The sequence below is a fragment of the Dendrobates tinctorius genome, unplaced genomic scaffold, assembly GCF_039654945.1.
Source record: "Dendrobates tinctorius isolate UK_male_01 unplaced genomic scaffold, ASM3965494v1 ptg000026l, whole genome shotgun sequence".
NCBI classification, from domain to species: Eukaryota; Metazoa; Chordata; class Amphibia; order Anura; family Dendrobatidae; genus Dendrobates; species Dendrobates tinctorius.
Window position 1 is genome coordinate 20,245,529 of NW_027361694.1, and position 144,179 is coordinate 20,389,707.

The 144,179-nt window shown below is 46.3% G+C and overlaps 2 protein-coding genes across 5 annotated transcripts in view; one reads left to right on the plus strand and one right to left on the minus strand.

Moving 5' to 3' along the window:
* Positions 1-748, plus strand: part of UGGT2 (UDP-glucose glycoprotein glucosyltransferase 2) — a 548,948-nt gene extending 548,200 nt beyond the window's left edge. For both annotated transcript variants that reach the window (XM_073569567.1, XM_073569569.1), the window contains one exon: positions 1-748. This exon is cut by the window's left edge and continues 23 nt beyond it. The gene's annotated coding sequence lies outside the window, so the exon portion shown is untranslated.
* A 21,819-nt stretch (positions 749-22,567) lies between these two features.
* On the minus strand, positions 22,568-97,290 carry DNAJC3 (DnaJ heat shock protein family (Hsp40) member C3). 3 transcript variants are annotated; one of them, XM_073569571.1, is made up of 13 exons: positions 97,073-97,224; positions 93,419-93,553; positions 93,040-93,150; positions 92,540-92,664; positions 92,149-92,223; positions 64,269-64,421; positions 63,299-63,480; positions 59,944-60,063; positions 44,718-44,823; positions 43,204-43,324; positions 25,822-25,954; positions 24,819-24,967; positions 22,568-24,511 (listed from the first exon to the last, which is right to left on the minus strand). In XM_073569571.1, the coding sequence occupies exons 2-13, from the start codon at positions 93,537-93,539 to the stop codon at positions 24,357-24,359; spliced, it is 1,551 nt and encodes a 516-aa protein (XP_073425672.1). In that variant the 5' UTR covers positions 93,540-93,553; positions 97,073-97,224; the 3' UTR covers positions 22,568-24,356. The 3 variants fall into 3 exon arrangements, with proteins under 3 accessions (XP_073425672.1, XP_073425671.1, XP_073425673.1); XM_073569570.1 differs by having other exon boundaries at positions 93,407-93,553; XM_073569572.1 differs by lacking the exon at positions 93,419-93,553 and having other exon boundaries at positions 97,073-97,290.
* Between the last annotated feature and the right edge of the window lie 46,889 nt (positions 97,291-144,179).

Sequence of the window (144,179 nt, forward strand, 5' to 3'; positions counted from 1 at the left end):
CAACTTTCAATCCCTTGGTGGAGAGTAAAGTCCTCGCAGCCGGTGCCTCATCCTGCAATGAAGAATAAAGGAGGGTCTTGAAATGGCAGTGACTCTTTTTGCTGGATACTAGGATTTGATGGACCTCTTTGATCACGGAGAGAGAAATGTGATTCTTAGGAGTTATATAAATTAAATATTACACTTTCTTGTTAATGATTTATATGTCTGGTAACACAATGATGGTAAGGAGCATGGCAAGTCCTGGGCACATAACTGCACTCTGCTGCCGATCTGACTCTAGACTTGTTTCCACGCGTTCAGACTTTGCTAGACCTGAAGGAGTGTTCCCCGCCTCAGTGTAAGCCATGGACAACATGGGGAAGATTTGTCGGCATTGTTGCAGGAGTAGATTTTGGTGCCATGTAATTAGTAACTTTAGAACAGTCCGTGTCATAGTCTTAAAAATGTTTCACAGATACTGGTAAATGTCTAATTCTACAGACTGTTATATAGATCCCAGCTCAGTCCTAGGTCTGACATGTCCATGATGTCCCTTATATGTCGAAAACCATACAGTGGTCACCCAGGTGGTTTTTGGCCTCTTTTATGACTTGACCCGCTGATAAACCTGCTCATGTGGGCCTATACAATGTTGACAGATAATACATTTATATGAATGTGACTTTATTCTGCTGTAAATTTTTAGTTTTGTACTGATCATGTAAGTACAAGCATCCCTGTCATAAATGACATATGTTCACATTTACATCTATGAGTTGTCTCTTTAATGGTGTGAAGGGTGAGGTCAGAGGCCCGTCTCCTTCATTCCCCTGATGCGACATATTATCTATAAGCTTGTCAGGACAGCACCGATAAGAAATAGGCTAACTGCTGGGGTTTAATGGGGCAGCCCAGGTCTTCCATATTAATGACCTATCCCTATGGATCATGAATATCTGATTGGTGGTCACCCCCAAAACTCAGCTGCTTGTAGTTATGGAAGTCAATAGGAACGGAGCAGCAGGATTTGAGGACAGCCACTACACAGTATATGGAGTTGGGTTGTATTGGCTCTGTTCACTGTGCATCTTCAGTTACGGACGGATATATTCTATCTATATGGACTAATATGTAAGCAGTTAATCATCAGACTTAATATAGAAGTCCTGGACCACTCTTTTATTTATTACGCTTTGCTTGTATAGCGCTATCTCATTCTGCAATGCGTTACAGACCTCATCATCACTGTCCCCATTGCGGCTCACAATCTAAATTCCCTATCGGTGTGTCTTTGCCTTTAAGACACAGTAGTAAAGTTCTGCAATGGAGTCATAGACTGATCGCTTCAGAATTAAATTTCCCAGTTTTGTCCTGACTGGATCTGAGCCCGTGTTTGGCAGTGAGAAGACATTTCTCATGTAGCCGCATTACCAGCTGCAGACGTGACTTTTCTTTCTCTCGCTTATTTTCACTGAAGAGGAACATGGCCATATTGTGAAGAAGAAAAAGATTGTTTTGAAAAAAGATCCCAAGCTGAAGCTTATCAGTCCCCTTCATAAAAGATAACATTTTTTTGCCATGTGCCATTGCAGAGAAAAAATGTCATTGATATGTCTGTGTCTGCACATAATTCAAGAAGTGTAATTTATACTTTGTCCACTAGATGGTGCTTGTTTCAGATACTGCTTGTTAGATCCCAGAATTGTCCTTGAAGGGGCTGCCAGCACATTTGCTGCACGACACAAGGGAACCAGGAATAACCCCTTTAGGTCCATTACTATTCTGTGACACTAAAGTGTTGCACAGGTCTCATTCATGAATTACATACCTTCCCTATTTTCTAGAAGAAAACGGTGAAAAACTGTTTTTTCAAGTGTCCGTTTTGTGATCCGTGTCCTTTTTTTTTTAAATAGATAGTAAACTGTATTTGACCTTTATTATCTTTATAATTGTAATGTATCCAAGAAAAACGCATGGCACACTGATAGTAGCCAGTATGTGATCTACTTTGTGCAATCATTGCCTTACAGTGTAATGGGCAAATCTGATCCAGAATACGTGTCAAATTAGTGCCTGCTGCAATTTCTTACATGCAGACCATCAGTCTTGGGCCTCAGTATCTGTAAGCCAGTATCAAGAGTGGGAGATGATACAGAAGTGGTGACGGGTTTCTATTATACTTTTCCACTGATTGTTCCTCTCCAAATTTTGGCTTACAAATACTGATGTGAAATACTGACCAAATTATGCTGTGTGAACGTGGCCTTAAAGCACCACTACAACATGTTTTTTCTCTTTCCCCCATGACGGCACCTCGGAGAGAGAGAGGGATCCGCCCTCAGGGACAGGAAACCTACAGATGAAAAAGGCGGTACCTCTCTCCCACATCAGTTGGTTTCCTGTCCCTGACTGGGAACCTACAGCACGTACCTGCAGTCGATGCGGGATGCCGGGGACCGAACCAGTCCGGTAATAGGCAGCGGGGCTCCCTGCCTCGGCTGGGTCGAGGCCTCACGTAGGCTTCCCCCGTATCACCACCTCCGGGGTCGGCGGGCCTTGAGGGTGAGTGGGGAGAGGCAGTGAAGATCAGAGGACGAAGCCTGCCGATCCCAAAAAAGAAAAAAAAAAAAAAAAGGGTGGCGGCGGTCACTCAAGGAGAGCCCCCAGCCGAGCGCCAGACCCAGAGCGGCTTGCAGAGGATTGCGGCCACCGGGACCGCAAAAGGTACAGGGGTCGGGGCGGGACCTCGGAGTGGCCTGGAGGGGGTGGCGGCGGCCACCGGGGGCCGCGAGGTATAAGCCCGCAGGGCTTGCAGCGATGGGGGTGGCGGCGGTCACCAGGGGCTGCGGCAGAAAACGGAGGGCGGAGGACGCCGGTACCGGGGGCGCGCGCGCAGTAGCTTCCTTAAAAAAAAAAAAAAAAAAAGGAGGCGCAATGCACTGCTGGGAAATTTCGCAGTGCACATGCGCCGGCGGCACTTCCGGCGGGGCCTCGGACAGCGGGGAGGAGGTGCCAAATTAAAAAAAAAATAAATAAATTTTTATTTAAAGCCCCACTAAAAGAGGAGAAGGCGATCACCATGAGTGGAAAGCCTCAGAAAGAGGAGACGCGGCGGTCCCCGAAGCAGGGGCGGCGGCAGTCACAAGAACAGCGCCAGCGCGACTCCTCCCAGCAGCGCGGCAGCAGTGGTCATACAGGATCACGGCGCAGCCAAAGCTCCACCATGGCGGCACAGCCAGAAGTGGATTCAGCGGTGGAAATAATCCCTACGCCCGAGACGGTATCTCTCGTTCCACAAGGGGGTGAGTGATCTCCGTGAGCTCCCGCTCGCTAATATGCGATTATTAATTTTTTCTTTTCAGGGGCGCAAGTGCACAGCAAAATCCAAGCACATGGTATGTGCTATATGCACGGAGGAGCTGCCCCCTACATAGCAGAAAAAGCTCTGTGCGGCGTGCATAGAGCAGACGATACAGGAGGAATCCCCGAGGTTTGCTTCAGACTTCAAAACAATGATAAGGACCCAGGTAGAGGACGCCCTCAAGGGTGTTAGAACCACTAAGAAAAAACGTAGATCCAGGCATAGATCTCCAGAGTCCAGTGTTAGTGAGTCAGGGAGTGAATCATCTAACTCGAGTTATTCATCATCCTCCCAGTCATCATCATCATCCTCAGAAGGGGGATGCAGCTGCTTCCCTATTGAGGAGACGGACGCACTGGTAAAAGCCGTAAGGACAACTATGGGCTGATAGATGAACGCCCTAAAAAAACGGCGGAAGAGTTAATGTTCAGTGGACTGGAACAAAAAAAACGGAGAGTTTTCCCGGTGAATGAGAAAATCCACTCTCTAATCAAGCGAGAATGGAAAAAGCCAGACAAGAAAGCCCTCCTAACACCCAAGAGGAAATACCCTTTTGATGATCCGGCCTGCTCCCTATGGAGTAAAGCACCTAAACTGGATGTGGCGGTTGCAAAGGCTTCTAAGAAATTTGCCCTGCCCTTCGAAGATATGGGTACCCTGAAGGACCCAATGGATAAAAAGGCAGAAAACTTTTTGAAAAACGCTTGGGAAGCGGCAGGAGGGGAACTAAAGCCAGCCATAGAAGCCACATGCACGGCACGTGCCTTAATGGTTTGGTTAGACCACTTAGATTCCCAAATAAAAGAAAAAGTCCCAAGGGAAACAATACAAAGGTCCGTTTCCGTAATGAAGGGAGCAGCAGCTTTCCTGGCAGATGCGTCAGTAGACTCATCTAGGTTGGCGGCCAGAGCAGCCTCCTTCTGAAATGCCGCGAGACGTGCATTATGGCTAAAATACTGGCCGGGGGATCTGCAGACTAAAACCAAATTGTGCGCAATCCCATGTGAAGGAGAGTTCTTATTTGGCCCAACGTTAGATGACATCTTGGAGAAGGCGGGGGACAAGAAAAAATCCTTTCCCGGTTTCCCTAATCAGGCATACAAACGGCCTTTTCAGAACAGAAGATTTATGCGGCGAAGACCCCCAAAAGGGAACAGAGAAGGTTGGGAGGATAAAAGAAATAAGAACAAAGGCTTTATGTTCAACAAGCCCCCCCGATAACAAAAAGCCACAATGAAGGTGCTCCCCGGGTCGGGGCAAGATTGTCCTACTTCTTCCAGGCCTGGGAAAAAATATCCACGAGCCCGTGGATTCTGAGCATAATAAAAGGACTGAGACTAAAATTCAATACCCTCCCCAATCATTTTTTTGTGATAACGCCCCAAAGGACATCACACGAGCAGCTGGCTCTGCAACAAGAGGTCGCGAACCTAAGGGAAAAGGGGGTACTACAAGAAGTCCCCTACCAGGACAGGGGCAAAGGCTTCTACTCCCCTCTCTTTCTCCGCAGAAAGCCAGACGGAACGTAGAGGGCCATAATAAATCTAAAGAGACTGAACAAGTTCCTGGAAATTCAGGGTTTCAAGATGGAAACAAAATCTTGTGTAAAATTGCTTCCCCATCATGCTTCATGGCTGTATTAGACGTAAGAGACGCATACTACCATGTACCTATGCACAGAGACCACAGGAAATACCTCAGGGTGGCGGTGACAATCCAGGGGGAGATAAAACATTATCAGTTCCGAGCTCTCCCCTTCGGGCTAGCGATTGCTCCAAGGGTATTTACAAAGATAATGTCAGAAGTAATGGCCCACATAAGAGAGCAAAACATCCTGATAGTCCCATACCTGGACGATCTCTTAGTAGTAGGCGTCACCTTTCACCACTGCAAACAGTTGGACATGGTCATGGGATCTCTAGTGAATCTAGGATGGATGCTGAATTTGCCCAAATCCAGACTCGTACCAAGTCAGGTACAGGAATACTTGGGAATAATACTGGACTCAACCGAACAAAAATGTTATCTTCCACAGGCGAAGATTCAAAAGATGACACGGTGTCACAAATGATAGCTTCCCCAGTAACTACCCTGAGAAAGGCAATGTCTCTATTGGGGTCAATGACAGCCTGCATGCCAGCAGTACAGTGGGCACAAAGCCACACGCGAGTCTTACAGTTTGAAATATTAGACGCAGACGTTTCCCTACACGGAAATTTAGACAGGCGGTTAAACATCTCACCAAACACAATACACTCCTTAGCATGGTGGACAGACCCAGCCATTCTAACCAAGGGGGTCCCTTGGGCATTACCAACGACAAAAATCTTAACCACAGATGCAAGCCCCTGGGGGTGGGGTGCACATCTAGACAGCCAGGTAGTGCAAGGGCCCTGGGCTCAAAAAAGAGTCAGTTTCCTCAAACATGAAGGAGCTGCTGGCAGTGAAACTAGCTCTCGTTCATTTTCTAGACTCACTTCGCTCCCAACACACAAGGGTCTTCTCAGACAACCGGGTAGTGGTAGCATATCTAAACCACCAGGAGGGCACCAGGTCTCAAGCACTGATGGAAGTAACAAAATCCATCTTTCACCTAGCAGAACACAATCTGGAATCCCTGACAGCCCTCCACATAAAAGGGTCGGAAAACTGAACAGCAGACTTCTTGAGCAGAACACTCCTAAAGCAGGGGGAGTGGGAACTAAGCCAGTCAGTCTTCAACCAGATTGTGAACCTCTGGGGCCGACCAGAGAGAGACTTATTTGCAAACAGTCAGAACCAGAAATTGGAAGCCTTCTGCTCAATAGATCCCCGGGGGGGGCCCAGTAGCTCTAGATGCCTTCACGGTTCCCTGGAATTATCATCTGGCTTACGCTTTCCCTCCAATATCTCTCATCCCCTTAGTACTGAGGAAAATACGGGGGGACAAAGCGACGGTAGTAGTAGTAGCACCCTTCTGGCCCCGGAGAATATGGTTCCCCTGGCTGAGGAAAATGTCCGTCACAGACCCTTGGGTTCTACCAGAAACCCCGGACCTTCTATCCCAGGGACCAGTGTATCACCCTCATATAAAAAATCTACACATGACAGCTTGGCTTTTGAGAGGGAACTCCTAAGTAATAGGGGCTTCTCGTCAAACTTGATAACCACGTTACTACAAAGTAGAAAGCCAGTAACCACTATGGCATATGGGAAGGTATGGAAAAAATTCCTATCAATTTCAGATTCTGACCCAATGGGAGAGATCTCAATAGGGGAAATTCTGGAATTCCTATAGAAAGGGTTGGAAAAGGAACTAGCTACAAGCACCCTGAAAGTACAGGAGGCGGCCTTAGGGGCTTTGTATAATCATGACTTAGCCGGAAATCGGTGGGTTAGGAGATTCATGAGGGCCGCAAGTAGATCTAGGCTGATCCCCCTACGCAACACCCCCCCCCTTGGGATCTAAACCTGGTATTGAAAGCACTAACCAAATCTCCCTTTGAACCCTTGGCGGAGGGTCCCTTAAAAATATTGTCCCTTAAGACCTGCCTCCTCGTAACCTTAACTTCTGCCCGCCGCATTAGTGATATACAAGCCTTGTCTGCTCACTCACCCTTCACGCAAGTTCTGGATGATAGGGTAATTCTTAGAACCAACCCAGCATATCTCCCCAAGGTGTCTTCACAGTTTCATAGGGCCCAAGAAATCTCCCTACCCTCCTGTCCCAATCCCAAAAACAAAACAGAAGAGGTATGGCACACTTTAGATGTAAAAAGATGCCTGGTCCAGTATATAACAACCACGAGGGAGTTTAGGAAGGATAGGGCTCTGTTTGTCTTTTCAGGGTCCTCAGAAGGGTCAAAAAGCATCGAAGGCCACGCTGGCGAGGTGGATAAGAGAAGCCATCGCCCTATCCTACTCCTCCTGCGGGGCAGCCATCCCAGAGGACATAAGGGCCCATTCAACCAGGGCAGTGGCATCATCCTGGGCGGAGAAAGCCGACGCTTCAATAGACCAGATATGTAGAGCTGCCACTTGGTCTTCCCCCTCTACATTTTTCAAACATTACTGTCTAGACTTGACCTCCTCTTCAGATCTCACCTTTGGGAAAAGGGTTCTGGAGGCAGTGGTCCCTCCCTAGATGTACAATCTTTGTAATTCTCTCCGTGGTGCCGTCATGGGGGAAAGAGAAAATCGTAGTTAGTTACTTATTTCTCTGATCCCATGACGGCACCCGTACATCCCCTCCCTTTCACACACACAGGTGTGCACATTAGAGTGAGTTAGTTAGCTTTGATACTTAGCCACACGGTGCCTCTATTAAGCTTAAGTTGAATAATTTGATTAATTGTGGATTTTTATAACCATTTGAGTTTCAGCTGAATGTTCTGTGTAATGCTCTGTAAACCAACTGATGTGGGAGAGAGGTACCGCCTTTTTCATCTGTAGGTTTCCTGTCCCTGAGGGCGGATCCCTCTCTCTCCGTGGTGCCGTTATGGGATCAGAGAAATACCGTTATTGGTAAGTAACTACGATTTTTCAGCACTGGAGTGGTGCTTTAAATCGAAGCCTCTTGCCCCCGGTTCACATACTTGCCCTCTAGCATCTTCACAAACCCATAGAAGCGCCGCAAGCGCGAAACGGCCATCGTCAGCACCTGCACACTCCTTTCTTCACTCTCCTGGCCATGATGTTTTAAAACCATTATCAATAAAGAATGGAACTTTTAAAGATTGGTGAGTGCTACCTATTTTCTTCTGTCTTCAAGCTGGATTTATGTTGTTGTTTTTCTGTGTGAGCACCCGAAGTCTACAGGTAAAGCCTGCAGTTTTTTATTACACTGATATTACAATTTGTTAGCAGTATTGGCAGCGCTGTCCTCCTTTTTTTTCTTTTTTTTTTTTTCCCTTTGGAAGTGTGGACATTTACATATATACCCAACGCTCTTTTCACAGCCAGTAAGCTCACTGATTGGCTGCCACACTGTCAATATGAGGTCAGTGCTGCAGCCAATTCCAGGCGCACAGAGCAGTGGCGAGACTTGCTGCTGGACCCAGGAAGGTGAGCACAGCACAGTTTATGTCTTTATAAAAGCCTGCACGACAGAGGAGTGAAACATATACAAAACTGTCCCACATCCTCACCTCAGAGCACATTTTCTGGTAAAAATGGAATTGCTTCAGAATACATAAAGTCTGCAAAATATGCCTCCATTAAGAAAAAACACAAAAATTGAGCTTGGTTTGAGTTGATACACATGCAGCATATAAATGCATGTGGACATTGGCCATAAAACCTGCAAAAGACAAAATGAGCAAAAACCCTCAATTTTTTTGTTTTTTTTCTTTGTATTTTTGCATTCTGTGCAAGCTGGGGTGAGGCCTCCCCTCTCCTGAGCTGGAAATTGTATATAAGGCTTCCCCAGACTGGTGTCTACTGTTTGGGACCCAGTCCTTTTGTCTGCCCTTGTTCACACATTGAGGTCAACTTTGACATAAGGCAAGGTTTTTAATATTAGACAGTGTAGGACTGTCCCGAACAGAGTTACCTTATCGTGGTGGGATGGCTTTCATGCTACTTTTGATCAAAAACAGTGTTACTAAAAACTCTGAATAATTTAGATGCACTTTTGCTTTTACTTATTTAGTTACAGCAGGGTTTTTGCTCATTTTGTCTTTTGCAGGTTTTGCAATTCCTCCATTAAGTAGCAAAATGTATTTAGCTGTAATTTGCCTTTAATGTAATTATTCAGGGTTCACACTGTGGATTGAGTGTGATTAGCGTTGCACATTTCTTTACAGATTTCAGGGAAAAACATCTGAATTTCCAGCTATTTCTGAAATGACAAATGATTAGGTGTAATTGTGGTTGATGAGGCATTGATTACTTTAATTAAGGAACTTGAGTTCCGCTTCAGTGTCATGGTTGTGCAACATTTTACAAGGATGAAACTGCATCATTCATTACAACACTAAAACATTTGCATCCTCAACATTGGGCTGAAGAGAAACCAAAATCTCAAGAATGTTTCTAGAAATGAATTTCACACTTTTAATTCCCAACATTTTGTAGCTTTTTTATGCGGATGCCTTATACCTGGAGCTTCACACACAAGACTGTGTTACACTTCTCATTTGTAGTAAGCCAATATTGAATTACAATAGAAATCCATGGCAACTATACGGTCCGCCTCTATTGTATACAAAGGTACATGGTAAGTGTTGGAGTAACAAAAATTAAAGTTCTCCTTGGTTCCTCAGGCACCATATGCATAGAGGTATTCTCTCCATAGTAGGAAATCTCTGCACAAGCAATGTCTCGTGCCGCCTGTCCCACAGCTCCCTGTATAGGGCTCTGCCATGTTGGGCTACAAGTAGGCTTTTCATAAAGGGTCATTTTGTCCATAAGTCTATATGATCGGCACATGATGCATATACAATATTTTATTAGCTTTCTATTGCTTTGCCAGTCAGAATAGTGCAACGTTCTGTGCCCTATTCAGTAACCATTAGAAAATTGATAAAACTTTAAAGAGTCAGTGGAAGTCAGCAGAACGCTCTTTTTTTCAAAATAACTTTAATGAAGTTTTATGATACAATGATAAGGGGAAAGTAAAGGTAATAGGGTTTCTGGAGAGAGGTATACATTACTTTATTAAAGACATACGAAGGGGGAAAATATAACATTAACGTTACACTTCAGACCAAAGATATGTTTATACTTATATTTATCCTTAACAGTAGGATATTACCTTGTTATAATGTGGAGAAAACTTAGCTTCGTCATATAGAGTTATGCAAAGAGAATATGTGGATGAAACTTTCGGACCCAAAAAGAGGACCTTTATGCTAACGATTATAGTGTAAATTTGGCCCAAGAGTCCCATCTTTTGCTAAACTTCTCAAAATAATTATTCGCGATTGCGTGCGATTTTTCATAAGAATGATGTAACGACATCTTATCTAGAATGTCATTCACTCTGGGAACCGAATTTTCCCCCCATAATGTAGCAGCAGAACGCTCTATCCTGTTGGGTGACGTGCACATGTTCAGTCTTTGGTTGGTATTTTACATCTCTATTTGTTAACTAAAACCAGGAGTGGGTGATAAAAACAGAGGTGGTGACGTGCTTCTATTATACTTTTCCTCTGATTGTTCCACTCCTGGTTTTGGCTTACAAATACTGAAGGTGTGAACGTGGTCCAACAGTCATGGAAAAACTAAGTACACCCTGTATGAATTCTATGATTTTACATATCAAGACACATTGAAATAAAAACACAAGTGTCTGGTCCTAAAAGGTCTTAAAATAAGGGAAACACAACTTCTTTAGAACCACTTTTTGACAAATTGCAGCCAGCATGTAGTTATTACCTTACCAAAAAAATAGGACAAAATGCCGAAGCAGTGTGAAAAATAATTACACTCCTACTCCTTCTATAGGAATGAAAATGGCACCAAGGTGCTTGAATAAAATGCCCATTTCTATAAGAGCAGATGTTTGACGGTTTGTGGTCTGGAGTATTAAGGAATGTATTCTGACAATGTCAAGGAGGAAAGACACCAGTAATGATCTTAGAGAGGCACGGTAATTGGTGCTACGCATTGCTCTGGGAAGTGTTATAAGGCCGTTTCCAAACTCTCAGTCTACAGTGAGAAGATTTTAATTGTTTTATTATGTCCTGATAAAAGCAAAGAAATCAAAGTGTGCACTTTATTTTTTTCCCTTTTCCCATGACTGTATTTTGCCTGCAGTTCACTTTCATGAAGGAAACAGTCCACAACTTTGGAAGAATTATAAATGAAAGTACTGTAATATGTCTAGAGGGTGTGGCAAAGTAGATTGTAAAACAATTTATAATAGAAAACCAGAATGTTTAAAGGATTTTTCCACTACTCTGACAACCCCGTCTCAATTCATATGTTCCGCTTGTAAAATAATAACACTTAGTGTATGTGCCCACAATCTGGAACCGCAGTGTCCAAAACGCTGCATTCTACGATACAAGCACAGTGGATGGGATTTATCGAAATTCCACGCACACCGTGCTTCTATTTGACGCTGCGTTAACTCCCCCCGTGGTGCGGGTTTACGAGCGGCAGCAGGTCAGTCTTTGTTGCAGAGGCGCTAGTCTGCACATCACAACAGAAATTTTCACATTAGAATGTATTGGATGCTGTAAATCTGCATTCTTCAATGAACACGTGGATTTAACTGCGTGATTGGAAGCAGCGAAAATACGTTGCGTCCAAAGTGCTGCGTTCAATCATGCAGTTAAAACCGCATGTGTTCACTGAACCATGCAGATTTAACACATGTAATACATTCTGTTGTGGAAATTTCTGTTGTGGAGACTAGCATCTCTGCACCAGAACATGACATGCTGCAGCTCTAATACCCAAAGTGCTGCTATTTCCAGATTATGGGAATGTTCCCTTAGGCCATGTGCACACATTGAGTATTTGGTCAGTTTTTTACCTCCATATTTGTAAATCAAAATCTGGAGTGGATCAATCAGAGGAAAAGTATAATAGAAACACGTCACCACTTCTGCATTTATCACCCACTCCTGGTTTTGGCTTACAAACATTGAGTTAAAAAAACTCATCAAATACTCCATGTGTGCACGCGGCTTTATACTTGCCGCCGGTGCCATTCCAGTTGGCACTGGCTCTCCTGTGGTCAGTTAGCTTTGGCTTAACTCTCCCTGCCTTTCAACAAATCACATACATCTGTAGGAAATGAGAGAGCAGCAGCTCTGCCTTCCTCAGGATGTATGTGTTACAGTGGCTTACGAAAGTATTCACCCCCTTTTACCTATTTTGTTACATTAGAACCTGTATTTTAGAGATGTAAGAGTATTTAGTGCCAATACATCTCAAAGTTAGTGAAGTGAGAAAAATATAGGCATAAATTAAATGTATGGGATCAAATTACTAAAAATTGGCATGTACATAAGTATTCACCCATTTTGCTTACTGAAGGGAAGTCCACCTGTGTGCAATCTAAGGCTGGTTTCACATTTGCGTTTTTTTGCGCTGGAAAAAAACGCATACCTGCGCATGCGTTTTTTTTCCCCTATATTTAACATGGGTGCGCATACCTGCGCGCTGGTAAGCGCACGTATGCGATTTTCATGCGCTGCGTTTTTTTGGGGTGTGCGTTTGTATTTTCCAGACGCAGCATGTTGCATTTTTTGGCCCTGCAAAAAAGCGCATGCGCACATATGCGCTAAAAATTGCCATTATAGCCTATGGATGCGCATACGTGCGCACTGGCATGCTCATGTATGCGTTTTTTTGCACATGCGTTTTTTTTTGTTAACCATGGAATTTAGGGGTTTGGGTTAGAGTTAGGGTTAGTTAAGGGGATTTAGGGTCAGGGTCAGGGTTAGGGTTGGGGTTAGGGTCAGGGTTAGGGTTAAGTATGGTTTGGTTAAGGGTTAGGGTCAGGGTTAGGGTTAAGTATGGTTTGGTTAAGGGTTAGGGTCAGGGTTAGGGTTAAGTATGGTTTGGTTAGGGTTAGGGTTAGTTAGGGATTGGGTTAGGGTTAAGTATGGTTTGGTTAAGGGTAAGGGTTAGGGTTAGTTAGGGTTTAGGGTTTGGGTTAGGGTTAAGTATGGTTTGGTTAAGGGTAAGGGTTAGGGTTAGTTAGGGTTTAGGGTTTGGGTTAGGGTTAAGTATGGTTTGGTTAAGGGTCAGGGTTAGGGTTTGTAAAGTCATGGTTTGGGTTAGTGTGAGGGGCCACCTAATGTTGGAAAAACCCGCAAACGCGGTAAAAACGCACTAAAAACGCATACAAACGCATAAAAACGCTGCGTTTTTTTCATGCATGCTCATAAAAATGCTTGAAAAAACGCAGCAGTTGTATGCTTTTGTATGCGTTTTTTCAATGCGTTTTTTTGCGGGAAAAACGCGCTGCAAAAAAAAGCAAGTGTGAAACTAGCCTAAGTGTCACATTGTCAGTATATGCACACCTTTTCTGAAAGCCCACAGAAGCTGCAACACCATTAATCAGCACCACTAACCAAACAATATCATAAAGACCAAGGAGATCTACAAACATATTAGGAACAAAGCTGTTAAAAAGTACAAGTCAGGTTTGGGTTATTAAAAAAAAAAACAAAACAAAAAAAAACATCTTCGATGGTCCTACGGAGCACCGTCAAATGGAAAGAACATGGTAACACAACAAATCAGCCAACAAAGGGCTGCCACCAAAACTCTCAGCCCAGGCAAGGCGAGCAATAATCAGAGAGGCAACACAGAAACCAAAGTTAACCCTGAAGGAGCTGCAGAGTTCCTAAGCAGAGACTGGAGTATTTGTCCATATGACCACAATAAGCCATACGCTCCATAGAGGTGGCCTGCATGAAAGACTGGGCAGGAAAAAATTCTTACACACAAAAATTGTAAATCTCATTTTGAGTTTGCCCAAAGCCATTTTATGGAGGAATGTGCTGTGGTCAGATGAGACCATAATTTAACGTTTTGTCCATCATGGTAAACGCTATGTCTGGCGCCAAACCAGCACAGCTCGTCACACCAAGAATACCATCCTCACAGTGAAACATGATGGTGGCAGCATCATGCTGTGGGGAGGTTTTTCTGCAGCAAGGACAGGAAAAATGCTCCGAGTCAAGGGGGGAACATGGATGATGTGCAATACAGGGATATTCGTGAGTAAAACCTGTTTGTCAGTGATTTCTGGGACAAAGATTCACCTTCCAACAAAACAATGACCCAAACCATACTGATAAACCAACAATTGAGTTGTAATTTTATAAGTATCCTCCGTTACGACGTGCATATCAGGCAGAGGGTCTTGTCCTAAATAACGGAGTGACCAAAAATGACATAATACAGAGAATACCCAGCTCACATAACTCTGGAGGACTAATCTCATTACTTTATAGATCTTTGTTGGACCTTGTATTAACAAAGCACCCCATATGGTCAAAAGAAAAATGGGAGGGCATGATAGGCCCTATTGAAGAGGGGCTGTGGTCTGAAATACTGGAAAGAGTTCCACAGTTGTCTTTGAGCGAGTCCAATAGCTTCTCCCACTTACAGGTATTATACCAGTCATATAGAACACCCCAATTTTGCCACGATATAGGGCTTTGCTTAGACCCCCCTATGTGATAAATGTAAAACATCCCCAGCTACTATGCTTCATATGTCGTGGACATGCTCCGCTTTGGAAATTTTCTGGAGGGATGTAATAGCAATCATCACTAGAACATACTCAGTCGATATAGATCCCTCACCATTAGTATGTATAATGAGATACTGTATATAGATCTAAGCACTGATGAACATGGCAAAATAGTGATAGCACGCCTGTTATACATGGCCAGGAAATTGATAGCCCAGCATTGGTTATCAGAGCAGGCGCCCACAGTAACAGAATTTATAAATAAGATTAATTGGCTATTAAATCTGGAACAAAGCATATATTTGAAAAGGAAGGTGATCTCCAAATTAAAAAAAAATGGGCTCCATGGTTTGACGGCTCTGGCCTAGCATCTAGAGAACTGCAAAGATTTCGACTAGGTCTGTTTAAATTAAATCTATACATAAATCAAAAGACATGATAAATGCTATATTCCATATTGGGCAGCTTTAGACATGTATATAACTGTGGCAAACCAAGACCTAGATTCCCCATTAATGCTGTTACGATAGTGCATCAGAGAAGCAGGAGACTGCACTGCGATGAGACCAATTTTCTGCACAGGTGTTATTCAATAGAGCCACGATTATGTGGGCAACGGTTAATGCTCTAGAGGCCGGGGTGCCTCTCCAAGCAGCACAGCCATAATAGAATCCAAAAAATTGAAGAAGACTGAAAGCACTCACCGGTAAAAGTCACTTTTTATTCCTACTTGTTAAAACATCGGCGTTGAGAGGATGGGAGCAGGAATGAAGGAGACAACGGGTGACCCGTAGAAGCGCTACTGCAGCGTGAAACGACCGTCTCCTTCACTCCTGCGCCCATACTCCCGACGCCGATGTTTTAACAAGTTGGAATAAAAAGTGACTTTTACTGGTGAGTGCCTTCCGTCTTCTTCTATTTTTTGGATGTTGTTACGATAGTGATTATTTATATTGTAAGATTTCTGATCTGCTGTGGACAGAACTGTGAAACATTTATCTCAAGAATAGATATTATGTTTAAAAGGGTGATGTTGTGGGGGGGATAGAAGGGGAACTTGGTCCCTTTCATGGTTGAGTTGTTTTTTACTCTTGAGTTACAAAAAAAATTTAAGAAAAAATATTTGATTAAAAAGAAGAGAGAGATACTTGAGACAATGAAGTTTAGTTTTATTCCCTGTATGACTCCATTTGGCTTTTGGCGCCAAAATCTGCCATCTTACAAAAGTGCAAGAGAAGCTGATTAGTAGCTACAGCTCCCATGTCAACCTCCCCCCTACCACCAGCACTTGAACCCCACTGGAAAATGCTCCTCTCTGTAAAACTGTATTCCGCTATAACAACCTGCATTGTGAATACAAAGGTTGCATTATTATAGACAGACTCTCATAAGAGAATCTCCTGCATATTACTACTGAGTGCGGCACAACATTACTTCTATAACTACACCACCGCCACCAACTGTCCAACCGAGGATACTGCAATGCTGCAACTCTCATTCACCCACTGAAGTTTATTACATTCTTCTATTTCTGATATATCTACGCACAATTCAGAAATTACCTGAATGAGATAATTGGTCCACAACAGCTAAAAGAAATGTATGTTTAAATTCTTATTTATGATCAAGTGGTAATTATTCCCAGGGTGCACTCGCATTCACAAATGGCCAAATCTAGCAAAGAGCGCATAAATAAGAGTCGGACGAAAATCCCGCTCCTTGTAAGCAACATGGCGAACTAGACAGATTCCAAAGGAAAAAGCTTTCTACCACCCAAAAGCGCTCTCCCAAGAAAACATCTTCCCATTCCCTTGCTACAGCACCAATGGAGGAATCAGAGTCCAGGAATGACGACTCTTGAGAGTGAATCACTATCCACAGACTCCACTCCTATCTCCAGGTCCTTTCTTAAAAAAAGAATTCCCTACAAATCTCCAAGGTGGAAGTCCCCTCCTGGATGCCACTTGATGCTGGATTTGATTTCCCCCAACTACAGAAAGCAGAAGACTTGACAGTATGCAAAAACTCTACTTCCAAGGTTAGGAAGCAAGTGTCATGACAACCACCTCTGCGAAGCCTAGGAGACCTTCACTTACTACCTGTTTGTCCTTTGACATAAGGATCTGGGGTTCATGAACCTCTTCTTCTTTACCCTCCCATTTTTTTTTTTATTGTCCACTCTCTTTACAAGTCACTGGACCAAAACTGCCCCCCTATTTTTTTTCTTTTCTTTGCGATTTGCCTCGCTCAATGGCTATAACTGTTTCATTAGACACAGTGTTAATGTTTTCTTTATTATCATCTAATTTTTAAGGTTTCCTGAAGGATCACCACTTGGACTGTCTCATTTATTTTTCATGTTTTTATTTAGTTTTCTGTACACCGCCTGTCCACCAAATATGCTCATCGTAATTTCTTATGGCTGACCTGACTACACCTGACTCTGTTGCAATGGCTTCATTTAACGTGAAGGGCTTGTGACATTAAATATCTTACAGGACATCTATTTACTGTATATCTATATATATATATATATATATATATATATATATATATAAATACTCTATTACCTAACATACCTCCCTAGAATTACCACTACACAGACATACATAGCAAGAAAATTACACAGAGCTTATAAATTCAGTCTCATGAGCCACACTGAGACATGTGGGTCAAACCAGGAATAGAAGCTCGAGGGAGGTAATTGGAATATTTCCAGTACATTTTGGGAAGAGTCGCCAAAAATCTGAAGATCTTTCGGTGTAGCTGAATCAAGTTGCTTGAAGGAAATCACCAAACCATCAAATCTTTACAACAGTTCAACAACAATTCATTTTCTTCAACATGGAGAAGGAGATCACCCATTTGGTGTGCTATGTTTACAGACTTGCCAGAGGAAAAGACAACTTTGTGCCAGAAATTCAAGCTTGTGACTCTGTCAGAGGAAAAGGTGCAAAGTTTTCAGGAGGGAACAGCTACACTGAAGCTCATCAAAGAAAATGAGGATTTCCTTGACAGAGCAGAAGAATCTCTTTAGAATGTTGCAAGAGATGAACTTTTCAGCGTTCCTGCAGAAACTAATGGGAGTAGAAATAACTATTCAGAATGTTCGAAGAGAAGCTTCTTTCATTGTACCTGCAGAAGAAGAGAAATGGAGGCATGTGCCCTAAAGAAACAGGAGGGTGAGTTGGCAGCCAGCACCAATACCGCTGAAGAACCAGTACCAGGCTTTCATGTAGGACAACTACGAAGATGTACATTAAAAACGAGCTTGCCCACAGACAACACTCCTAAGCAATTAGAAGCCTCTCTTGAAGAGAGAAAAAGAACCGCTGTGTCAAGAAAAGGGGAGTGGTGGTCGTGGGGGATTCCCTACTGAGAGGGACAGAAGCCAATATCTGCCAACCTGATATCACCTCACAAGAAGTGTGCTGTCTTCCAAGTGCCCAAATCAAAGATGTGTCAAGACTCTTCATTGCTACAGACGACCAAATACGTGGTGCATTCATTAAAGATTTCCTGTGACGCACTTCTATTTATCACAAGATGCTGAACCTGCACGTTTAATGATATAAGTCTATATAGGTTACATGCCAATTTGCAACTCAGAACTGATAACGATCTTGATTCTACAGGTGCTGAAGTGGTGTGAGGTTTGATAATGGAGCCAGTGGCATACAGAGCAGTCATCAAGTTACTTGGATGTCTCCTTTGGTGTACAGCCTTTCGATGAGATGAAAAAGGTTTATGGTGATGATTCCCCATCATATGATGTAGTCATGAACGCATCGTCAATTCAAATGTGGCCCGACTTCGGTGCAAACAGCTCCAATTCCAGGACGACCCCACTCAGCTATTGCTGAACACACCATCCAGCAAGTGGAGGACGCCATTTTCTGGAAAATCGCCGCATAACCATTCGCCACCTAGCCCAAAATGTCAAGATTAGTGTGGGATCCGTGGAAAATAAAATCATCCAAGACCATTTTCACATGCATAAGGTATCCGTGGGTTTCCCAGCTGCTCACATCTTTCCAGAAGCAGGAACGAGTCAAATGCTTTGAGGCTCTATTGACGTTGTGCTATGGAAACCAGGACTTTTTCAACAGAATGATCACACAGGATGAAAGCTGGGTCCATCACTATGATCCTGAGACTAAAGTCCAGTCGATGCAATGGAAGCATCATGACTCACCGCCTCCAAAGAAGGCACATGCCCAACCCTCGGCAGGCAAGGTCATACCCACAGTATTTTGGGACCAGCACTGAGTAGTATTGATGCATTTCCTAGCAAAGGGTACCATGATCACTGGGGCATACTATGCTTCACTGCTGTGGAATTTGCGGGAGGTCATCAAAACCAAGAGACATGGGATGCTCACCAAAGGTGTCTGCCTTCAGCAAGACATTGCACCAGTTCACAACTCACATGTTGCCCATATGGATGCATGATTCTGTGAAATTCTACTGCATATCTCATTCACCCGACCTCTCCCCATCAGACTTCCACCTCTATCAAGCAAAAAAAAAAAAACTATATGCAGAGACTTTGAAGACCTACGCCACAAAGTAGAGGAAGTGGGAGTGCAGGTAGTCTTCTCATCCGTCCTCCCAGTGGATGGACATGGAACAAGCAGATTGAACAGGATACTACAGGTGAACAACTGGTTACATCGATAATGCTGACAGAAACATTTTGGGTTTCTTGACAATGGAATGAAATGGAAAGGGAGAAGATTGCATATGTTGGGGAAAAAAAACACTTTTTGACAGTGAGGGTGATCAATGAGTGGAACAAGCTGCCATGAGAGATGATGAGATCCACTTCAATGTAAGTCTTCAGAGGCTGGGCAGACATCTGTCTGAGATGGTTTAGTGAATCCTGCATTGAGCAGGGGGTTGGACACGATGACCCTGGAGGTACTTTCCAACTCTAACAGTCTGAGGCTATGAACCCTTGGATGTTGGTGTTTTGTAAGGCTGCATTCAGACACAGTTTAGCTTCCTTCAGGTGCCATTCACTGATTGTTTAAAAAGGAATCCAAAAGTGTTATAATTTCTGCCACAGACAATTTGTTTTTAAAGGTTCAGCCCACTTTGTCACCAGGCTTTTCCCACCTAACTTGAAGAGCAGCATAATGTAGGGACAGAGAGCAGCAATGTGAAACTTATTGGGCTGCTTGCTGTAATTTTGATAATCTCCTGCTTATAAGTGATTATCACTAGAGGACTAGTAAACCTGCAGCCATGTAGTCCTCCATAATCATGAGCGATGTATACCCCAGCCCAACACACTGATTGGCAGCTTTATGCCAACGCAGAAACAAAAAAAAGACCCAAAATTGTGCAAAATCACCAGAAAAAAAAAAAAAAATTTTATTTAAAGTCCACAAATTTTTTTTTACAAAAATCTAAGGTTTTGGTCAAATTTTGCTATGTTAGGCTGTTTGCCCACAATGAGTTTTTGACACTTTTTTGTTGTATCAAAAACCATTCCAGCAAAATCTCATGCCCATTATACTTTTTTACTCTGCATAAACGATCCACCTGTGGCCATTGACTAGTTAAATGCCGCTGTTAGCGGCATTTAAATGGCACGTCTGGCCACCGCGTCACCAGTGTGTCGGCATGACAACCCGAGGTCTCCTGGAGACTCTATGGTTGTCAGTGCTGGATTGCTGTGAGCACCATCCAATGGTCGGCACTCATAGCAAGTCAGTAATTCAGCTACATAGAGTTGTGCCAGCTTCTAGTCTCCTATGGAGGCTATTGAAGCGTGGCAAAAAAAATAAATAAAAGTTCAAATCACCCCACTTTCGCCCCATTCAAAATAAATTCAAACATACACATATTTGGTATCGCCGCTTTCAGAATCGCTCGATCAATTAAAAAAAGGATTAACCTGATCGCTAAACGGCGTAGTGAGAAAAAAATTAAATGCCAGAATTACGTTTTGTTCGTCGCCGTGACATTGCATTAAAATGCAATAACGGGCGATCAAAAGTTTTTATCTGCACCAAAATGGCATCAATAAAAACGTCAGTTCGGAACGCAAAAAATAAGCCATCAGCGTACCCGAGATCACAAAAATGGAGACGCTACGGGTATTGGAAAATGGTGCATTTTTTTTTTTTTTTTTAGCAAAGTTTGGAATTTTTCTTCACCACTTAGATAAAAGAGAACCTAGACATGTCTGGTGTCTATGAACTTGTAATGACCTGGAGAATCATAATGGCAGGTCAGTTTAAACACTTAGTGAACCTAGCAAAAAGCCAAACAAAAAACGTGTGGGATTTCACTTTTTTGCAATTTCACCGCACTTGGAATTTTTTTTCCCCGTTTTCTAGTACACGACATGGTAAAACCAATGGTGTCATTCAAAAGTACAACTCGTTACACAAAAAAAATAAGCCCTCACATGGCCATATTGATGGAAAAATAAGTGATTGCTCAGGGAAGAATGGGAGCGAAAAACAAAAAATGCAAAACCGAAAAAAGCTCCAGGGGTTAAAACATACAAATCAATGGCGCTAGGAACAGTTGCAGGGAGCGGCCGTTGGAGCCAGGAGAACCAAAGTTTACGCAAAACAGTTGTCGCTTAATGATCTCCTCATGGGATGACCGAATAGCGTGCTTTTTTTTTTTTTTCATGTACCAGTGGTGCGTGCCGCTCTCTTCAATTGCGTCTATTTCCATTAATTTATATATTCACTGCCTTCTTTTTGGGCTGAGCACCGCCAGATATGGTTGCCATATGCTGCTCCTGGACTATTTTGTTGTATAGTATTCGGAGCAGTGCCAACGTTTCGGCCTCTTTTTTTTTTTTTTTACATGTGTTTATTAAAAACATGACATACAAAAGAGACCAAAAAAAAAACAAGTCAAAAATGCATTAGGAACCCATGGATCAAAAAATATAAAATAAAAACATCCAAGACGCAATAAATACTGCAAGACAACTAATTTACTTAATAGATGCATCATGAGAATGTAGCCTTAAGCTACTTAGAGGGTGCTGCCATATAAATTTTTTTCTTTCTGCAGCACAAAAAAAAAAATTGCGTCAATAGTAAAATATGAAATGCGGCTCATTCTTTTTTTTTTTTTTCCAGGCGACGTTGTCATGAAAGTTTTTTCTTAAAAATAAGTGTATGACTATAACCCTTGCTGATAAAAGGGAAGGGTAAAGAAACAGTTACACCACAGTCAGTATCTGTAAGCCAAAACCAGGAGTGGAACAGTCAGAGGAAAAGTAGAAAAGAAACACATCACCACTCCTGTATCCATCACCCACTCCTGGTTTTGGCTTACAGATACTGATGTAAAATACTGAGCATATACTGAACGTGTGAACATGGCGTTAAAAAGGCGGCAAACTACAGGGTGGGCCATTTATATGGAAACACCTGGGTGGGCCGACTTCAAAATGGCCCCCATGGTCACCACCCATCTTGAAAAATTTTCCACCTCCCATATAATCTGCCAAGAACAGGAAGTTGATGTCACCAACCATTCCCATTTAATTTAGGTGTATCCATATAAATGGCCCACCCTGTACAAGGTTATGAGAGGTGCTGGATCAGCCATCCACATCAGACTTCTCATATTTGGTCCTGGATCAGCCACCCACAGGGTCTTCACTCTTCATTTTGTACAACCCATTAGATGGACATTTAGTAGAACACATACATATAATGTGATTCAGTTTTATTTTGTCCACCACCGATCCATTAATAAATATTGCAGATTATTCAGTAAAGAATTTTTTTTTTCCTATAACAAAATGTTTCTTTATTAAGTTTGATGTTCCGGTATAGCACAGTAAATTTTTTCTTGGAGAACTTCAAATTTTCTACAGCAGCCAAGCTTGAACATGGCATTAACTGGCACAATTTCAGAGAGGGTTATACATGGGAAGTACAGTACAACGCTTGTGAATGAGGTTCTAAAACGCTCATTTACACGTATAAGATTTTCCCATGAGTGTGAAAGGTAAAAGATGAGAAGAAAGCGAACACTGGACAATCTCTTTCATAACATTAACTGGCGATGCACACGGACAATTGTAAGGACAAAAGGTATGCTTTAAATTCCATTTATGAGTTTATTTGTTCTTCAAGTAGAATTCCAGCTCATCAGTGGATGCTGTAAAGAAATTATGTTTAAACAGCTCAGACATCTTCTACATGGACAGAATGCGCGGAGAAAAGCCACCGCACAATGTCCAAATCCCTTATATCAACTATTGCAAACATGGATATCAAGAACAGATCTCATCCATGGTAATGGGTCCACCCTCAGAGGCACATTTGGCAACTATCAACATCTGACGACAACCACAGTGTAACAAACAGTAAATTATGTGGGGGAAAAAAAAAAAAGATGTATAAGACACAAACCCCCACTAATCTGACTGGATTAGGAGGAAATACGTTGTGAAGGAATTACTGAGGGTTCCATACTTCTCAGCTCCATGATGTAACTTTGTCATTCCTAATAAAGAGCTTGTTAATTTTTTTATTTTTGAAACAATTTCATTCCTGGGATCTAGAGGGGAAAAAAAAAAAAAAAGCGTGCAGTTTTTCTTTTAGCTTTAGTTAATGAGCCCCAAACTTCAACAATAAGCAATTAAGTCATGAATTAAGCGCCATCTTGCAGCTATAAATAAGGAAACGTCACCCTGCTAAGTACACATGGAGATACAGGAGCTCTACAGTCAGGTGTGTGCACAAACCTCTGCCCGCGTGTGGAGGCCTTTACAAAATCCAGAGACTTCGGATTACTGATCAGGTCTCTTGTATATAAGCAGAGTTAAGATCCAGGCACAATATGCCATAATCGCATGCTATGGCTACATAATCAACACTGCTGAACCGGTCACACGCAGCGACTTCACACACTGCAGCAACCGCTGGAAGCAGGAAAGATACGGTAACCCTTAGGGCAGCCGGCGCTGCCCTGCCAACCCACAGTCCGCACCAGGCGTCAGCTAACGTTCTGGCAGCGGTGACTGAACAGCACCATGCACATGAGACTTGTCACACTTATTGACAACTCTTAGCCATGTCACATTTTCGAGACTTTTAAAACAGTCAAAAAGACTAAAAAAAAAACCCAAAATAAAAACCACATGATAAATTCAGTACATGCCCTGTACGCTAACTCTTTGGCGCTTACTACATTTCTCCCACTTTGTCTTGCCGCTGTGGTAGATTACAGACATGTACATCAGGATCGTGATTCCGATGTAATTAAGACTTTCATTATATGTGACTCTTAGTTACAAGCTTCCCAAACACTGAGTAAGAAATCTTCAATATAACACTACAATCTGACAACACATTGGTAATGGGCCTCAGGAACACCCTGAAGAACTACACACAGGCTTATTAGCCCCGGTGCGAGCATGCTGGATCATAAAGATCAGGGATGTAGATCTATATAATACATCTACCCTCATTTCATACGTTTGGAGAGTAGCGCAATGTATGGAGTCTTGGCACGGCTTGATACTGTCACTTTAATGTAACGTGGCATCCCTGATCAGTCCTTGAATGACTGCAGTCTTTGGAGTTGTCCCTTTTTACAGATCATTCCTGAATGAAAATAAGTTAATATTTCTTTCTCCAGAAATGCTGCCATTTGCAAAGATCAGGAAGAAAAAAAAAATAGCTGAACACTTAATTCAAGTCTGTTTTCAGTACTCAGAAAATAATGTTTTCTTGACAACATATTCAAACAAGTAATTGTCTGGTCGACTTTACTGCACAGCAGCCATTCCACGCAATCTCCTGGGAACGTTGTACAGCTCTGTAACAAAACATTTCATTTTCTTTGCTAGCAAGGTGCGTGAGAGTGCCACCACTTTAGTCTCTAGTTGAAGTGGAATTTGAAATTAAAAGGTCCTCCTGAGCTGAATGGATTAAATCCCTGCCACTGGTTCCATCGATGGAAGTGTCCTCCACCCCCTCCTTGCTGGCTCTCAGGGTCCAATGGATCTTCACCAGCATCAAATCGACTTCTCTTCTCTATAAAAATAAAACAAACACCACAACATTTAGGTCTTCTCAAGAGACTCCCATAACTGCATAATAAACCATAAAATACACATGAAAACCAGCAGTTCTGAGGATTAGCTGAGAAACATATCCACTATAGTTACTAAAATGCTGTGAATTATGAAGTTTTACGTAACACAAACAAACCCACAACATTCTTTCCATCTCGGCCTGATAATGGGAATAACAGGAAAATTAGTAATGCCACAAAAGCAGTAGGAAGCCCGAATAATCACAGTAACCCGGTGCATCAGTGATCAGAACAAAACAAGGTCACCTGGATCTGTTAACACTTCTTTGGCAGATGCAATGTCAATGAATTTCTTCTCTGCCTTCTTTTTTTCCTCCTCATTTTGGAAGTTATCTGGGTGCCATTGCTGAGCCAGCTTTCTATAAGCTTTTATGATTTCTTGTTTCTTGGCATTCCTGTGGATTTCCATGAAAAAGGCAAGTGTGAAACAGCTTTCATATTTGTACAGTCATCTCTCGCTTTTCCTAATACCATCAAGCTATGAAATGACATGCTCTGCAAGTATCCAGTACAAGATAGACATAATTTGCATTCAAAACATCCACCCGCTGCAGAATCGGTCCCCTTCTCTCAGTTATTGCGCAAACTCTTGTTTTCGCACAAGTCTGTAAACTCACAAGCTACAGACACCATTCTTTATCATTGTTGCCCCTTCAAGTTGACCCCATTTTCAACAAGCAAAGTTCCTTTGAGATGTAACCCCCCCTTTCTTTCCATTAGGATCAATATGGCAATATGTTGTACAAATGTTACAAATTAAAAAAAAAAAAAAAAATTGAGATCACCCCATTTGAATTGTATAACAGCATGACCGGCTTTGGTATCATGCATAGCGCCCTGATCTCAACATCAACGTGTCTGTCTTGGTTTACATCAAAAGACAAAGATTTGTGCAAGCCTACATCCACAGAAGATCTGCGGTTCTTCCAAACATCTTTGAGAACTAAACTCCCTGCCAAGTGCCTTCAAAAACTACGTGAAAGTGTACCTAGGACTGATGAGGTTTTGAAGGCAAAGGGTGGTCACACCAAATAATATCTTGATTTACATTTCTCTTTTGTTACTTCACGTTACATTTTATAATTGATAAAAAGAAAAAAAAATTAAACACTTTTTAAAGTATTTTATCAGCATAAAAATTTGTACATACCTTTTGGGCTCACTATGAACTTGTAGCAGCCTTTTCTTAGAGATCAATAGGCTATTTCTAAACATCTATTAATGTGCCCGGAGATATTAAAGAACATACCTTTTTACCCCCAGGATCTTATAGTAATCCCTTTTTTGCGACTGCTTGAGGAGCCTTTGTGCTTTTTCTAGACCTTCTTTTATCTGCTTATCATTTTCGCTATTCTGCTGTGCAGTTTCATAATCCCGAATAGCTGTAAAAAGAAACGTGAAGAATGGTAAGAAAGCTCAATACATCTCCCCATGTTATATCAGCAGCTCATGCCGATGTTGCAAGGCTCACTGGCAGAACGCTCCTGATGCTAAAGATGTAGCTGATGTTCTCATCAAGAAATAAGAGGCACCGTCCGACCACACAGATCTAAGTCTAAAGGCCCCTTTACATTTAGCGATGCACCAGCGATCCCGACAACGATACGACCCGGTCAGGATCGCTGGTGCATCGCTAAATGGTCGCTAGTGAGCCACACAGGCAGATCTCACAGCGATGCAGCAGCGGTCGTTACTTACCTTTCAGACCCGGCAATCTTGACGTCCTCCCGTCCGCGTGCACGCATCGCTCGTCGGCGCCAGCAGGAAGCCCAGCAGGAAGCGCCTGACGAGAAATGGAGCTGCGCGATCAGCGACAGACAGCGGGGGAGCCGGTCGGAGGTAGCGATATCGCTGCTGCGTCACAAAATCGGTGACGCTTCAGCAATATCGCTATGTGTAAAGGCCCCTTAAACCAAGCACAGATTTGGCACATTTCACTCCCCGAGAATAAAATGAAGGCACCATTTGATATAAATCACCAGTATTTTGTCGTCTTCTACGTGACTTGTAACCACCATTTCTCTACTCTGGTCTATTTTAGGCCTTCAACTCTAAGGTGTCTTAAGTAAGACAAAGTATTTGCATCAGATGATTTCTAAGCAGATGTTCCCTCTCAGCAAGCGTTACATTTGTCTTTTATGCAGTTTCCCGGCAAGACAGCAGGAGGTGGCAACCAATTTATATTACTTAGACACTTGACAGCTCAGTGAAAATCTGTCCTGAAGTATGACATGAATCTGCAAACATTACATCTGAAATCCCGGTAATAAAAAACTGAAAGGGCACAAAAAAAAAAAAAAAATCTGAATTTCTCGTGAGAGGAAGCTTTTTCTACATGCTGGAACCAACATCAACATGTATTAGTGTCAAAACTCTTTCCTGGGAGGCTTCAAGCAATACCTATAAATATGTCGTATCCTCCACCAACAAGTGGTTTGATAAAAGGCAAAGCAAAAAAAATAAAAAATTGTGTTCGCCATCAGGTGGAGATAAGCAGATGCTCTCGCTGACATTTACCACTTTGTCAGTAGCCGGTACGCCGAGGGTTTTGACAAGTTAATATACTGTCCAGTTACTTATAAGCACAGCAGGAATCCACTACTTCATTTGTACTAAGGGGGAGTAATGGAGGAATAAAGCGCCGAGCTCTGCTCCATCTGCGGCCGTGTCAGCACAGACTCACAGGTGTTTAGCAATCATTTAACACATTGAAAGGATTCTATTGTAAAGGGCCTTTTACACTAAGCAACGCACCAGCGATAACGATAGCGATCCGACCAGGCATAGATCGCTGTTGTGTCGTTACGTGATCGCTAGATAGCTTTCAAACAGTCCACTCTCGTCAACGACTCTAGAGAGATCAGCGATCTGCATAGCGACCTCGTTGCTCGTTGAGTACCTTTCACATTACTAAACAAAAAACGATTCAGACCTCGGTGGGCGTGCTTCAGCGTTTAATTTACAACGCCCCCCAAAGCGCCGATTGGTGGTCACCGCTGCGCTGTCATTGGCCGGCGGCGTCATTAAAGAGGACGTAATAGCGTTACAGTTTAAATCTCTGGAGCGCCGTGGTTAGCTTCTAAACCAGCATTTTTCTCCCTAGAGACAAAAGTGCATTTTTGGTTAGATTTCGCTATTCGTCCTTCAGCGACCCTCTTGAAGAATCATCATCGTTGGTTTTTTTCAAATACCTGAGGCGTTCCAGCGTTGTCTTTTATAGCTTTTTTGTCAGATACATTTCGCACATTGTCAGCGCTGTAAAGACCAATAGGGAAGAGGAGGCGTGGCCGGTAAGTCACGCCTGTGTCGCTGAGCCATGCGTCGTTATTGACGTCGCTCATCGTTTTTAAAGCTTCAAACACAACGATAATTACTGAACGGCGGGACGTCAGCGATGGAAAAATGTACCTGCACATTCGAGCACGATCAGCGATAGCCGACGGGGGGTCCGGTCGCTACTACCTTTCACACTTAACGAGATCGCTAGCGTGATCGCTGTCGCGTCACAATATCGGTGTCGCTTGAGCGATATCACTAGCGATCTCACTTAGTGTAAAACCCCCTTTACAGTGTGGAACATCCGAATGCTGTCCGACAGCACGGAGTATCACAAAGCTCAGCGCACAGGCGAGGCTACACTGGGAAACAACGTGGAGGCAGCAGGAGATGGACAGGAACATCCGGAGTCCTACTGGTCACAAGAGCGGGATCTTATGTCCCGCACCCAGAGTAGCAGACTGGAATGTGTGCATGCAGATATTATGTCTACCCCACAGATTGCCAACAGTGCCTGGCGATCAACATCCGTCACTTAGACTTTGCTCAAAGTAGCACCACACATGATTGATGACTGCTCCATTCAAGTTTGGGACACCACACACGACTTTATTGTGATCAGTGGGGGTCCCAGTGATCAGACATCATTACTCGGACCACTTGCAGTCCCTACTACACTCCGACAGAACTTGTGTCGCTTATCCATGTTATGCAAATAAAAGCTTATAACCTGACGTTAAATTCATCCATTGGTTGTATAAATTACTTTTTTGAAAGCCGAAACCCTCCGAAATGTGGTTTAGGTTAAGAAAATAAATTGGCATCAATGCAGAAATATTGATCATTTAATGGACACAGAATGGACAGATTTTGGCAAGACAAAAGTTTTGTCGCCTGGTCATATAATGCACCCAATCTGTGCTCAGTAAATGATTGGTTAATTAGTGGGTGTGTATAAAAAGAAACCCAGCAGCCTAGACCTTCACTTGAGCTCTGACAACATGCCAAAAATCCACCCTGTGACCAAAGCCTGGATTATCAAGAGGCTGAAGACTAGATCCACTGCAGAGGTGGCTGGCACCTTTAATGTGTCTCAGCGTCAAGTACAAAGAATTAAAAAAAGATTTGAAGAGACTTTGTATGTGTTTGACAAGCCCAGGTCCGGCAGACCCCGCAAAACAACTGCTCAGGAGGAACGGTTGTTGGTTAGAAAATCCAAAACATCCACTCTTCCACTGCAGCAGAGCTCCAACAGGCCTGCTCACCTCAAGTCCCTGTGTCAACTAGAACAGTTTATAAGATTCTGTCTCGAAATGGCCTCCATGGTCGAATCAGTGCCCAGAAGCCAGCACTAAACAAAAGGCAAATAAAAACCATGTGGCATTTGCAAAGTCCCACAGCCTGCTAAACAGTTGGATGCTGGAAAAGTGGCAGAAAGTGGATTTCTCTGATGAATCTTCAGTAGAATTACACCACAGACGCCGCAAATACTGCTGGAGACCTACTGGAGCCGTATGGATCCAAAATACACCCAGAAAAGTTAAATTTGGTGGTGGAAAGATCATGGTCTGGGGTTACATTCAGTATGGGGGTGTGCAAAACATTTGCAAGGTGGACAGCAATATCAATAGCCTAAAATATCAAGAAGTATTAGCTACCTCTTATATTCCAAATCATAAAAGGGGTCAAATTCTGCAGCAGGATGGTGCGCCATCTCATACATCCATCTCTACAACAAAATTCCTTCAGGCAAAAAAGATCAAGGTGCTCAAGGACTGGCCAGCCCAGTCACCAGACATGAATATCATTGAGCATGTTTGGGGTAGGATGGAAGAGGAAGCTTGGAAGACAAAACCATAGAATCTAGATGAACTCTGGGAGGCATGCAACACTGCATTCTTTGCTATTCCTGATGACTTCATTAATAAATTGTATTGTAAGGGCCTGCGGAATGCACTAAATAATATGAAAGGAGGTATGAGGTGCGTTCGCAGCCCGGGGTCCACCACGCAGAGATGGAATCTGCTAAGTAATGGCGGAACTAGATGGTGGGTAAACGCTTGCTCACACATGGGTTAACTTCACCCAGTGTGAATAGAGGCAAACTCTGTTGCTCCACAGAGCCGCTGAAAAACGCCGGAGCCTGTTGAACTCACAGAGCTCGGCTGAGTGAGCGCTAATTAGGGGTCACAGAGCCCTGTCCTAGTGACACCAGACTAGAGCTCCTCTAGACCATCAGCGCTCGGCCCGCAGCTGCGGTGCCAGCAAAAGGTAACAGTATATAAATCGCACCAAGTGCACACAGTACTGCTTCGGCGGACGCCACTAACCACCCAGGACGGGGAGGAAAGCGCTAGAGGTGCGCACGTCGTTGCACGGCGGTCACAGCTACCTGGTGCGGTACGACAGTGCCCGTAGAAGGGAGGCACAGTCGGACGCTAGTGTGTGCAGAGTACTGGGAGGACGGTGGCGTGAGCATAGCCACCCATTGCCGCTGACTCTCACTCTGAATCCCTAACCAACATGCATATCAAAGGGAGGGGAGTCTTAATGAGTCAGTCACCAGATACATGTATCCATCATCATACACACAAATAAGCATAAGAGTCTATACTGGCGCATGGCCGAGTGGCCATACGACTCTTTTATAGTGGCGTCCTTCTGGGACCTTCCCAGGGACCAATCCGAGCAGGATTTTAAAGTTACTTAGGCCCTATATGGGAAATTAATCTATACTCACTTGATCACTGTATATCTTGTAGTACAGAAGAGTTGCGGGATATTAGATTTGTAAATTTTACACGGACACTTCACCTTTTAAACACAGATTATTGCAGGACCTTATGGGCCACTAAAAAGGTCATTTCTTGGCCTCTGGTTGCTATGGCAACTACGACACTTCACGCTCAAAGAGTGCCAATTGGATTAAAGAGCCACCAAATAACCATCTAAACGCCAATTTCACTACCGACAGTGGTATGTAAGGAGTTAAATGGCTGCAATCGGTGCTTATATTTACCATGGCCCATACAGTGGCCACCCTCTCTACTTGTGAGTCTGGAGCCATCAATCATTGCTCCCTACATGTACAGTGGGTTGTGGGAAGTCGCCTCCTACTTCATTTTACACATCGTAATACCAAGAAGGAGTTAAATAAAATTCTCCTCTCCATCTTCACCTACCAGCAGCGATCCAGCAGCGGGAAGGAGAGGCCTCCGCTCTGACACACTGCTCCGGCATGATGGCCTTAAGGGGGACAGGCGTGCCCTTTCTTCAGATGTTTAAAATGCCTGGTAAAAATAAACTGAATATTTCTCGTAAAAGGGATTGTCCATGTTTGGAGAACTTTATTGGTTTTATTTTCCAATTTAAGTGGCTAAAAATAATTTTGGCAATTCAGAGCCTTTACAAATGTGGCCCGGTTTGCCTTCTACAGCCTCTGTCTATTGCTGGCTGCAGAATGAGTGAATCGACAATCAGTGTGAATTGGTAGTTTTTCCAGTGGACACGTTTCCAGTGAGGAAGTAGTGACTAGTTACTGTAGGACCACCTTAATGACCATTGAAAGCGGCACAGCGTCATTTTTAGCTTCAGTTTCACCATCCCATCAATGGTCACCATCTGTAGAGCAGGACAGCCATCTAAAATAAGACTTATGAACCTTCTAACAGCCTTGCCTTGATGGAATAACCACAGCTTTCATGACAGGTGCCCTATAATCGGTTACAGGAATTACATGAACTAGAAGTAACTTTCTGTACTCCGATCAGGTTCTCTTCGACTAGACCCCAAACTTCTACCACGTTCTGCGCCAATGATGCAATCTCCATCACAACACTACAACATGCACTAGAAGGTCCACCTAGTTTTCTAAAATCTCCAGTAAGGAGCAGTGTCCTCTGCCAACGGGGACAGTATGTATGGCGCTGGGCAGAGTTACACACCTTAAGAGAAGACCACCACTTTTAATATTACAGCCCACATTTATCAGTGTATAACCTACAGCTCTTCACTGGAGCTAGAAACACATCGTATATTCCTCCTGGACACATGGAGAGAAAGAACAGCGCAGACCTCCGGATCACGAATAATAAATTCAGCTATGCTGATCCCATTTATCTAGTCTCAAGAAGCGGCTGAGAAAAAAAAATATTCTTGTGATCACCGCTAATAATTCACAATTTGAGAGGTTATTTCTGTGCGAATTATCTGGAGGTGACATAAATCCTGTCTTATCCTGACTTACATGCCCATTTCTCAAAGTAGAGCGCGGCTGGAGGGTTCTAAACTAGGTGTCCCATATAAACAGCTTTTTGACTTGATTTAGAGACAGCGGAGGTGACATATATAGCCACCAAAGACAGTGTGAATCATTTATAAGGGACTGATAATAATAATAAGCGTTTGCTCGGAATGAACAATAGACACTTATACGGAGAGAAGCCGCATCCTTGTGTAGCAAACATACCGGGAAATTATTAGACATGGCATGCATACAAGCCGAAGAAAAAGGCTGAAAGCCAAATAAAGATCCATTATGCACAAATACGATTTGGCATTATGCACACAAATCCCCATGGGTAAGCCAGTCACAATTTTCCTAACGAGAATCAATCAGCTTAAAATTCAAATGTCAATACGACATCTTTCAAATTAGCATATCTAGCCGGCTGTGAGCGTTAACCTTTTCCTGCAACATCAAGGATCAGGCCTCTGCGCGGAGAATCTAACGGAACGTTCAGAAGGGACAACCAACCGTTAGAAGTCCTCGTGTAAGGCATGTTCCCAGTCAGGCCTTCCCGTGTTACGCTCCGTATAGCATGCACTTGGGGCTCATTCAGACATGTGGTTTGTTTATTCTTGGACAAGAAACACAGTCCTAGTTTCATCAGTGGTTTTTGTTCAGCATTTCATCAGGTTTTCCTCAAGTGTCAGAGTTTCCTCAGTTTATCGTATGTGAAAAAAAAAAAATAAAATTCTCAGCTTTCTCAGTGAAAAACCAGACTCGGATGGCATCTGCATGCTATTAGATTTTTTTCCCATGGACTCATCGACTTGCAGATCAACATCGGACAGTGTCTCTAATTTTTCGTGGTCCTCAAAAAAGAACAAGACACGGACAAGTGAATATCACCATAGAACTCGCGCCTAGTATAGTCTACCTATAAAAACACAGCTAGAACCCTTACGAGAAAAACGGTCATCTGGCATATCTGCTATTAATTCAGTGTCTGACATGTGATGGCTTACTCAGCTTCCCTTTTACCTGGGAAGAAATACATGTGGAAGCAACTGTCTTTTCATTTCCTTGGGTAATATGGTGATGTATTTACAGCATCGATTGGGAATGCATCCACCCTTACACTGCTGTGAGAAGCCTGTACAGTCCTATGCTTCCTCTATGGGTCGGCAATAGTAGCACTTTGTCCCAGGGCTGTGGAGTCATGGAGTCTGAGTCGGTGACCACTTTGATGGAGTCGGTATAAAATGGAGCAACTCTCAAAATATATAATAAACTGGGTACAGTAGCTCAATGCAGGATGTGCTGTAAATATTTTCTTAAGCATTTGGGAAAGTGTAGAAACGTCATATAAATGTCTGTTTTAGCTCAGATGAATCTGTGCTGCACTTTATGCACATGACAGTAGTGAGGCAGTGCTGTGAGTCGGAGTCGGGGAAATTGAGGAGTCGGAGTTTTGGCTTACTGATTCCACAGCCCTGCCTTGTCCCCTAAAGGTGAAATGACACTTCCCATCATGCTATACAAGCCTGAAGAAAAGTATACAGACTTCTCCGAATCAATCTGTTTGCTTTCTAGGTTCATCTGTCACGCTAACCTGGGAGATCTGGGGGTAGAAGAGCACTGCGTATTGTGAATCGCAGATCTTCCATTCAGCCTGTGTATTTGGCTCCCATATTATATTCGTTTGGCTTCCTTAGGTGCTGAAGAGGTTAACAACCCTTTCTATGCTGGTCAGAAACATTCAGCTGCATTTGGTCTAGTTGTTAACGCTTGCTATAAAACCTGGAAAGACCCTCTCTGTCCTGCCGGTGAAAGCTCTGCTTCCTTGCTCTTAGGCGTCGGGAGAGGTCTGACGCCTGCGCACTGCAGGACTCTGCTGTGCCCTCAACAGGGCAGAGCAGTGTGCCTGCGCCGGAGCCATTACAGGACGGGAGAAGAGGACATCATCGCATGAAGAAGGGAGGCGCCGGACGGGACGGCGACACCCATCGGACCGGACCGCCCACCTACCTCGGTGAGTATAATATAACTTGTTTTTCTTCTCTTTCAGGTTACATCGGAGGCTTATCTACAGCATTACAGAATGCTGTAGATAAGCCCCCGATGTGTATGCCGGCAGCTGCAAGGCCAAAAAAGGGTGACAGATTCCCTTTAAAGAAAAAAAAATACCAAAATAATGCAATTTACCTTATTAAAAATCCTCCAGTCTTAAGAACGGTAGGGTTTTCAATCATACATAGTGCACGACTTGCTGCCTAGGTTACTGTTCACCTCAGCAGTGTATAAGAGGTGGACGATTTTCTAGGCAAGAAGCAAGCGCCATCTAGATCTTTGCTTTAAAATTTGTAAGTGCTTCTTTGAAGCTGGCTGGATCGCAACATCCAGCCAGCTTGAGTGTCACTGCTCTACGCCAATGCCACAGAGGCAAAGATGCCTCTTTCTGCAGCATGAGAGAGCGCAGAGTTCGAGCATGCGGCACAACTATCACATCGTCGCAAACTGTCAACCTTCAAGAGCACAAACTCCTCGGCATGCAAGAAGCTGGGAGGCAGAGGAGCAGTGGGCTCCTGAAGAACGATCGGGAGACTACAACTTCAAGAAAAGGAATTATACACGCTAGTTTCTCAAATAAATTGTAACCCATAATATCACATAAAAAATGTAAACCCTGCCCTACTTATACCAGCAGCTCAGTGATTAGCACTGCAGCCTTGCAGCGCTGGGGTCCTGGGTTCCAAACCCACCAAGGACAACATCTGCAAGGAGTTTGTATGTTCTCCCCGTGTATGCGTGGGTTTCCTCCCACATTCCAAAGACATACTGATAGGGAATTTAGACTGTGAGCTCCATCGGGGACAGTGCCAATAGAGTCTGTACAGCGCTGTGGAATTAATGGTGCTATATATTTGCGTAAAATAAATAAAAGTAAATACATATTATACAGTGCCTACAAGTAGTATTCAACCCCCTGCAGATTTAGCAGGTTTACACATTCGGAATTAACTTGGCATTGTGACATTTGGACTGTAGATCAGCCTGGAAGTGTGAAATGCACTGCAGCAAAAAAGAATGTTATTTCTTTGTTTAATTTTTTTTTTTAAATTGTGAAAAGTTTATTCAGAGGGTCATTTATTATTCAACCCCTCAAACCACCAGAATTCTGTTTGGTTCCCCTAAAGTATTAAGAAGTATTTCAGGCACAAAGAACAATGAGCTTCACATGTTTGGATTAATTATCTCTTTTTCCAGCCTTTTCTGAATATTTAAGACCCTCCCCAAACTTGTGAACAGCACTCATACATGGTCAACATGGGAAAGACAAGGAGCATTCCAAGGCCATCAGAGACAAGATCGTGGAGGGTCACAAGGCTGGCAAGGGGTACAAAACCCTTTCCAAGGAGTTGGGCCTACCTGTCTCCACTGTTGGGAGCATCATCCGGAAGTGGAAGGCTTATGGAACTACTGTTAGCCTTCCACGGCCTGGACAGCCTTTGAAAGTTTCCTCCCGTGCCGAGGCCAGGCTTGTCCAAAGAGTCAAGGCTAACCCAAGGACAACAAGGAAGGAGCTCCGGGAAGATCTCATGGCAGTGGGGACATTGGTTTCAGTCAATACCATAAGTAACGTACTCCACCGCAATGGTCTCCGTTAGAGACGAACCCGTAAGGTACGTTTACTTTCAAAGCGTCATGTCAAGGCTCTTCTACAGTTTGCTCATGATCACTTGGAGGACTCTGAGACAGACTGGTTCAAGGTTCTCTGGTCTGATGAGACCAAGATCGAGATCTTTGGTGCCAAATAAACACACGTGACGTTTGGAGACTGGATGGCACTGCATACGACCCCAAGAATACCATCCCTACAGTCAAGCATGGTGGTGGCAGCATCATGCTGTGGGGCTGTTTCTCAGCCAAGGGGCCTGGCCATCTGGTCCGCATCCATGGGAAGATGGATAGCACGGCCTACCTGGAGATTTTGGCCAAGAACCTCCGCTCCTCCATCAAGGATCTTAAGATGGGTCGTCATTTCATCTTTCAACAAGACAACGACCCAAAGCACACAGCCAAGAAAACCAAGGCCTGGTTCAAGAGGCAAAAAATCAAGGTGTTGGAGTGGCCTAGTCAGTCTCCTGACCTTAACCCAATTGAAAACTTGTGGAAGGAGCTCAAGATTAAAGTCCACATGAGACACCCAAAGAACCTAGATAACTTGGAGAAGATCTGCATGGAGGAGTGGGCCAAGATAACTCCAGAGACCTGTGCCGGCCTGATCAGGTCTTATAAAAGACGATTATTAGCTGTAATTGCAAACAAGAGTTATTCCACAAAATATTAAACCTAGGGGTTGAATAATAATTGACCCACACTTTTATGTTTAAAATTTATTAAAATTTAACTGAGCAACATATCTTTTTGGTTTGTAAGATTTATGCATCTGTTAATAAATCCTGCTCTTGTGTGAAGTTTGAAGGCTCTAACTTATTTGCATCTTATCAAACCTGCTAAATCTGCAGGGGGTTGAATACTACTTGTAGGCACTATATATATATATATATATATATATATATATATATATATATATATATATATATATATATATATATATATATATATATATACACATATATATATATATATATATATATATATATATATATATACACATATATATATATATATACACACACACACGCCACATTTTCTACAGCACCTTACAATGCTGTGCGTAAATGTCCAAGCAATGTCAGACATTTCAGAGTAACATTTAATCAATTCAAACAAGGGGAGTGAGGATCCTGTTTGTAACCACTTTATGCTGGGTGTCTGACCAATGCATATTACTGATGGCTTATTCATTCATTTAGTTCTAACTAGTGCACTTTATAGGAGAGGTCATTTATTGCGTTGGGCAATTAGGAGTGGTTAAGGAACATGATCGTATCTATATAAATCACATAAGAAGGAATAATCTGTACTCTTGGACAATACAAGAACTAGTCTCAATGGTTCACCCCATCTTCTATACAGGTTTATTGGCATTGGAGTTTATGAATATCATTTCAGACATTTAAAATGAATATTTAATAAAGTAATATTTGTATTTAGCTTTGTAGTTGTACGCGTTTCTGCATCTCCCAACACTCTGGGGTGAAGACATTGGCGTGCGTGCAGTTGGGGATGGCGCTGTGGGGTCTATGCCTACCATAGTATACACACTCTGCAGCTCATCTCTCTACCGCGTCTTCCTGCAGGACTCGCTCCCATATATAAGAGGCTACAGCCATGGAGGATGGGCTAAAATAATTTGTTATTCTGAGCAAGATGAGAATTTCTCATTAAAATGGCGAATAATCAAATTAATGCGATTAATCAGCCAGCCTTATTTCAGAGGTTGTCACAGTAGACGGTATCCGTATGGTCATCACTTCTCACAGTGTCTGATAAAAGGAGATTTTTGTGTACTCACCGTAAAATCTCTTTCTCTTAGCCTTTAATTGGGGGACACAGAACCTTGGGTGTTATGCTGCTGTCCACTAGGAGGCGACACTATGCATAATCTGAAAAAGATTAACTTTGGCTCCTCCTCTGCAGTATACACCCCTGGACGGCGTCAGCCTTCTCCAGTTTTGTGCCAAAGCATTAGGAGGAACGTAACGAAATAACATAACCATGCCTGTAAGAAGGCTACAATGTACGAGCTCAAAGAACAATATGAGAACTCAACAGGAAACAACGGCCCGTAAGGGCAACAGGGTGGGAGCTGTGTCCCCCAATTAAAGGCTAAGAGAAAGAGATTTTACGGTGAGTACACAAAAATCTCCTTTACTCTGTCGCCTAATTGGGGGACACAGAACCTTGGGACGTCCCAAAGCAGTCCCTTGGTGGGAAGCAGTGGACGAATATTGTGTTGACAGTTCCCTAGACTTGGGGTACTGCCGCCTGCAGAACCAGTCTACCTAGGCTCGCATCCGCTGAGGACTGGGTATGAACACTGTAGTGTTTCGTAAACGTGTGTAGGCTAGTCCAAGTGGCCGCCTTACACACTTGTTGTGCCGAAGCCTGATGCCGAATGGCCCAGGAGGCCCCTACTGCCCGTGTAGAGTGTGCCGTGATACCGGCCGGAAGAGGGGAACTGTTAAGTCGGTAGGCCTCATGTATGGTGGACTTGATCCACCTGGCAAGGGCAGCCTTGGAAGCCGGCAACCCCTTGCGACTACCTTCCGGAAGAATGAAGAGGGAATCAGATTTCCGGAAAGGTGCAGTCCTGGACACGTAATACCGCAATGCTCTGACGAGGTCAAGCGTATGCAGAGCCTTCTCCACTCTATGAACCGGAACCGGGCAAAGGGAAGGCAGTGAAATCTCCTCATTGAGGTGAAAGTTGGACACAACCTTCGGAAGGAAGGATGGTACCGTGCGGAGAACCACCTTGTCCTGGTGAAAGGCTAGGAAAGGCCGTCTGCAGGAAAGTGCTGACAATTCCGACACTCTGCGTAACGAGGTGATCGCCACTAGAAAAACCACTTCCTGAGACAGAATGGAGAGTGGAACTCCTCTAAGAGGTTCGAAGGGTGAAGCTTGCAATGCTGTCAGGACCAGATTGAGGTCCCACGTATCCAGCGGACGTTTGTAGGGAGGAACCAATCGGGAAACTCCCTGGATGAAAGTCCTTACTTGCGGTTTAATAGCAACGCGCTTTTGAAAAAGGACTGAAAGCGCCGACACCTGACTCTTAAGCGAACTTAAGGATAGCTTGGCATCTAGGCCCGATTGAAGAAAACCTAGTACCTTCGGGAGGGAATAACGGAGTGGGACTTGTCCATGAGATTCGCACCAAGAAAAGAAAGCTCTCCAGGTGCGATAATAGAGCTTGGCGGAGGCAGGCTTCCTTGCCCTGATCATAGTTGCAATGACTGCCGGTGAAAAACCTGCCTGGGTTAGAATCCAGGTTTCAAGGGCCATGCCGTCAAATTGAGAGCCCCTGAATTCTGGTGGAAGAACGGACCTTGAGACAGAAGGTCGTGACGGTTGGGTAGACGCCAGGGGGCGTCTGCTGTAAGTTGGACGATGTCGGCGTACCATGTACGTCTGTGCCAGTCTGGCGCGATGAGGATGGTCGGAACTCCCTCTTGCTTGATCTTCCTCACGACCCTGGCGATTAGGGGGAGGGGTGGAAAAATGTACAGGAGTCGGAACTGGGACCAGTCCTGGACCAGGGCATCCGCTCCGAGCGACCGCGGGTCGTGTGTCCTGGCCATGAAATTGGGGACCTTGGTATTGAGATGGGATGCCATTAGGTCCACCTTCGGGGTTCCCCAGCGTTGACAGATCTGGTAAACGTTTGATGCTATTCCCGCTACACCTCTGGCGGAATCCAGGGCTGCATGAATCATGTAGTCTGCTACCACTGCTATCTGGACCGCTTGGTCCGAGAGCTCAGGATTTGAAGCCTGAAGACCCTCCTGTAGTTTTTTGGCCCAAGCCAGGATGGCCTTGGCTGCCCAAACTGAAGCAAACGCAGGGCCCAGAGAGGCGCCTGCCGCTTCGAAAATAGAACGAGCCATGCGTTCTACTTGCCGGTCTGCTGCGTCCCTGAGGGTTGAGCTATCCGGCAGAGAGAGTAAAGTCTGCGCTGCTAGCCTAGAAACTGGAGGGTCCACTTCAGGTGGATCTGTCCATTGTTTGGTGTCTTTCTGTGGGAAGGGGTACTTCGCTTCCAAATATTTGCGATTAGCGAATTTTTTCTCAGGCTGCGCAAACTGTTTGGTAATTATTTTCTCAAACTCATCGTGATTAGGGAAGACCTTAGGTGGTTTCTGAACACTTTCGAAGCAAATCCTATGTTCTGGGACTTCCGGGGCCGACTCTGGAATTTTTAGCACCCGATGAATGGCAGAAATTATGTCCTCAACTAGCGCTGTATTGCTAGGGGGAGAAGGTACCACGGACCTGACCGTTTGGTTATCTGAGTTGGAGTCACAGATGCCCTCCGAATCCTGTGCCTCGCTAAGGAGATCCCTGGAGGGCGACCTGGGGCGGGGGTCTTCTGTGGTGGGAGATCCCTGTGGTAAATTGCACTGTCTGTCTGTGGCAGGGGACTGCCCAGGAGACCTGGAATGACGCTGTCTCTCCCTGGAGGGGGACGACCTTGTGCTATAGTGCGACTCAGATGATCGAGACCTGTGGGTCCGCTTAAGTCTGTGAGAGTCGGAAGCAGCATGTTCCTGAGACAAGCTGTCCGTTTGCTGTGTACCGTCCATAGCCGGGGCCCGACTCTGCAGAGCTTGCAGTAATGTAGCAGTTAGGTTGTCTATGGACTGTGACATAGACTGAGACATCTGAGTTGCCCATTCCGGCGTGGCCTGTGACACTGAAGCGTCAGTAGGGACTCCCTGGGGTTCTGACCCAGAGTTCTGGATCTTGAATAAAACGACAACACATGACCATAGTCCTATCATTAAAAATATTTTTATTTAATAATACCATAAAAACAAGGTTTAATTGGTAAAAAGGAAAAGCATCAAGTATACATAATAATATACATAGAAATTGAAGGGTCAACTAACCATAATCCTGAGAAGAGGTTACATATATGTGTAGGGTCCCATACCACAGAAAATTATTGAAAAAATATATTATGTGACTGCTGGAAGCAGTGTACCAAAATCATGATGTACTCATGATACAATAGTGTTGCATAAAAAATATATATATAATAGTGCCATAAAAATATGTGATTATAAACATGTGTTAACACAACGACATACCAATGAAATAAAGTGCAACATATGTGCAACCAAAAAAACACAATTTGTGTAATTAATGAACAATAAAGTGCAAAGTGCAATAATGTCCAGCAGGGGTTGCTACACACAGATAAAATTACGATCTTGTGACCACCCGGGGAAGGGCAGCTACCTCTGGCGTGTAGGAGCATTTATAAATCCACAGGTATAACTATTTAACAGTATAGTCTGGTTGTTGGCAGCAACCATTCCGTTTTCTGATTGTTCTATTACTATCTGTGGTGGTTGTTTATCTCCGAACTGCGCCTTTATATGCTCTCACTTGTTAAGAGGTATACTTTCATGGTCACAAGATCGTAATTTTATCTGTGTGTAGCAACCCCTGCTGGACATTATTGCACTTTGCACTTTATTGTTCATTAATTACACAAATTGTGTTTTTTGGTTGCACATATGTTGCACTTTATTTCATTGGTATGTCGTTGTGTTAACACATGTTTATAATCACATATTTTTATGGCACTATTATATATATTTTTTTTATGCAACACTATTGTATCATGAGTACATCATGATTTTGGTACACTGCTTCCAGCGGTCACATAATATATTTTTTCAATAATTTTCTGTGGTATGGGACCCTACACATATATGTAACCTCTTCTCAGGATTATGGTTAGTTGACCCTTCAATTTCTATGTATATTATGTATACTTGATGCTTTGCCTTTTTACCAATTAAACCTTGTTTTTATGGTATTATTAAATAAAAATATTTTTAATGATAGGACTATGGTCATGTGTTGTCGTTTTATTCCAGATTAGGTTTATGACTGTCCTTTTGTTGCTACAATATAGTCTGGGGTGGTGTATGCACCAACTATACCAAAATTGATTGGTCTCCCACTATATCCCCTTTTATTTGCCCAGAGTTCTGGATGCAGTCCCGGCAGTGCAGATACGTGCTGCCACTAGGGAGCGTGGCTTTGCAGGCTGTGCAGAATGCATAGAAACATTCCTGCCTGGTTCTCTTCCTTGAGCCCGGCATAGTGCACAAAGGCTGGCTATAAGGGATCGTACAGGGGTGGCTACGCAGAGGGAACCCACAGAAAGCCTTATAGGAAGTATAGATTCACAGCTGAGTAAGGAGAACCCAGCTGTGAGCTTACCCCACCGGTGTGCCCCTAGGTCCAGCGCCGACAGATCCCAGTTCTGTGCCCCCCGGAGACCGCTGTGATGCTCCTCTCCTGGATCTCATCCAGAAAAAATGGCCACCGGGACTCTGAGGAGAGGGAGGAGGGGGCGGAGAGCTGAAAAGGGTGCGCTGGGCTGTGTAAAAACGCGCCCTTTCTGCCTCAATCCGCCCCTTCTATGACACTCCAGCGTGTCATTTTGGTCATCTGGGGGGCGGGGCGGGGGGCGGGGAAAAGGCGGCGGCTTCGGCTAGGCCGAAGCCGCGGTCTAAATTAGAGGCCTGATGCCCAGGAGGGCTCCAGAGCGGCGCGGTAGTCCAGGGGGGGCGGATTTGTACCGGACCCCCCCCAGAATGGTCGACTGGATAGCGGTGGGGGTAGCAGGGGTAGCGGTTTCTATATGGGGGGCCCCTGAAGCGCTGTGGAGCCGCTGCTGTTGCAGAGACAGGGATGCAGAAAAACCCTGTCTCTGCTGTGCCATCCAGTCCGCACCCTCCCCCGGCCCCAACAGGATCCCTCAGCCGGCCTGGGGTCCCTGGAAGCTGCGGAATGCTGCCTGATCTCCGACCCTACCTGAGGCGTCTCAACCTAATGCCCCCTGCGGGGGATTAGGGAGGGTGCGTCTGTCACCGTCAGGGGGTCTTCATCCTCGCCTCAACCTCAACCCAGACCCCTTAAAGGGGTTGGGGAAGGAGGGGGGTCTCGACCTCGAACCAGGACCCGAGGGACTGGGGAGGGAGCGACATGGGGAATAGCCACCTCGACCTCAACCGGGTACCCCTGATAGGGGACCGAGGAGGGAGCCATGCTGGGAGTCTCGCTGGAGACCCACTTTTCTTCATCTGTATTTCCGGACGAAAAAAGGAAAAAAACGGAAGAAAAAAAGGTGTGCCTCCTTGCGACACTAAGCAAAAACTGGAGAAGGCTGACGCCGTCCAGGGGTGTATACTGCAGAGGAGGAGCCACAGATAATCTTTTTCAGATTATGCATAGTGTCGCCTCCTAGTGGACAGCAGCATAACACCCAAGGTTCTGTGTCCCCCAATTAGGCGACAGAGTAAACAATTTATCAATCCTGTTTGCTGACTACACTGGAAAGAGATCTAAGAAACAACAAAAAAAAAAAAAAAAAAAAAAAAAAAAAAAAAAAAAAAAAACACGAAACGATGGCCGTACCTTCTTCATACATCTCCTCCTGTATGTACGCTTCTGCTCGGTCCTTCAGTGCATTCACATTATTGGGGTCTTGTTGCAGGAATTCTGTGCACTCCTTAATGGCTTCGGGGGGATGCTGATTCTGGAATGAACAGGAATATAGTACATTTTCCTATAGTGAATAGGGCATCGCTGAAAATCATTGGTAAGTCTTATTACCACCGTGATACATCTAGAAGGATACACATTCTAGATCAGCCAAAATACCATTCATAGCAAAGGAGAAGAAATAATACTGGAGTATGAGGCTCCATGTACAATTCTGCTCATCGCACCGTTACCTAGACGGCACCGACTATTAGTGCGCAGAATAAGTGACCCAACAGGCTGAGTGATTGCCAACATGGCGCGGTTTACCAATGTGAAATTAGCAGTTCCAACCCTGGCTGCTTGTGAAGGCAGATGTCAGGCAACACTGAGCGGAGGAATCCCGCCGGCTTCTGTCAGCGCTGCCTCACAGTCAGCACGTTTTGTGAGATCATAACTGTCAGCCGGAGAATGTGACAGATATCACGCTGGTACATAAAAAGCAGACGTGTCAGGCTGAGAGAAATAGAGGAACAGACGAGGAGGTATAATTACAGGATATCTGCAGCCTTTTCTTGGTCATTAAAGGAAATCTGCCACCATGTTTTTGTTATGCTACAGAGCTACCACTTCTATAAATGCTGGTCTCTGTATAACCTCGTCTACACCACTGATTGGCAGCTTTCTGTGTACACTGTGCATAGGCAGAAAAGAGTCACAGTGGTGGAGGACACTGCGGCAAGTTTACTATTTTAGTGAACATCTAATAATTCTGCGCGCTTTTCTCCCCATCTACACTGTGGTGCAGTACAGCCGGTGTGATCTGCTCTCCCTGAAGACTTCCCCGCTTCCACATCCACTCATTTTCTATACATTCTCCTTCTTTCTGCTGCATCCACACTAGCAAAATGGTACAAAACGTGTAATGTAGAATATTGTGAAAGTTGCTTAATTTTGCATTTAACAAAAGAAAAAAGAGAAAAAAACAACAACACTACAGAAAACAAAATACCATGACACTGGCCAGCAATGTACATCCCCCACTGCTTTTCTTCTTACAAAAAAGGTTGCAGTTTGTCGCAATTTCTGCAAAGTTTGCTAAAATGATTGACAAGAATATAGAACGTCAGCGGTAATTAATACAGCAATTTCTGGAAAAAATGGTGGGAGTAAGCGGTAGATAATGAGGACCATTGGTCTCGACACAGGGCACACTTTATAAACAGTTTTCTTCTATGAATGAAGATAGAAGGGCTACTGATTACTGGACAACCCCTTATTAATGGGTCCAGGAGGTGGAAAGAAAAATGACATACCTGGCTCCCCCACTATCGGCCCTACTCCATTTTCATGGCCACTTGGGACAAAATGTGAGCGCTGCAGCCGATCAGAGGCTTCCCAGCATTATAGCCATCACTGTATGGTCACTATACTTGGTCATCACTTACTTTTGAGTAACAGTGGCACAGACGTTCCTGGACCAGTGCAGAGTAAATGGGGACATGTGGCTCAGTTTTCAAAACGGCTCCATATTTACCAATGGCATCTTCGTACCTGCAAGAAAACTCCTTAATTCTTAAATCCAGACTGCGAGTAAAATCTATTAATCCTGTACAATGGGATAGACACCATCCATGTTCTGCATCAGAGAAAGCCTTCTCAGTTATATATGTATATCTAAGCTTTCTAGCTCACGTCCAGTAAGACACCGCCGGTGTAATAGACATCGCGACATTTCCTATGGTGATCGGCCATGAAGCCCTCACCTTCCTTGATGGGACCACATATCAAGTTTTCACACAATCTCATCAAAAGGTTTGGAGACAGACACCAATTTTGGTTTTCTCAGTTTGCTGCTTCAGTGTTTAGAGGTTTTGGTCGGATGTTTCTATGTTTACTGGAGTACAATTAGGAGCATTTAATACTTTTTATTGACAAATATATATCAAGTTTATGCTAAGACTTAATATTTACTGCAATGTCTCTAATGTCTCAATGTCTCTTATTTTTCAAGACATCTGCACTTCGTCCTGACATGGTGGATATCAGTTGTGGGCCAAATCCTGACTGATGGCATCCTATTCTTGCCTAATCAATGCCTGGAGTTTAATCACAATTTGTGTTTGGCCACCTACTTTAAGGTTTAACAACAGGTTCTCAGTGGGACAGAGATCTGGTGGGGACAGTCCTGGCAATAAGCCCAAAATGTCAAACTTTTGGGAAAAGTTGCTCTTGGAGGACATTTAGATACCATTCTTCATTAAGAACAGTATTACTAGCAGGGTTGCCAACATCACTTTTTATTTTTCTCTAAAAATCAGGGAGAGTCAATATTTTTTATGGACACATTGGAAAACCATAGTGAATCATTATGATGATCAGTGATCCATGTCTACAGACCACAATTCTGATCTGTAGACATCAGCTGTAGTCTCTAAAATGGTGATAATTACGGTCAAAATAATCTGTATAAGTTTCTGCAGCATCAAATCAATCACTGACGTATTACTTTTTAAGGGCAGAGGAAAAAGTGCCCTATATTTACCGACAGTCCTGGAACTTCTGGTGGGTTGGCAACTCTGGTTTCATTCTTAATTATTTTCCTAAATAAGCACTGATCTGCCATGGCTAGTCGTGAACTACAATTGCCTGGATTGTCAGGAGAGGGCCCCATCACTAGAATGGGTGTTCTTGCTATCCCACCACCATTTCTGTTCACTGCATGATAGCAGCAAGGAATTTGAAGGAATTTGAAGGAAGCGGCAGTGGAGGACAAGACCTCACTGAGTTTGGATGGAGAAGTAACAAGAATACTCAAGCACTACTCCAAAAAAAACAGGCTGCTTGAGACCCAATTCTGATCAATGAAGACTGAACAATGAGCCCCCAGGGATCACACATTTATTATCTATCCTGTGGATAAGCAATAAATGTCCATAGCAGGACAAACCCTTTAAAAAGGCAACCTGTCACCAAGGTTTTTCCCACATGAGGTAAAGACAGTACTCATTAGACCTCTTATACTGCATTCTAATACGCTATATATATTCCCCAATTCGGCCTGCAAGACAAGAAAAGTCTTAGTTACTCACCGGTTAACGGTATTTTTCGGAGTCCATGACAGCACCACCTGAGAGAGAGGGGATCCGCCCTTCAGGAACAGGAAACCTACAGATACAAAAGGGTGGCACCTCTCCCACGCATCAGTTGGATTACAGAGCACAAGAGGACTTCCAAAGTTAATGCATGATTTATGTACAGTATTCTTATTATTATAAATGTTTATCACCAGTGGGCATATACAAGAGGAAGACATGCACACCCAAATTAAACTAAAGGGAGGGAATATACGGGTGCTGTCATGGACTCCGAAAAATACCGTTAACCTGTGAGTAACAGACTTTATTCGGTCGTCCATGACAGCACCACCTGAGAGAATTACAGAGAGTAAAACTATTTAGGGAGGGACTACAGCCTGCAGTACCCTTATACCAAAAGAGAGGTCTGTGGAAGCACCCAAGTCTAGCCTATAATGACTATAAAAGGTGCTTGGAGAGGACCAAGTAGCCGCCTTACATATCTGGTCAATGGAGACTTCTGATCTTTCGGCCCACGAGGTCGCCATGGCCCTGGTGGAATGCTCCCTCAACTTCCTGGGTGGCGACCTGCCCTTTGAGGTGTATGCTATTGAAATCGCCTCTCTAATCCATCTGGCTAGTGTATTTTTCGACGTTCTACAACCTTTCCTAGGGCCTTGATGAGTGACAAATAGGGCATTATCTTTCTTCCAGGGATCGGTGACTGCCAGATATTCTATGAGGCATCTCCTAACATCCAGGGTGTGTAGTTTCTCTTCCTTCTCGTTAGCTGGGTTAGGGAGGAAGGATGGGAGGACTATCTCCTGTGTCCTATGAAAGCTAGAAACTACCATGGGTAAGTACGCTGGATCAGGTCTAAGTATTACCCTATCCTCTTTGAACTGTAAATAAGGAGGACGCCTATATAATGCCTGGATATCGCTTACTCTGCGAGCTGATGTTAGAGCTACCAGGAAGGCTATTTTGAGGGACAGGTTTTTTATGGAAGCCGATGAGATAGGTTCGAATGGGGTTTCCGTCATAGCAGTGAGGACTAGGTTCAAGTCCCACGGCATGAATCTATCCTTCACTATTGGTCTGGTTCTACCTGCCTCCTTAATGAACCTGCTGACCCAGTAATTACCAGCGATGTTGCAGGTAAAAAGGGCCCCCAAGGCTGATACTTTTACTTTAAGGGTACTGGTAGAAAGCCCCATGTCCAGACCTTTCTGTAGAAACTCTAATATCTGAATTATAGGTGCTGAATCCCCAGCGACTACTCCTGAGTTTTGAAGGAATTTTTTCCAAACTCTAACAAATTTTCGTGGTAATGATTTTTCTACTTTTAAGTAGGGTGTTAATTAGGTCTGGGGAGAAGCCTTTCTCTTCTAGCAGTGACCGTTCAAACTCCACGCCGTCAGATGTAGGCCAGCCACCTGAGGATGGAAGACTGGGCCCTGGGATAGGAGATCCGGGATGTCCGCAAGAACCCATAGATCGGATACCGACATGGTCCTGAGGCATGAGAACCATGCCCTCCTGGGCCAAAATGGAGGGATAACTATAACCCTTGCTCTGTCTTTTCTGATTTTCCTCATCACCAGGGGTAGTAGAGACAGAGAAGGGAAGGCGTAGGCTAGCCTGAAGTCCCACTTTATCAGAAAGGCATCTACCGCCAGAGGATTCTCTCTGGGATTTAGGGAGCAGAATTGTCTCAATTTTCTGTTCTCCTTGGTGGCAAAGAGATCTACCTCTGGATGTCCCCACTTTTGTACAATCAGGTTGAATATGGAGGCTTAAAAAGTCTGCCGTGATGTTGTCCTTCCCTTTTATATGTAGAGCTGTTAAAGATAGAAAATGCTGCTCTGCTAGTTGGAACAACCGCTCTGCTACAATCATCAGGGGTCTGGAACGGGTCCCACCTTGGTGATTGATATACGCTACGGTGACGGCCCTGTAGATACACAAGGAGCTTTTTAGCCGCCTGTTCTACTGCTGTCAATTCTTTTAGGTTAGACTACATTCCTAACTGATGATGTTCCCATTGGTCCTGGACTAGCATTTCACCCACATGAGCCCCCCAACCGGAAGGGCTAGCATCCGTGGTGACTATGCGGGTTATGTTATACTCCCAGGGTACCCCTTTAGATAAATTATCCTTGTCTAGCCACCACTCTAGGGACTCCCTTGTGTTACGGGACAAGGTTAGCTGGCCCTCCAAGTAACCCCCAAGGATTTTTTGATGTAATAAAACCTCGCTCTGTAGTTTCCTTGCATGAAACTGGGCCCACTGGACTGCCGGGATACAGGCCGAGAGAGAGCCTAGAAGGGACATGGCTTTCCTGAGGGACATGGTAGGGTTATTGGAGGCGTTCAGGACCTGGTAGTGGAGGCGAACAAGCTTCTCCGGAGGCAGACGGCATTCCTGTTTCTCAGAATCTAGGATTAGGCCCAAGAATTGTTGGACTCTCATCGGTTGCAACCGAGATTTTTTGATGTTCAGCAACCATCCTAACCGCTCTAGGGCAGACATTGCCCTTTGTAGCTGTTCCAAACAATGGTTCGCCGTTTTGCCTACAATAAGAAAATCGTCCAGGTAGGGGACCACCAGAATGTCAGATTCACGTAGATGGGCCATGACCTCCGCTATCACTTTAGTAAATACTTGGGGGGGCGACTGCCACACCAAAGGGAAGGGCCGCATATTGGAAATGTCGAACTGACCCATCTAACTGAACCGCCACTCTGAGAAAACGCTGATGAGCTGCATGGATGGGTATATGGTAGTAGGCGTCTTTTAAATCTAACACCACCATAAAGCAGTTTTGGAACAGCAATTTTATTGTGGACTTAATTGTTTCCATTTTAAACGGACGTATGACCAGAAACTTGTTGAGGGCCTTAAGGTTTATTATAGTCCTAAAGGAGCTGTCTGGCTTGTGGACCAGGAACAGAGGGGAGTAGAAACCCTTCCCCCATTCTCCCTCTGGAACCTCTGTTAGGACTTTCTTGCCGCACAGGTCATGAAGCTCAGCCTCCAGGGCAGCTTGTTCTGAAGTAGAAGACCTGAGTGGGGTGATTTTAAATCGATCATGGGGAACCCTAGAGAATTCTAGTCGCAGTCCCACAGCTATCACCCCCAGTATCCAGATGCTATTAGAGATCAGCGACCAGGTTGGGTAGAAGGCAGCTAGTCTCCCTCCTACAGGGGCAACTAGTCATTGGGGCGGCTTTTTCGTGTCACGAGCTGGACCTTCCTGGCGCCCCCCTCCTCCAAACATGAATCCTGTACCTTTCCTTCTTTTCTCATCCCATCTGCCCTGATCTCTGGACGGCCTTCTACGGAAATATCCTTTCCTGGTAAAGGGATGTCTATAAGAAGGATTCGGCAGACTGGGAAATATCTTTTTGTCATCCCCAGCTTTTTCTAATAATTCATCCAGGACAGGGCCGAATAGATACTCCCCCTCGCAAGGAATGGAACAGAGACGGGACCGGGCCTGAATATCTCCCGGCCAGCACTTTAACCAGAGCGCTCTTCGCGCTGCATTAGATAGACCCGCGGCTCTAGCCGCCATCCTTGCAGAGTCTGCTGAAGCATCGGCTAAAAATGCAGCGGCATTCTGGATGATCGGCAGATTTTTTCGAATGGATGCTCTTGAGGCTCCGTCTTTTAGCTCGGAATCCAGTTGATCTAGCCAGACCATCATGGATCTGGCTGTACAGGTGGCAGCTATCACTGGTCTTAGTGCGCCTGCTGACATCTCCCATGTTCCTTTTAGAAAAGAATCTGCTTTTTTATCTAGCGTATCTTTCAAGGAGGCCATATCGTCAAAGGGTATGGAGGATTTTTTGGACGCTTTGGCTACTGCTGCGTCTAGTTTCGGGGCCTTATCCCATCTGCTTACTACTGGGTCATCAAAGGGGTATCTCCGCTTGAAAGCTGGTGGCATGGTGCCCCTTTTTTCAGGTTTCTTCCATTCTCTGTCTATTAGGCTCTGGACTTTATCATTTAATGGAAAAGCCCTGCGTTTTCTGGGGTCTAGACCCCCGAACATTATGTCCTGCCCCTTGAGATAAGACTTTTCCCTTCACCCATGACAGCACCACATGAGAGAGGGATCCGCCCCGCCAGGACAGGAACCTACTGAAATATAAGGGGCGTCACCTCTCCCCTGCTTCAGTTGGGTTCCTGTCCTGGAGCGGGATTCCCAGGCTGACAGCGGCGGTGCCTGCCATGGATGAAGACATGGACCCAGGGCTGTGCCGGCGCGGGAAGAGCAGGTCAGCTTACCTGCAGCGCTGGCCATCGGCGCCTGGAAGCGCAGTCCCCGGGGTTCCTCCAGCAGGCCCCGGGTTCGTGCGGGTGCGGTAAGGCGGCCTCCATTCGGGGCGCTCCTCCGTGCCTCCCTCCCCCTGCGCGCGCGCGCGCCCGCCCGCTCGCTCCTTCTCCCTGGGACAGGGGAAGCCGGGCGCGACTTCCGGCGCCTGACGTCAGCGGCGCAGTGCAGCTTGGGTATGCGCCAGCTGACGTCACGGACGCGACGGACATGGCGCCTAGTGCGGCGCCGGCCACAAAAGAAGAAGGAAAAAAGAGAAGAATGGCCGGCGGTCGCAGGGGGGAGGGTCAAAAGGATCGCTCACCGGGGCCTATTTAAAGGAGGCAAGGAGCAGAACGGCCGGGCTGTTACAATGGGGTCACAGCAGGAACGCTCACCGTCCCCACTGTCTCTACCCCCGTCGCAGACCTCGGCACGGAAGCACAGTAGCCGTTCGAGCGTTAAGAGCAGCAGCCGTCCGAGCCACAGATCAAATGATTCCTCGAGATCGAGAGAACACAGACCACATGCTCCAGCACAGCCTTCCAGCCCGGTACCCGATTTTGTGGGTGGTGAGTGGATCTTCGTGAATGTTAGACCATTATTAATAGGGTCCTTTTTGTGTGTTATTTGCTTCCTTAGGTGAAAGGCAAAAAAGCAGGGAGCAAAAGAAATAATAGGGAGTGTGCGATATGCCAGAACCCCCTAGCGAAAGATTGGCAAAAAAACCTTTGCGCTAGCTGTATACAGCAAACAGTGGCGGAGGAAGTGCCGAGCCTAGCAACTCACCTCAGATCTGTCAAAATCAGAGGTGGAAGGTTCACTTAAATTATTATTAAAGAAAAAGAAAAAAAGTAGAAGAAACTGCCCAAGTTCTTCATCAGACTCCTCCTCGTCCGAATATCAGGCTGAGCGCATGTCCTCTTCCTCCTCGGATAGTGACACAGGGGGTAGACCGTGTTTTCCGGTTGAGGATACTGATAGTCTCCTTAAAGCCATTAGGTCAACTATGGGCCTTCAGGAGGAAAAAGCGACCAAATCCCTAGAAGAGGTAATGTTTGGTGGGTTACAGGAAAGGAAGAAACGCACCTTTCCAGTTAATGAAAAAGTCCAGGCGCTCATCGAAAGGGAGTGGAAGAAGCCTGAAAAATCAGGTAGCCTTCCTTCCTCCTCAAAAAGGAGATATCCCTTTGACCCTAAGGATACGGAAATATGGGACAAGGTCCCAAAAATCGATGCGGCGGTATCCAGGTCATCCAAAAGGTCGGCCCTGCCCCTAGAAGACTCAGGAGTACTAAGAGATCCACTAGATAAGAAAGCAGACTCCTACCTAAGGCATGCTTGGGAAGCAACAGCGGGGGGACTAAAACCTGCGATAGCCGGTACCTGTACAGCCCGGTCTTTAATGATCTGGCTACAGCAGCTAGAAGAAAAAATTGCTTCCAAGATGTCTAGGGAGAAAGTTTTAGAAGACATGTATCTGCTACACGGAGCAGCCGCCTTTTTAGCCGACACCTCGGCCGATTCCATGAGGTTGACGGCGAGAGCAGCGGGACTATCAAATGCTGCAAGGCGTGCATTATGGCTTAAAGGGTGTCCGGGAGATCTACAATCAAAAGCCAAATTATGCTCCCTTCCATGTGATGGACAATTTCTCTTTGGAAAAAATCTGGATGAAATCCTAGAAAAAGCGGGTGATAAGAAGAAGGGCTTCCCCAGGTTTGAGGGAGATCAAAGAAGACCGCCCTTTCGGAGGGGGAAATTCAATAGAGGCCGGCCTCCGGGAGATCGGAAAAGATGGGAAGACAAGAGGAAGAAAGAGTCTGGATTCATGTTCGGGGGGGAGCCGCTTCATCCGCAAAAAAGTCCCCTCAATGACGCCGGCATCCCCGTAGGGGGGAGACTGATGCTGTTTGGTCAGGCCTGGGAAAATATATCTTCCAATACTTGGATTTTAAACATCATAAAGGAAGGTTTAAAATTCCCCTTTTTTCAACAGCCAAGAGCATCGTTTGTGGTGACCCCCGTCAGGAGAGGGGTAGAAGAACAGTTGGCCTTAGAGGCAGAGATCCTAAGCCTGCTGGACAAACATGTCCTGATAGAGGTCCCAAGAGGACAGGAAAGAAGGGGTTTCTACTCGCCCCTCTTTCTAATAAAAAAACCGGATCATTCGTTCAGGACGATTATAAACCTGAGAGGCCTCAACCGTTGGATACAGAACCAAACCTTCAAAATGGAGTCAGTGACTTCAGCTATAAGGCTGTTACACCACAACTGTTTTATGGTGGTAGTCGATCTAAAGGATGCTTACTACCACATCCCGATCCATTCAGAATACCAAAAATACTTAAGGGTAGCGCTCTACATTCGGGGCAACCTCAAACATTTTCAGTTCAGAGCCCTTCCATTCGGCATATCCATAGCACCGAGGGTGTTTACAAAAGTAGTTGCAGAGATGACAGCATTCCTCCACATCCACAACACAATTATAATACCCTACCTAGACGATTTTCTAATTGTGGGCAACTCAGAATGTCACTGCAAAGAGCAAGTAGAAAGGGTGATAGATACCCTACGGAATCTCGGCTGGATGGTGAATGTCAAGAAGTCAAGGCTACAACCCTTACAAAGGCAAATGTTCTTCGGTTTCATCTTGGACTCAAATCAACAAATTTGTCTCTTACCAGACGCCAAGGTGGAAAAGGTAAGGGATATGATCTTGGCAACAATAGATCAACCTCACACGACCCTGAGAGGGGCAATGTCCTTGTTAGGCACTCTGACAGCCTGTATCCCAGCGGTCAGATGGGCACAATTTCATACCCGTCAACTACAAGCAGAGGTCCTATCAGCACAGAAGTCGCTAAAAGGCTGTTTAGAAGGAAGGCTGGAACTTTCCGTAAAAACCAAAGGCTCTCTCAGATGGTGGCTAGACAGAGCAAACCTACTAACAGGGACATCGTGGCAGAAGCCAGTGTCCGACGTGATAATGACAGACGCAAGCTCCTCGGGGTGGGGAGCGCACCTAAGGGGACAGGTAGCCCAGGGACCCTGGGGACACCTAGAGCAAAACGCATCCTCCAACCTAAGAGAGCTACGGGCAGTAAACAGAGCCCTAAGGATATTCATGCCCACTCTAGAAGGCCGCAATGTCCGGATTATGTCGGACAACAGCACAACAGTAGCCTACATCAACCACCAGGGAGGGACAAGGTCACGCTCCCTAATGCTCGAAACCAACGAGATCTTTCACAGGGCAGAGAGACACCTACACTCCCTATCAGCCCTACACATCAGAGGGGTAGAAAACACACAAGCCGATTTCCTAAGCCGCAACACACTAAAACAGGGGGAATGGACCCTGAATCGGGTAGTGTTCCAAAAGATAGTACATCTTTGGGGAGAGCCAATAATAGACCTCTTTGCCAACAGAAGCAACAGGCAGGTAAAAAGATTCTGTTCACTGAACCCAAAGGAAGAGCCATGGGCAGTGGACGCTTTGCAAATTCCGTGGGATTTCAAGCTAAGTTATGCCTTTCCTCCGGTAGCTCTAATCCCAGTAGTAGTGAAAAAGATAAGGGAAGATCAGGCCAGAGTGATCTTAATAGCCCCGTTCTGGCCAAAAAGGCCATGGTTCTCACTACTACAGATAATGTCCCTCTCAGATCCGTGGGTACTGCCAGAGATTCCAGACCTGCTAGCTCAGGGTCCGGTATTCCACACTCAAGTCAAGGGGTTCCATCTGACGGCGTGGAATTTGAAAGGTCACTTTTAAGTAATAGAGGATTCTCCCCTGGGTTGGTGGCTACACTGATGAAAAGTAGGAAGCCAGTAACAACTAATATATACGGTAGAATATGGAATAAGTTTCTGCAGTTTCTGGGGAAACCATTAGACCAAGAACCCCCGATCAAGACTATCTTAGAGTTCTTACAGGCAGGTCTACAGCTAGGCCTAGCGGTAAATACACTCAAGGTACAAGTTTCAGCGCTAGGCGCTCTATATAATTGTAACATAGCGGCAAATAGATGGATAGCTAGGTTTATTAAATCCTGCCACAGGTCTAGACCAGTCCCATCGCAAAAAATGGCTCCCTGGGATTTAAACCTTGTGTTAGAAGCTCTCACAAAGGAACCATTTGAACCAGTACAACAACTATCAGTGAAATATCTTACCCTAAAAACCATTATTCTAGTGGCCCTTACATCGGCACGTAGGGTAAGTGACCTGCAGGCCCTATCAGTTAGTCCACCGTATACCCAGGTATACCAGGACAGAATTGTCCTAAAAACAGACCCTGCTTATTTACCGAAAGTGGTGTCGGATTTTCACCGTAGCCAGGAAATCGTCCTCCCCTCCTTCTGTGAAAATCCGAAAAACCCAGGAGAGGAGAAATTCCATAATCTAGATGTGAAAAGAGCCCTCTTAGAGTATATATCAGTAACCAGCCAGTGGAGGAGGTCCCAGTCCCTATTTGTAGCCTTCCAGGGTGCCAGGAAGGGTTATGGAGTATCGAAAGGGACTATTGCCAGATGGATTAGGGAGGCCATTAGTGTAGCCTACTCAGCTAGTGGTGTTCCGATTCCTGATGGTATCAAGGCTCATTCCACCAGAGCCGTGGCGACCTCCTGGGCTGAAAAGGCAGAGGTATCAATTGAGCAAATTTGTAAGGCCGCTACCTGGGCCTCACCCTCAACCTTTTTTAAGCACTATAGATTAAATCTATCCTCCTCGGCTGACTTGACCTTTGGTAGAAGGGTGCTGCAAGTGGTGGTCCCTCCCTAAGGTGTTTCGAAGTCTCCAAAAATCTCTCATGTGGTGCTGTCATGGGTGAAGGGAAAACCACCATGGTTACTTACCGGTAGCTGGTTTTTCCGGAACCCATGACAGCACCCGTATATTCCCCCCCCTTTTTTCACCGTATGGGTGTGCACAATAGTCGGGTGTATTTGTGTGATGTGGTGTTGGATAAACATGTAACTAACCGGGAAGTCCTCTCAATGCTCTGTAATCCAACTGAAGCGGGGGAGAGGTGCCGCCCCTTATATTTCAGTAGGTTCCTGTCCTGGCGGGGCGGATCCCTCTCTCATGTGGTGCTGTCATGGGTTCCGGAAAAACCGGCTACCGGTAAGTAACCATGGTGGTTTCATCTCTGACCTGATTATCTCCCTCAGGCTTGAAGTGAAGTCAGGTGTCTCTTCCGCTACCTGCGTAAACGGGGGAGAGTATAAGGGCCTGACAATCTACCCCTGGACTCCCTGTCTCCATCAACCCCTACCGTCTGTCGTATGCATGGCTGACATAACTTTTTAGGGTGGCCATCTGGTAGGGGGCAACTACAGAGGGCACATTCCCTGTGCTTCTGTTTTCCCGTAGCTTTCTTCCCCTGCGAAAAAACATAAGGGAACACTGCATCAGGGTACATTCACGGAGATCTCTTACCCATGCAGTTGAAGCAGGTATTGGATCACGGAGGGAGGCAGGGGGATCCTTTAGTCTGGAGGAACTTCCGCGGCTTTGGTCGCTTGTTCGTCTCTGTTTCTTTTGCTGGCCACTCGTATGTGGTTTTGTTGTGGCCTGTTTCTGCGGGCGCTCCTGCGCCTCGTCCTGCTGGTCTATGGGGGCTTCCGTCGTATCCATCGCTGGGCCCTTCGGAAGCACCCCAGCAGCGTCCCCCCTGCCTTATATGGCCTCTTGGTGTCCGGGTCAGCAGGGATCTGGCCATGGCACCACCCACCCGGGATTCTCCCGTGACCTCCCTCCCCCATGCTCCTGCCCCCCCACCTTACCCAGGCCGCCGCCCGCGACCCCCGGACAGGCGTGCACCCGCGGCGCGCATCGGAAGCCGGCCGGCACCCGACTTCCGGTTTCGTCGTTCCCGGCTCCGCCCCTTCCGCCGCATCACTTCCGCAGCTCACCAGAGCTTTGCGGGAGCGCGCGCGAAGGAACCGGCACGGCGCCCCCCGCCCGGAATGCCTCCCAGCCCCGCGCATGCTGCCATGACCGCCAACCAGGCGCCAACGTCGACCGGGAGGTCCGGACCAGGGGGAGCGCACCAGGAGGGCCCGGGGCATACGTACCCGGTGCTGGCGTTCTGGAGGCAGTGTCCAACGGACCCTCTGCTCCATCCACTGCCGTGGTGACCTACCCGGCCCCACCGTGGCGCTTCCAGGGACCCCGCGCTGACCGAGGTAGGAGACCCCCCCCGCTACCTGGGTCGGTCAGCCGGCCTGGGAATCCATGACGACTCCATGACGGACGATCTGTAGGGAGTCCTGTCCTCTAGGAACAGGAAACCAACTGATGCGTGGGAGAGGTGCCACCCTTTTATATCTGTAGGTTTCCTGTTCCTAAAGGGCGGATCCCCTCTCTCAGGTGGTGCTGTCATGGACGACCGAATAAAATACGTATTCTACTCACCTACCTGATTGTCCTGTCCGATGGATGTCGCTGGTCTTGGTCCGGTGCCTCCTCTCTTCTTGCAATCACAGTCCTCCTTCCCCCAGCTTCGTGTTGATGACACATCCTACGTCTTCCACACAAGGCCCAGCATCGCGCTCCGGAGTAGGCATACATATCTCTGCCCTATCGAGAGCAGAGCAAAGTACGGCAGTGCACACACGCAGGAAAAGGCCAAAGCGCGCCGGTGCATACACACTGCAATACTTTCCCCTTTACAGGGTGGAACAAAGTACGCCTGTGCAGGACTGCGATGCCAGACACTGTGTGGCTGATGTATGATGTGTCATCCACATGAAGTAGCGAAGGAGGACCGACTGGTCTGCCAAGTATAAGGTTTTTTTTCTTAGCTTGCAGGCCAGATCGGGGGCATACAGTTGTGTGATTAAGTGTCTGTCACACTTAGGCTATGTGCACACGGTGCAGATTCTGTTGCAGATACGCAGCTGATTTGGCTCTGCGTATACGCAGCAGAATTGCATGTGATGTACAGTACCATAGCAGCCTACGTAAAACAAAATCCGCAGTGCATATGTTGCGTTTTTTTCCGTGCAGATTTGGTGCGGAATGAAAAAAAGCAGCATGTCACTACTTTTGTGTGCTTTTGCTGCAGTTTTCCACCTGCTCCATTCTAGAAATCCGCAGGTGGAAAACCGCACAAAACATGCAGTAAAACCGCACAAAAAAAATGCACTAAATCCGCAGGAAAAACGCAGGTCATTTGACCTGCGGATTTAGTAAATTCTGCGTGGAAAATTCCAAAGCAAAATGCCAACCATGTGCACATATGTTTCAGATCACCAAATAAATTTAAATATTAGACAAAGGTAACAAAAGTAAACACAAAATGCAGTTTTAAATGAAGGTCATTATTATTAAGGGAAAAAGAAATCCAAACCTACAGGGCCCTGTGTAAAAGAAAAAAAAAAAAAAAAAAAAAAAGTGTTTACACCCCTCCCACTCTCCTTAAAATGCAAATTAATTGGTTTATAACATCTTAGAGAAACAGTTCAAATTCCCCAGCCACACCCAGGCCTGATTACTGACACACCTGTTCTCAATCAAGAAGTCACTTAAATAGGACCTGCCTGACAAAGTGAAGTGTGCCAAAGATAATCAAAAGCTAGACATCATGCCGCAATCCAAAGAGATTCTGGAACAAATGAGAAACAAAGTAATTGAGATCGATCAGTGTGGAAAACGTTATAAAGCCATTTCTAATGCTTTGGGACTCCAGCGAACCACAGTGAGAGCCATTATGCACAAATGGAGTAAATATGGAACAACGGTGAACCTTACCAGGAGTGGCCAGCCAGCCAAAATTACCCCAAGAGCGCATCAACGGCTCATCCAAGAGGTCAGAAAAACCTCACAACAACATCTAAAGAACTGCAGGCCTGACTTGCCTCAGTTAAGGTCTGTGTTCATTACTCCACAATAATAAGAAAGACGGGGCAAAAATAGCGTGCATGGCAGAGTTCCAAGATGAAAACCACTGTGGATCAATAACAACATAAAAGCATGACTCAGTTTTGCCAGAACGCATATTGATGATCCCCAAGATTTTGGGAGAATACTCTGTGGACAGACGAGACAAAAGTTGAATTTTCTGGAAGGTGTATGTCCCTTTACATCTGGCATAGAAGTAACACATCATTTCAGGAAAGCAACATCATAACCAACAATAAAATATGGTGGTGGTAGTAGTAGTAGTAGTAGTAGTAGTAGTGTGGTGGTCTGGGGCAGTTTTGCTGCTTCAGGGCCTGGAAGACGGTTTGGTAAATGGAACCATGAATTCTGCTGTCTACCAAACATTCCTGAAGGACAATGTCCGGCCATCTGTTTGTGTCCTCAAGCTAAAGTGCACTTGGGTTATGCAGCAGGACAATGAGTACACCAACAAGTCCACCTCTGAATGGCTTAAGAAAAACAAAACTTAGACCCTGAAGTGGAAAAGTCAAAGTCCTGACTTTAATCCGAGTGAGATGCTGTGGCATGACCTTAAAAAGACAGTTCATGCTTGGAAACTCTCCAATATAGCTGAATTACAACAATTCTACAAAGATGAGTGGGCCAAAATTCCTCCAGACCGTTGTAAAAGACTCATTGCCAGTTATCACAAATGCTTGATTGCAATTGTTGCTGCTAAGGGTGACCCGACCAGTTATTAGGTTCAGGGGGCAATCACCTTTTCACACAGCACCCTGTAGGTTTGGATTTCTTTTTCCCTTAATAATAAAGACCTTCATTTCAAAACTGCATTTTGTGTTTCCTTGTGTAATCGTTGTCTAATATTTACATTTGTTTGGTGACCTGAAACATTTAAGTGTGACAAACATGCAAAAAGGAAATCACTTTTTCACACAACTGTATATTCAGCATATTAGCATGCGGTATATGAGGGCTTACAGGTTCTGGCCTTATCTCATATGGGAAAAACCTGGTGATGGGTTCCCTGCAATCACATATGATGCAATTTAAGCAAAATCCAAATGTGTCATTTTGATCATTCACAATTTAGGTTAATGAATTTTCCAAACCGCTACATCTATAGTGTGAATGGACGTGGTGTGTGTGTGTGTGTGTGTGTGTGTGTGTGTGTGTGTGTGTGTGTGTGTGTGTGTGTGTGTGTGTGTGTGTGTGTGTTACATCCATGTCCTAAATAAATTCTCAAAAGTAGTGTTTTTTTCCACTGTAATTGAGCTTTGTAAAAGTAAAGTTTGTGGCAGATTTTCTATTAACAATGTTCTGTAAGGGATTCGCCATGTGTGAACACAACCTAATGTACACAGATGGTGTATTCCAGCATTATTCTGTACCTTCCTTCCTGTATGAGCTCTTCGGCGGTCTGAATCTGTTTGTTCAGCTTCTTTACTTGTTTATAATGTGAAAAGCAATCTTTGTGGTCAGGATCAAGTTTTAAACATTCCCGGATTTCACTGCAAATTAAAAAAGATACATTTTTATGAATTAGCCAATTATAATGACAGAGCCGACAATTTAAGGCGATACAAATTATTACTCTATAAAATGTTCCCTGAAAATGGAAGCTAATAATTAAAGAATTTTATTTAGCTTTAAAAGGGGATGGCCACTACTTTACATTACCCTTTCAAGTGAACTGTCAGTCATAAATAAGCAGCTCACCAAATACTTTGCTTTGTCAAATCCTTCAGTAACCTGTGCCGCTCTCCTGGCCACATATCTCTGGCTGAGCATCCTCCGACTTCCTGTGATGTCGAGTCAGATTCTCCCTCACTTCCGGGATCTGGAAGCTTATGGGGTGGGTGGGACTTCATTCAGCAGCGCTCGCAGCTTCTGCAGACCCAGCTTACCCATAGATTTGTATGTCCACACAGACACACTGTGTAATGTATATACCCTGCTGTAATTAATATTATATTATATATATATATATATATATATATATATATATATATATATATATATATATATATATATATATATATATATATATATAATCAAAATTGAAAAAAACAGCACAAAATAGAAAAAAAAAAAATAAGATTTGGGTGCAAGCCCTCAAGGTACATACCAAACCTCCATATAGTCCATCAAAAAAGAAAGCAAATGGCTATGTGCCCATGCAGCAACGTGCTTGAAAAAGGTTCACATCCATTGAACCGAAACGTTGCTGCATGGGCATATAGCCATATGAGCTATTAAAAAAGCACTTTATTGAAAACTAACATGGTGTGCTGCTTTTTTTTTTTTATATTATAATATATATATATATCTCCGAAGAACTCAAGATGCAATGTTGACACATTTGTCTTCAGCAGCAAACAATTATGGCTCTGTACACCCCACGGTAGTTTAACAATGACTAGTATTAAAAGCATGCAAAGAATCTTTGTGCTATTAATATAATGGAGACATCTGCTTAGAAGCAACAACTTGATTAAATTGCTAACAACAACGGAAAATTTTAAAACTACCTTAAAGGAGATTGATGGCTGTATCACAGTATACGGTAATTAATAAAAATAGGGTTGCTAAATAGACCAAAATAGAGCATACTAAGGTGCGAGATAGTAAGGAAATGACCCTGCCCATGTGTGTTATAATAGTCAGCGACTGTCCATATCATGACAGATCCGTATTAGTTGTCCCGTAGACATAGCATTTGTATTCAATCCCACTTGTAAGATTAGATGGTGTATCCTGGATTTCTAGCGGAAGAGCTTCTCCATGCTATGGCGCCCCGGCCAGCACTGCCCCAGCAATCCCTTGTATACAGTCCATATGGCATCGCTGAGCGGGTGACGTCACCAACACAGTTTTGTCTCTTTTTTTTTACTGTACCTGCAGTGGTGACCACAGCAGCTCAAAGGATCTGTCATGCTATGGACACTCACTCATCTACTACTACACGTATGGTGAGGGCAGTTTTCTTACCATCTCTCACCTCAGTTTGCCATTTTTTGTTTTATTTAAATCTGTGATAGAGCCACCATTTTCCTATGAGGTACTTGTAACATTTCCAGTTATTAGCAGTAACGTAACAGGTTGCTGCTTTTAAGCAGTTATCTTTGGTGTATGGTATGGCCTTTTAAGCAGTTGTGTTCACTGTACTAATAGTGCAGAGATTCTTTACATTCAAATCTCTCCCCATGAATCCATCCTAACAGTTCAGTGAGGGAGAAGTAGACAGACTCTGGACTGGTGTAATAGCCCATCACTTGCATTTCCTGCGGTCCCATATACAGGAGACGCCGGGCCTGTGTGAGACATGAGGAGTGGGAGTGGTGTAGCGGAGTAACAGGTCTGTGCTCACTGCTGGCTCGCAGCCCAGCATAAGGATTGATGGGAAATAGAGCCAGAAGGGAGAAGAGGAAGCGATCACTATGACAAGAGCTGGTGTCAGGGTAAGTCAGGGAGGCGTAGAACAGCATTAAACTTGTCAGAAAACGTATATGGGGATCTTTAGGGCATTATCCTTAAACATTTATGGCAATACCAGTAACTGAGTCAGGGTGGTGGACAAACTCTTTACTTGCTATATTTGTCATTTTTGTATGTGTTGTGAAAGCCGCTGTTCTCCTGAATCACAAGATTTTTCTTTTGTTTTTTTGCCTCTCCTTTTCTGATCTATGAGAGATGGTTTAAATCAATTTGCAGGACCCAATCCTGCGGCTACATCAGTAATAGGAGGACGTCGGGTGTCAGTCCTGCAAACTCCCTTCTACCTCTCAGCATCCATGGCTCTTCTTTCAATTAGCAAGCCTGGCTCCTCACTTGTGGATCACATTGCAACAATGACATCGCGCATGGCTTACTATTCAAAAGAGGTGGGGATTCTGGCAGGTAGGCAGTGGTCCGCAGGGCTCCCTCCAGCAGCTACACATTACTGATGTAGCCACTTCACTGTTTTCTGCACATCAGTTTGCACCAACATAAATTCATCATCCCAGTATGTAAATCTTCTGTGTTGGAGTCATGCCCACTTGACTAAAGATTAGATTTACATATAGGAGTGAATGGAGAGGTGCCGGAACAAAAACACCATATTCAGGAGAACAGTGGAATTTATGGAAAATGAAAAATTATCTAAATTTATGGCAAATGACAAATCCTCTTTAAGACAGAATACATCTGAAAATAATTGTTTTTGTAAAATGTATTTTTTCCTCTATTATTCGGATTATGATTTGCATTCATATTTCCTGATCCTTCAGAAAATCCACATGTACATTAGCAGCAATAAGCTGATGTAGTCCCTATGCTTTTTATTGATGTATTTAATAAGCATGTGCAAAAGTCATTGTTAACAGAGGGGTTATCTGTCACTGTCATCCTGCCTGTGATGATAATGAGACTTCAGAAAAGTCTAACTGCTGGAACGTCCACCGATTCCAAGAACAGAGGTCCCCTAGATCCATGTGTGAATATGTGACCACTAATGCATTCTCTGCTATAGGACCGACAGTTCAACGCACCAAAAAGTGAATGGAGTATATGCTGTGCATTCACACTCCTGCTCCATTCACTTCAGCATCTCAGAACAACCAGCAGGCCGACTCCCAGCAACCATGCCTTTATCACAAAGGTAATAATGAAAAAAGCCCTTTAAATGTCACAGTGGCAATAAATATCACATTAAAAAAATGCAGCAATAAAACAGATCAATGTGCAAACAAAGAAGGGACCCACCTGAGCGACATCTCATGGTCCCCCAAATTATAATATATGCGGCTGACTTTGTAGAAAGCTGCGGTATTATCACTCTTCAGCTTGGAGGCAGCTTTCAGGTCACTGATGGCTTTTCCGGGCTCGCCTTGATTGATGTAGCATTCTGCCCTCAGCTCTCGCAATTCTGCATCCCACACACAAGTCTGAAAAAACAAAACCGACATTATTCACCTATGCAGAGTACTGGTGACATCTCAGCATACATCTACACAAGGATCAGCACAATACTGGGGAAAAAACACTACAGCGTCTTTAACTTGCGAGTAATTACTGTAATGTCAGAGAAGGAATAAGAGACACACTCAGGAAGGGACCTTGAGGGAAAACATTGCGACAAACAAAACCAACAATTTTGAAGAGTTTCTCCATTTCAGCACATGAAACACTCCAGGTCTATTAGCTAAATAGAACATCTAAATGCTGCTCACATTCCCTCCGGAGACTCGCAGCAGCCGACGTCTTGGAATCAGGCCGAGTGCAGAGTAAAGGATACATAGTATACGGACCGCTGTTACATATAGATCTGGGCTGCCACGTGGCTTTGGTAAGAGAATTTTGGATACAAGAAAAGGGAATATCTACATATAAAGATAAACTACACAAAAAAATATGCAACTAGAGATGAGTGGTCGGATGCGCAGGACTCCGGTGCAGTATCCAGCTCCGTGGTGCCCATCGGCTATACGGGAGGCCCGCAAATCTCTTACCTTCATACGTCCCCAGTGTGTGTCTGATTAGCTAGATAACACTGCGTCAGCCCTGACAAATCAAATGTTGTGCCTGGAACGTCACAAGGTAACAGATTTGCAGGTCTCCCATCTATCCGCCGGGGACCACTCAACTGGATTGTGGACCAGATTCCGCAAAGAGATGCGCTGCTCTCTAAGTGCAACCACGTGGCAATGCTAACCAGCAACTGATGGCCACTTACCTCCAAGACGACATTGAGCAAGCTTTCGGCAGTTGTGTAGTCTTTCTGGTTGTAGGCGGCTATTCCTTGTGAACGCATGCGCTGAATTTCATCCGACTTTGTGAGTTGCGCGGTGGCTTCTTCCTCTTCGTGATCGCTTGGATTAGACTTCAGCTTTAAGAAAACAACAAGAGCAAAGCACAAAGTGAGAAAATGTAAAAAAATAAATAAATAAATGTCTGGTTATGATTCACACAATATACTGTGTGGCAAATATCAATAAGGCTCCCAAAGCTAGAATTCCTCAAAATGATAATAAAGGAAAAATGTACATAATCATCCAGCGGTCATGTAAGCGTCCGAATAATAAAGCAAACACAACATCCCAGAAGGGGAGGCGGCCGGACTGGTCTCTGGGAAAATAGGCATGAACCATCCTGCATTGGATCCATACTCGGCAAACATTGCAGCCCACTGGTCTAAGCTGGCACTATGGAATTTCAGGCCTTATTTGGAACAAGATGTTGCTACAAAGTAGCAAGTCTATAAAATGTGAAAAGAAATGTTACAACCCCGGGGATTGGTCAGGTTACAAAGAGAATGAAGGAAAATTGATTGACAGCTCTACTGAGAGAGAAAACATAGTTGAGAAGGTGCAAGGAAATGTTTGGGGTGCACCAAGCGGCTGTACTTAGTTTGAATAGTCAGTCGCCCTTTTAAAGGGCAAGATGACGATACTTAGCTCAAGGCGATCTCCTTTGCTGGGAACCTAATGTGTTTCCTCTCCTGGGCTGATCGCTTACATTTATATAGGTAGGTAGGCTCCTGCTGTAATTAAAACCACCAGCGGCTGATGGATGGAGCGTTCGGTCAGGGAGCGTATGTATACAAATATCAAAAGACTGAACGACACTGCCGAAAAGTTATATTATATATACACAAACACATACATAAAATACAAATTAAAGATTGCCTTGTCATGGCTGATGGGCACATATGAATTAGCCAATTTATGTGCTAAATATTTTCATTTTAACCTATTTTCTAGAGCAGTGATGAAATTCCAATTTCAGATATTTCATGCTTCCATGCTATAGCGCTACAGAGCGCAACTATAATTTGTTATATATGGAGGTGGCTACTCTTGCACCTGTTTTCTGTTTGGAAGTGACGCTTAGTCTTTGATATCTTTTTAAAGAGTGTCTGCCAGCACAAACTGACAGTATAAACAAAGCCCATCGTGTTATAGGGAATACAGTCCCTATGGAGGGGGGGGGGGGGGGGGAACACCTGAGTGTTGTAATTGCTGCAAATACTAACGTTTAATCATACATGCTTAGGAGTTTGTATGCTCTCTCCGTGTCTGTGTGGCTTTCCTCCCACACTCCAAAAACAGTAATAGGGAATCTAGCTTGTGAGCCCCAATGGGGACAGTGCTGATAAGGTCTGAAAGGTGCTGCAGAATTAGTAGTGCTGTATAAGGCTGGTTTCACATTTGCGTCTGTGTGCGCAGCGTTTCATCCGCAGCAATCCGTATGCGTCACGTGTGCTTATCTTTAACATTTTGTACGCATCAGTTTGCATACGTCAGCATACGCATGCGTCATTTTTCGGTGTGCAGCGGTGTCCAGCGAACGCAACATGTTGCATTTTTGATGCGTTAAAAACGCATCAAATATGCGCAGTCATGCGCATGCGGATGAGTGCATCAAATAAACGCATTACTGGCTATGGGAACGTATGCGTTCTTCAAAATGTAAATAGAAATACCATGAGACATGCTCAATTTTGTCTGATGTCATATCGAACGTATGCGCATAAACAACGCAAACGCATGCAAAAACGCATACAAACGCATGCACACAGCGTTTTTTTTTCAGTCATGCGTAAGATGATGCGCATTAAAAACGCTGCGGACTCAAACGCTAATGTGAACCTAGCCTAAGTGGGTAAGAGAAATAAATTAGGCTGCTTGGTGCACCTTGGGCATGACCAGGAGGCTCTCGCACCATTCCACATGTCCCCACCTGCCTCACTGGCAATTGACAGCACTGGCTTGCCTGGAGCCACCTTCTCCAGAGAACGCTCAGACAAATGCTGTCAATCACCAGTGAGGGGGGGGGAGGAGAAGCAATATTAAAGGTCACATTTTTATAGGGCTACACCCCATACAAGGCTGTGTGCTTCATTTATACTTTGGGCTGAAGGACTCCCTTTAACAACCTAGCTCCATTGGGTGCTCAGGGCCATTGAGGCTTCTCATTTACATGAGCAGCAAGAAAGAGGATCGTTATCTCGATCTATATTTTACTTCATCCTCCTGTGCCATGTAATTTAGCCAAAATTAGAAAGACCTTCAACCAACTAGGGACTGCTGCCATGCCACCTAAGTAGTCTCATAGTTAAAGTAAAAAAATAAAGGTGTGAAAACAAAAATGTAAAGGAGAAACTGGCTCTTCCCCAGCAGACTATACCTCGCCTGCTAGCATCAGGCATCCGGAGTTTTTCTGTAGTGTCACTAGGAAGGTACAGGGGTCTGTTTCCCTGAGCCATTATAAGCGTTTTAGATATTAGTCTTACGGACGCTTCGCTCTCTCAGGGGACAGGTGGACACCTTAGCTGCTCTTTTTTAGACTGATCTGGCTTCTGAGCACAGGTCAGAATATCTCTCTGAGGAGTAGCGCATACTAGTCCACGATATTGGTCTCCCCTTCATCCGTGGGATCTTAGTCTTGTTTTGAAGGTTCTTCAGTCTCCACCTTTTGAGCCCATTAAGGAGATCTCTGTGCTACAACTTTCTTATAAAAAGGAAGCCATTACTTCCATAAGTAGGGTATCTGAGCTGGCAGCTCTCTTATGGCACGCTCCTTACCTCTTCCTCCACTAGGATAACGTAGTGTTGAGGCCGGTTCTGTCCTTCCTCCCCAAGGTGGTTTCATTGAGAGTGCCTTGCACAACCTAGATGTTGTCAGGGCCGTAAGGCACAATTTATTGACTACCACTCCATTCAGGGAATTGGCCTCCTTATTTGTTATACCGGAAGGCCCTCGTAGAGGCTAACTTGCCTCTAAGGTGATCATGGTGCGCTGGATTAGAATGGCCGTTAGTGAGGCTAATAAGGATTAAGGTGCACTCTACATAAGCGGTGGGGGGCTTCTTGGGCTGTTCGGCACCAAGCATCTGCAGCTACTTGGTCATCCGGGCATACTTTTTCAAAGTTTTACAGGATCCACACCTTTGCTTCGGCAGCCGCTAGCCTTGGCAGGAAGATACTGCTGGCAGCAGTTACCAGGGAGGCAGTTTCAGAATGAGGGGAAAACATATAATAACGTAAAATATTTCATTTTCATTCCGACCCCAGGGACAGTTATGACATCTCATGGTTCTCGGTCTCCTCCAATAAAGCAAATAAGAAATTAAGATCTCTCGTAGTCGTCATTGGGGGACGTAACACCCACCCTTGGTTGCCCAGTCAGGCGTGCACTTATGTTGGTTTTTCTCTCAAGATGTAATTGGATTTTCTCACTAACCTGATGCTAGCAGGCGAGGTATAGTCTGCTGGCCAGGAGCCAATTTTCATTAGGTCCCACACAGTAAAGCCCTGACTGCACATTCCATGATAATTATTAGTGATGAATGAACGTGCTCTGATAAGGTGTTATCTGTGCATGCTATGCGACTTGGCGTGCTCAGATAATATGTTCAAGTCCCTGCGGCTGCCTGTCTCGTGGCTGTTCAACAGCCGTAACACATACAGGGATTCCCTGTTTGTTAGGCAATCCCTGCATATACTGTGGCTGTGAGACATGCAGCCGCAGGAACTCAAACATATTTTTCAAGCACGCCAAAGTCACTACGTTAGCCCCCGAGCATGCTAAGATAACACCTTATCCCAGCACGTTCGCTCATCACTAATTTTTAGCCATCTTTGTTTCTGGGAAAGCTGGGTAACAGACATTTTGACATTACACCTGTGTGCCAGCATTCACAAGAAACAATTTCTGGCTGTCTGATGATTGCACATTTTCAGGTAGAAAAGTTCTTTCAGCCATTTCATACATTCCATTGGAATATTAGAACACATGTTCCATCGCAGCAATGACATTAATCTGTAACATGACATCCATGACTCGCTGACACCACGGAGGCTGCCTTGTCTCATACATCAAAGTATGAAGCTTATGTGATATCTGGGAGAGCCCGGTACGCCGTGGGCTTCTTAAACCAGGGCCACTCAGAGCCAACTTAACACAGAATAAATAAAATCCCTCTGTCCATGGCCAGCTTATTGTTCAGCAACACAAGCACAGAAGAGAAAGACAATTTAATACTCTAGAGAAAAAAAAAAAACAAAAAAAACTAAAACTTCATTACAATGGTCTTTGTCCACACACACAAAAAAAAAAAAAAACCCCATCAAGAAACCAGTAAATATTCCCACCAACTGGTAAAAACACAAGCAGCACAAGTCACAAGTTTTTCCATTAGAACGTCAATTTATTTATGATAAATATTTCCAAAATGTATTGGTTTCACAGCCCTGGGGAAATACAGCGAGTAATAAACGAAATCTGACAATAAGGGCATCATTTGATTTATAAGCCCGTATAATTGGATCTGTGACTGTAGTACGGCTTACAGAGATCGGTGATCACTATATGTCACTGGGAAGACAATGTATCAGACCAGTGCTGTCACTGTGGAGGCAATGCAGCAGGCTGCAGAGCGGGGGCATGGAGGGTGCAGCCACTAGGGCTCTGGCGCCATCTGCTGGAAAATAATGCAGATTACACCATGTGGAGAGGAGATACTTTTAAAATTAAACTTCTTTCTAGCCATACAAGAATATGCCTCGCCCACGTGGAAAACAGGCTGGAATATCATCAAAAAGCTGAAGCCAACAGTCTCCTGTCAATTAATCTCGAAAACACAAAATGAGAACACATTACCAGATTAGTCCCCGGTGAGAGGAGGCTGTCAGGGAACATGGGGAATGCTGTGGAGTAATGGCACGGGCCCGGAATGGACGAATTTTTTATATATAAAACCTAGTAGCGGAAAACACCTTTCAGGCTCTATACACACAGCATTTTTATGATACGAGTAAGAGATGGCTTTAAGAAAATAAAATAAAAACGGTCCGAAAATACATTTATCATCCAGACGTAGTGTGAACAGTACGAGACCCGACTCATTGCCTTTGCGCCAGTTTTTATTTGCACCCAATCCATTGGGGGGGGGGGGGTTAACTATTTTAAATGTCCTAGCCTTTATGCTTTCCACTTTGTGGGCAGAGTTTAGATTGCAGATTTTTCACCCAATTCATTAATTGTAATTTGATAAAAAGTCTCAAAATGTAGCGTAATTTCACACCGGTCCCCCTCCTCCCCTGGTATCACTTAGAGTACGTTAATATTTTGAGCACATTATGTTTTGCATTATTTCGCAGAACGTGTGATTTTTTGGAGTCAAAAATTGCAAAAATAATTCAAGGAAGAAGAAAAAAGATGATTTTTGACTTTGTATAAAGTTAATGAATCGCATGCGCCATTTTGAAGAATTTGGAACCAGAAACTGCAACTAATACCACAAGACAAAAAAGAAAATGGACTTCGAGAAGCTTTCCCAGGAATATTTCAGTAAATGTGAGTGTATGTGTATAATGTAGTGCGAGCGTGGCAGTACACTCTCCTATGGCCGCCTGCTTTGGATCCAGTGCTGCTCTGCGTCACCTGGAAGAGGCTTTTACCGTGCAAGTCTATGGAGGGGCCGAACAAGGCTCCATAGGCTTACATCGTAAGAGACTTCCGGATCAGGCACACTGTGAGCTGAATAGAGAAGTGGGACGCCGCGGAATTTACTCACATATTTAATGGAAATATTCATTGGAGTGCTCTTTATTGCACCACTCCAGCATTAGCTTTTTTTATTTTTCCACTGGAGTGGTGCAACTAATCTAAGTCCCCTGCCCCATTATTATCCTTACCAGCCGCTGTCATCTTTTATCGGAGCTGTTCCTGTCAGTCCTGTGTTTGCGGGGCAATCCTGAAGTAACTACTTGCTGGAACACTACGACAGCCAAGACCAGGCCAAAAACAAGTCTCTCATAGACTAACACTGAGAGCTTGTGACCGTTACCTCTGATGTTTGGTCAGTCAGAAGCTGCGGTCACAAGATGGCGATGCGGACCAGAGCGGCTCCGGTAAGAGCTGAAGATTTTAAGTATCTTACTAGGGGCAGAAAGCTTCACAATAAAAAGAAAAAACAAAAAAGAAACACACAGGACAGCTCAATGAAAACTATGTCCTTAGGTTAGGGACACATCACTGTATTTTCTCTCATGCCAGAGAATCGGAACAAAAGAAAGGGTTAATGTGGATATAGTCCACGCTGCAGATAGATGATGAATCCAGAGATGTTTGATATAGAGAATGGTGGCTTATTGAACACGTTTCAATGTCTCAATGACGTCTTCATCAGGAAATACCACACAGGTATCAAATTTGAATTTCCTAATGAAAGAGTCATTGAGACTTTGAAACGCGTTCAATAAGCCACCATTCTCTATATCAAACATCTCTGGATTCATCATCTATCTGCAGCGTGGACTATATCCACATTAACCCCTTCATCTATCTATAGTACGGTCAACAGCTGACCCGTGGATCTGCTGCAGCGGATATTTGCACACGTGGTAACAATAGCTTCATCTGGTGAGCATAATCCACCTTTTTATCTAGCTGTACATCGGATAACACCCTATTTGCACTGATTTTTTTTTTTGGATGAATAGAAGACGGAAAAAAAATGTCTCCATCTGTTCCATTCTGTTAGTTCGTGAAAATCAGACTGCACTCAGAACAGGTTCTCAAAGTGACAGTTTAATGCTAGGACATGGCATAATATAATGATCAGGAGGACTGACTTGTGGATCCCCACAATCCTGAGATGAAGGTTCTGAATTCCCTTCTAAGTTTTCCCTTACTATTCTACAACTGGCTTCTTATCTGCACAAATAAAATGCAGCATGTCACAATAAAGCTGGAGTCACACATAGCGACTTACCAGCGATACCGACACCGATATCAAGGTGTCAGGATCGCTAGTGAGCTGTCACACAGACAACTTCACCAGCGATCGCCCGGCATCGCTTGCCATCCCTGTAAGAAAATAGAATTAAAAAAAATATATTGTTATTCTCACCTTCCGACGTCCCGCGCAGCATTCCTCTCTCCACGCTCCGGTCCCAGTAATCCTTTGCGAGAATGACCGCGAGAGTCACGGTCTCGCAGGAGCGCGAAGTCTCGCGGTCATTCGTGCAAAGGATCACTGGGACCGGAGCGTGGAGAGAGGCGGGATGGCTGCGCGGGATGTCGGAAGGTGAGAATAACAATATTATTTTTTATTTTAATTTTATTTTTTACAGCTGATCGCTGGTCTCCCGCCTGTCACACGCAGCGATGCGTGCTGGCCAGCGAGAGCCCAGCGACCAAAAAAAATGTCCAGAGGTTTCTTGCAGCGATCAGCGATACCGGCAGGGGGGCTGCTCGCTGATCGCTGTCACACACAGCGATCTCGCTGGTGAGATCGCTGTTACGCCACAAAAGTTGTGACTCAGCAGCGATCTCGCTAGCGAGATTGCCATGTGTGACTCCAGCTTAACGTAAAGGGAATCTGTCAACAGGTTCTTGTTATATAATCTAATAGCACCATAAGGCCTCTTTCACACGTCAGCGTTTCCAGTATGTGTGGTGACAGTATTCACACGCACCAGAGACACTTAAGCCCCCCCTCCCCCCGTCACACACAGCGAGATCGCTGCTGAGTCACAAGTTTTGTGACGCAACAGCGATCTCACCAGCGATATCGCTGTGTGTGACAGATATCAGCGACCAGTCCCCCTGCTGGGTATCGCTGATCATGCTCGAATGCCCTGGACTTTTTTTTTTTATCGTTGGTCTCCCGCTTGCCAGCACGCATCGCTGCAACGATCAGCGATCTCCCAGCTCGTATCCAAGGTAAACAGCAGGTTTCTAAGCGCCGCTCATTGCTTAGAAACCCGCAGTGTACCTTAGATACCAGCGCGCTGGTGCAGGGAGCTGGTAACCAAGGTAAACAGCGGGTTTCTAAGTGCCGCGCGGCGCTTAGAAACCCGATATTTACCTTGGTTACCAGCTCCCTGCACCAGCGCTCTGGTAGCTAAGGTACACAGCGACGCGCGCACTCGTCGTCACTGGTGCTGATCGCTGATGAAGCTGCCTGTTTGGCAGCTCACCAGCGATCATGTAGCGACACACCAGCGGTCCTGACAAGTTCATATCGTTGTCGGGATCGCTGGTGAATCGCCATGTGTGACGGGGCCATTACACATGTAGGCCTCTGTGCATATGTCAGTATGTTTCCACGGGCAAAACACGCTGACACGTCCATTTTTTTAACAGCAGCACGGGCCACAAAACGTCCCGCACACACTAATGACACACAAATAACTACCGTGTGTCATCAGTGTGACACGTACCAGCGTCTGGGAATCAGTGGTACTTTTCATGCTGTTCCCCGGCGCCGGGTGCTGAAGGCAACTCACATCACTGTCCCCTGCTTGCACTGCCATCAGCGCTAGCAGGAGGCAATGCTGAGAGTTGTATTCAGCTTATAACAGCAAGAGCAAGCGGCAGCTGATGAAAGTTTATCAGTCGCCACCTGCGCTATAAGTAAATACACTAAAAAAAAAAAAAAAACACAACGTGGGGTTCCCCTGTATTTTTGATAATCAGCCGCAGCTGCCCAGAAAAGGCACATCTATTAGATGCGCTAGTTCTGGCGCTTTGCCCAGCTCGTTCCACTTGCCCTGTGGCGGTGGAAAGTGAGGTTATGTCACCTTTGTATTGTCAGGTGACATCAAGCCCACAGCTTAGTAATGGAGAGGCATCTATAAGACACCTATCCATTACTAATCATATTGCAATATGTAACAATCAGTAATCGCTGCGGGATTGACGGTGGGCATTTATTTCAAGAAATCCCATGCCTACTAAGCGTCCACAGATGCCCGTGGATCAGCCGCAGAGACGTACATGCGGCACATCTCTCCAGACCGCAGTATATCAATTTAAGAGAAATTTCACCCGTACAATGTATTGGACATGGTGAATCTGCATGGTTCAGTGAACACATGCAGATTCACATGCATTAGATGGCAGCGCTTTGCACACAGCAAACATACGCTGCTAGTTCTGGATCATGTGCACCCAGCCTTTAACTCACGGGGATCTATATCGTAGTCTGAAGGTGCAGTCCGGTGAATTTAACTTACCATGTGCAGAGACAAGGTGCCACCCTTATTTCACTTGAATGCTACAGAGCCAGTGCCACCAATCTCAGCACTCAGATGAGTTATTTATATCAGAACTTAAAAAAACAACCCTAAACCCATGTATAACAAAATGTCCAATGCAGGCGGTACACAACACTAGAAGAGCATAGTCCACTGGTCATCTCCAGTCACTGACGATCCAAGTGCCAACAATATATAGGTGCCCATGCTGGTCACACTCATCATTTGCGTAGGCTTGAAAAGGAGTTGACACATTAACAGACCAGTCATAAACCTTGTACAACTAATCCTGACAAGTGGTCAGCCTTCTCCTCCCTGATATGCTAATAGACAAGGTGGTGACTGCTAAGGGGGCATTGGCACTGCACAGTAACTCTGAAGGAGCGTAAATGCACCCATAGACATAATAAGCTTTGTCTTAACACTGTATGATTATCATGATCAGGAGCGCTTGTTTCATGATAATCGTGTAGTCTAAAACAGGCTGCTTATCACTCACCCAAAGACATAAATGCTCCTTCAGGTGAAATGATCTTGTGGTTTGCACAGGTCATCATTCTCAACAACTCATTGTCATGTGCAAACATGACCCACACTGCCAATAACAATGGCGGACTATACGAACTGAAGGGTCTACTACAGATCAGTGCACATCTGAGGCGTGGTCTGTCTGTGTAATCAGGCTATTAAACAACTGATGACCCTCAAACATGTTTCTGGTGGGTGGTCGTTTAAGGCTACGCATGGTACAGTGTAAATGTGCTCTTAGACGGGCCATCCCTCACCAGATGTGCAGTGACCAGTTGATCCGACATTACACAGGACGATGAGCTGCCAAGAACAACAATCTTTTGGTTGTCTTCTTTGTTGAGCGATCGGCAGCCAGCTTACTTTGCACAATTATCGTGAATGAGCTTCCCAATAGATCCTTAATTGTGCAGGGTAAATGCCCCTTAAGACAAAGCTCGAGAAGAGAAGAAACCTGTGCTGCACTTAGTCATTTTCCAGCTGTCTGCTTTCACTCCATGTAATTGTCTAGTGATTTCAGCCTCCCTTCTGATGTCACTTTTGATCTGCTGACATTCTGCGGGCCTGAGAAGAATGACCTAGATGTGCTACGAGTCTCGCAGCCCACCACTGCCAGGGACATGTTTAATGGGGGATCTGACAGTTAAGATATTGAATTTTCCCCAGGTAATTACTTGTTTTGAAGACTTTTTTTTTTTTTTTTAATTCATTTATTAAACCAAAGACAGGGTATGCAATATGCAAACTGACAATGATGAAAATACCATATAACACATATACATTCCACAGAGCATTAATGTCAAACAGTATGTATACCAGTTGTGTATAGAATAAAACATACTGTCAATTGCCTTACAATAGTCTGTGTGTTATTATTCAAATAATAAAGCCTGCCAAACCTCTAAACCATTACTACTACTACAAAACAACTATTTGCAGCCTATGTCTACATAATTAGCTCTTTATCATGCGATATCTTCGTCCTACAGCGTGAGATGAGAGGAATCCCACCCCTCCCATATCTTCTCAAATTTATTCGGGCACCCTCTGTTTTGGTACAGCGTATGGTCGTATGGTATAATCAAATTCACCAATTCTATCCAGGCCCTAAGGGAGGGATCCGAACCCCCCATCCACCGCAGTGCCAGCATCTTCCGTGCCATGAACAATGTCTCCCGTAAGAAAATCCCCGTATAATGTCCCCATGTCTCAACATCCCACACCCCAAACAGACACCAATGGCTCAAGGGGAACAGGAATCTGTACCAGGGAGGTTAATAATGATGTCACCTCTTTCCAATAATGTGCTATAATTGGACATTGCCAAATCATGTGAATAAAATCTGCATCTGATGTATGACATCTCAAACAATCCGAAGATTGGAAACGGCCCATCTTAAAAAGTCGGTCCGGAGTCAAATATGATTGGTTTATAATGTATCATTCTATTGTTTACCCCTTCACCCCCAAGGGTGGTTTGCACGTTCATGACCGGGCCAATTTTTACAATTCTGACCACTGTACCTTTATGAGGTCATAACTCTCGAACGCTTCCATGGATCCCGGTGATTCTGACATTGTTTTCTCGTGACATATTGTACTTCATGTTAGTGGTAAAATTTCATTCAAATAACTTGCGTTTGTGAGAAAAACGGAAATTTGGCGAAAATTTTGAAAATTTCGCAATTTTCCAACTTTGAATTTTTATGCCCTTAAATCACAGAGATACGGCACACAAAAAACTTGATAACTAACATTTCCCACATGATTACTTTACATCAGCACAATTTTGGAACCAAAATTTTTTTTTGTTAGGAAGTTATAAGGGTTAAAAGTTGACCAGCGATTTCTCATTTTTACAACATCATTTTATTTTTAGGACCACATCACATTTGAAGCCACTTTGAGGGGTCTATATGATAGAAAATACCCAAAAGTGACACCATTCTAAAAACTGCACCCCTTAAGGTGCTCAAAACCACATTCAAGAAGTCTATTAACCCTTTAGGTGCGTCACAGGAATTTTTTTGAATATTTAAAAAAAAAATGAACATTAACTTTTTTTCATAAAAAAAATACTTCAGGTTCAATTTTTTTTATTTTACCAAGGGTAACAGGAGAAATTGAACTCCAAAAGTTATTGTGCAATTTGTCCTGAGTACGCAGATACCTGATATGTGGGGGGGAACGACTGTTTCGGCGCATGGCAGAGCTCAGAATGGAAGGAGCGCCGTTTGACTTTTTCAATGCAAAATTGGCTGGAATTCAGATTGGACGCCATGTCACGTTTGGAGAGTCCCTGATGTACCTAAACAGTGGAAACCCCCTACAAGTGACCCCATTTTGGAAACTAGACCCCCCAAGGAACTTATCTAGATATGTGGTGAGAACTTTGAACCCACAAGGGCTTTACAGAAGTTTATAACGTACAGCGGTACAATTAAAAAATCATATTTTTTCCACAAAAATGATCTTTTCACCCCAATTTTTATTTTCCCAAGGGTAACAGGACCCTAAAAGTTATTGTGCAATTTGTCCCGAGTACGCTGATACCCCACATGTGGGGGTAAACCACTATTTGGGCGCATGGCAGAGCTCGGAAGGGAAGCAGCGCCATTTGACGTTTTTGGCTGGAATTGAGATCGGACAACATGTCGCGTTTGGAAAACCCCTGATGTACCAAAACAGTGGAAACCCCCCACAAATGACACCATTTTGGAAAATAGACCCCCTAAGGAACTTATCTAGATGTGTGGTGAGAACTTTGAACCCCCATGGGCTTCACAGAAGTTTATAACATAAAGCCATACAATTAAAAAATCATATTTTTTCCATAAAAATGATCTTTTCACCCTCAATTCTTATTTTTCCAAGGGTAACATGACCCTAAAAGTTATTGTGCAATTTGTCCTGAGTACGCCGATACCCCACATGTGGGGGTAAACCACTATTTGGGCGCATGGCAGAGCTCGGAAGGGAAGCAGCGCCATTTGACGTTTTTGGCTGGAATTGAGATCGGACACCATGTCGCGATTGGAAAACCCCTGATGTACCAAAACAGTGGAAACCCCCCACAAATGACACCATTTTGTAAACTAGACCCCCCAAGGAACTTATCTAGATGTGTGGTGAGCACTTTGACCCCCCCAGTGCTTCACAGAAGTTTACAACGCCCAGGCGTGAAAATAAAAAATTCGTATTTTTTCCACAAACATGATCTTTTAGTCACCATTTTTTTATTTTCCCAAGGGTACCAGGAGAAATTGGACCCCAAACGCTGTTGTCCAATTTGTCCTGAGTACGCTGACACCCCATATGTGGGAGAAAACTACTGTATGGACACACGTCGGGGCTCGGAAGGGAAGCAGTGACGTTTTGAAATGCAGACTTTGATGGAATGGTCTGCGGGTGTCATGTGCGTTTGTAGAGCCCCTGATGTATCTAAACTATTGAAACTCCCCACAAGTGACCCCATTTTGGACACTAGACCCCCCACGGAACATATCTAGATGTGTGGTGAGCACTTTGAACCCCCAAGTGCTTCACAGAAGTTTATAACGCTCGGACGTGAAAATAAAAAAATCATTTTTTTCCACAAAAATGATATTTTTGCCCCCAATTTTTTATTTTCCTAAGGGTAACAGGAGAAATTGGACCCCAAAAATTGTTTTGCAATTTGTCCTGAGTAGGCTGATACCCTACATGTGGGGGTAAAACACTGTTTGGGCGCATAGCAGAGCTTGGAAGGGAAGGAGCACCATTTGACTTTTTCAACTCAGAATTGGCTGGAATTGAGATCAGACGCCATGTTGCATTTGGAGAGCCCCTGATGTGCCCAAACAGTGGAAACCCCCAATTCTAACTCCAACCCGAACCCCAACACGCCCCTAACCCTAGCCCTAACCCTAGCCCTAACCCTAGCCCTAACCCTAGCCCTAACCCTAGCCCTAACCCTAGCCCTAACCCTAATGGAAAAATGGAAATAAATACATTTTTTTTATTTTATTATTTTTCCCTAACTAAGGGGTGATAACGGGGGGTTTGATTTACTATTTATGGCGGTTTTTATGTTTGGCGGCTGTCGCACGCTAAAAGACGCTTTTTATTGTAAAAATAGTTTTTGCATCACCACATATTGAGAGCTATAATTTTTCCGTATTTTGACCCACCGAGTCATGTGAGGTCTTATTTTTTGCGGGACGAGTTGACGTTTTTATTGGTACCATTTTCGGGCACGTGAAATTTTTTGATCGCTTTTTATTCCGATTTTTGTGACGCAGAATGAACAAAAACCAGCGTTTCATGAATTTCTTTTGGGGGGGTGCGTTTACACCGTTCCGCGTGCGGTAAAATTGATAAAGCGGTTTTATTCTTCGGGTCAGTACGGTTACAGCGATACCTCATTTAGGTCGTTTTTTTATGTTTTTGTCGGTTTTATGCAATGAAAACTATTTTATATAAAAAATAATTATTTTTGCATCGCTTTATTCTGCGAGTTATAACTTTTTTATTTTTTCGCTGATGATGCTGTGTGGCGGCTTGTTTTTTGCGGGACAAGATGACGTTTTCAGCGGTACCATGGATATTTATATGCGTCTTTTTGATCGCGCGTTATTGCACTTTTTGTTTGGCGGTATGATAATAAATCATTATTTTTTGCTTCGTGCTTTTTTAAGGGGTTCGCTAAAGGGGTTAACTAATGGGACAGTTTTATAGGGCAGGTCGTTACGGACGCGGCGATACCTAATATGTGTACTTTTATTGTTTTGTTTTTTTTATTATTTTCAAAAAATGAATTTATTGGGGAATTTTTTTTTTTTTTTTTTACTAATTTGGCGATTTTTTTAAATTTATTTTTACACTTTTTTTTAATTTTTTTTTTACTTTATTACATAGTCCCAGGTGGGACATCACTGTCCTGTGACAGATCGCTGATCTGTCACATCACAGATCACTGTGACAGATCAGCAATCTGTCACAGGCAGTGCACAAGGCTTCCTCATGCCTGCGCTTTGCAGGCACTGAGGAAGCCAGCTTCCCCAGGCCCCCGAAGGCCCCGTCGCCATCTTGGATTCGGGGGCCTGGAGGAAAGGAGCCCCCCGCAGCAGCGCTGCACATTGCGCTGCCGTGGGGGGCTCAGGGAAGCACGGAGGGAGCCCCCTCCCTGCCGATGCTTCCCTTTAACCCCCGGTACACCGCGATCATGTTTGATCGCGGTGTGCAAGGGGTTAACGTGTCGGGGGCGGTCAGTGACCGCCCCTGACACATTGTGCCGGGTGTCAGCTGTGATAATCAGCTGACACCCGGCCGCGATCAGCGGCGCTCACCACATGGGCGCCGCTGATCGCGGTAGACGTACTATCCCGTCCCCGGTCATACGGGCCCGGGTACCGTGGACGGGATAGTACGTCTCATGTCAGGAAGGGGTTAATTGACGGAGACACCTTAGTTGGTGACTCCAGGATTTCCTCCCACTTCTCTCCCCGTGTATCAGGGATGAGCCTTTCCCATTTCCCCCTAACCAAGCATATGGCAGATTCCGTCCCCACCGATAGCATGTGTGTATACAGAGAGGAGATGAGACCCTGGGGACCTTGTGATTTAAGAATGCCTATCAAGGGTAGAGACGAAATAGCATTATTCATACCGACATATCTCATGTGCGATTGAAAGGCTGATCTTAATTGCAAATATCGGAAGAATTGTGACCTCGGGACATCACACCTAGCTTGTAATCGTTCAAAAGATAATAGTGTACCACATTCATATATATCCCCTATCGTAGAGACATTGCACTGAGGCCAGAATTCAGCAGATGGGTGGGCAAGCAGTGTCGGAAAATAACTATTATTCCATAAGGGCATTTCAGCTATGATATCACTAAATCCAACCACCCTCTTAATCTGTCGCCACACTAATCTTGCCAGACGAAGCATGGGTAGCAAACGTGGGACTTTTACTTTCTCCAATTCCAAAAACCCGAGTGGGCAATCAGCACGTGCGGCATGAAGCACATGGCTCTCAGAGTTAGGAAGATGATTACCGGGCATCCACTTATTTATAGCTCTGGCCTGTCCCGCCAGATAATACAGAAAAAAAAAAATCCGGTAGTGCTACCCCCCACCCCTTTTTTTTGGTCTTTGTAGGGGATAGCTTGAGCTTTGGCCTGGTTTTCCCCCATATAAAAGACGTAATCTGGGAATTCAAATTAGTGAAGAAAGACTTAGGGTACCGTTACACTTAGTGATGAACCAGCGATCCCGACAACGATATGGATCGCTGGTGCATCGCTAAGTGGTCGCTAGTGAGCTGCCACACAGGCAGATCTCAGCAGCGACATCGCTGGGGTCGGGGGTCGCTACTTACCTGTCAGACGCGGCGATCCTGACGTCCTCCCGCCCGCGTCCACGCGTCGCTCGTCGGCGCCACAGGAAGCGCCCGACGAGAAATGATCCAGGACCTTCGCGCGCACCAGCGATAATCAGCGGGGGAGCCGGTCGGAGGTAAGTATATGTAGCGATATCGCTAGCAATATCGCTGCTACGTCACAAAATCGGTGACCTTACAGCGATATTGCAGTGTGTAACGGGGGCTTTAGGTACCACCACAGCACTATGTTGGAGAAAATAGCTGATCTTAGGGAGTAGTATCATTTTAATTAAATTAATGCGTCCAGCTACAGACAGTGGGAGTTTGCTCCAGATCGCAAATTTGACTTTAACCACCTCTAGTAATAGATATATATTAAGTTGCAGATCAAGCATGCTGGATTGAGAAATATGAACACCTAGATATTTAAAATGAGGTACAATAGGCAGCAAGGAGAGAGTCCCAAGTCGCGGCATGAGAAAGAGGCATCAGAGCAGACTTCTCCCAATTTATATACAGGCCGGAGCATCTACTGAATTCGTTTATAGTGGCAATCACCCCCGTCAGCGTCTCCACCGCCCTATCCATAAATATTACCATGTCATCAGCATATAGGCCTATGGTATCCACCCGATCTGCTATCTCTATACCCATAATATTAGGGGAAGTTCTCATGCGAATTGCCAATGCCTCTATTTCAAGAGCAAAGAGGGCCGGGGAGAGGGGACACCCCTGACGAGTCCCCCTGTGCAGAGAAAAGGACCCAGAAGTGGAACCATTTACAATGACACGGGCCTTAAGTTTCATATACAATGTATTAACCCATTTTAAAAACCTATCCCCAAAACCATATTTATGCAAGCATGCGTGGAGGAAAGGCCACTCAAGGGAGTCAAAGGCCTTGGCTGCATCCAACGACGCCAATGCTCACCTATTGTCCGGCATCAGGGAACTATATTGGACCACCGATTGAACCCGTCTAATATTAATGTACGTACTTTTACCAGGCATAAAGCCAGTCTGTTCAGGATGTAAAAGTTCCAAAATAATTGAATTTAGCCTAGTAGCCAAAATCTTCATAAAAATTTTGTAATCCACATTTTGTTTTGAAGACTTTGCTGAACTTTTCCTGTATAAATGATGTCTGTTGTGGCCGGCGCAAACACTGCTCTTCTCAATCTAACTTTCATTCCTTGATAATGATTTACAAAAGATGGTGACATGATTAAAGGGAAGAAAAGGCCAGGAAACACTTTATATCTCCCAGAGTTTTACCTTTCTTGTCTTTCCCTGATTGATTAACCATTAGTATAACAGACTATATAAAGTAATACCAAATGAAAAGAATCTAACTCACATCCCCGGAGTTTATTATGTATTATTGACTAGACAATGTATGAGGAACCAAATACAGACGATTGTCATTTGTCCTCCGATTGTAATAACTATGCTATTAATAATGTTTAGGCTAATCTAATATTAACCTATTAATGAATAACAGATTAATAGATTTCCATTTTTCTCTAGTCTAAACCCTTGTGCTTCCTATACTCTGAAAAATATATACCGTATATACTCGCGTATAAGCAGAGACTTTCAGCCCATTTTTAAAGGCTGAAATTCCTCCTCTCAGCTTATACTCTAGTCATATACGCCGGGGGGGGTCAGATCATACTCATCCCCTCCTGGCGCGTCTCTGCAGCCCCTCCTGCTTCTCCCAAGGTGCGATATTCACCTGTCCCATCTCCGCACGCCACTCTGTCCTCTGCGTCCTTTGTCTGTGACGTTCAGGTCAGAGGGTGTGATGACGTAGTCAGTGCGCGCCCTCTGCCTGAACAGTCACTGACTGAAGGACCCAAAAGAGAGAGCGGCACACAGCGATGGAATGGGGACAGGTGAATATCTCAGGTGCCGGTGCCCTGAACAAGCGGCAACACCGGCACCTGTCCCTCATAGCGCGCCGGTGTCCCTGCCTGCTCAGGACACCGGCACCTGGCCCCCAGCGACGAGAGGTGAGTAGGTCTTTTTTTTTTTTTTTTATTCGCAGCAGCATATGGGGCCATAACCTTTATCGAGCAGCATATGGGGCATAATCTATGGAGCATCTTATGGGGGGAGCATATGGGGCATCATCTATGAAACATCTTATGGGGCCATAACCTTTATGGAGCAGCATATGGGGCATAATCTATGGAGCATCTTATGGGGGGAGCATATGGGGCATCATCTATGAAACATCTTATGGGGCCATAACCTTTATGGAGCAGCATATGGGGCATATTATTCTATGGAGCATCTTATGGGGCTATCATGAACTGTATGGAGCACTATGTGGGGCTCCTGATTCAATATCAGTGATAGAAAACAAAGAGTGGTTATTAATGGGGCATACTCAGACTGGGCCAGGGTTACTAGTGGGGTACCACAGGGTTCCGTATTGGGCCCCCTACCATTTTATTTATTAATGATCTAGTGGATGGCTTACACAGTAAAATATCAGTATTTGCAGATGATACAAAACTATGTAAGGTAGTTAACACAAAGGAGGACAGTTTGCAACTACAGACAGATTTGAGTAAATTGGAGAATTGGGCTGAAAAATGGCAAATGAGGTTTAACACAGATAAGTGTAAGGTTATGCACATGGGAAGGAGACACAGATGCTAAAATTACTTACTAAATGGGAAACTGCTGGGGAAATCAGACATGGAAAAAGACTTCGGCATCTTAGTCAATAAGAAGCTAAATTGGAGTGCCCAGTGTCAGGCAGCTGCCACCAAAGCAAATAGGGTCATGGGATGCATTAGAAGAGGTCTGGGGACACGAGATGAAAACATAATTCTCCTTCTGTACAAATCACTCGTCAGACCACACTTGGAGTATTGTGTGCAATTTTGGACGCCGGTGATCAAGAAAGACATTACTGAACTTGAAAGGGTTCAAAGGCGGGCTACTAAAATGATAAATGGAGTTGGTTCACTACAATACCCAGAAAGGTTATCAAAATTAGGTCTATTTACTCTAGAAAAGAGAAGACTTAGGGGAGACCTAATATATATGTACAAGTATATCAGAGGGCAATACAGAGATCTCTCCAATGAACTGTTTGTACCAAGGACTGTGACAAGAACAAGGGGGCATTCTCTTCGTTTGGAGGAAAGACAATTTCTGCACCAGCATAGAAGAGGGTTCTTCACGGTAAGAGCAGTGAGGCTCTGGAATTCTCTTCCTGAGGAAGTGGCGATGGCCAACTCACTGAATGAATTTAAGAAAGGAATGGATGCTTTTCTTGTGAGTAACAGTATAGAAGGTTACGAATAACAGAATATTATAGGTAGATGATTGACCCAGCTTAGGGGAAGGAATTTTTTTCCCTATGGAGAAAATTGGCTTCTACTCTGTGGGTTTTTTGCCTTCCCCAGGATCAACAATGCAGAACAGCTGCACTAAAAATAGGCTGAACTAGATGGACATAAGGTCTTCCTTCAGCCTTCAAAACTATGTTACTATGTATGTATGTTAATATGGATATTCAAAAACATTTAACCTACTGATGAATCAATTAATTTTACTTTTTTTGGCATCTCTATTTTTGAAATTTACCAGTAGCTGCTGCATTTTCAACCTTAGGCTTATACTCGAGTCAATAAGTTTTCCCAGTTTTTTGTGGCAAAATTTGGGGGGGGGGGGCTAGGGTCGGCTTATACTCACGTATATACGGTATATTTAAAAACTTTGTTTATTCAATTGAACAATGCAAGCAAAATCTAAAGTAGTCCATAATAATTTGACAAACCTTCAGAGACTCCGAGTACATTTTCTACAGGCTGATTACAAGGCCCCACGATAGCATAACTGACAGAAAGAAAATGCTTTCTTACGTCGTTATCTCAAAGATCTTCCGCAATGATAAGCATTTGTGGGAAGATCTGAGTATACTGTTCTTCTATTTTAAAAGAAAACTTCACATTAACATTACAACACCCAGTGGGATTTTTTTTCCAACCCTGTAGGATTTAAACACTGTCCCCAGGCTAACTTGTACTGCAGGTTTGGTGAGGTTAAGGTCATGTGCACACGTTGCGGATTCTGCTGTGGATCCGCAGCGTTTCAGGCTCTGCGGGTCCGCAGCAGATTTAGCTGCGTTGTACAGTACCATTGTTTCCAATGGTAAACTGAAAAACGCTGTGCGCTTGCTGCGAATTTTCCGCGGGTTCAAATCCGCAGCATGTCAATTCTTTGTGCGGAATCCGCAGCGGTTTCACACCTTCTCCATTGTAGAGGTGTGAAACCGCAGGTCTTTTGACATGAAAATTTACCTGCGGATTTTTCCAAATCCGCAGCACCTAAAACTACGTGTCCACATAGCCTAAAGGGTCTCTGAACAGTCATTTTGTGCTGGCAAAACACAGGAGCAGGGTGCACAAAGGTGTGATCCATTTAATTACACCTTCCCACCACTCCACTCTTATTGACAGCTCTGGCTTCATAAGGCCAGAGAAGGGTGGCGATAAATGGAAACCATTCAGGTGGGAAGGTGTAGGTAAATAATTGGCCCCACCAAGATCCATGATGCACCAGGAACCTGTATTTGGTTTGAACAGGGAATAACAGGATTTTTGGGTTGCTTACCGTAAAATCTGTTTCTCGGAGCCTTCATTGGGGGACACAGACCATGGGTGTATGCTGCTGCCACTAGGAGGCTGACACTATGCACAAAAAAAGGTTAGCCCCTCCTCCGCCGTATACACCCCACCGACCGGCAGGAAGTTCCTCAGTTAGTCAGAAAGCAGTAGGAGAAGTAACAGAATAGATTGAGAACAGAACAACTCAACTGTAACAAACCGACAAACATAAGAACAGGAGTTGTAGAACATGGGAGGGTGCTGTGTCCCCCAATGAAGGCTCCGAGAAACAGATTTTACGGTAAGCAACCCAAAAAATCCTGTTTTCTCGTTCGCCTTATTGGGGGACACAGAGACCATGGGACGTCCCAAAGCAGTCCCTGGGGTGGGAAACAAACTTCCATCAGGCCAGTGGACTCGCCACCGCAGCCTGCAGAATCCTTCTACCTAGGCTGGCGTCCGCCGAAGCGTAGGTGTGGACCCTGTAGAATTTCACAAAGGTGTGAACCGATGACCACGTTGCAGCCTTGCAAAGCTGCAGCGCGGAAGCTCTGTGGCGCACCGCCCAGGAGGCACCCACCGCCCGGGTAGAGTGCGCTCTGACCCCTGGAGGGGCCACTCGATGCTTGACCCGGTATGCCTCCAAAATTGCCGATCTGATCCAGCGCGCAATAGTGGCCTTTGAGGCTGGGTGACCTTTCCTCGCCCCGTCAGGAATGATGAACAGAGAGTCTGACTTCCGCAAGGAAGTCGTCCGGGCTAGATAGACTCTCAATGCCCTGACTAGGTCCAGCTTGTTCAAGGACCGCTCCCGAGGGTGAGCTGGGCTCGGGCAGAAGGATGGCAGAACAATGTCCTCATTGAGGTGAAACGAAGATACCACCTTCGGAAGAAAAGAGGGCGGAGGCCGCAGAACTACCTTGTCCTGATGAAGGACCAAAAAAGGAGAGCGGCAAGAAAGTGCTGCTAATTCCGACACGCGCCAGATGGAGGTAATGGCCACCAGAAAGGCCACTTTCCAAGAAAGGAGGGAAAGGGAAACGTCCCTGAGAGGTTCAAAAGGAGGACCCTGCAGAACCTGAAGAACCAAATTAAGATCCCAAGGATCCACGGGCGCTCGGTACGGAGGAACCGTGTGAGCCACACCCTGGAGGAAGGTTTTGACCTGGGGCCGGGAGGCCAGCGTTTTCTGAAATAAAATGGACAGTGCCGAAACTTGACCCTTCAAGGAACTGAGAGCAAGCCCCGCATCCAGCCCTGCCTGCAGAAACGCCAGAATAGAAGGGAGCGAAAAAACCAAGGGCACGATGTCATTGGTCTCACACCAGGAGAAATAGGCTTTCCAAGTACGGTAATAGATCTTCGAAGAAGGCGGCTTTCTGGCGCGGATCATGGTATGAATCACCCGATCAGAGAATCCTGCCCGTCTCAAAACCTTGGTCTCAACAGCCACGCCGTTAAATTGAGCGACCGAGAATTGGGGTGGCAAATCGGGCCTTGAGACAGCAGATCTGCCCTGTCGGGAAGCTTCCAGGGGGCGTCCGCGAGAAGGTTGACAATGTCCGCGAACCAAGACCTTCTGGGCCAATTCGGGGCGATGAGGATGACTGGAATCCCCTCTGCTTTGATTTTCTTCAACAACTTGGGAAGAAGAGGCAGAGGAGGGAACAGGTAGGGGAGCTCGAACTGTGACCAAGGGACGGCCAGAGCGTCGGCGCCCACTGCCAGAGGGTCCCGAGACCTGGACACGAATTGTGGGACTTTCCTGTTGAGGCGAGATGCCATGAGGTCTACATCCGGAGTTCCCCACCGACGGCAGAGCAGATGAAACACCTCCGGATGTAGGGACCATTCCCCTGCCGCGAGACCCTCGCGGCTGAGGAAATCGGCGGCCCAGTTGTCCACGCCGGGAATGTGAACCGCGGAAATCGTTGGAACAAAGGTCTCTGCCCATTGAAGAATTCTGGACACTTCCGCCAGAGCTGTCCCCCCTTGGCGGTTGATATACGCCACCGCTGTGGCATTGTCTGTCTGAATCCTGACAGGCAGGCCCTTGAGGCGCCTTTCCCAGTGGACGAGAGCTAGATGGATCGCTCGTATCTCTAGGACATTGATCTGCAGAGCTGATTCCTGAGTTGACCATCGACCCTGAACAGTGTGATTGCGGAACACTGCACCCCAGCCGATGAGGCTGGCGTCCGTAGTGACAATCTGTCAGTGAACGGGAAGAAAAGACCGCCCCAAGAGAATGAGGGGAGACGTCAACCACCAGTTGAGAGACCGCTTGATCCGGCATGAAAGGCGAACCGGACGATCCAGAGACAGAGCCGACCTGTTCCACCTGGACAAAATGGCCTGCTGGAGTGGCCTGGCGTGAAATTGGGCAAAGGGAACTGCCTCTATCGCCGCCACCATCTTCCCCAGGACCCTCATGGCTGTCCTGAGGGATGGAAATCGTGTGATCTGTAATGATCGCACGCCCTGCTGCAGGGAAAGGATCTTGTCTTGTGGGAGAAATACCCTTGACAGACGAGTGTCGAACAGAAGGCCCAGAAACACAAGGCGTTGAGTAGGGACCAGACAGGACTTTTTCCGGTTGACGATCCACCCAAAACTGGACAGGGTGTCTAGAACGATCGCCACACTTAGGCGGGCCTGTTGAAAGGAGGGAGCCTTGATCAGGATATCGTCGAGGTACGGAAAAAGAACGAGACCTCTGATCCTCAACAAGGCCATCAACGCCGCCATAATCTTCGTGAAGACTCTGGGAGCGGTGGCGAGCCCGAAAGGAAGCGCGACGAACTGGTAATGTTCGTGGTGAATCGCAAACCGCAGGAACTTCTGATGTCCGGGAAATATGGGCACATGTAGATAGGCATCTTGGATGTCTATGGAACCCATGAATTCCTGCTCCTCCATGGAAGCAATTACCGAGCGTACAGACTCCATCCGGAAGTGGCGAAGGCGAACTCTCTTGTTGAGTAACTTGAGATCCAAAATGGGCCGAACTGCCCCGTCCTTTTTCGGCACCACAAACAGGTTTGAATAAAACCCTGTGAAGCGTTCCGATTCGGGAACGGCACAATCACCCCGGAACTGAGAAGAGAGGCGATGGCCGAACAGAACCCCGGGACCAAGGACGGATCCCTCGGCGGACGGGATTGGAAGAAGCGATCCCGTGGAAGAGAAATGAACTCTATTTTGTATCCTGTTGATACAACCTCTCTGACCCAAGCGTCCTCTACTGAGGCGAGCCAGATGTCGCTGAAGAAAAGAAGTCAACCTCCCAATTGGAAGGGACCCACGGGAGACCGATGGTAGTCATGCGGATGTAGACCGTCCAGATCTAGATCTGGACGGTCTTCCCTGGGAAGAGTGGGACTGCCAGGACGGAGTGGGCCTGAAGGAAACCTTTCTTTCCTGACGTGCCTGTGGCCTTTGCTGGTTGGAAGGGTTTTCCGCCGTATTGAAACGGCGGAAAGTCCGAAAGGGACGAAACTGACGCCTTGGAGGAGGTCTGCGAGGCTTGGAGGGGAGAAGAGAACTCGTACCTCCGGTAGCGTCCTTAATAATCTGATCCAATTGTGATCCGAAGAGACGCACTCCCTGAAAAGGCAGATTGGTCAGAGACTTTCTAGAGGACAAGTCCGCCTGCCAGGCCTTGAGCCAAATTGTACGTCGGATTGCCACGATGTTACTTGACGCCTGAACTGCGCAAGATGCGGCATCCAGGGAGGCAGAAAGCAGATAATCCCCCGCATGGGAAATCTGATTGGCGAGATCGGCCAAATGCTCTGGTCGTGCCTTATCCAGAATGCCCTGCCGAAGGTCGTCTGCCCAAGTGGATATGGCCTTTGCTGCCCAAGAAGAAGCAAAGACTGGACATACCGCTGCTGATGCCGCTTCGAAGGCAGATTTTGCTAGAGATTCTATGATCCTATCATTAGAATCTTTTAGAGACGCCACACCTGACAGCGGAAGGACCGTATTATTAGAAAGTCTGGACACGGGAGGGTCCACCGAGGGAGAAGCGGCCCAGTTGTCTGTGAGCTCTTTAGCAAACGGGTACAGTACGCCGAGACGCTTTCCTCTTTGAAAGCGTCTGGTCGGATCTGCTCTCTCCTTTGTAAAAATATTTCCAAACTCAGAATGGAAGGGAAACACCTTGCATGGTGTTTCCGCCCGTCTGAACGAAACCTCCTGATCTGAGGATTTCGCAGGGGCGTCAGCGATGTCAAAGGTATGGTGAATCGCGGCAATGAGGTTTTGCACCGTAACCTTCATGTTCGCATCCTGGTCCGAATCCAGCTCTAAGACCCCTTCCGATTCCGAAAGCGCTTCGCCTGACTCGGGAGAGGAGGCCCGAGAGGGAGACTGCTGGGGACTATGGGGTGAGGTAGGACGAGGGGAGGACTCCGCCTGGAGGTCCTGCCTGGGCCTCTTGCGACTGCCGCTGGCTGGCTCAGATGGGACGTCCTGAGACGTGCTGGGTCCCGCCGAAGCTCCCAAGGGCAACTTGTCCAGAACGGCTACTAGGGACTGAGACACCTTGGTGAGGTCTGCCACTGACTGTGATAGAGAGGAGGCCCAGCCTGGCATGGGGGGCTCACTCACCACTGGGGCTATGGATGGCTCCTGAGCGGCGTCGGACTGGATTGGATTGCTACAGTCCAGGCAGAGGGGAGTGGACTGACCTGAGGGAAGTTTGCGATTGCAAGAAGAGCACGCAAAGTACTTGACTAAGGTGCCAGAGGAGGCAGGGGGACGAGCGCGGTCAGACTTAGAATTAGACATACTGACGGACAGTCAATAAAGCCTTGCCGGAAGGTTGGGGGACAGGAGGCAGAGGAGGGTGTCAGTCTGCAGTATGCAGAGCTACTCACGGTCCGGTGTCCTATCGCAGCTTCCAATAAATTGAGATGCACGGTTCGTCCGGCTTGCAGGGGCACGGCTGAGGGAACAGCGTCCGGCTGACAGGCTGCGAAAATGGCGGCAGCCAGAGGAGCCGAGCAGGAAGCGCGCGCTTTCCTGCAGATGCAGAGGAGGGAGGTAGGCGGGGCTAGGCGCCGATGATAAAAATGGTGCCGCCCGCTAAGATGGTAGGGTGGGAGGGACGGCGCCGCCTCCGGGACGCTCAACCTGAGGGGAGAAGGCCGTGGGCGGGCTTAGAGCGGGCGGGAGGGAAGCCCGCCCGAGAATGGAGAAGGGGGGCGTGGCCGCGACGCCGGACAAGGCCCCAGATGAAGCCGGGGCCTGGATTAAAAGAGGCGGCCGCCTGTCAGCACAGGGCGGCGCGGAGGCGTCGCAGAACCGCCGCGGTGGCTGCTACTGAGGACAGCTAGGACCCGGCAGAGGGGGGGGGGGGGGGAAGAGCTGTCCGATAACCAGCCAGGGCCTAAATAGCTGCAGCGGCCGCCTGGAGGCGTCGCAGCACTGTCACAGCGACCGCTGCCGAAGAATCCATGGAGTGGCCTGGCGTGGAACCCGCAGGGGAGAATGGGACTCAGGTCTCATACTTACCCTCCTGATCCGTTTCATCCAGCGTACTGTTTCAAGGAGAGTATCCTGCGCCTCAACCGACCGACCGGCTCTGGCAGGCGAGTGGGTGGGAGACGGGGAGCGAGGACCATCTGGAACGCCACATCCATGTTAGGGGTCTTGGTCCTGCTGTAGACTTATGAGGATACGGGGTGGCAGTACACGCCGTACTCATAGTCTCTTTGTGGGACTACAGATGTGACTATTCACACTGTATCCCTCCGGAAAAACCTGAAAAGAAACGACGCACATCGAGGTAGATATGGGTCTAATCAAAGACCCGTGTCCACCTCCTACTGACACTAAGCTAAACTGGGGAACTTCCTGCCGGTCGGTGGGGTGTATACGGCGGAGGAGGGGCTAACTTTTTTTTGTGCATAGTGTCAGCCTCCTAGTGGCAGCAGCATACACCCATGGTCTCTGTGTCCCCCAATAAGGCGAACGAGAAAATAGCATTTTAAATGGAGTCTGTCATAACACAATGACTGTAAACCAAATACAGGTTCCCGATGCATCATGGCATGGGCAAACATTTATTTGCACCTTTCCAACTACTTGCTTTTCTCCCGTCTATCTCCACCGCTCCCTCTTCTTTGATTGACAGCTCCGGCATTATATAGACAGAAAAATGGGAAACAAGTAAGTGGGAAGGTGCACGGAGCTCCTGTACTTTATTTGAACAATTATTCTGTGTTGACAATCTCCCTTTAACTACTTCATGACTGACAGACTATAAACATCTGGGCGGTCCGCATTCAACTCTGCAGTGATGCCCTAAATTACTGGGTACACAGAGCTGAACAAACGCTGTATATACAGAATAGGAAGCTCTGACACCGCTTCTTACTCCATACCCAGTGATCATTGTATATAGGAAGGGAGTGAAAGCTACTTGGTTCTAGGAGACTTAATCAGCTCTGAAATGCAGGCAAGAGGCAGAGTTCCCCTGTAACTGGAGCTGGTATATTGGCCCAAGTTACAGAAAAAATATAAAGTGTATTAACAAAACCAAAAAATTTTTTAAGTAAATGGTCCTGCCTTTAACTGGTTAAGGAGGATGGACCAGTCAGCAGAAGGGACCAGGTTTTGCGAGGGCATAGCTCTGGAGCATTTCTTTAGGCTGATCTACATTATTACCCTGCGAGTCCCTTGTAGACAATAAAATTAACACTAAAAAAAGTCACTATATTTCTAGAACTGTATAGCAAATAAAAAAACCCTGAGTACTCAGGGGAAACGAGGGAATAAAATAAAACCAAACTGTGGTGACTTTTGACCTGGTGAAAGGACCTCTTCAAAAAGATTGTATAGTAGAATAATATGGCGTCTTTTTCCCAAAACAATAACACCGCTATCCATGGTTTGAGCCTAGCATTGTCATAGAGGGAACTGCAATATTGCACAGAAGCCACGGACAGGAATGTTGCTATTTTGTGGAACAAAGCAGCCATGCTTTTTTTTTTTTTTTTTAACCCTGATAACCCTCCGAATTTAGAAATAAACTTACCACTTTTTTAAAGTCCTCTTCTGCTTCATCCAACTTCCCTTGTTTCAATAGTAATTGTCCTCTCTGTAATCTTGCCTTTAAAAAGAATACATAGATTAGTTTTAGTCAAAGTCCCAAGTGATCCTAATACAAATTATAACCAGAAACTAAAGGTGTATATATAATGTACTGTAGTGGTGTATGATGCACATCAGCTACGTTGTGGGGTACAGTTTACCAGTGTCCACATCTCATTTCAGTCACATCCGAAATTACTTGAACACTCCCTAGTCCTGGGTCACATATTTTAGTAAAGGTTTAAGCCCTGTGAAGTGGTGATTCCAGACAGAAGAATCCGTAGGTGGAGGCTGTAACTTCTGCCCTGCAGTTAAGCTTTGGTGGCGGTACGTACTGATGTGAAGTCTGGTTTCAGCTCAATCACTCGACTTAAGTCAGGAATGGCGGCTTTAGATTTGCCCATGGCCAGGTACGCAGTCGCTCTTCTGTAGTATGCTAGGTAGTTGTCTGGATCACCATCTAAAAAAAAAAAAAAAAAAATTCAGCAAACCCTGAGCTGAAATCCAACAATACTCTGAAATGATTCTAAGCCACAGTATAGCCAAAGAGCAAGTGCGATCCGTGTGTAGCAGAATATATGAGGCCTCACTGCTAACAAGTAAAGATCCACCACGGAGGACACACGTGGACATCACTATAATGGACCGAGTACAATCACTAGAGACACACTGTGAGAAAGCTGCACTGGAAAGGGCAGGAGAACCTGTAATACTTCTATATTAGTCACTGCCACAACAAACCTGTTAACAACCCCTTTAACTTGTTTGTAATTGTATTGTGACATCTATGGTCACCACTGGCAGTCAGTAGCTTCATCACCTGCCCAGTACTCACCGATAGCGGAGTGGAAATGAGATAACGCATCGGCAAGTTGTCCAGCCGCTAACAACTTCTTCCCCATTTCAAGATGTTGGTCAACATCTGCGTTTATTCCGCACTGCACACCTGTTTGAGAGAATATTAGGACATTAGGGGATCATCATTAGTACATTGTGATGATCAGTGCTGGTGGACACTGCCACCATTATTACCATCTATACTGGTTTAAAGGGAACCTGTCATGTAGTGGTTTCCGAAAGGAGCCACTCCTTGGCTGGGTCCTTCCCTGGAGGAAGATCTGGCTAGTCCCGTGTTTGAGACTCTTAAATGAGGCTCCACGCACTTTATTTGCATTATTGCTAACATAGAATATGTCAATCACCATTACACATACGCTGCTCCTTCTCCATGGCATATCGAACACTTCTCATCTTGAAGACATCTTTGCACTTTAAAGCCACTTTGGTATTCGGCAAGTTACAGCTTTCTTTCAATTCTCCTTTTCTTGTTAACATTTCATTCCGTTAAGCTGAAGATAATGTAAAAGACTCCTGTTTTTAGCAGGTTCTCATTAACGAATTGGTCACTTCACCTCTAACCAGCCTGAATGCACGGCATCAGTAAAACAAGATATGCTTTCTTTAATTAATGAAACCCAATATCTCCATGGGCTTAGCCAGGGACGCATCGCTGCGTAGGTAATAACTACCCCAGACGGAGTGTCTGTGCCCACAACCAGAAGCTAACAACTGACATATGGGCACAGAGAAGTGTTCTCATTAGCTGTGTGGTGTAGTGACCACTGGGTCCGCTAGGGGGCGCTGTGTGGGTGTCCCAGGACGGGCGTACAGGCATATCCAGTATGGTAATAGGCGTAGGATGCTAAGTGACCATTACGTATCCCAAGGTGGGTGGCCTTGGGATGAAGGCTTGATTATGTGTTGATCAGCAGAGATACTGCTGATGTTCTGTTTCAATGTGTTAGGGAAGCCTTCAGGTGGTTGGTGAGACGGGTGGAACCAACCACCTACAAACCCACCCAGGGTGTGTCTAAAACACCTATAGTAAAGCGTATGTGTATGAATGGTTGTAGGACCTGCGATGAGGTCATAGCCATGTGATCCAGTGGGCGTGGCTACGGACCATATAAGGTGACCAGGGTGACAAAGATGACCAGGGTGGGTCATATGAGTGAATGCCTGGACCCGGTTGGTCCGTATGGAAGGTCTCGTCAGGCTGACGTGCTGGAAGATGTGGCTGCCTTCCTGAGGGCACGTGTGTACGCTGTAATAGCTACGTGTGTTTGACAGTTCCATGGAGAGAAGCAGCTAACCCGAACATGGGAGAGTAACTGAGAGACTGTATAGCCTGTTGGCTAGATAAAGCACAGTCTATGTGACAAGAGGGCTAAGGAGAGCAGAGCTCCACTATGAAGATACCCTGCTGTCTGGTGTAAGACTGTTGCATGCTGCTTTGGTTTATGATGATGAATAAACCGCATGGACTATGTTGATGTTTTATGAAAAACCTGTGCCGGACCTGGTTATTTGGCTGCACAGCGAGTATCCCCAACCCGAATACCAAGCGCTACCTTACAGCTGCGTCACACTTCCAGTACCTGCGGGCTGCTACACAGGTACCAACACCCCCAGCAAAACTATTACAACTATTGACAATGATGGCAAGGAGCACTATTTAACAACTAATAGGATATTCGGATACTCCATGATTGTTGCATTAAATGAAGGTTTGTAGCCCCCTTCCTGCTGTGCTTTTTCTGTACTGCATTGATCCCTGCCTCCATCCCCTTCTGTGATCAGCCAGTTGAAACAGGTTATCTGATGGGAGGCAGACATGGAGTGTGTATACTGAGTTTAACAAGTGGATAACAGCTGTTGGAAGAGCAAACCCACTGTGTACTGCCTGATTACCTAAGAGGTGTTAATCAAACCAATGTGGAGACATGTGCCAGAAGATCAGAGATCTCGCATGACAATGGAAGTACAATAATTTCCACGCCATGTCCATAAAATCCAAGCTTGACACAATCCATGGATATATCCATAATCAGGGAACATATTTGCATCAGTGGGAAAAATTGCAAAAGGTTTGGTGACTGACAGCTCACAGGAGTGCAAAATATCCGTGAGTTATGGATATATCATATTATTGTGTGGCATCTATAGAATGCTTGAAGGATGTTCGGTAAGATGACGGCCATATTGTTTCTCTAGGAGGATCCTGTGGCCGACAGAAGAAGTATGGCCCAAAACTGGATTAGAATTGAATCTTTTCAGCTGTCCCTCAGTAAAGGAGGAGTGAGGGGTCTCGTGAGACCCTTTATAACATCTCATCTACCAAATTTCATTGTCAGATTCCAGGAGAAGCAATGAGTATTGCAGATCTGCCCATATTTCCCGTGGCGTTCTCCACCGCCAGAAATGCTGATGGATCCAATTTATTAGACGTATCTGTATTTTATTCATTAATTTTTGCTGTGCGGCTTTTTATCATTTCATCTTTTGTAACCTTTTTAAGCACTGTACTCTTTTTGTCTACTAAATCGAAAATGTAATAAATTTTTGTCCTTGCTGCAATAAATGCACCAACAAACCCTGAATAGGGAGAACTCAGGCTGGTTGGGTTACCCTGTGTATATCAGAGTGCAAGAAGAGTACCTATCAGGGGCTCTGGAAAGCTGGGTGGCGGGTGCACCCCAGTGCAAGTGTCTCACTGGCCGATCAAAAGGGCTAATGGTGGCAGTGAAAAGTGTGGTGTGGAAGCGAGAACCGGCTGAGGGTGCACACAACTCATTGTCAGCCTACTGCGATAAGCGGACGAGTGACCGTGGGACATGGGGTCCCCATTAGCAGCAGCGTCCGAGGCATGCGTGTCACGAGTGAGTGTGGTGCCTGACAACGTGAGGGAAGTGGTACGTGCTGCTCCTGACACTCTGCTATTTCATGCGGTAAAAAAATTAAGTTGTTAGTTATAAAAGAAAAACTGAGACCGCCACTCTATAAAGGTAATCCTGAGAGAAAACTGCAGGGAGCACTCCTCATGGCAGTCATGTACACTTGTGAGGTCTCCGTCCGCAGTACGGAGAGAGGACCATGGGGAAAGAAGAAAAAGATTGGGGCGTTCTATACAGATGTGCAATGACGAGATGGCGGACAGAAGAGGATTTTATCGCCCCCTCTGGTAAATAGAGCCACATGGAAAAAGGCAGAGGTACGGTCCCCGACGCACGGACGCTACCGGACGGCGCAGCCACGGCGTACGGGACGCTACCGGGCGGCGCAGCCACGGCGTACGGGACGCTACCGGACGGCGCAGCCACGGCGTACGGGACGGCGCAGCTACGGCGTACGGGACGCTACCGGACGGCGCAGCCACGGCGTACGGGACTCTACCGGACGGCGCAGCCACGGCGTACGGGACGGCGCAGCCACGGCATACGGGACGGCGCAGCCACGGCATACGGGACGCCACCGGACGGCGCAGCCACGGCATACGGGACGCTACCGGACGGCGCAGCCACGGCATACGGGACGCTACCGGACAGCGCAGCCACGGCATACGGGACACTACCGGACAGCGCAGCCACAGCGTACATGACATTACCGGACGGCGCAACCACAGCGTACAGGACATTACCGGACGGCACAGCCACGGCGTACGGGACGCTACCGGACGGCGCAGCCACGGCATACGGGACGCTACCGGACGGCGCAGCCACGGCATACGGGACGCTACCGGACGGCGCAGCCACGGCATACGGGACGCTACCGGACGGCGCAGCCACAGCGTACAGGACATTACCGGACGGCGCAACCACGGCATACGGGACGCTAACGGACGGCACAGCCACGGCGTACGGGACGCTACGCTTAGCTGTGACACTGGCCCTGGGGTACAGACCCCACTGGATGTCTTAGGCACTGCCACTGGAGTACAAGACACTGAGTAATGTGGAAGGGTCCATGGGGAGCCCAGCCTGGCAGGTCAGGACTGCACGGCCCAGTGGAAGGACAGCCTCTCCTCTTACCTTCATACTGTAGATCAAACAAGACCAGCAGGAAGGGGAAGAAGGACAGCAGCTTGTGGGCGCAGGCGCTGGGGGCCACCATGTCAGCACCGTGTACGGACACCGCTCGTCCCCGGGTCACTGACAGGGAGCTGTCCTGCTCCACTTCAACTAGTTCCCAGTAAGTTGAGCCCTGGTCGTGGTGAGCTGCAATTGGACGGAAAGCCAATAGCTCCACCCCTCTTCTCCTATTGGAGAACGTGGAGCGTTGGCCGCTGAGACGGGATGAGCTGAATGTGTAGACCCGCCCTCTCCTCAGCTTCCGGCACGTTGCCTAGCTGAGGAAAACACGCCTGCTCTGGCTCACACTACGACGTCTGCTGACGTCATGACCGAGCGGTCGTCCTGTGCTGTGTGCAGTGCACTGGCGGCCCTAGGTGAGGCGCCATGGAGCAGCGATGTTTCGCTCTGTGCAGGAGTGGTCACGCCGCTGTGCGCCTGGAATACGGCGGGCGGCAGGTTTCCATTACAATCACTGGTGGTGACACATTTCCCGGACAATGCTGCAGGAACAGCGCGTGTAGTGTGCGCTGCTCACCTCACTCTTCTTAAAGGGACAGCATACCAAGTGCATCATGGTGCAGCCAATCATTTAAAGGGGCTGTCCTCTTCTAGCTCGGAATGTTTGGCATTGATAAACTAAAAACACCTATCCTCTCTACCATGGCAGCACTGCTGCTGCGGGGGCTGTCTGTGGTTATGACACGTGAGCCCTGCGCCCAGTCAGCGTTGGTGTCGCCGTCCTCGCCTTCAGACTTCCACTTGATTTGCCCAAAGGTGGGGACAGTGACGCCAGCATAAGTGGTTTTATTTTATCGGCGCCAAACATTTAGATGGAGAAAGGGTTGTCCTAGTAGTGGACAATCCCTTTAAGGGGCGTTTACAATAAAAGATCATTATGAACGAGGGTTGTTAGCAAACCATCATTTCACAATTATCTTGCGGTGTAAACTGTCAAACTCCCGTTTATCAGGTCAAATCTTTTGGGCAGCGTAAAGGATCGCCGTTCTTGACGGTGCATTTCCCCGAGAACCCTGAAGAAATGTTAATTTGGGCTGGAGCAGAAATTTCTCATAAAGTTCTCCAAAGTCAACAAATGTCAATATCTCTGCAATGGAGTGACACAGCTCAAGGCGGAAAAGTACAGCAGAATCCGAGGAGCTCAACCCTTCAAAAACTTTCCATGTCCAAGTGCTCTTCTTTTTTCAATTTCTTTAACCCTTTTGGAACCGGCTCTTTTTTTTTCATTTTCGTGTTTTCATTTTTTCCTCTTCTTCCAAGAACTATAGCTTTTTTATGTTTCCATCATAATAACTGTATTGAAGGCTTGTTTTTTGTTGTTGTGGGAAAGTGGCTATTAATAGTTGGTGGGGGCACAGTGGTGGTTTACAATTTATATTTGGAATGGTGGGTTGCATAAAAACTAATTCTATATTAATGGTGGGTGCACGTCTGTATTCAGGTGTGTAGTGCTGAAGCTGGGTAAAAAGTGGGGAGTATGCTCTGGAAGTGGTGCTCTAGGTAATTGTGTGTTATTTTCTGCAGTGACGAGTCTTGGCTGGAAGAAGTGATGGTGGGTTGCACTGGATGAAGAAGAAAAGCGAAGATGAATATCTTTAACTAGAGAGAATGTTACCTGTACACTAACACTATACAGTATATACTATATACAGAGCTCCTGTGTATAATGGCACTGGTGAGCCCTGTATTACCTGTACACTAAACACTATATACAGAGCTCCTGTGTATAATGTCACCGGTGATCACTGACTTCCTGTACACTGACACTATATACAGATCTCCTCTGTATAATGTCACTGGTGATCACAGTATTAACTGTACACTGACGCTATATACAGAGCTCCTGTGTATAATGTGACTGTTGATCCCTGTACTACCTGTATAGCGCTCCTGTGTGCAATGTGTTAGGCATCAGGTTTCTGTGTCTGCTCTGCAGGAATCCAGAGCCTCACATTCTGCAGTCTCCTGCTGTCTTTCTACTGCAGAGGAGATTGCTTTGCAGCAGACCGCTCCAGAGACAAGTCCCTCTGTGCTCCTACTGGGCATGCTCACGAGGCGATCTCCCATTGGAGATCGGGAGTCATGTGCCCAGGTCCTGCTCCAGATCTCATTGGTCCATCTCGGAGATCTGGAAGGTTCCGCACGGCTATAAAAAGCACGCATGACCGTTCCGCCATGTGCTAGTATAGACTATGCATGATTCTGGTGACTGACTCATTTGAAACCCCTTCCCACTGATAATACGCATGTGGATAGGGAATTAGTTTTGCAGTCAGCGCCAGTCAGTGGCAAGCCTTAAGCCACTGTGATCACCGCACCGCTACGCTAGCATCCAACATTGCGCTTGCTTTCTGCTTTGTCATCGAGCGGCAGTGTCCTACGCCGCGCTGCAGTTGCAGCCCTCCTTGGCGTCCGCAGAAGCGACGCCGCACACACGGTAGGTCTAGAGGGACGCAGCTCCTCTGTCTTGGGTCGTGCTTCGGTGACCAGATACCGTGTGTGCATCTACCTGAAGCCTGTGTCACTAACAGGTTCAGCGTTTTGCATGTTTTTTGTTGCGGCACCTCTGTGTGTGACCAGAGGCCGCTCTGCGCACTCCGGGTGAAGTTTAACCCGTGTGCATCATACCGCCATATTGCTTTTCTGCCACCACTTAGCAGCAGTTATACCACCTACTGCACGGTGGACCCCGAGCGGCGAACGCACTTTATTATTATTTTATTTAGTGCGTTCCTCCGTTCCTAACACAATGTCATTGGTGAGTCACTGTATTACCTGTACACTGACATTATAAACAGAGTTCCTGTGTACAATATGACTGGTAATCACAGTGCTACTTGTACACTCACATTATACACCGTATGCAGAGGTCCTGTATATAATAACACTTATGGTGACATTTGTATTGTCGTTTTTATTAATGATCAGTATTGTAGTATTCGGTTATTATATGGTCTGGTCAAGCTTTGTAATTTATTTACTTTATCCATCCATGAAAAACACTGATGACCACACTGGTGGTATAACTGGATATACGGATGACACACTGAAGGTAAAAACAGGTGTGGCGCCCCTGAGGGTTCAGTCGCCACAGAGGTGCTGCACCTCCTCCTGAGGTGTGGTGCCCCACCATCCAGGTGGAGACACCTGACCACACTCCAACACCTGCATCCTACACAACATAGTAGTGTAGCAAAGCACCTTTGGTGGCTCTCTGCTTGGAACACGAAGAGTGCTGGGAGGTGGGTGGAGCTTAGTTGCACAAGTGAGCAAAGATGATTAGGACTAGGTCAGTCTGCGAGAGAAGATCCCCTGAGTGGGATGGATGGATGGAGGTGCTGCAGCAGTCTCCTGTGACCTGGAGCTGCTGGCACTGGAAAGAGATATAGAAAGCCTGATTCTCCATAAGGAAGAAAGATTTGTACGGAACGTAAGGAGAAGAAGAGAACTAAGGACTAGGGTCGGAGTGGAACCCTTCCTCAAGTTCTAAGCGCATGGCCGGGGTCCGGTCCCCGAGGTTGTATGGATACTAATGGTCCTGCAGCAGACACCGGAGGAATAGAAGTTGTCACCACTTTATTCCCACACAAGACTTGGGGGCACAACAGCAACGTGAGTGAGCCGGGACTTGGTAGTAAGGAGTCCCCGAAGCAGGCTACAGCTGTCTGCCGTACAAGTAGAGTTCTAAGGAACATCTTAAAGGAGGAACTTGGGTTTAACACACAACCACAAGTACTTCATTACAAGCGCTAGAAAGCAGGCGTTCAGAGAAGGCATATGTTGGCGGAGTGTTGGAACGGAGTACTTCATCTTGCCTGGAGGTTGGCTGAGCCCCTGACCTGGAGGACACAGAACCGAGGCAGGCACCTGTATGCACAACAGACTGTGAGTAAAGCTTTGGAACTACATGCCCTGGTGTCCTCCACTTATTCCTGCATCAACCCACTCAGCACTGCTACATCTCTGTCCTTAACACTGCACCGTTACGCTCTCCTCACTATCTCCCCATTTACCCTGCCCTGGGACTACAGCCCTACCTGTGGAGGGCTACAACATAATTGCTGCACCACACCATCTGTCCCAGAGAAGCAACCCTGCAGCGCTGGTCAAATTGACCAGAAACCACAGGTGGCGTCACGAATCATCCACTTATAAACTTTAGTTAGCCACGCTTAACACCATCCCCTTTCACATGGACGCCCAGGGCCACAGACCGGGTCACCGCTACCGTGACACTTCCCTCTGAGATACCGGCCCGGTACCGAGTACCCCACGGCCCTGGAGGGCGACCCACAGGCACACATGGATGACACAGTGATGGTAAAAACAGACACATGGATAACACACTGATGGTAAAAATGGACACATGGATGACACACTGATGGTAAAAATGGACACATGGATGACACACTGATGGTAAAAATGGACACATGGATGACACACTGATGGTAAAAACGGACACATGGATAACACACTGATGGTAAAAATGGACACATGGATGACACACTGATGGAAAAAATGGACACATGGATGACACACTGATGGTAAAAACGGATACACTAATTGTCATGGGTTTACAGTAACAGGGAGGAGCCAGAAGACAGTAGCATCTGATGTTTCCTACTCCTGCACTAATTTGAAGTACTTCACCGTCATAGTAAACGGTGCAGGTTTCTTTCAGCAGTGCAGAGGTTAATGTTCCAACTTAAGAGCTCCTGGAAGCTTTCCTGCATTAAGGCTTATGCATTCACAGTTAGCTACTCCCATCTCCTATATAATTTGGGCCCTGGCTAGCACTCATTGTCAGAGTAGCTTTTGCTGCATAGCTGGAGGTTGTTAGTGGTTGTTATTTGAAAAGGAGTTTGGTGTATTTATTTGTGACTGTTGTTAGGTTTTAGGTGTGTGATAATTCCCCTTCTTCTCCTACTTTGGTTTAACCCCACCCTCCACTTCCTGATGCATTGTTCTGTTATTTGTGAGAGTATATTTGTATGATTAGTTTTTTTCGTTGTCTCTGTTCGTATTACCTTGTTAGTCTGGTTGGTGTACTACGGTACACTACTACTCCCTTCTTCCCTGGATTAAGAGGGGTACAGACTGAGGGCGGATTCAGAAGCTAAGGAAAGGTACGTGGTCCCAGTGTCTTCACCATCAGAAGTAATCTGGGGAACAGGGCGAGCTAGTGCGCCCCTAGTGTTAAGGACAGGGACGGAGTCCCTGGTCCGGGCACACCTGACAACAGAGTCGTGACATTAACTCTGACCGAAACCATTTTTTGATCCATTATGGACTCTATCACTGCTCTGACAGCATCTGCAGCAGCTCAGCCTGGAGGTAGCAGATCTTCGCACTGTCATTTTGCAGCACCCTAACACATCAGGTTTGGGGACTGTGACTCCCAGGTAACCCTTAGTGGAGCCCAAGATTGCTTTGCCTGACAGGTTCGCAGAGGGGCGTGACAAGTTTGATGTTTTCAGGCAGGCCTGTAAATTATACTTTAGGTTACGTCATTGTTCCTCAGGAACCAAGGAGCAAAGGATGGGAATAATAATCTTTCTCCTTCAGGGTGACCCCCAAGCATGGGCATTGTCTCTCCAGTTTGACTCCCAGTCTCTCCAGATGGTGGAGGAATTTTTTCTGGCGCTGGGTCATAAATACAGCGGCCCTTACCGCATCTCCCTGAATGAGTCTACACTATATCAGCCTCAGCAGGGAGACTAGCCAGCGGCGGAGTATTACTCCTAGTTTTATAGGTGGTCCACTGACACTCAGTGGAATTGTGGCGCCCCCAGGAGTATGGTCGCCACAGTAGCATTGCCATCCTCCAGGGAGGGTGATGTCAGGCTTGGAGGCAATGAAGGGTCTCTCTAGCAGTTAACCATAACATGCAACACAGTTCACACTCTGGGCCAGCAGAGGGAGCTTTGAACCAGAATTGGGGGAGGAGTGCTCTCTGAGGGCCAAGAAGGGGAAATTAGTTCTGTGAGGAGGTCGAAGTATGTAGACGTGGAGAGAGAAGCTGGGGGACTGAGCAGAGTAGAGAGCTCGTTCCCAGCTGGAGCGCATGATCTGGAGCCTGGTCTCCAAGGTTGTATGGATACTGACGGTCCTGCAACAGAAACCAGAGGAATTGGAAGCTGTAAATGCTCTATTCCCATCTAAGACTCGGAGGCACAACAGCGACGTGTGAGCCAAAGGAGAAAGAAGGCTACAGCTGTCTGCCATACGAGGTAGATCCAAAAGAGAAGAAGGAGGAACGTCAGTGTAACACAGTACTGGATGTACCTCAAGTAAGCGCTAGGAAGAAGACTACACAACCTATCTGCATAGAGAGATTCCTAAGTTGCTTCCAGGCTAATCAGCTCCTGTGCCATCTGTAATCTGGACCCTGGACTGCATTTGCCAAGCAAAGTAAAGGTAAAGAAACTGCACCCTGTTGTGTCCTTGTCTTCTTCCTGCAAACTCTCCAGCACTGCTACATCTCTGTGCCAAACACTACACCCTCTTCCTCAACACCTATCCTCTTCATCTACTCTGCCCTGGGACTACAGCCCTGCCTGTGGAGGGCTACACCATCATTGCTGCACCCCACCATCTGTCCCAGAGGATCTGACCGCAGCGTCGGCTTAACATCTTCATTGCCGAATACCACAGGTGGCGTCACGAATCACTCATAAACTTTATTCCACCACTCAATCCCCCTTTTACATGGGCGCCCAGGGCCACGGACCGGGTCACCGCTGCTGTGACATTCCCCTTTGAAGGACCGGCCCGTTACCGAGTAGCCCACAGCCCTGGGAGGGCGACCCAGAATGACCCCCGAGCTATCATTAAGGGTGAACGTCTTACCTGGTCTGACTCATCTGAGGAACATATGCAGTTGGGTAGGGCAACTCATTCTGGGAATCAGACTGTAGTTTGGCGTAAAGGGGAGTATGTTTTTACTGTAAGAGAAAGGGCCATTGTGTGGGTGCATCTCCTTCTCTAAATCACTATAAAGAGCCATTGGAATATTAAGTAGCCCAGGTTGTGGGGAGGTTAGCAACCCAGATGTGCATACCTCCTCAGTGGGTAGGACAGAATTTTTTCTGCCTGCTGAAATCCAGAAATCCATCTGGGCAAATATGAGGTGGTAATTTCTGCCTTTCCGGACATTGGGGCAAGTTTAACTTGTTCAACGCTAGTTTCATCCAGGGCCTGAGTCCACATACACTGTCCAGACCTATACCCAAAATCACCATCGACTCTGCACACTTGAGACGGGTGTTTTGCTCAAGTCATCTGAGGGTTAGATCTACAGGTAGCGGCCATGCACTCAGAAGGTATTGTCTGTTTTGTGCTAGATGGTCTGCCCTCTCTTGTGGTCTTGGACTACCTTGGCTCACTCTGCACAACGCTGTGGTAGAGTGGCAGACTCAGGAAGTGGTAAAGTGGACTATTGTTAAGAACACTGCTTGGGCACCCGGCTTGTAAGGGAGGATACCCAGTCTGTGCCTAAATACCTGTCTGTGTTGGGATGTGTTTTCGGAGCTGGAGTACCATGAACTTCCTTCCCATCATCCTTATGACTGCGCTATTAATCTTGTCCCTGGGGCTAAACTGCCAAAGAGCAGACTATTATATTTGGCAGCTCTTTGCTGTGGGGTTTTTCTCTGTAAAGAAGAAAGATAGGGGGTTACGCTCTTGCCTAGATTTCCATAAACTCAATCAGATTACGGTCCGGGATCTGTATCCACTCCCTCTCTTTAATTAGATTGTAGGAGCAAAATAGTTTTCTAACCTGGATCTCCGTTATATCAATATAATCTTATTCGTATTAAAGAGGGGGATGAGTGGAAAACAGCTTTCAATACGCCTGAAGTACACTATGAGAACCTTGTGATGTAATTTGGGTTGACTAATGCTCCCTCTGTCTTTCAGCACTTCGTAAATGACATTTAATTACCTGGTAGGTTGATTTGCTGTAATCTATCTTGATGACATTAATTTATTCACCTGACCTTGAGTCACATCAGGTACATGTCAGGCAGGTCTTACAGATACTCAGAGGTAATAAATTATTTGTCATACCAGAGAAATCTATGTTCTCCTTTGAGGAGATCCCTTTTCTAGGATATGTTTTATCATCCATCGGTTTTCTCATGGATCCTGTAAAAGTCCGGTAAGGTACTCCATTGAGATCGTTCTGAGGATTTGAAGGCGTTACAAAGGTTTTGGGGTTTCTCAACTACTACCGTAAGTTCATCAAAAACCTTTCGATAGTGGCCAAACGTCTGACGGATACGACCAGGAAAGGGACAGACTTTTCCAAATGGTCCAGTCCAGCCAGGAAGGCATTCAATAGCAAGAAGGAGTGTTTTGCATCTGCATCAATTCTCATACAGCCAGCGGCGTACCATCAATAGTAGCAGACCACGCAGCTGCTATGGGGCCCGGACAGGTGAGGGGGCCCGCTGGCTCCCTGACCACCTCTAAGCCCTCACTGCCCCTCTATCTGTTCCTTTTTTTTCTTGGGGAACGTAAGTGCTTATTTCCAAGTTTCCGGGGGAAGACTGGACAGGCACAAGCAGTCCGGTTGCTATGGGGGCAAACAGAAGTGACGTCAGAATTTGTTGACAGCGGAGCCCGAAGGATGCCCTGTGAGCAGGAGGAGGAGGATCGGCTGTGACTCGAGGACGGCCCGGAACGGATCGGGAGGATCTCGGAGCCCCGGAAGGTTTCCAGCAGGTTCTGTGAGGGATCTGTCCCCGGAGGAGGACAGGACGCGGTGGCACACCGGACTGCTATTAAATGGTGAGGACAGGTCCTCCTGTATGATTATCGCTCCCGGGCTGCACCTCTCCGCCTGTACCTGGAGTATCACAGGGCACTGCACTGCATACTCTGGGAGATGTCACTCCTTCTCCTAGGAAAGCTGGGTTACAACCAATATGGTCTCCATTGCCAATCCTGCTGAGGTTGTCAGCCATCTCTCCCCACCTCCTGAGTGGTAAATCTGCCCCCGCTCTAATATCTTCCATATCACTACATTAGTGGGTGGGTTTCACATTCAGGAGCCTGGGAAAGCTGGGTGACAACCACTATAGTCAGAATTACCAGTGATGTACAGGTTGTCACGCCCTGACTCATGTATGGTAAATTATTGATATAGCCTTCACACTTGTAGTGCTGTGTATAGTTGTGAATTTGTCATTCAAGAGTCCAGTAAAGCTGAGTGACCACCACTATAGTCAGAATTACAAGTGCCATAGAGGTTGTCACACCCGTCTCCTGTACGGGAAATTATTGATGTAGCCTTCACCATCATAGTTCTGTATAAAAAGGTGCATCTGGCTTTCAGGAGTCTGGGAAAGCTGGTTGACAACCAATATGGTTGCGAATAAATCGCCCACAGAAGTTGTCAGCCAGTTTTCCCATCACCTGTATGGTAAATCTGCCTAGATGTGCAGCAATGTAGTCCCTTTAACCCTAGACAAATATTTAGAAGTGTAGGAAAGCTGAGTGACCGCTAATAACGCAATCATTACCGATTCTGCAGGGGTTGTCACCAAGATTTCCTGAAACCAAAAGGGTAAATTGCCTAAAGGAGCATTGCTCTAAGTAGACAGGTTTTCCATTTAGACAGCTGGGAAAGCTGAGTGACAACCAAAATAGTCAATATTACCAGTGCTGTAGCGTTTGTCCCCAGCTTTACCTGACTCCTGACTGATAAATCTACCTGTATGTGCATTGATACATCCTGCACTCTCATAGCACTATATAAATAGGTGGATATGCCATTCAGTAATGTGGGAAAGCTGAGTGACAACCTGTATGGCTATGATTAAAGTTTGCACAGAGGTTGTCACCCAACCTTTCCTGAATGGTAAATGTGCCTGGATATGAATCGATAAACCTCCCCATCATTACTGTAAGTAGACGGTCTGGGAAAGCTGAGTGACCACTAATATAGTAATCTTCCTTACCTGTCCTACAGCGGGTGTCTCTCAGCTCGCCGTCATTCATCTTTCCTGGTCTCCTAAATGGTAAATCTGCGTAGATGGATTCTTCTTCCACTCTCATATCAATTCATAAGTACAAAGAGAAGGCTGGTAGTGCAATAAGAGACTCCGCTGCTGTGGTAGAATTCAAGGTATCTTTATTGCCAACGCGTTTCCTGAGCCAGTCCCAGCTCACTTCATCAGGGCATGTTACAGAAGTTATTCTCTTTGGCATTACCAGTGCCAAAGAGAGTGTCTGCAAGAGGTGCATTGATGTGTTCCTCATTTCCATACCTTGCCATTCAGGAGTTTGGAAAAGATGTCACGGGTGTTCTTGCCTTTGAAGGTGCTCAGTGCAGAAAACAGCATGGAAACGGCATCCGCCGCAAGTAACGGGTGTTCTTGTTCTTCACACCCGTGACTTGCGGCGGATGCCGTGTCCATGCTGTTTTCTGCACTGAGCAAACAGCCCCAAGCTGCCTCCTTATTTCGGCTACGAATTATCCTCTTTTTTGCCCTGACAATAGGAACTACAGAGTTCTTTTAGGGTACATTGATGAAGGTCATATAGACAGAAACGTCATTGTATGTACTGTACCTTATTAAACCACCATTTGCATTGGATTCCACGCGTGTGTGCCAAGTTTATAATTAAACCAATGAATATCACCATGATTGCAGGTTCTGTACATCTACCCTTGGAGTGTTATGAGCGCGTTAGATGAAGTCTCCTGAGAGCGCGCCTCCCTTTGATGTCCTCTGGATGGCGCTGATAGAGATCAGTGTTGTGTTGCTTGGTTGCAGACCAGTCCTCCCGCTCTGGATATTGTGCATCTCTCTTGGTGCTAAAGTAAAAAACGTCTTTACGAGGGAATCGCTACTTAAGTAATTCCCCGTCTTACAGCTCAGTTTCTATATGGAATGTCGTCACCATCTCTCAGAATTCCCTGTGTTCCATGGCTTTATGAGCTGCGTGATTTCCCTGTAAGCTGCTGTGCAACTGATAACGCGCCACTGATGGTTTCACCTTCAGTTTGCAGATGATTTGATAACCGTCACTGTGCCTGGAGCTTCTGTGCTAATGAGGTCCAGTGTTGGACAGTGTTGAGCCTCCATTAGGCAAGACATGAATTGGGTCCCTTGATCAGTAAGCATCTCCCTGAGAAATCCTACCCTTGAAAAGATGGCCAACAGTGCATCCGCCACCTTATCCACCCTGGTTGAGGACAGAGCTACTGCCTCTGAGTAACGGGTAGCGTAGTCTACCACGGTGAGGACATATTTCTTTCCTGAGCTGCTGGGGATGGCCAGCGGACCCACAATGTCCACCGCGATCATCTGGAAAAGCTCTTCTATCCCTTGCAAAGGGATCAGGGGAGCCTTAAGAGCAGGCCCCGCCTTCCCCACTCTTTGGCAGGTGATACAGGAGCGGCAGTAGTTGGTCACGTCTGTCCCCATCTTCGGCCAATAGAAATGTTGAGACAGCCGGGCCTTAGTTTTGCTGATCCCCAAGTTTCCAGCAAGTAGGATCTCATGAGCAATCTGCAACAGCTCACTCCTGAATTGATAGGGGACGACCAGCTGTCTTTCCTTCAACCACTCCTTTTGGGATTCTCTGGGTACTGTCTCCTGGTACAACCTTCCTCGTTCGCAGAACACCCTCTCCTCATCAGTCATGGAAGTGGGCGTCTCGGCGAGGCGTCTCAAGCTCTCCAGGCTCGCATCTGAGTGCAGAGCGGCCTTGAACTCCTGGCTGGAGGCAGCCAGTAGCAACGTCAATGTCCCTTCTTCACTGGGACCTGCTCTGGTTCAGTCACTCCTGTGGCGGAGGAGGGTCTGAATGGCAGGGTGTTACCTGCATTCCGGGCACTCTGACTTCTGATGACAGCGGCTACGTAGGCTGTCTCCCAGCGCTTCGGGTGCTACCTCCCCATCCACCCCCAACACTTCAGGAGCAGTGCTATTTATGGGCCAGTTACCTTCCTCGATGGCACTGGTCAGTTGAATGGCATCAGCTCTCTCATGGTTCCCATGCACCTCCCCAATTCCTTTAGCACCGTCGCTTGCTCCTGTTAGGGGTTCCTCAGCCGTTTCACCCCACAGAGTGACGTGGCTGTGCACTCCTGCACCTGTGGACACATCAACCTTTTCAGAAAAATGGTTAGTAGATACAGCCTGCACATTTACATCACTATCATCATTGCAAGGGGAAAAATAGTTATCATATGCATCATTACTCGATAAAGCATTGTCAGGTAACACATACAGTTCCCCATCATCATCATCATCATCAGTGGTAGCATCACCCTTATTATGAGATTGGGGAGGGGTGTCAGGGACATAATATGCAACCATCCTCCCCAAATTAGTCCCCAGTAAAACATTGGTGGGGCAAGTTCTCGGTCAACCCCACTTCCTTCACCCCGCTCCCGACACCCCAATGAATAAAAACCCGGGCCATCAGCAAGGGGCAGTGGACACCCCCAATACCAGTGACAGGGTTTTTCCCAGAATAATCTCTTCAGGGGCCACCAGTCCAGGTCGGATGAGGGTTCGTTCAGCCCCGATGTCCTTGAGGCCAGTAGCGAAACGGGCCCCCATGCGGACTTGCTGCACATTGTCATCGACCCTCCCAACCACCCCACCCACCAAAAGAACGGCTGCATTAGGTCCGGAGGCCTTGGCTGGGGGGTTCTTCTGCTTCTCCGAACAGTTGGCGCTGATATGACCAGTCCGTTTGCAGGAAAAACACTGGCTAAGGTCCGTGTGGTGCTGTTGGCCATGGGGACAGGGCCTCCAGTGTGTCGGCTGGCAGGGGCACTGGGGTTAGTTGCATGCTTATCCCCTCCCCAACTGGCAGTGACTGGCTTCCGCCCATCCGATTTACGGTTGGCCACATAGGCGTCGGCAATCTGTGCTGCTTTAGCCATGTCTTAAGATTAATAAAATTAATTGTTTGACCTATAACATGCATGCCTGGAGTTAAGAGCACCTGTTGATTTTTTTTTTTTTTTCTTTTTTTTTTTTTTTGGGGGGGTGGCATTCAGACTTTTGCTATGGAGCCCCATGATTTCTATGTACGCCCCTGCATACAGCCTGACGTCACTCAGAGATTTATTGAAGAAGTTGATGCGTCTAAAGTGAGGGTGGGGTCTGTATTGTCACAGGGTGTGTCTCCTGGTAAATGGCGTCCATGAGCATACTTTTCTAAAAAAATTATGTAAGGAGGGAAATTGTGACAGGGAACTCTTGGCAATCAAGTGGGCCTTTCAAGAGTGGCGTCATTTTCTGGTGGAGGTATTTCATCCACTATGGTAATCACGGTTCATAAGAATCTCGAATATCTAATGTCTGCAAAACGTCTAAGACCTCAACAGGGAAGATGTTCGGTGTTCTTCACCAGGTTTAACTTTATTGATACTTGCCTTATTTCATTGTATTTCTGGGGGTGGTTATAATTGTGAACCAGTTCCTATACTACAAAAAGGGGTGGTTATTGTGCCTATATGCTCCGAACTTCAGAAAGAGGTAGTGGAGTCTCAGGGGGACGCCTCTGCTGCCTTTCCATTAGGTAAACTGTTTGAACCTGTGAATTTCCGTCTGAGACTTTTTAGTGAACATCATGATTCGGTCTTTGCTGGACATTCCGGTAATAATGCCACCATAGATCTTCTTACTCTACGTTTTTGGTGGACAGAGGTACATCAGGATGTCTGGGAGTATGTAGTCGTGTGCAGTGTCTGTGTGTGTGTTAGACTCGTCTGTCTGGTTCTCTCCAATCATTGGCGATTCCCAGTAGACCTTGGACTTGTTTTTTATCACTGATCTACCCATGTCGGCAGACAATACTGTAATTTTTTGTTAGACGTGGCGAGGTTCAGTAAAATTTCACATTTTATTTCGCTACCCACTTTACCTAATGCCAAGACCATGGCGCAAATTTTAATCAGAGAGATTCGTAATATTACATAGGATCCCTACCCATATTGTTTCTGATCGGTGGGTGGAGTTTATTTTCAAATTTTGGAGGGCATTTTGTACTCATTTGGGGATTGATCTGTCGTTCTCTTCAGCATTTCACCCGCAGTCTAATGGGCAGACTGAATGGGTTAACCAGAATCTTTAGACTTATCTTATGTGTTTTGTGTCTGAGGATCAGGAGGATTGGGTTACCTACTTACCTCTAGCTGAATTCACAGTAAATAATCATTGTCATGAGTCTACTGGTAAGTCCCCTTTGTTCGGGGCATATGGGTTTTATCCTCAGTTCAGCTAATTTAATAGGAATTGTTCTTCTAGAATACCTGAAGAAAAACAGTTTTCATAATCAATTAAGTCTGTGTGCCAAGGGGTTCTTGATAATTTGAGGAAGATGGGGTCCAAATATAAAAGTTTGGCTGATCGGAGACGTTTGGTGGGTCCAGAATTGTGCGTTGGTGACTTGGTGTGGTTGTCCTCAATGAACATTAAGTTTAAGGTTCCCTCTTGGAAACTGGGTCCCAGGTTCATTGGTCGTTATAAGATTGTGACCATTGTTAATCCCGTAGCATTCCGCCTTGCTTTGCCGCCCACTTTTAGGATCCATATGTGTTTCATCGATCTCTACTCAAAAAATATGTTGCATCCTCTGTACCATTACCACTACCGCCATCTCCGGTCATTGTGGATGGAAATGTGGAATTTCAGATATCTAAGATTGTTGATTCTAGCTTAGTTCGTCGGTTGTTTCAGTATCTGGTATACTGGGAGGGATACAGTCCTGAAGAAAGGATATGGGTACCAGCATCTGACATCCATGCGGCCAGGATGATCCGATCTTTACACGTGGCACACTCTAATAAACCCTGTTCTGAATTTTTAGTGGTCCCTTGAAGCAGGGCCGGTTTTAAGCAAAGTGGGGCTCTAGGCAAAGTTTAAAATGGGGCTCCAAATGCTAACATATTGCACATAACACAGAAGCATTTTGATTGTATTTACATGCGCTGAGTTCAGGACGCTAAATGAGTGTGATCGACAATATTGAAGTCGTTCAACACTTGTTTCCTGGCTTCTTTCCACCATCTGAGAAAGAATGATGGGGACAGAATGATCACTATTGGATCAATCTGTCCCCATACAGTATCATATTATCAGCAGCACACCTACAGTTTATACCCCATAGTCCTCCATATAATATAATATGCCCCATAGTCCTCCATATACTATAATACACTCCTCAGTCCTCCATATAGTATAATACACTCCCCATAGTCCTCCATATAGTATAATACACTCCTCATAGCCCTCCATATATTAAAATACACTCAGTCCTCCATATAATATAATGCAATCCTCCATATATTAAAATACACTGCTCAGTCCTGCATATAGTATAATACACTCCTCATAGAGCTCCATATAGTATAATACACCGCCAGTCATACATGTAGTACAATTCACTTCCCATAGTATAATGCACCCCATAGGTCTTCATATAGTATAATGTATTCCCCATAGTCCTCGATACAGTATAATGCAGCCACCCCATAGAGCATAATGCAGCCACCCCACATAGTATAATGCAGCCACCGTTCTCATAAAGCAGTTCACTTTATTTCATTAAAACAAGGCATAGGCATGGATGTTGGCACGGGAGAAATGTAAAAAGGACCTGTTGAAGCGCATTGTGCGCGAAACGGCTGTTGTCCGTCTTTTTACAATTCTCCGGTGCCAACATCCATGCCTATGCCTTGTTTTAATGAAATAAAGTGAACTGCTTTATGAGAACGGTGAGAGCCATCCTACTTTCTTCTTCACTATTACATGTCATGTTTTTTTCATATGGGATTGAGCACCCGTTCAGTGTGGATCTAAGGTGTTACATTAATTGCGGTAATTCAGATATTATGTGGGTGATTTCTTTCCAATAACGGTGCCGGATATTTTTTTCTTTGATTTCTGATAATGCAGCCACCCCATAGAGCATAATGCAGCCACCCCATAGAGCATAATGCAGCCACCCCACAGAGTATAATGCAGCCCTGCCATACAATATAATGTAATCCCCATAGAATATAATGCAGCCCCCCTCTTATAGTATAATGCAGCCACCCCTTAGAGTATAATGCAGCCACCCCACAGAATATAATGTAACCCCCCATAGTATATAATGTATCCCCCTCATATAGTATAATGCAGCCCCCCATAGAATATAATGCAGCCCTCCTCATATAGTATAATGCAGCCCCAATAGAATATAATGTAGCCACCTCATAAAGTATAGTGAAGCCCCCATACAATGTAATGCAGCCCCCCATAGAATACAATGTAGCCTCATATAGTATAATGTAGCCCCCCTCATAGAGTATGATGCGATCACCCCCCATAGAATATAATAAATATAATACAACCCCCCATAGAATATAATGTAGCCCCGAATATAATATAATACAGCACACCTCCCCATAGAATATAATGTAGCTGTGCTGTTCCATGCATGTTTTTAGTTAAAGAAATGTATTTATGTTTTTTCGCTTGTCTCTGCTGCCATCTACTGGCCAGACCATTTAGTTCCTCAGTCTTTCCTTGTTCAGCCTATGGGGAGGGGCTTCTCTTCAGCCTCTTCTCTTCCTGTTTGCTCAGTCATCGGCAGACATCTTACCTGAGAGAACTGTTCTCCCTCATGAGCTGAGGAAGCAAAGTCTTTTGACCCGCAAGTAGCGACTCCAGAGACAAGCTCCATGCAAGAGACTCAATGTAATGTTTGGATCGTTATCTACGGAATAAACCAACATTGTTCTTCATCACAACGCGTGTATGCTTATCTGAGAAGCTGCTAAGGGTCATGTCTGCCTCGCTTATTGGATACACAAAGGTAGGAAACTTCTCTCACTTACATGTCTGCATACCTTTAATCGCCATTAAGTGGGGACAGAACAGTCAAAAGACTAGCTTGCCGGCCCATACAAGTCAGAAGACTACTTTTAAAGCTCATAAGCAGCTAGAAAACCTCCTTATAGCCCAGCACCCCAGCTACAGATCTCCATCTGCCCCGTCTCCCTATGTGTAATCTGCCCAGCAACAAGCCTCGCACACCAGTCTGCCTGCAGCAGTGCACGTCTGGACAAGCCTAGAAGTAGCTCCACCACCTGCCACATCTTGCAATAACTCTGCTCGTACTGTTAATGAGGACTGTCTATGCACCTGCTGTTTCCTTCTGGCCACATCGCTCCTAAAGGCCTGCAGTACTCCATACCTCATTACCGTGCATCAGCGATCCGCGAACCCCCAAGTTTCGCCAAAGCCACTCTGGGAATCTCATCCGGGACCTCCCGCAGAGCCGCACAGCGATTTTCGGACCCCGATTCAAAAGTTGAATCTTTTAAAGAGACAGTACACCTTTATTCAAAATGGCCGAAAAAGACCTCGGACAGGTCCCTACTGATGAAACAGTGCAAATACAACCTGATACCGTCCACGATGAAGCCCAGGAGGCAGACCCCACATCTCAAGCAGACCAAGTCACCCGACCAAAACGTTCTGCCAAACCAACTATAAAGGTGCTTGAAAACTATCACAATATGAAAGATGAGCTATGTGATCACCTGGAAGAACAGTGGGAATGCGTCACCTCTTATATGTCAAGACTCGAATCCTCATCAGGCAACGCCGCAAGCTTGCAATCCGTCATGGAGCGGCTGAACACCGCCCGTGAAAGGTACAAGAGACTATCAGCAAAGTACATCGCTCTTCTAAAAGATTTTAATTCTGATGAAGCTCTTCCAGACCTCAGTGAGGCGCTAGAGACGGACAAGGAGAGAGACGCCAAGGTCCAACATGCCATAAACAAGGCTGAACACCGTATCTCTCACCTGCAAGAAACCAGGTCACACCGATCGACCTCATCTAAACGTTCCTCTCGGTCATCCAGGGCATCGTCCTCAAGAAGTTCAACCATGAGCGACAGGATACTAGAGGCCCGCATAAAGGCAGAGGAATCCAGAGTGAGACGTTCTTTCACTGAGAGAGAAGCTAAGGCAGAGGCAAAAAGGGCAGAAGCAGACATGGAAGCAAAAAGGGCAGAAGTGGAAGCCAAGAGAGCAGAAGCAGAAGCGGAGGCTCAGCTGAAGATTCTTCGGTCACAGATGGAAGAGGAGGTCGCACTAGCTAAAGTGAGACTACTTGAGCAGGCGTTGATCCAAGGTCCTGATGCAGCTAACTCGCCACCACTGGAATCAGACGATCCAGTCAATCGCACGAAAGACTATGTACTAAACCAGCTACCTGTAGCAACCCCGGTCTACAGTACCGTCCAAGTCGACGACACCAAAACCTCCAACGTACTTCCAGAGGTGCCAGTACCCTCGAAGGCACCCGAGCTAATTAATGACAGTCACCCAGAGATACCTTCTCAAACACAGTCACCACCACAAGATCGCAACCAAGTGTTTCCTGACCCACCTTCACAGCTCAAGCGGTATTCGTCAGATTCTTCAAGGGCTAAACCACAGCTCAACCCCGCAGCAACATCATTCTATCCGGGAACAGCTCATCCATTCACACCAGGCGGCCCATACGCCCCAGGGGCATCACGAGTCGTCGTGGCAACGAGTGGTGAGAAGTTGGATATGTCCGAGTTCGCCAGGTTCATGGTGAGCAGAGAGCTAATCAACACCAGTCTTACGAAGTTTGATGATCGTGCAGAGAGCTACAGGGCCTGGAAAGCAACCTTTAAGGCAGCCATCGCCAATCTCAACCTAACTGAAGAACAGGAACTTGACCTCCTGATAAAGTGGTTAGGTCCAAGCTCTTCAACCCGCGTCAGGAGCCTCAGAGCGGTCCACGTGGGACAAGCAGAAGCAGGTCTCGCTGCCGCATGGCAAAGGCTGGAACGCACCTTTGGCAGCGCAGAGGCAATAGAGAAAGCCCTATTCAAGAGACTGCAGAATTTCCAAAAGATCAACCTTAAAGACGTCCACAAGCTGCAAGACCTAAGTGACCTGCTAATGGAGCTGGAGCTCGCCAAAAGAGACCCTCGTCTGTCTGGGCTGTGCTATCTGGATTCAGCCCATGGAGTAAACCCGATCGTGGTGAAGCTGCCATACAGCCTGCAGGAAAGGTGGGCAATGTCAGTATCCAGATACAAAAGAGTGAACGACGTTACCTTCCCTCCATTCATCCACTTCTGCAGGTTCATCGATGAACAGGCCCAGATGAGGAATGACCCCAGCCTCGACTTCCTAGAGTCCAACGCTTCGACAGCCGCACCAACTCCTGCGCCAAGGTATGAAAACACCACATACAAACGCAGAGACACTAAGAGAGCTGTGAGCGTTAGGAAGACCGAGCTACCGTCACCTGCAACGCCCACAGACGAACAGAACATCGTCTCAACACGAGATAAATCCTTTAATCGTGAATGTCCCATCCACAAGAAGCCACACTCGTTGACCAAGTGCAAAGGGTTTAGATCCAAAACCCTACAGGAGCGCAAGAAGATCCTCACAGAGCTCGGGGTTTGCTTCAAATGCTGCGCATCACTTGAGCACATGGCCAAGGACTGCAAATCCACAGTCAAGTGTGGGGAGTGCCACAGCGAAAAGCATGTTTCAGCCATGCACTCAACCCGAATAGCTAGAGACACACCGGCTGCAGTCACCACCGCTCCCGCTCCAAGTCATGGCGGGGAGCCACAGAATCAAACCGACACCGCCACAACTGTCTCCTGCTCATGCTCAGAAGTATGTGGAGAGGGCCGCATGGAGAAATGTTGCGCCCGAATATGCCTCATCAAGGTTTACCCCGAAGGACATCCAGAAAAGGCAATGAAGGTGTATGCCATCATAGACGACCAAAGCAACCGGTCCCTGGCAGGAGCCAAATTCTTTGAAGCCTTCGGAATTAGTGGACCATCAGAGCCCTACACCTTGAACACCTGCTCAGGCCGCATAGAGACTAGCGGCAGAAGAGCCCAGGGATTCATCGCTTCTCCTATCAACGGGAAGACTGAAATACCTCTGCCAACGCTAGTTGAATGTGACCAAATACCCAGCCATAGGAGTGAAATTCCTACCCCAGAAGCTGTACTTCATCAGCCGCACCTGAAGCACCTCGCAAGCGTCATCCCACCTATGGACAACAACGCGGAGATTCTACTCCTGCTCGGCAGAGACAACCTGAGGGTACACAAGGTGCGACAACAGTGCAACGGACCTGACTACGCACCATACGCCCAGAGACTGGACCTCGGATGGGTAGTCATAGGAAACGTGTGCGTTGATCGATCAGAAATCGACTCCTTCAGGACCTACGTCCATGGAGACGGACGCACAACCTGCCTAAGGCCATGTCCTCATCACTATGAAGTGAAAGAGAAGCCCCCAGACTCAATACAGCTGCCTGACATCGCTTCTTCTCTGCGTACCGACAACTTGGGAAGATCAGTCTTTCACATCACCAAGGACGACGATAAAGTAGCCTTGTCAGTGGAGGACAGAGAATTCATCGACATAATGGACCGTGAGTTCTCTAAGGACAAAACCGACCACTGGGTCTCTCCATTACCCTTCCGATCCACCAGGGTAAGACTGCCAAACAACCGAGACCAAGCTCAGAACAGATTCAACTCTCTTCAACGTTCAACGAACCACAAACCTGAAATGAGGGAGCATATTGTCGCCTTTATGGACAGAATATTTCGCAACAACCACGCGGAACCCGCTCCTCCCGTGAAGAAGAACGAAGAGTGCTGGTATCTGCCTTCATTTGGTGTCTACCACCCACGGAAACCGAACCAAATCAGGGTTGTCTTTGACTCCAGCGCCAAACATGGAGGCGTATCACTCAACGATGTCCTCCTCACAGGTCCCAACCTGACGAACAACTTAGTAGGAGTGTTGCTGAGGTTCAGGAAAGAACTCGTCGCCATCACTGCCGATATCGAACAGATGTTCCACTGTTTCCTAGTCAGGGAGGACCACCGGAACTTCCTCAGATTCCTGTGGTTCAAGGACAACGACACCAACAAAGAGATGGTGGAATACCGAATGAGAGTCCATGTCTTCGGGAACAGCCCTTCACCCGCAGTAGCAACCTACGGTCTCCGAAGGACCGCATCAGAGGGAGAGTCTGAGTATGGCACAGACGCAAGAGACTTCGTTGAAAGAGACTTCTATGTAGACGACGGACTCAAATCACTGCCCACTGAAGAAGCAGCCATTGATTTGCTCAAGAGGACCCAAGGTATGCTGGCCCAGGCAAGGCTCAGGCTTCATAAAATCGCTTCAAACAGCCCGACCGTAATGAGAGCCTTTGATTCGGGTGATCACGCCCCTGGATTCAAGGACATTGACTTGGGGCTAGACAGCCCACCCGTGCAGAGGAGCCTAGGCATCAGATGGGATCTCGCAGCCGACTCCTTCGGGTTTCAAGTGAATTGCTCGGACAAACCGTTCACAAAACGTGGTGTCCTCTCCATAGTGAACAGCTTATTTGACCCGCTGGGGTTTGTGGCGCCCATCACCATACAAGGCAAATCCTTGTTGAGACAACTATCTGAAACTGTCAAGGATTGGGATACCCCGCTCCCCTCCGACAAAGAGAAAAAATGGGAAACTTGGAAACAGTCGTTGTGCGGATTGAACAATATTCACATCCCGAGATGCTACACCAAAATCTCCCTTGCCTCTAGCGGAAGGAAAGAACTCCACGTCTTTTCAGACGCCTCCACAGAAGCCATAGCGGCGGTTGCATACCTGAAGGTGATGGACGCCAGCGGGCAAAGCTACGTCGGATTGGTGTTCGGCAAGGCGAAGCTAGCCCCGAAGCCCGACCACACCATCCCCAGACTCGAACTCTGTGGAGCCGTCTTGGCAGTGGAAATTGCTGACTTCATACTACAAGAACTGTGTATCGAAATAGATGAGGTCCAATTCTACACCGACAGCAAGGTCGTTTTGGGTTACATCTACAATACATCGAGACGATTCTACGTGTATGTCAGTAACCGCATCGAAAGGATCAGGAGATCCTCCAAACCGGAACAATGGTGTTACGTACCATCGGAGCTGAATCCAGCAGATCTTGCAACCAGACCCATGTCTATATCTTCTTTCGTTAACTCTTCTTGGCTTACAGGTCCAGGGTTCCTGCTGAGACAGTCAGAAGAAGGTGTCCAGGAAGACTTCAGCATCCTAGATCCAGACAACGATCCAGATGTTCGAACTGAAGTCCATACCCTGACCACCAGTGCTGAGAAAACATCCAACCTCGGCTGCCAACGTTTTGAACGTTTCTCCAGCTGGTTAAGACTCGTCAGGACTGTTTCCAGGTTAGTGCACATCGCCAGATGTTATCGTGCAGACTTTAAAGACAAGGACTGTCATCGCTGGCATGTATGCCACAGACCTCTTTCTGCTGAGGACATCTCCCATAGTGAGTCCCTCATTATACGCCACCTCCAACAGAGCGAATTCGCCACCGAATGGAAGTGCTTAAATAACAAACAGCAGATTCCATTAAGAAGCCCCCTCGCCAATTTAAACCCAGTAATGGACAGCTTCGGCTTACTGAGGGTTGGCGGTCGTTTAAGCCAGGCTCGTTTCGGTGTCGCAGAGCAAAATCCTCTCATCATTCCCAACAAACACCACGTTACAGTCTTACTGATCCGTCATCATCATGAAAGGGCTGAACACCAAGGCAGGCAAATTACAGAGGGCACTCTACGGTCTGCAGGCCTCTGGATTGTCGGGATGAAGAGACGTGTAGCACAAATACTTCATGATTGTGTGCACTGTCGCAAAGTGAGAGGAAAGCAACTATGCCAACAAATGGCCGACCTACCTATAGATAGACTTTCCATGGAACCACCTTTCACCTATGTGGGCCTAGACGTTTTCGGACCATGGATGGTATCCACACGCAGAACTCGTAGCAGCCGTGCGGACAGTAAGCGGTGGGCTGTGCTATTCACCTGCTTGAGCATCCGAGCCGTTCACATCGAGGTGTTAGAGTCCATGGATACCTCCTGCCTGATTAACTCCTTGAGAAGATTCCTCGCCATCAGAGGACCAGTAAAGCAGCTGAGGTCCGACCGCGGCAGCAACTTCGTCGGTGCATGTAGAGAGCTGAACATCGACACCAAGCCAATCCAAGACCAGCTGGCAGACAAGGGTTGCACCTGGATCTTCAATTCTCCTCACAGTTCTCACATGGGAGGCTCCTGGGCAGTGGCGTAGCAACTGTTTGTGGCGCCCGGGGCGGTCGAAAAATTTGCCGCCCCTTTGGTCGTTGATAATTCGGAAGCATCCGAAGAGCCCACACTACACTCAAAGATCTAATTTTTAGTCTGCTACTAACTCTGCTATTATTTCTAAATTTCTAGACTTTCAACTTCTTGCAGTTCTCTATATATATGTATGTATTAGCTTGATGATGCTGGATGAAGACCTAATGGCTTTTTTTAATAATAATTTTTAATAATGTGACAGAAAAAAAACCAGAAAGTACAAATTATTTTGGCGGACAGGGGGCGGACACTGACAGCTTGGGGTCCCTGTGCAAGAAATGTGTCCGGGCCCCCCTCCTTTTATGGCGTCAAAGCTACGTGTGTGTGTGTATATATATATATAGATAGATAGATTATTGATATTATATAGCCACACACACACATACAGGTATATATTACATAGTCTCCTTTATTATGTATATTGCTGTCCCATACACAGTGCCTTCTCTTGTTATGTACAGTTCTGTCCCTTACATATTGGATTATATAGAGCCCTGTTTTTTACTACATACCGTCCTGTCTTGTTAGCTGTATAATGCAATGATGGCTGATGGAGCATGGGAAAGCTTCCTTTCTAATGGAGGAGCTGATGGACTGGTCGTCTGGTCACCGGCTCCTCGATCAGCAGTCATTTTATATCTAACAAGAGAGGGGACCATGTAATAAAAGAGGGCGCTGTGAATAACAAAAATAACAAAAATACACTATGTAAGAGACAGCACTATACATAACAGCAGAGGAAGCTATATAATAAGGGACGGCACCATATATAACTAGAGAGGATGGTAGGTAATAAGGGGCGGTGTTATACATAATAAAAGAGGAAACTATGTAACTAAGGATGGTGTTATACAGAATTAGTGAGTACACTATATACTAAGGGACTGTGTTAGACATAATAAACGATAATGTCTTCCTCCACCTCCCCCTGTTCCTAAGGCCATTATAAGTCCCCCTTCCTCCCATCCCAATCCCCCACACCCCTCATTGTCCTCCTCCCCTCGCATCCCATTATTGTCCTCTCCCCCACCTCCATCATTTTCTTCTCCACCACTATCTTTGCTTTCTCCCCCACCACTCCCATCATTGCCCATTCCACCACCTCCATCATTTCCTCCTCCTCCACCACCCCCATTTATTGCCCTTTCCACCACCACCATCATTGCATTCTCACCCACCACCCCATCATTGCCCTCTCGACCATCACCCCATCATTGTCTTCTCCCCATCACTGCCTTCTCCATCACCCCATCACTGTGCCTTCTCCCCATCACTCCCATCATTGCCTGCTCCATCACCCCCATCATTGTCTGCTCCATCACCCCATCATTGCCTGCTTCATCACCCCCATCATTGCCTGCTCCATCACCCCATCACTGCCTTCTCCATCACCCCATCACTGCCTGCTTCATCACCCCATCACTCCCATCATTGTCTGCTCCATCACCCCATCACTGCCTGCTCCATCACTCCCATAATTGTCTGCTCCATCACCCCCATCATTGCCTGCTCCATCACCCCCATCACTCCCCTCATTGCCTGCTCCATCACCCCATCATTGCCTGCTCCATCACCCCCATCATTGCCTGCTCCATCACCCTATCACTGCCTTCTCCATCACCCCATCACTGCCTGCTCCATCACCCCCATCACTCCCCTCATTGCCTGCTCCATCACCCCATCATTGCCTGCTCCATCACCCCCATCATTGCCTGCTCCATCACCCCCATCACTCCCCTCATTGCCTGCTTCATCACCCCATCATTGCCTGCTCCATCACCCCATCACTGCCTGCTCCATCACCCCCATCACTCCCCTCATTGCCTGCTCCATCACCCCATCACTGCCTGCTCCATCACCCCCATCATTGTCTGCTCCATCACCCCATAATTGCCTGCTCCATCACCCCCATCATTGTCTGCTCCATCACCCCATAATTGCCTGCTCCATCACCCCATCATTGTCTGCTCCATCACTCCCCTCATTGCCTGCTCCATCACCCCATCATTGCCTGCTCCATCACCCCATCATTGCCTGCTCCATCACCCCCATCATTGCCTGCTCCATCACCCCATCACTGCCTGCTCCATCACTGCCTGCTCCATCACTCCCATCATTGCCAGCTCCATCACCCCATCATTGCCTGCTCCATCACCCCATCATTGTCTGCTCCATCACCCCATCATTGCCTGCTCCATCACCCCATCATTGCCTGCTCCATCACCCCATCATTGTCTGCTCCATCACCCCATCATTGCCTTCTAGACCATCACTCCCATCATACACACAGACACACACACACACACAGACATACATACATACACACAAGACACCACCTCTCTCCTCTCACCTGTCCGCAGCATCGCCCGCGCTTCCTCCCTCACACAGCAGCGGCCGCTGAATGATGACGTCACTCAGCGGCGCTCCTCTGTGTGAAACAGGAAGCGCGGCCTCCGGGCAGGAAGCAGGACGGACCATTGCCGCTCCGCTCCTGCTATTCACTCTTGCAGGCAGCGGAGCTGCCGTGATCGCATCGCTCCCTGCCCGCCGCTGCACTGCACTGCAGGGTGGAATTGCTGCTGCCGCGCCGCCCCCACACACATGCCGCCTGGGGCGGACCGCCCCCCCCGCCCCCCCCACGCTACGCCAGTGCTCCTGGGAGAGGATGATCGGAATCTCACGCAACATCCTGAACTCCATGCTAAAGGACGTCAACTCCTCGAGACTCACACACGAGACTCTAGTGACTCTTTTAGCCGAAGTCTCAGCCATCATCAACTCGAGACCCCTTGTGCCGGTGTCAATGGATCCAGAGGTACCAACCATGTTGACTCCCAACATCCTTCTTACCCAGAAGATCGACAACGCGGTAATTCCCAGCGGAGACTTCACTCATGCCAACACCTACCAAAGACACTGGAAACGAGTCCAATATTTGGCCGACTACTTCTGGAACCGATGGAGGAAGGAATACCTTACCATTCTTCAAGGGAGAAGAAAGTGGCGACATCCCAAGCCGAATATCAAGGAAGGAGATCTGGTCCTCATGAAAAACCAGACCACTGAAAGGACTGACTGGCCTCTGGGACTTGTTACCAGGACACTGCCTAGCCAGGACGGCAACGTGCGGAAGGTGGAGCTGAGGGTCTTTAGGAAGGGTGAGACGAAGATCTTTGCGAGGCCAATCCATGAACTCGTCCTCTTACTGCCTATCGAGAGCGCCACTACGGGATGAGCGTTCTGCACCCGAAGTTTGGCCGTTTTTCTGATTTTTTGAACTTTAATTGTTGCATTTAACATGCCCTTTCTTTTAGGTTTATTATTATTATGGACAATAGTGGAATCCCCATAGTGAATTCCAGACGGGGAGTGTGCTGTTCCATGCATGTTTCTAGTTAAAGAAATGTATTTATGTTTTTTCGCTTGTCTCTGCTGCCATCTACTGGCCAGACCATTTAGTTCCTCAGTCTTTCCTTGTTCAGCCTATGGGGAGGGGCTTCTCTTCAGCCTCTTCTCTTCCTGTTTGCTCAGTCATCGGCAGACATCTTACCTGAGAGAACTGTTCTCCCTCATGAGCTGAGGAAGCAAAGTCTTTTGACCCGCAAGTAGCGACTCCAGAGACAAGCTCCATGCAAGAGACTCAATGTAATGTTTGGATCGTTATCTACGGAATAAACCAACATTGTTCTTCATCACAACGCGTGTATGCTTATCTGAGAAGCTGCTAAGGGTCATGTCTGCCTCGCTTATTGGATACACAAAGGTAGGAAACTTCTCTCACTTACATGTCTGCATACCTTTAATCGCCATTAAGTGGGGACAGAACAGTAGCCCCCCATATTATATAACACAGCCTTCCCCAAAGAATATAATGTACCCCCGTGGTATATAACACAGCCACATAGTATATAGCAAAGCCACAAAGTATATAACACAGCCGCATAGTATATAACACAGCCCACATAGTATATAACACAGCCCACATAGTATATAACACAGCCCACATAGTATATAACATAGCCCCACATGGTATATAGCGCAGCCCCCACATGGTATATAGCACAGCCCACATGGTATATAGCACAGCCCCATGTGGTATATAGCACAGCCCACATGGTATATAGCACAGCCCCATGTGGTATATAGCACAGCCCCACGTGGTGTATAGCACAGCCCCACATGGTATATAGCACAGCCCCACATGGTATATAGCACAGCCCCACATGGTATACAGCACAGCCCCACATGGTATACAGCACAGCCCCACATGGTATACAGCACAGCCCCACATGGTATACAGCACAGCCCCACATGGTATATAGCACAGCACCATGGTATATAGCATAGCACCACTTGGTATATAGCTCAGCCCCACATGGTAAATAGCACAGTCCCACATGGTAGATAGCACAACCCCATATGGTATACAGCACAACCCCATATGGTATACAGCACAACCCCACATGGTATACAGCACAGCCCCACATGCCACATGGTATACAGCACAGCACCATGGTATACAGCATAGCACCATGATATACTGCACAGCACCATGATATACCGCACAGCCCCACATGGTATACAGCACAGCACCATGGTATATAGCACAGCCCCACAAGCTATACAGCACAGCACTATGGTATACAGCACAGCCCACATGGTATACAGCACAGCACCATGGTATACAGCACAGCACCACATGGTATACAGCACAGCCCCACATGGTATACAGTACAGCACCATGGTATACAGCACAGCCCCACATGGTATACAGCACCATGGAATATAGCACAGCCCGCATCTCTTCCGCTCCCAGCGAATGGCCCTACAGTCCAGTACTGTTACATAAAAAAAACACTCCTGTCTCAGCCTGATCTGCCTGGCACACTGAGTGCGCAATGACGTCATCACGCAGTGTCAGAGGCAGTGTCATTGCTTTGAACTGTACCGGCGTCTATGATGCCAGTATAGTTCAATGCAGCGGCGAGGGGAGTCGGCGCAGGCGGCAGGTGGGCCCCCCTGCCTCACAGGCCCCATAGCGGCGGTGTGATGTGCCGCTAGCTGGGGGCCCCTGAGGGAGCGGGGGACCTAAGCCGCTGCCTGGGCTGCCTGCCCCTAACGCCGGCCCTACCTTGAAGAAGGGGGGTACTGTCAATACACACCTCAGCAGCCTCAGAAATTCCTAATACACACCTTAGTTGCTGCAGAACCTGATATTAGACATCTCAGCTACTGCAGAAACTCATATTAGACACCTCAACTACTGCAGAACCTCAGACACTTCAGCTGCTGCAGAACCTCATAGTACACACCTCAGTTGCTGCAGAACCTCATAATACACACTTCAGCTGCTGCATAACCTCATAATACACATCTCAGCTGCTGCATAATCTCATAATACACATCTCATCTGCTGCATAACCTCACAATACACCTCTCAGCTGCTGTTGGACCTCATTATACACACCTCAGCTGCTGCTGGATCTCATTATACGCATCTCAGCTGCTGCTGGACCTCATTATACACACCTCAGCTGCTGCTGGTCCTCATTATACACACCTCAGCTGCTGCTGGACCTCATTATACACACCTCAGCTGCTGCTGGACCTCATTATACACACCTCAGCTGCTGCTGGACCTCATTATACACACCTCAGCTGCTGCTGTACCTCATCATACACACCTCAGCTGCTGCTGGACCTCATCATACACACCTCAGCTGCTGCTGGACCTCATAATACACACCTCAGCTGCTGCTAGACCTCATAATACACACCTCAGCTACTGCTGGACCTCATTATACACACATCAGCTGCTGCTGGTCCTCATAATACACACCTCAGCTACTGCTGGACCTCATTATACACACATCAGCTGCTGCTGGTCCTCATTATACACACCTCAGCTGATGCTGGTCCTCATTATACACACCTCAGCTGCTGCTAGACCTCATAATACACACCTCAGCTACTGCTGGACCTCAATATACACAGCTCAGCTGCTCCTAGACCTCATTATACTGTACACACCTCAGCTGCTGGATATCATAACACATTTCACCTGCATGCGCAGGTTCAGAACTCGTCCGGAGATCTCAGGGGATGAGATTCAAATCTCGGCAACGAGATCTCGTCCCCCGAGATCTGAACCTGCGCATGCGCCGTCCCCGGACCGGCGGCCATCTTCCCGGCGTCCATGTTCCCGAAGGCCACCGCAACATGGCGGCGGCCAGCACGGGATGTGCGGGGGCCTCCGGGCTTGGAGGAAATGCCGGCGGAGCCGCCGCCCCTGCACCGGAGCACAGAGAGCCGCTACCCCTGCACCGGAGCACAGCCCGCTGCCACCACCACACTACAGAGCCCCGCGGCACCAGCCACCTGCCATGGACGGCTGTAAGTATATTGCGACCATAAGACGCACCCCCACTTTCCCAAAAAATTTTTGGGGAAAAAAGTGCGTCTTATGGTCTGAAAAATATGGTTATTCCGGCCTAAAGTGACTATTCTGCAGTCATTATATGACTGCAGACTTGTGAATTCTCCCAGGGCAGGAATGATAGACAGATAGATAAGGTAGACCACAACTTTCTACATAAGCCTGGGCTGCAGTCAATGTAAGAACGTCTTGAAAGGAGACCGTATCAGCCATCCACACACAGGACAGATTTTCCACGCAAAATACTTCTACACTTGTGACTCACCATTTATGGTATATGCTATCAGGTGTCCAAGCGGGCTCGTATTTCTGGGACAACCCAACACATACGAGACCGCATCTCCAAGCACAAGTCTACCATCAGACGGAAACTATGTGTACTACCCATTCAACACTACATCTCTAGTAACAATTGCAATAGCATACTACGTTTTAAAGTCTTAGAACAGATCTTACCTTCGTAGCCCAACTGAAATTATGCAAATACTTTTAGATTCATAAGTTCACACTTTGTGACCGAAAGAGGGAACTTGATTGCCTCTGTTAAGTCCACTATGTTCTACCCCTTCTCCTATGTTATCATATGCTGGGCTTGCTTCCTTTTCCTGTCTTTTTCCCGTTGGTGTTGTGTGACTGGACCTGTGGTAGATTGCCACACCTGGAGTCTACCCTTATCCAATCCCACATCCACCACCTTTTATATTGTATCTCATTGCCGAGACTTATATTGCCATTAATAAGATTATTCGTATATGCTAATTGCTACACTACCTTCTATATAATTGTAGAAAATGACTTTCTTTTTTGTAAAAAATGCTTATTTCCTTCAATGTGTATACAGATTTTCCCACCACCTGGAGAGGCACAATAACAGCGCAGTAACATGACAAGAATGTGAACAAGTAATCATATGCTAAATAGTTGATTGTCTATAAAATGATGGTAGTCTCACGTTGGAAGCAGTGGTGGATGGTGAGATATGGAGCCTGAAAGTCAAAAGTAAAAAACATTGTTACCCTTTTGCTTGTCAGTGTATGTCCTTGACATAATTGCCAAATGTGATATCCACTTATGTTTTACATGTAAATTGTTTACATTCATATATTTAATTATATTTCCATCATATCATCAATCTTGCCTCACTTCTGTCCTTATCTCCCCCTCTTTCACGTCACTACCGTGCGGTCCATTTAAACTGTATATGCCAACGTTCACCGCACTTCATAGAAGCGCATACATGTATGTACCTCCCCTCCAATAATTTCCTAATCACAGTTGATACACCTTTTAAAGTTGGCAGTTAGGGGCAATGTTCCTTAGCGACGCTTTTTAACAGCGCTGAGAAATAAGGGTATAGCGCCACCCAGCGTCGGAAAGTCTCCAGTGTCTCATCAGGAGTAGCTAAGACCCTGGAGAACATGATCAGAGACTTTTTTTTACTGTCCCCTGTCATGTGATCGCCGTTATTCACCAAATATCCCAGATCACAGAAAAGTCAGATTTAAAATTCATTTCTCTCTTTTCTGATATGATCTAACATATCAAAGAAGAGAGCAATGTGGTCTCTGAGCCCCCCACAGTACCTTAAGTACCGGATCCATGATCCCCCGGATCCTCTCCTTCTTCTGCAGAAAGAAAATGGTGGGCGCATGCCTGCACCTAGCAACCACTGGGAATTTTCTGATTGGCTGCCGGCTTTTGATTACTGTGATAGACCCTAATATGGCAGCACTTGGGCTGTGCCTCTCTCTTCTCTCTTTGTAGTTGTTCTGAGAGAGAAGAGAAGTGAAAAAAAAATCACATTTCTACCTCCATGTCTGTAAATCCCCTAAACCAAATTGATCACCAATCCTTCTGCATCATACTCGTTATCTGGTTACATTATTTTAATATTTTTTTTTTTAGAAGTCCTACAATTGATTGCGCACCAAACCAATTTATATACCCGACAGTATATCTCCCAAAAACCAACTGCCTTTAATTCCCATTCCTGAATCCCCACAAATGTCCCTGAAATAAAAAAAAAAATGTGTGCCTTAGGGCTCATCCCCATTTGCGATAAAAAAAAGATCTGATTTCAGGATCAAAAATTCGGACGAGTGTTATGCGAGTGTTATGCGAGTGTCATGCAAGTGTAATGCGATTTCCGTGCGATTTTTCAGTATGACATGCGCATGACATCCGTATGAAAGCCGTATTCAATGCGATTTTAACATGAGGTTTTACATAGAGCGGTTCTCTCCGTGTTAAAACTCATGTTAAAATAGCATTGTAGAAAAAAAAACAGTACACATCGTTTTAAAACAAAAGAATCTTCAAAACACATTATATATATATATATATATATATATATATATATATATATATATATATATATATATATATATATTAGCTGAAGAGCCCGTCATTGCCCGGGCATAGTACCTAACTGTGGGTCCCGCTGTCTTCCTTACCGTCCCCGCTCTCCACCCGCCGTCCCGTTCTATCCCTCCGCAGCCGCGCTCTACATCCATGTCCCGGTGTCCCTCCACAGCCCCGCTCTCTTCTTCCACAGCCCCGGTCTCTTCGTCCACAGTCCTGCTCTCCCACTGTCTCCCTCCACAGCTACGTTCTCTTCATTCACAGCCCTGCTCTCCCGCTCTCTCCGTCCACAGCCCCTTTCTCTTCCTTCACAGCCCTGCTCTCCCGCTCTCTCCGTCCACAGCCCCGTTCTCTTCACAGCCCTGTTCTCCCGCTCTCTCCGTCCACAGCCCCGTTCTCTTCACAGCCCTGCTCTCCCGCTCTCTCCGTCCACAGCCCCGTTCTCTTCCTTCACAGCCCTGCTCTCCCGCTGTCTCCCTCTACAGCCCCGTTCTCTTCCTTCACAGCCCTGCTCTCTCGCTCTGTCCGTCCACAGCCCCGTTCTCTTCCTTCACAGCCCTGCTCTCCCCGTCCACAGCCCCATTCTCTTCCTTCACAGCCCTGCTCTCCCGCTCTCTCCGTCCACAGCCCCGTTCTCTTCACAGCCCTGCTCTCCCGCTCTCTCCGTCCACAGCCCCGTTCTCTTCCTTCACAGCCCTGCTCTCCCGCTCTCTCCGTCCACAGCCTCGTTCTCTTCCTTCACAGCCCTGCTCTCCCCGTCCACAGCCCCGTTCTCTTCCTTCACAGCCCTGCTCTCCCCGTCCACAGCCTCGTTCTCTTACTTCACAGCCCTGCTCTCCCGCTCTCTCCGTCCACAGCCCCGTTTTCTTCACAGCCCTGCTCTCCTGCTCTCTCCGTCCACAGCCCCGTTCTCTTCCTTCACAGCCCTGCTCTCCTGCTCCCTCCCTCTACAGCCTCGCTCTCCATGCACCACACGCGGTGACGCCGGGACCAGAAGAGAGGTGCGCAGATTGTTTGGCTGGAGTGGGCGGAGCTAGAACGGAGCTGCAACGCATGTGATTGGGCGGCCTGTGGGGGCTTGGCCTAGAGTGGTCGACCGGAGTGGGCGGAGCTTGACAGAGTGGGTGGAGCTAGAGCGGAGCTGCAGCGCGTGTGATTGGGCGGCCTGCGGGGCGTGGCCTAGCGCTGTAGTAGGCCGCAGTAGAAGCCGGGGACTAAATTTAGGCCGGGAAGTTGCAGGGGAGAGGGGGCATAGCACAGTTGGTGACGGGGAGCGCCGACTGAGCTGGAACAGGGCTGGGAGGGTACCGGCGCTATTTGGCCCCTGTCCTGAAGACTGTCTTCCTCACAGCCCCGCTCTCCATGCACTGTCCTGCTGTATCCGTCCTCAGCCCTGCTCTCCAACTGCGTCCCACTCTGCTGCTTCGTGATTGGTTGGTGTCCCTCTCTGCAGCTTCGTGAATGGTAGGTGATACACACATATTCAGATTTATATATATACATATATATATGTATATATATATATATATATATATATATATATACAGTATTATTATAGAGTATGTTATGGGCCACCATTAACTACTGTGCAACATTATATGGGGCATATGTTATTATGGAGCATATTATGGGTCCAACCATTAACTACTGTGCAGCATTATCTGGGACATACAGTCATGGCCAAAAGTATTGACACCCCTGCAATTCTGTCAGATAATACTCAGTTTCTTCCTGAAAATGATTGCAACACAAATTCTTTGGTATTATTATCTTCATTTAATTTGTCTTTAATGAAAAAACACAAAAAGAATTGTCCTAAAGCCAAATTGGATATAATTCCACACCAAACATAAAAAAGAGGGTGGACAAAAGTATTGGCACTGTGCGAAAAATCATGTGATGCTTCTCTAATTTGTATAATTAACAGCACCTGTAACTTACCTGTGGCACCTAACAGGTGTTGGCAATAACTAAATCACACTTGCAGCCAGTTGACATGGATTAAAGTTGACTCAACCTCTGTCCTGTGTCCTTGTGTGTACCACATTGAGCATGGAGAAAAGAAAGAAGACCAAAGAACTGTCTGAGGACTTGAGAAACCAAATTGTGAGGAAGCATGAGCAATCTCAAGGCTACAAGTCCATCTCCAAAGACCTGAATGTTCCTGTGTCTACCGTGCGCAGTTTCATCAAGAAGTTTAAAGCCCCTGGCACTGTGGCTAACCTCCCTAGATGTGGACGGAAAAGAAAAATTGACAAGAGATTTCAACGCAAGATTGTGCGGATGTTGGATAAAGAACCTCCACTAAAACCTCCACTAACATCCAAACAAGTTCAAGCTGCCCTGCAGTCCGAGGGTACAACGGTGTCAACCCGTACTATCCGTCGGCATCTGAATGAAAAGGGACTGTATGGTAGGAGACCCAGGAAGACTCCACTTCTTACCCCGAGACATAAAAAAAGCCAGGCTGGAGTTTGCCAAAACTTACCTGAAAAAGCCTAAAACATTTTGGAAGAATGTTCTTTGGTCAGATGAGACAAAAGTAGAGCTTTTAGGGCAAAAGCATCAACATAGAGTTTACAGGAGAAAAAAGAGGCATTCAAAGAAAAGTACACGGTCCCTACAGTCAAACATGGCGGAGGTTCCCTGATGTTTTGGGGTTGCTTTGCTGCCTCAGGCACTGGACTGCTTGACCGTGTGCATGGCATTATGAAGTCAGAAGCCTACCAACAAATTTTGCAGCATAATTTAGGGCCCAGTGTGAGAAAGCTGGGTCTACCTCAGAGGTCATGGGTCTTCCAGCAGGACAATAACCCAAAACACACTTCAAAAAGCACTAGAAAATGGTTTGAGAGAAAGCACTGGAGACTTCTAAGGTGGCCAGCAATGAGTCCAGACCTGAATCCCATAGAACACCTGTGGAGAGATCTAAAAATGGCACTTTGGAGAAGGCACCCTTCAAATATCAGGGACCTGGAGCAGTTTGCCAGAGAAGAATGGTCTAAAATTCCAGCAGAGCATTGTAAGAAACTCATTGATGGTTACTGGAAGCGGTTGGTGGCAGTTATTTTGGCTAAAGGTTGTGCAACCAAGTATTAGGCTGAGGGTGCAAATACTTTTGTCCGGCCCATTTTTGGAGTTTTGTGTGAAATGATCAATGTTTTGATTTTTGTTTCATTCTCTTTTGTGTTTTTTCATTTAAGACAAATTAAATGAAGATAATAATACCAAAGAATTTGTGTTTGCAATCATTTTCAGGAAGAAACTGAATATTATCTGACAGAATTTCAGGGGTGTCAATACTTTTGGCCATGACTGTATATATAGCGCCCCTGAGGGTTCAGTCACCACAGAGGTACTGCACCTCACCCAGAGGTGTGGTATCTCACGACCAGGTAGAATCATAGAATCATAGAATCATAGAATCGTAGAGTTGGAAGGGACCTCCTGGGCCATCTGGTCCAACCCCCTGCTCAAAGCAGGATTCGCGAAATCATCCCAGTCAGATGTCTGTCCAGCCTCTGTTTGAAGACTTCCATTGAAGGAGAACTCACCACTTCTCGTGGCAGCCTGTTCCACTCATTGATCACTCTAACTGTCAAAAAGTTTTTTCTAATATCTAATCTGTGTCTCTTCCCATTCAGTTTCATCCCATTGCTTCTAGTCTTTCCTTGTGCAAATGAGAATAAAGTTGATCCTTCTACAATGTGACAGCCCTTTAGATATTTGTAGACAGCTATTAAGTCTCCTCTCAGTCTTCTCTTTTGCAAACTAAACATTCCCAAATCCTGCAACCTTTCCTCATAAGACAGGGTTTGCAGACCGGTCACCATTCTGGTCGCTCTTTTCTGAACTTGCTCCAGTTTGTTGATGTCTTTTTTAAAATGTGGTGCCCAAAACTGGACACAATATTCCAGATGAGGTCTGACCAAAGAGGAGTAGAGGGAAATAATGACTTCACGTGATCTAGACTGTATGCTTCTGTTAATACATCCTAGAATTGCATTTGCCTTTTTTGCTGCTGCATCACACTGTTGACTCATATTCAGTCTGTGATCTATTAGTATACCCAAGTCTTTTTCACATGTGCTGTCACTTAGCCCTATTCCTCCCATTCTATATATGCTTTTTTCATTTTTATTGCCCAGATGTAGTACTTTGCATTTCTCCCTGTTAAAAACCATTCTGTTAGTTGCTGCCCACTTCTCCAGTTTATTTAAATCTTTTTGAATCCTCTCTCTCTCTTCTCTAGTATTAGCTATCCCTCCTAGCTTTGTGTCATCAGCAAATTTAATCAGTTTACCCTCAATTCCTTCATCTAAATCGTTGATAAAGATGTTGAACAATACAGGGCCCAGGACAGAGCCCTGTGGTACCCCACTTGAGACATTCTTCCAACTGGATGTGCAGCCATTTACGACCACTCTTTGGGTCCGATCACTAAGCCAGTTATGAATCCACCTAACAGTTGCCTTGTCCATTCCATACTTAGTCATTTTTTCAATAAGGATTGTATGAGAGACTTTGTCAAATGCTTTGCTGAAGTCAAGATATACTATATCTACAGCATTTCCTTGATCCACCCAATCAGTGATACCATCATAGAAGGAAATTAAGTTAGTCTGACATGACTTATTAGTTAGAAACCCATGCTGACTCTGTTTAATCACTTCATTCTTATCCAGGTATTGACATACATGTTGTTTAATAATTTGTTCAAAGATCTTTCCTGGTATAGAAGTCAGACTCACCGGCCTATAGTTGCCTGGGTCCACCTTCTTCCCCTTTTTGAAGATAGGAACAACATTTGCTCTTCTCCAGTCTTCTGGCACTTCTCCTGTTCTCCAAGAATTTTCAAAGATTATGGAGAGGTAAGATGGAGACACCAGACCACATTCCACTCCTGCATCCCACACACACTTTGAACAGCAGAACACCCTCTATGGCCCCTGCTTGGTTCATAAAGTGTGTTGGGAGGAGGGCGGAGCTTAGGAAATGAGCAGGAGATTTGTATTCAGTTGGTGAGTTCCCTCAGAGGGAGGGGAAGTGAAAGGACGTGTTTGGAGCAGCTCCTGTCAGGAGGAGCTGCTGGACGGATTGGCTTTGAAGGAAAGCTCCCTGAAGGAAAGAGTAGTTCTTCTAGAGGCACGGGTGGAGAGTGCTCCCCGTGGGGCTGATCCCACGCTGATAGCCGTCAAGTGGGGGAAGAATCCAGGTCACAGAAGGGTCTCAGCCCCTAGCCTAGTTGAGTGTACATCGTGACTTAACTAGCAAGCTGACAGCTGTGGCTACTTTATGGGCAACAGCGAATTAACACAGTTATCTTCGCCAGAAAGGCAGCCACATAGGATCAAAGAAACGCCTAAGTCACATTATCTGACAGGATCTGTGGCAGCTGGCCTGGCACACTGACTGTAAGATGCTGAAAGCAAGGAAAGTGGAAAGCAGCATTGTGGAGATGGCCTGAGAAGGTACATACTGACAGGGAGTGTTGGAAGGGTGTACTCATTTGCCTGAGAGTTGACTGGACCCCTCACCTAAAGGACACAGAACAGAACTGTGAGTAAAGTCTTTGAAGTACATTCACCTGCGTCATCTGTTTCCTTCCTGCGTCATCAACCCGGCACTGCTTCCATTTTCACTCCACATTACATCACCACCTCTAAAACTACTCTCAATGGCCCTGGGACTACTGCTCTACCTGTGGAGAGTCATTTTCACCTCAGCAGCATCATACCAACGGTCCCAGGGGAACGGCATTGCAGCGCTGGTGGCCTCTGACCAGAATACCACAGGTGGCGTCACGAATCACATATCATTTAATTACACCCCAAATTTACATGACCGACCGGGTCACTGCCACTGTGACATTTCCCATTGAAGTTAACGGGCCCGGTACCGAGTATCCCATGGCCCCTGGGGCACGTCATATGTACATAGAGAGATATATAGATAGATATAGTAAAAGCCGGCAGATACCGCATACAGTAAAGAATAGAATAGGTTAGAATAGAATAGATAGAATAGATACAGTGGGGAAAAAAAGTATTTAGTCAGTCAGCAATAGTGCAAGTTCCACCACTTAAAAAGATGAGAGGCGTCTGTAATTTACATCATAGGTAGACCTCAACTATGGGAGACAAACTGAGAAAAAAAAATCCAGAAAATCACAGTCTGTTTTTTTTTCCTTTTATTTGCATATTATGGTGGAAAATAAGTATTTGGTCAGAAACAAAATTTCATCTCAATACTTTGTGATATATCCTTTGTTGGCAATGACAGAGGTCAAACGTTTTCTGTAAGTCTTCACAAGGTTGCCACACACTGTTGTTGGTATGTTGGCCCATTCCTCCATGCAGATCTCCTCTAGAGCAGTGATGTTTTTGGCTTTTCGCTTGGCAACACGGACTTTCAACTCCCTCCAAAGGTTTTCTATAGGGTTGAGATCTGGAGACTGGCTAGGCCACTCCAGGACCTTGAAATGCTTCTTACGAAGCCACTCCTTCGTTGCCCTGGCGGTGTGCTTTGGATCATTGTCATGTTGAAAGACCCAGCCACGTTTCATCTTCAATGCCCTTGCTGATTGAAGGAGGTTTGCACTCAAAATCTCACGATACATGGCCCCATTCATTCTTTCATGTACCCGGATCAGTCGTCCTGGCCCCTTTGCAGAGAAACAGCCCCAAAGCATGATGTTTCCACCACCATGCTTTACAGTAGGTATGGTGTTTGATGGATGCAACTCAGTATTCTTTTTCCTCCAAACACGACAAGTTGTGTTTCTACCAAACAGTTCCAGTTTGGTTTCATCAGACCATAGGACATTCTCCCAAAACTCCTCTGGATCATCCAAATGCTCTCTAGCAAACTTCAGACGGGCCCGGACATGTACAGGCTTAAGCAGTGGGACACGTCTGGCACTGCAGGATCTGAGTCCATGGTGGCGTAGTGTGTTACTTATGTTAGGCCTTGTTACATTGGTCCCAGCTCTCTGCAGTTCATTCACTAGGTCCCCCCGCGTGGTTCTGGGATTTTTGCTCACCGTTCTTGTGATCATTCTGACCCCACGGGGTGGGATTTTGCGTGGAGCACCAGATCGAGGGAGATTATCAGTGGTCTTGTATGTCTTCCATTTTCTAATTATTGCTCCCACAGTTGATTTCTTCACTCCAAGCTGGTTGGCTATTGCAGATTCAGTCTTCCTAGCCTGGTGCAGGGCTACAATTTTGTTTCTGGTGTCCTTTGACAGCTCTTTGGTCTTCACCATAGTGGAGTTTGGAGTCAGACTGTTTGAGGGTGTGCACAGGTGTCTTTTTATACTGATAACAAGTTTAAACAGGTGCCATTACTACAGGTAATGAGTGGAGGAAAGAGGAGACTCTTAAAGAAGAAGTTACAGGTCTGTGAGAGCCAGAAATCTTGATTGCTTGTTTCTGAACAAATACTTATTTTCCACCATAATATGCAAATCAAATGAAAAAAAAACAGACAATGTGATTTTCTGGATTTTTTTTTCTCAGTTTGTCTCCCATAGTTGAGGTCTACCTATGATGTAAATTACAGACGCCTCTCATCTTTTTAAGTGGTGGAACTTGCACTATTGCTGACTGACTAAATACTTTTTTGCCCCACTGTATATACACGTGAATAGGTGTGTGTGTGTGTATGTATATATATATATATATATATATATATATATATATATATATATATATATATATATATATATATATATACACACACACACATATTAGCTATGAACCCGTTCTATGCCCGGGTAGTGAGCATTTTTATTGGTATATGGTCTCCCATCCTGGTATGTACTGCCCCCCTCCTATCCTGGTGTGCATAGCACCCCTCATTTCTATCCTGGTATGCATGGTACCCTATTCCTCATCCTGGTATGCATGGACCCCCCCCAATCCTGGTAAGCATGGCACCCTATTCCTCATCCTGGTATGCATGGTACCCTCACCACCCAATCCTGGTATGCATGGTACCCCCTTATCCCTATCCTGGTATGTATGGTCCCCTCACCCCCCTATCCTGGTATGCATGGCCCCCTCTCCCCCCAATCCTTGTATGCATGGTTGTTGTGAATTCGCTTTCTGGCCTACCTCTGGTTACTAGTGAAGGTAGTGGAGCTGGTTGTATTGATAGAGGGGTCGTGAGTTCTCTTTCCGGGCTCCCTCTGGTGTTTAGTGGAGGTAATGGAACATATCTAATTAACAGAGGCCTGCCACCTGATAATGAGGAGGATGACTGGAGATCTGGAGTTTCTGACTGGATTTAAGACAGCCGACTCCCTCTATCCCTGCTGGTGATTTTTTTCCTGCCTCCTGAGGTCTTAGTTGCCAGCTCAGTCCCTGCATGCTCAGCTAAGTGTTCTTTTGCTATTGTTCACATTTGATCTGGTTTTTTTCTATTTCAGTTTTGTGTGTTCAGCCAGCTCCTGCTGGGGCTGTACTGAATTTCCATCCTTATGTTACTGCTTGTGCAAGTTTGCGTTTGTCCCTTATTAGATTGGCCTCTTTTTGCTCTGCTTTCAGAATATACCAGAGTGCTGATATAGTGGGCGAAGTATAGTGACTTCAGTATTTTTCTATCAGATGTGTTGGGCATTTTTTGCAGGGTTTTTTGCGTGATTGCAGACAGTCTTTCCTTTCCTGTCCTGTCTAGTTAGTGTGGGCCCTATCGTTTGCTCAGTCTATTTTCCTACCTGCGTTTGTGTTTTCATCTTGTCTCACCGACAGTATATGTTTGGGGGCTATCTATTCCTTTGGGGTCTGCTCTGGGGCAGTTTAGATTTCCCTTTTCTTGCTTTAGGCTTATTTAGTTCGCCGGCTGTGCCGAGGCGTCTAGGATCATCGTAGGCACGCTCCACGGCTACTGCTAGTTGTGTGGATAGGATCAGGGGTCTGCAATCCGCTTAGTTACCAACCTCTCTGGTTTTCTGTGGCTTAGCTTCGTCTTGCTTTCCGCCTCAGTGACCCAATCAAAACACATTGTCCTCTCACCCTGCTATCCTAGTATGCATGGTCCTCTCACCCCCCTATCCTGGTATGCATGGTCCTCTCACCCCCCTATCCTGGTATGCATGGTCTCCTCCTCACCCCTCAATCCTGGTATACATGGTCCCCTTACCCCCCTTTTCGTGGTATGCATGGTCCCCTCACCCCCCTTTTCGTGGTATGCATGGTCCCCTCACCCCCCTTTTCGTGGTATGCATGATCCCCTCACCCCCCTTTTCGTGGTATGCATGGTCCCCTCACCCCCCTTTCGTGGTAGTTGGGTCGCCCTCTGTGGGATACTCGGTACCGGGCCGGTGTCAGGGGGATGTGTCACAGCAGCGGTGACCCGGTCCATGGCCCTGGGCGCCCAAGTAATGGGGAATGTAGTTAATGGAATAGTTCGTGACGCCACCTGTGATGTTCGGCAAGTGAGATGTAAAGCCGGCGCTGCATGCAGATCCTCTGGGGCTGGTGGTGTGTTGCAGCCTAGATGGTGTAGCTCCCAACAGGTGAAGCTGTAGCCCCAGGGCAGTGTAGATGAGGTTGGCAATGGATGTAGCAGTGCCGACAGGGTAGGAAGCAGACAAGAAACAGCGGGGTGCAATTTCTGTACCTTTACTTGGTAACTGCAGTCCAGGGTCCTGATTACAGATGGTAACAGAGCAGGTTAGCCTCACTCCTCTTTCATGGTATGCATGGTCCCCTCACCCCCCTTTCGTGGTATGCATGGTCCCCTCACCCCCCTTTCATGGTATGCATGGTCCCCTCACTCCCCTTTCGTGTTATGCAGGGTACCCTTACGCCCCTTTCATGGTATGCATGGTCCCCTCACTCCCCTTTCGTGGTATGCATGGTCCCCTCACCCTCCTTTCGTGGTACGCATGATCCCCTCACCCACCACCCTTTCATGATACGCATGGTCCCCTCACCCCCCTTTCGTGGTACGCATGGTCCCCTCACCCTTCTTTTGTGGTACGCATGGACCCCTCACCCCCCTTTCTGGGTACGCATGGTCTCCTCACCCCCCTTTCCTGGTATGCATGGTCCCCTCACCCTCCTTTCGTGGTATTCATGGTCCCCTCGCCCCCCTTTCGTGGTATGCATGGTCCCCTCGCCCCCCTTTCATGGTATGAATGCTACCCCTCACCCCCCCTTTCGTGGTATGCATGGTCCCTTCACCCCCCCTTTCCTGGTATGCATGGTCCCCTCACCCTCCTTTTGTGGTATGCATGGTAACCTCACTCCTCTTGCGTGGTATGCATGGTCCACTCACCCTCCTTTCATGGTATGCATGGTCCCGTCACCCTCCTTTCGTGGTATGCATCGTACCCTTGCCCCCCTTTCGTGGTATGCATGGTCCCCTCGCCCCCCTTTTGTGGTATGCATGCTACCCCTCACCCCCCCTTTCGTGGTATGCATGGTTCCCACACACCCCCTTTCCTGGCATGCATGGTCCCCTCACCCCCCTTTTGTGGTATGCATGATCCCCTCACCCCCCTTTCGTGGTATGCATGGTCCCCTCACTCCCCTTTCATGGTATGCATGATCCCCTCACTCCCCTGTCGTGGTATGCATGGTCCCCCTCACCCTCCTTTCGTGGTATGCATGGAAACCTCACTCCTCTTTCATGGTAACCTCACCCCCCTTTTGTGGTATGCATGGTCCCCTAACCCCCCTTTCGTGGTATGCATGGTCCCCTCACTCCCCTTTCGTGGTACGCATGGTCCCCTCACTCCCCTTTTGTGGTACGCATGGTCCCCTCACTCCCCTTTCGTGGTACGCATGGTCCCCTCACTCCCCTTTCGTGGTATGCATGGTCCCCCTCACCCTCCTTTCGTGGTATGCATGGAAACCTCACTCCTCTTTCATAGTATGCATGGTAACCTCACCCCCCTTTCGTGGTATGCATGGTCCCCTAACCCCCCTTTCGTGGTATGCATGGTCCCCTCACTCCCCTTTCGTGGTACGCATGGTCCCCTCACTCCCTTTTCGTGGTACGCATGGTCCCCTCGCCCCCTTTCGTGGTACGCATGGTCCCCTCGCCGCCCTTTCGTGGTACGCATGGTCCCCTCGCCGCCCTTTCATGGTACGCATGGTCCCTTCACCCCCCTTTCGTGGTACGCATGGTCCCCTCACCCCCCTTTCATGGTATGCATGCTACCCCTCACCCTAACTTTCGTGGTATGCATGGTCCCCTCACCCCCCTTTCATGATATGCATGCTAACCCTCACCTCCCTTTTCGTGGTATGCATGGTCTCCTCACCCTTTTCCTGGTATGCATGGTCCCCTCATCCCCCTTTCGTGGTATGCATGGTCCCCTCACCCCCCCTTTCCTGGTATGCATGGTCCCCTCACCCCCCCTTTCCTGGTATGCATGGTCCCCCCACCCCTCCTTTTGTGGTATGCATGGTCCCCGCACCCCCCTTTCGTGGTATGCATAATCCCCTCACCCCCCTTTCGTGGTATGCATGGTCCCCTCACCCCTCTTTCGTGGTATGCATGGTCCCTTCACTCCCCTTTCGTGGTATGCATGGTCCCCTCACCCCCCTTTCGTGGTATGCATGGTCCCCTCCCTCCCATTTCGTGGTATGCATGCTACCCCTCACCCCCCTTTCGTGGTATGCATGGTCCTCTCACCCCCTATCCTGGTATGCATGTCCCCCTCACCCTTATTAAACTGCACACATACAAAAAAAAACCATTTATACTCACCTTTCTTCCCTGTGTCCAGCGTTGTCACGTTCTGCTGGAGGCCGGGGGAGGAGTCTGGCACCAGAGTACACGCATGCCCATGTACAAGAAATGACAAATGGAGGGCACCACTATACTCAAATGAGACAGGAAGGGTTCTGCAAGGGCATGACAAAAAACCAGTGACATAGAAAACGCGACTTGCCTATGAAAATGGGAACACCACATATATAAATAAATTTTGTCTATTACCAAATTTATATATCAGAACTGACACAGACATGGAACAACACTTGCTCCATAAAAGCAATTAAAAACATGCAAAAAAGTGCAGAAAAGCAACTGGTCATGTCATAGAATAACAATGACCCTCCCACATCAGAAATCCCACAAATAGAATATAGATGCCAAGATATCCAAGAAACAATTTTACAATGAACATAAATGATCAGGATACCTACATACTATAAATATGGCTATTCACAGCATCATGAAATTACATGCTGGGCCTATATAAGAAAAGAGAGCAAACGCCTGTACACCACTGAAATAGTTAATTGGACACACACTGACTGCATGTTACCAAAAGGTGGAAGGCACAAAGACAAATCAGCCGAATCTCCTTGAAGCACGAAAATGTATAAGAAAAGTAAAGTGCCTGGTGCCGCTGTGGGATAAGATGGTGGGGGGCCGCAAGCCACACGCGTATCGCCACCAGCAAAGTGGCTTTCTCAAGGGAGAATAATGTGCTGAATCCCTATGGGTGTCAGTTATACATATACAAAGAACACATGTGAGATATGATTAAAGAACCTTACTGTAGTGAGGCGTCAGGGATTCCGCGCAGCCGCGGCCATCTTGTCGGCGTCATAAAGCATAGCAATAAAGTTAAACAGATAATCAAACGGTGCATGCGCTGAATCAATATAGGTCACCTGGGCAGATATCTCTTTGCTGCCGTGTCAAGGCAGAGACAAATGATCGGACGGCGCATGCGCCAAATCCGATACTCGCCGCCGGTGCAGATGTCACATTTCAGCCATGTCATGGAAAAGGCGATATCCCATTATAGGGGAAGTGGTGAAGCGATCAAAAAGCGCATGCGCTAAACAATTCCGATACTCGGCGCCTGCGCAGATGTCGCATGTCAGCCATATTATGGCAGAGACAAAATCCCATTGTAGGGAAAAAATGAAATCAAGCAACCAAACAGCGCATGGGCTAAACAATCCTCAATGCGCTTGCGCAGAGACCAGTGATCCATAAACATTGTATAGAATCTTTATGTAAATAGGCACTCGTTGTTTTATACACACATATATATATATATATATATCTTTCTAACATGTGAAGACATATGTTTCGATAGCGCACCTATATATAGAAATTCAATATTTATTTGTTTGGATTTGTGCTCATATAAATTTCCAGTATACTTTAGAAACGTGCTCAACAACGCACAGGCACCTAAGATGCTCGACGAACTGATAGAGTACGAGCATAGATTTAATAAGGTGGTACTATTAAGTCAAAATATTAATGACAAAGTGCCGGATCGAAAACGCATCCACTGAATAAGAAGAAATCTGAAAGCGCGGAATACCGCATATGATCAAGCCAAGAATAAATGGCAATAAGAAGCATAGGTGACAGATTTAGGGAACACATGCATAACAGTAACATGCAATATTTGCATAAACACGGAATGGTACTATTGAAAAAACAGTGCAGCAAACGCACGCAAATATACAATATGCACTTTTGATGTTAAAAAGTATAGACATAAACCATTGTGCTGTTGATCAAGCACACAAAACAGAAGCATCCATGAAAGAAGCTGCATTGGCACAAAATATATTCTTAAATGTTAGAGAATATATATTAAAAACAAAACAAAACAAAACAACAAATGTGCAATGTATCAGGCACAAAAAATGGGATCATCCATAGAGAAGGCCACATGAGCAAGATGGTAAAGCATCAAAAGTATGAGAACTGCCTATATAAGAAAAATAATTTGTCGGTCAGGTAAGTATGTAAGTATGGCGCCCGAGATCGTGGTATATAACCATCTCCAGGCGCCATACACACTCCTCACCGCTGGCTGCCTCATTCTGTCTGGAGCCAGACTGCGCAGGCGTGTCGCAGTCTATAAAGAATTCGGACAGAGTGACGCTTAGCCCGTTATATTATAGAGATATATATATATATAGTGGTGTAGTGACCACTATGCCCACTAGGGGGCGCTGTGTGGGTGTCCCAGGACGGGCCTACAGGCATATCCATTGTGGTAATGGGTGTAGGATGCGGAATGACCGTTATGTATCCCAAGACCATAGGTGGCCTTGTGATGGAAGCTTGAATATGTGTATTGATCAGCAGAGGTACTGCTGACATTTCTGTTACAATGTGTCAGGGAAAACTGTGTGTGGCTGTGTGTGCAATAGGACCTTTAGTGAGGTCATAGCCATGTGATCACCTGTGGGTGTGGTTATTGACCATATAAGGTACCTGAGGTCTGGTCACATGAGAGAGAGAGCGCATGGATCTGACTGGGCCATGTTGAAGGTCCCGGCAGGCCTAGGTGGAGGAAGGTGGGCTACCTTCCTGAAGACCATGTGCTGAGGCTGCTGACCCGGTGAGGCCTACGTATGCTGGCTGTATGTGAGGAGGGATAAGCCTCCTGTGTTTTGCTGAGGCTCCAGGACTGAGCCTGAAGTAATGGACATTTTTATGTTCTTTTTTGCCTAAGCTAGAGGCTATTTTTGGTGATATGCTGATTTATGGTTTATGAAACAAATAAACTGCATGAACTTTAAAGGAACCTGCCTCTTGATTGTCTCCCGCTGCACCTGAGCAAGTCGAGTCACTACAATTGGTGACAGACTGCGGGCAGCGGTTCTAAGAAGCACATGTTGCCGTGCTGGCGGCTTTGAGCCAGGAGAGCAGACGGTCTGGAAAGTCTGTGGTATGCAGACCGGGGTCAGAGAAAGAAACTGTATTGAGATTTGTGGGATACCTCTGAGGAGAAGAGGCGTCCAGGAACCTGTGTGGATGACACCAGCAGGTAACGGACAGGAATCCGTGTTTCCCTGACTAGGGTCAGTGAGAGACTGTGTACCTGGAGGGTTCAGTGAGCAAGGTCCTGGGGGGTCAATGTTGGGAGGTTCTAGGAGAAGTGTCGGATCCCTGGAGCATGTGTTATGACCTTGGACCTGGTGAGGCGTGAGTGTTGGGCAGTCTCAGGCGGAGACGGATGTCCTGAATAGCACCCGTTGAGCCCCTGGACCTGGTGAGGCCGGT

Bases quoted from the DNA above. Each gene is read 5' to 3' on its own strand.
- DNAJC3 (XM_073569570.1), bottom strand. From the start codon at position 93,539: ATGTTAACAAGAAAAGGAGAATTGAAAGAAAGCTGTAACTTGCCGAAT. The intron at 93,151-93,406 runs GTGATTGACATA...TCTCTCAAACAG, and splicing joins GGAGCAGCGTATGTGTAATG to GTGTGCAGTGCGGAATAAAC. The intron at 63,481-64,268 runs GTAAGTGGCCAT...TTGTTTTTTCAG, and splicing joins TGCTCAATGTCGTCTTGGAG to ACTTGTGTGTGGGATGCAGA.